This window comes from Heloderma suspectum, chromosome 4 (assembly GCF_057233095.1).
Source record: "Heloderma suspectum isolate Gila_16-S chromosome 4, 16-S_ref, whole genome shotgun sequence".
Classification (NCBI taxonomy): Eukaryota; Metazoa; Chordata; class Lepidosauria; order Squamata; family Helodermatidae; genus Heloderma; species Heloderma suspectum.
In genome coordinates this window covers 276,877,002-277,021,180 of record NC_139461.1, presented here as the reverse complement: position 1 = coordinate 277,021,180, position 144,179 = coordinate 276,877,002, and the positions used below count along the sequence as shown (strand labels likewise).

Sequence of the window (144,179 nt, the reverse complement as noted above, 5' to 3'; positions counted from 1 at the left end):
ATGGTTTAGGTTTTATGGTTTTACTTCAGTTTTAGTTTTATAAAACTTCAAGATTTATGGGCTCTAGATGGAATTCTAGTTTTCTCTAGATGAGCTTCTAGTTTTTCTAGATGGGCTTCTAGTTTTTCTCTAGGTGGGCTTCTCAGTCCATCTAGGGAGGGCACACTTGCAGGGATGGGACTGGGGTGGAGAGGCCATAGGATTCATCGTAATTTGGTTTCTCCCCTCCCCCCAGGATGACCCCTTACAGACCCCCCTGGGGTCCTCCGAGATCACATTTGCAATCTCAGAAAGCAGCCGGAGTGGTTCTCTCCATGGCAGCTGCAAAGGGGAAGGGGTGGGTGGAGGGATCAGATTCCGGAGTCCCCCTTCCAAGTTCGTAGCAGTGTCTTCGGCCTCAGAGGAGGGACTCTGAAGAGTCCTATGGTCCCTGGGACCCTCTCCTGGGACCATAGGACTGCTCTCTGGAACAATCATAAAAAGAAATAAACACACAATTAGAAACAACAAAATGAACAAAGAGCACCCAGCCAAGTTAAAAAAAAAAAAACCCTTCAGCAACAGGTCAGCTTACATGCCAAAGGCTTGCCTGAATAAAAATATTCAGAAGGACCACAGAGGGGGAGCCAACCTCCTTGGCAGCGAGTTCCAGAGCCTGGGAGCAGACATGTGCAGTCCTTTAGTCCAGTCCTGAGATCTTAACCTTGGTTCCGGCTTCATCTCTTAACTAGATTATAGTCATGCTCGGTTCACATAGAATATCATTTTTTCTACACTCGACGACTAGCAGGTGAGTGAAGTAAACTGACACCAATGAAAAGCATTCTATTTAAGGCGATGTGAAAGGAGATGGGATTGATTTCCCTGCAGCGCTATACTTGAGATGGTCCATTCACACGCAGAAGTCATCACATGATTTTGCATTTATTTGTTTATTTAGGCACAATCCTGTGCATGTTTAGACAGAAAAAAAGTCCTGGCTGGGGAATTCTGGGAGTTGTAGGACTTCTTTCTGTCTAAACATGCACAGGATTGCACCCTTAAAACATTTCTGAACCACCCTTCATCAAATCAGATTTCAGGGTGATGTTCATATGTGAACGTACAATTATCTTGTGACACACAACTGTATATTACATCTCCCAGCCTTGGCTTATGCCCTGGATGCTCCTATGGGCAGACGAAGGGGGCCGAGGAAGGGAGAAACTGTGCCTGAAGATCCAACACTTCTTAAGCCCTGCTAGGCTTATTCCAGCCAGGGCTGAAGGCGGCTGGGGCTTTTAACAATTTTTTTTCCTTGTAACTTTTTCTCCCAGTTTTTTTTTATTCCTTTCTGTTGATACCAATTAGAAAGAAATTTACTATTATTATTATTACTGCTACTACTACCACTACTACTTTTATCTCTCTCCTTCTTTCCTCTTGCAAACAGCCGAAGATGGCTTATATAGTCCTCCTCCTCTCCATTTTATTCTCACAACAACCCTGTTAGGTAGGCTAGGCTGAGAGTCCATGAATGCCCCAAAGTCACCCAGTGAGCTTCATGGCCGAGCAGGGACTAGAACTGAGGTCTCCCAGATCCCAATCCAACACTTTAACCACTACACCATACTGGCTATGTCAACTATAATTCACTTCCCATTCTCGGAATGTGTTTGAGGAATGGGCGGGGCGGGGCGGATCCAGAAGATATAAAGCTTCTCTCAATCTGCCCCAACATGCCCTGGAATTGACTGTTTTGCTCTTCCCACTGACAGAGGAGTGACAGAGGTGCGATCCATTCTGGTGCCAGTCAAGGCAGTACCTCCACAGTGGACTTCCCTCTCCACAGACTTCTCTTTCTGCCTGTGGGGTGGGGGGTCAACAGTATCCCAGGGACCATACGACTGCATCTTAATCCGTTACTTGCAGCACAGTTTCTTACACTGATATTTGCCAAATATGTAGCCTTTTGAGTCATGGTTATGTAAGGTCATAGACAAGAAGAAGAACTCCCCAAGTACAGAAAATCCTGGCATACACCCAAGAGATGCTGTACAGGCTGATGCTCAAAGTGTTCTTTTTTTCAATAGAAACAGAAAATGATAGGGAAATAACAACATCTTAAAACACTTTAACTGTTCAGCTTTACTACCAAAATCTACAGAAAATATGCATTGTCAGAAAGTCATTTTAGAAAAGACAGCTGTCCTATTTTGTATACAAACAGACATAATTGTCAGACTAAATATTAACAAGGTATTACATTAACAAGAAATTATGTTAACTCCAGTAGTAGCAGGTCTTAGGAAGGAAGAAATAAGCGAGGGAGACTGGGGCAGGTTTTAAAAGATCTTGAAAGGGGGGGTATGTGTGAGAGGAAGAGAAAGGGAGAGACAGTAACCTGAAATTTTAAAAGTTGCTGTAAACACTCAAAAGGATACCAGGAAAATTCAAGAATGGGAGCAGCAGCAATTCACTCCCTCAAGAACCAAGTTCAGCCATTATATTTATGAGCAAGAGAATTTTTCCGCTAGTCTATTTTCTTGGTGCTGGGGCTATTACCTTCTACAGTCCCACCATAATACTGTCTGACAATTTTGCTCAGCAGGAAATAAGGATTGTTATGGCTAAGAAAGCATGGAGAAGCTTGTGTGTTCCTTTCTCCTAACTCCTTTAGTGCTTCTGCTAAACAAAAATCCATTTTTATTCTTAAGGGAGCTGAGCAGAGCGATGTTGTTTTATGTCCCAGTTTTTGCCACCAGTGATGTATGTCCCTTTTACAAACTTATCTCTGGGTTTTTGCTCAGTTTATAAGCTAGGGGCAATCTTTCTTTCTTAAAGCTTCCTTCCCTCACAGTCTGGAGGAACCTTGAGATTTCCTGCTGGTGATTTAAAGGGCTATAACACTTGCAGGCTAGATTTGTTTTAGTGTCCATAAAACTCAAAAATTTCATAAAACAATTGGCGAAAATAAAATTACCAAAAAATGATGTACTGCCAGCAGACTGTATAATAGTTACGGGGGAAATGGAGAATATGATTCAGTGGGGTATAAAAATGACAATGTATTTATTGCAGTGCAGTGACAAGAAACTAATTTGTCCCTTTTACTTTTCAGGCAGGGATAGAATTCCGATTTTTTCCCCTCTCTTTGCCTCAGCTGAGGCATAGCGCTACTTGAGAAGTTGCAGGTGTTCTATTTTGAGGGCTTGTTCTCTGGTTGCCTTCAAAAACAAGAGAACTACACAAGGATCATCCTGTTCCAAAGTGTGGTACAACTGGCAAGGGTTTCCTCCTGTCTTATATTAAAGCAGCACTTTTCAAACTATGATCCTAGGGGTGCCTTGGTTGCTTATCAGAAGTTCTTTGATCAGTAACGGTGGCTCAGGTCTTCTGAAAAACACATTGCCCACAACACTACTGATCTTCCTCTGCAGTATGCAACTGTTGGGAAATGTTGGGTATGTTTTAGGGCAGGGGTGGATAGAAGGTAGATTGAGATCTACTGACAGATTGCTGCATGATTTGTAGTAGAGTGGCAAGAGTTTCTGTCTCCCAATTCCTTAAGAATACCAGTAAGGAAAGGTGATTCTTCCTACACCCCTACACCCGCCATCAAAATTAGAAACCCTCATCTGTAATAATTCAAATGTAGATTTGTACATGTATATGTAAGTCACTCCAGTGTACAACTCATGGCGGTGCAGTAGTAGGTTCTACCCCCCCCCCCGAAGCCACCATTTTGTTTTTGGCTCTCATTGGTAGACATCAGGGTTCTAGTAAAAACAGTGTCAATCCCACAAGCCTAAACTCTGCCGACAACTGTTTTATGATATACACTCAATTTACATAGAGTAATAACAACCGGGGGAGGCTCGGAGGGCTACAACCAGGGAGAGGGCCTTCTTGGTGGTAGCCCCCCATTTATGGAATAATCTTCCCGATGAGGCCCACCTGGCGCCAACTTCGTCATCTTTTCAGCACCAGGTTAAAACGGCCCTCCTCTCTCAGGCATTTGGCAGCATATAAGGAGTCTCTTTGATTGTCTCTTTCTGATTGTTTTAAATTGTTTTAGATATATCTCGTGTGTGTGCTATTTGTTCTATGTCATTGTGTGAATGGTTTTCTACTTTATATAATGTATTTTAATTTTTTTAAAAAAAAAGATTGCGAACTGCCCAGAGAGCTTCCTATATAGCAGTATAGAAATATAATAAATGAAAATGAAACAAGCCTGTGCAAACTGTCTCCATCAGATTTGCAGTTTGGAAATAGAGTGGAATGGAGTAAATGGTGATGACCCAGGACAGGGGCAGTGAAGAGGCATGGCCTGGGAAGAGTTTGGAAGTCTGAAGTCAGAGGCCTGGGCAGCCACATGTGGCCTGCAAACCAGAGGTCCCCCACCCCTGCTACAGGAACATATTAACACTTAATTCCTTGTCTACGTAACCTCATAGTCCTGGTACCCTCTTTCTGGGTCCTACCTACTTATCTGCTGCCAGGTTGCTATCTGGCACTAGAAGATCCGATATAACTGCTATCTCATTCCATCCACATTGGTTACCCATCCTTCTGGACTTGATTGAGTGCTGGGGTTGACCTTGAAAACCTTGAAATGGCTGAGGAATAGATTACCACTGAAACTGCCTGGGCCGATATCAACTTGCCCATTGATATCAAGTGGGTGGATATGAGAGACAGGGCCTTTTCAGTGGTGGTGGTGAGACTCTGTTCATAGACAGTTTAAAGGCTCTCTTATTCCAGTCAGCTTTTAATGTGTCCAGGTTCATTTTTTTTTAATTTGTTACATTTATATCCCACTTTTCCTTCAAGGAGCCTAAGACTGTATAAATGACCATCCTTATCTCTATTTTATCCTCACAACAGCCCTGTAAGGTAGATTAGGCTAAGAGTGACTGGCCCAAAGTCACCCAGTAAGCTTCATGGCCAAGTGGGGACTTGAAGGCAATGCTGTACCAGAGAGTAAACCCTCAAAATAGAACACCTGCAACTTCTCAAACAGCACTAGACCTCAACTGAGGCAAAGGGGGGGGGAATGTCCCAGTCCAAGACTTTAATCACTACACTGTGATATCTGTAGTATCTACTGGAGGTATCCCTTCTGTATTGCTGGCTCTTAAATTGTTTTAACTGCTGCTTTTGATATTCAAATAGTGGATATCAAATACTCAGCCGGTATTCACATAGTTGCTTTTAATATAAGTTCAATATGAACTGTCAATATAAATCAACTTTCTAAGTGAATATATATTCATAGCTTTATCTTTCTTTACTTCTTTTCTGATAAAAGTAATTTTTGGTTCAGGAGTTTTGTGAAATGAGATATTTATTGATTGATTTGATTTATTTTGTACCCCACCTTTCTACTAAGAATGTGGCACTCAAGGCGGCTTACAATCATAGGAGCTAAAAGAATAAATAAATAAAAACGTGATTAAAACAATAAAACAAATCCATTAAAAACACAATAATAACAGAATTAAAACATCGCCCAACCCAACAGACCAATTTAAATGCTTTCTTCACTTCACAATGTGTAGCTTTTAGTTATTAAATTGTAAATTACCTCATACTTCTTTCAATGGATCCTAATTAACTCTCCATCAGTGGAAGCAACCCCTCAGCAGAACTGCACTCAAGGGGTTCTTGCAGTCCTGCTGGTGGAAGATGGGAGGGGGACATTTTTTGCCACTTCCTCTTTCCCCCTGCAGTCCTTTGCACCCCAAAAGTGCTGCAGAAAGAGGGGGAAATCAGTAAAAATAGCCTCCCCCTTCTCTTCTCCCAGAAGTCTCCTCGGCATCAGAATCCCTTCTGTGGATAAGAGAAGCTCTTCAACTACAGAAGAGAGGGTACAATCCACTATCATTAAAAAGGGATCTATAAAGAGGCAATATACATTTATGCAATCAAATAGTTGATTGGTTAAAGGGGGAATTATTAATCATCTCAAGTTACATTTATTTAACTTTAGATGATTAAAGAATGCAGTCCATACAACCTTTGGCCTCGACCCATTGAAACCAATGACAGAAGTTAGTTATGGTTACCTTCTGTCCCATTGCTTTCAATGGAGCAGTCATGCTCCACCCATTAGCCTTGGTGGGGGCCATCACAAACATCTTTAAATGGTTTTTAAAACGTAACAGAGTGAAATTTGTAGGATGATTTATGGCGGCAAACTCATAGCAGCTTTAAATAAGTTTCCAAATTCCAATTTAATTCACCTATCATAAAGTTTATAATTCCTTCTCTCCTTCTCATCTCCCTACACTCATATTCTGGGGCTCAGAAGACTACTCATCATGGTAGTGTTGAGCACTAGCGATGATAAGGAGAGTGTGTTTATTATTACCACATAAGGTTTAACTTCCTATTGCTAATTAAAACCTGTCTTGAAATCTTGTGAGGAAAGCCCTTGATTTTATCAGTTCATCAACTCCTATTGCCCATAAGGAGTCAGGAAACTGCATATTACCATCAGGAAATGTAGCCAAGTGGAGCTAATGGCCTTTCAGCTGCTGTGCAAACAGCAAGCAAGATATTAGAAAATAGCCATTCCCTTCCGTTCCAAAATTAACACAGCACCTTCCCAGATTACCTAAAACTTTGAAATTTCAGCATTGCAGGGAGGCCTCTGTGCTATATTGATAATGGTATCCTCCTCATTGCTGTGATAGTGCTGCCCCCAGGGAACCATTCCACTGCTAATAAACAATTGCAAGGGGAAGGAGAAAGAAGCCGCCATTTTCTCCTATCCCCGTCTCTCCCAACAGATTAGTACTGTAGCAATGCTTCTCTCTGCAGCAGCTCGAATGATCCATTTGAGAAAAGGAGGTATGCTGAGATTCCATCCAGGTGCCACATCTCACCCCCATAAAAAGAAAAAAAAAACAAAATCAGCAGTGTAACTAACAGCTGCTATGCCTGCTAAGACTGATCCATTAGGTAGGATGGGAGGAGTTGAAGTGACTATTTACAGCATTTTCCTTGCCCGCATTAGCTGTCAACATTGGTGTTGAAAAGCTGGACAGGCCAGTAAAATACAGGACAGGTGACAGCTCTGTATGGTATTCCTGTGTTGGCCAAAAGACGATTCCCCTCTCACGTGTAACGTAGGACAACTTGCCTAGAAAAAGAATGCAGTAAATGAATATTGCCAAGACTTAAAAGGATTTCCATGTGAGAACCACAAATTCATCACCGTCTGCTGGAAAATATTGTGATATAAATGAATCCCCTTTGCATTTACTATAGTAGTAACTAAAGAAGCAAATATCACACTTATGAGTTAATTTTAGTTAATCTGGACTGAAACAACCTGGTTCCATACAGTACCTATGATCATCAATGCAAATCATTTAAACATGCACTAAAAGGAGGGATCCCCCCTCCCTTTTAGTAATCTGAATCCAAGTATACTGCAGCAATTACAAATCCTAAATCCACAGTTGGGCAATGTTTTTATTAGGTCCAAGAAAAATTCCACAGAAATGTGCAGGCTTTTGAGTTCTCCAGAACTCTTCATCAGGCTATGGTACAAAAAGCAGGGGGTGGGAGAAGAAAAAGAGAAGATTAAGGGAAAGTAAAGTGGTGTCCGTGCAAGGCTGTTCTATGTATTGTAATCGCTGGCAATATTTAGGAATCTGTGTTTCACATATTTTGGTAAGGTTCTCTAGCATACAGTTAAAACAAAGAAAACAATTCTGCACAAACATGTTACTATTGTACTTATATAATGTATATCCTTTCTTTCAGACTGGCACTCAAGGTAGATTACAGAAGACTCAAAACATTACAATCAACATTAAAATAGCATAAATTATTTTTAAAAGTTTAAAAGACCAGTATAAAAATCAACCTCAAACCACTAGATTCTTCATCTGACTAATTACACAACCCATCATTGATCAAATGAAAGAAGTCTTAGGCACAGTTTTCTGGGATTAAGCCCCACTGAACTCAGTGGGACTTACTTATGAATAGACATGCATAGGATTGCACTTGTATTTGCTTTAAGTTATCCCTAATAATATGAAGTATGTTTCGAACAGAATCTTACATTGTTATCTCATTCCTTAATATAACTAGCCCATATGCATTATAATTTGGTAAGTATTTTTTCCTTTCTTCTTCCCTCTTCTACAAGATGCCCTGTTTGTAGGGTGGTCACAAGCCGTCTTTTACCAGTCCTCTATTTGTAGGGTTGTACAGTCCCAGTTTGGCATAGAAGTTAAAGAATCATAAGAAAGGAGAGCAGTGGCTTTAAAGTTGCTCATTATCAACAGATAGCACCTGGACAGCAGCCTGAGCAGACACACAGGTCAGCTGGTCACAGTCTTTAATCCCCATGATGGTGTGATGTATTGCATTTCTATTTAAACTGTATTGATTATTTCTAAAAGTGCATCTATAGATATGCAAATATATCAAAATATGGCTATGCAAATGCAGAGTTTATATGAATCTATTACCTCTTTTTTGGTGATGCTTTCCCCCTTTTTTGGCAATGCAAAAGTGGCCACCCTATTTGTGGGGCAGGAGTGGGAGAGAAGAGAGTCTTGGAGTAATGCAACAATGCTTGTGATAAGTCATCTGAACCAGTGGGGAGCGATACACAAAAGGAAACTTGTTTTTTTTTCCTCCACTAGCTTTTTCTTGTAACTACACTTTGATGTACATTGCAACTCTTGGGGTTTTCTTACTTACTGACTTCTTCTTCATTGGTAATAAGCGTTCTTTTTTCTATACAGTGTAACCATAATGGCTGCACTCAAACTTTACTTTAGAAACCATTTGTCTTCCCAGGAGCTATGAAGTCCCAGTACAATTTATTTGTAATTTATTTATTTATTTATCACATTTCTAATCCACCCAATAACTAATGTTCTCTGGGCAGATTACAACTAGTTAAAAAAAAAACTAAAATGCCATAGAAGACTGAAAAATATAAAATACACTACAAATGTTTAAAAGAATGAAATACAATATAATGCAAAACAACAGCACAGGAAATAATAAAATGTCCATGATAACCTAGAACTAGGTCTCTAAAATGTCTGGGAGAAAAGAAAGGTTTTTGCCCAGAGCCAAAAACATAACAGCCTAGGTGCCGGACAACACGGAGTTTGTTTCTGAAGTAGCAGCGTGTGTTTCTTTCTATAGCAGTTGCCTTGCACCAGTTACATGCTGAAACTATGCAACTACTACTAGGGATATTGGAGAAATCTGCAACAGAATCAAATGAGTTTGGATTTCTATGAATCTGACCCATAGATTCCACAGCGGACCAGCTTTTCCTAAGTCACAGGAATTCCATGGATTTGAGGGCAGCTTCCCACACCCACCCCGAAATTTAGTCACAGAAAAACAGGTAAAATAAAATAAACCATTGGCCAAAAATGCCATTTCCTCATAGGCTAAAGCATGAAAATGTGCATTTGGGGGGAATGTGTGCATTTTGGAGGTGATTTGCACATTGGAAATGCAAATTTTCACAAATACGAATTTGTGCAAATTTGGGGAAAATCCAGTTCCATCAAGGAGCAGACATCAGAGCAAAAGGCACCTCACGATCCACAAAATGCAGACAAAACAGATTTTACAAGATCCGTACATCCCTAGCTATAACTTGCTAAACAAATTTAACTCTAATAGGGAGAACCTGCCAGCTAAGTCACTCTGCAGTCTTGGCAGGATAGTCTTAATCCCCTGACCCAGGCAGTATATGAAATACTGCTCTGTGTGAGCCTTGTACTGGCAAGGAAGAAGTGACATGCTCTGCTAGTTTGCTGCACAGCCTAGCCAAGAATGGCCTTTCCTCTGCAGCCATATTCAGCAATGCTCCAGTTGGAAGGGAAGCAGGCTTTCAAGGTCACTGCACACCATCAGGCAGGTCACAGCCTTTCTATTCCTGGCCAAGCGCAGACAGGACTGCTGCTCCCATGTATACCCATGAGACTTAATCCTGGTACCAGAATGAGGCAGCAGATTACAAAAGCAATAGAATGGACTACATCACTTCTGCGGGCTGAATCTGTAAATGACTTCCTGTGTTTTAAAAAAATCCCTGCAACTAGAAAACTAGCATGGCAATAAGTAAATAGAACCTTGATATGCTGTTGCTTATTTGCTTGTTTGCTAGCAGGGACGGGGGGTTTCCCCTTTTTTAACATGGGAGAACATTAAAAATGAAATTTCTCATCTGGGGAGTGTAAGAACAGTGCTATAGAAGTATGTGCTGGTAGAATTGACCCACCGTGCAGAAGACAATCCCCATGAAGGCTCCTCCTCCCACAACTGTTACCACCAGCAGCTATTGCAGGAGGCTATCCTGAGGGAGATGCAGAGCCATTTGACCAGCCCTGCTGAAAGACTTAATTATTGTTTCCTCTTCCATCTCTATTCCCTTTTCCTTGTGTGTTGTGTGCTCTTTAGATTGTAAGCCTGCAGGCAGGGACTGTCTTGTTTGCCTGACTGTTTGTAAGCCACTCTCGGTGTCTTTTTGGCTGAGGAGTGGGATTAAAAAAAACAAACACTATTGACTTTAACCTGCAAGTTGCGAATGCTATTACTGAATGATCCCCATGTGGTTTAAAACAGTAACAACTACTACTACAAGAACTCCTTGCAAGCAGCAAACTAGACAAGGACATTTATCCTTGTAGTGTTACTTTTCAACTAGTTAGGAGTGTTTTACATGGGGGAGCATTCAAAAATGTCACTCCCCCACATGCAGACGCCACTCTACAACCTCAGGATTCTACTATCTCAGTTCTGCTGCACGTATAAACCAAGCCACATGTGCTGTCTCCATGCCTACGTGCGCTGCGTATAGACACTTTTCAGCCAGTTTAATTCAAGCTTCTCTTTAAATCCAATAAACAGTTCTTTACTGAGCAGTCTCTTTCAAAGGAACAACAAAGAAACAATAATGCACAGTCCATGAGAAATAAGGTGGTTGTCACAAATAAGGGTTAGGTCCAGTGAGAAATTATTGGTGGATCCTGGATAAAAAGGGGTGAGGACTGGTAAAAACAGAGTATTCTGTACCAGGTCTTCTGAGCCTCATGCTTCTTTGCTGGCTAGGCCAAAAGTAAAGAAAGACTCCTGCCCAAAGGAAAGTCTCTACTACTTCATCTTAGACTGCTAGAATCCAGCTACAGCAGGGCTGGGTTGCAGATCCTTGATCTCTCCACCCACAGTATAACATTTCTTATACTTTAATACAATACAGAGCTGCCGCACACCACATAAGGGTTAAAGCCTGGCTGCCTACTTCACACACCGTTGAGTTCTAAGTAGCAGAGAGTAGATGTTTGCTCACCATCTTTCCAGAAGAGCTCAATATAATTAATTTTAAGTTACTTTGCTCTTGCAGATGGCTGTGCTTTTGTCTGTGAAAAATGCTTTTCTTCCCCAAGTTTGTTGCATTTGCATCATTAGTGCTTTCCCTTGAAATCTTAAACTTGATGACAAGGTCCTTAAGATCATGGATTTATTATCCAAATGCCACAAGTCTTATTATCAAACTTGAACTTTGCCAAACCAATGACAGATGCATATGGTTCTCTGGCATTTTTTAAAATTCCTCTCTTGTAGTCTTTGAGTAGAGTCTAATATCTGCTCACCATTGGAGCTCATAATTAAGGGGGGGGGTGGAGGGGAAGGAGGTGTGGGGCAAGTAATAAGAAGGAAAGTTGTGTGACTGAAGATAGTGATACAATTGGATCATAGATACTCAATAAAATTATGATTGCACAGAGAAAGGAGCTTGAGGCCAAATAGAAGACGGGATTAGCCAAAAGATAGGAAAAACATAACCCCAAAAGAGGACACCCATTGACATATAATGTGCATATGCTACTTTATATGTATAGATACAATTTTAGAAATAATTGTTACAATTTAAATAAAAATACACTACATCTCACCATACTATGGAAGACTGTGACCAACTGACCTGTGGGCCTTCCAGTCCAATCTGCTGCCAGGTGCTAACTGTTAATGGGCAACATTCTTATGGTTCTTTATCTTTAAACTGGAATTTAAAAGGACAGCTTTTCAAACAGATGATGCTTTCAAACAAAGGATGGTCCTTTGGAAGCCCTTCAGATAGAGGTCTCTCCTCTGTATGGACCAGTGGAGGCTGATGGCTCCAATTTTGGTGGGGCCATGATTCCATTCTAGGTTTTACTCAGAACTAGCCAGAACTCAAAAGGAACTACCCAAGGTGCTGAACCTATTTTGGGCTGAGGTTTAGCACCTTGGATATCTCCTTTAGAGTTCTGGCTGGTTCTGACTAAAACCCCAGAATGGATTCACAGCTCCACCAAAATTGGAGCCACCAGCCTCCACTGGTGAGGACACATGGCCACTCTATGCTGAAGTCCTCTTCAGAGTGTATCTCAAGGCTCTTTATGCCTTGTTTACCATTTTTCTTGGTAGAAAGGTGGGGTACAGATCAAATCAAACCAATAAATATTTACTGTGGGAAACACCAACATTAACAGCATAGCTGTAGCAAAAGTCATGCAGTAGATGTTCATCCCTAAACATTCAGGAACACATGCTGAGCAGCCCCAATTGGCCACAGCTCATCAGCACATTGACTGTATGTAGAGAAAAATACATATGTGCCTTCTCACTTGGTATGATTGCAGAAAAACACTGGTGCAACACCGACGTAGCTACAGCAAACATGATTGCCCATGAAGTGGCCATCAAAACCTGAATTATGTGACTCCTTCTTTGCCCTTCGGTAAAGAGATGCATTTGGTGATCACGTGTTCCCTCAAGTGAGACACAGAGGAGCTATAGACCAGCGATATTGCAAGAGCCTCCCTCATCATGATTCTCCGTCCTTCCCGTTCTGATCATCTCTCCCACCTGATCCAAGAGTTCATCCTTAGACTTTGAGCCATCAGATTTTAAGCTATAGCCTCATACATTCTTTCCCAACCTGATCCCCTCCGGGTGTGTTGGACTACAAATGCCATTATCGACATGCAGTCTTGGGATACAACAGGCTATATACCTAAATGCATGCAGAAAATATATGAGAAAGAGTCCATCTGTGCATATCCCAGTGATTGTTGGTTTTGAGATTGTTGATCCCAAATAAACTACACTTGTTTGCATCCATGAGCAAAGAGTCTTGGGATGTTTTAAACCACAACCACAAGATTTTATCACAACATTGGCTTGATACCTCAGGCAACTCCTATCACTGCATAGCTGAAATTTATTCTTACCTACACCCACATATTCATTCCTGAGCTAAAGGCAACATTATCGTTTACATGGTCATTTATTCTGAGATTAAATAGAAGTAAATTAAGGGTGAAATCCTATTGACATAGACGGTCGCCTCCGACTTCCTCTGAAGTTGGCGGCGACCGCAACCGCCTATCCAATGCAAGGCAGCTGAAGCATGCAGGAAAGGATTCCTTCTGTGCTGTGGCTGCCTTGCAGTTTACCAAGTATCTAAGCATGACTTTGGGGAGAAGGTGGGAACAGCGCTGGAGACTGCATAGGAAGCTGTCCTCCCCTCCCCACCCCCAGGAATGCCCCCATTTCACTCTGTCTATGCTCCGTGTTATGGGCATGGAGGGGCAGCTGCCTTGGTTCTCTCTGCCCCAGCTATGAGGGGGAGGGGAGCACAGTTTCCCGGCTACAGGCTCATAGCACTGGCTATGAGCTTGGAGCTGGAGAACCAAAAAATTCTATCTCCCCCAGATGCTGTCTAGGAACCATAGGATTGCTCTCTAAGAGGCTCAAATTATTTAGGGTTCCTTTCCTTGCTTTCATTGGTCCAAAACCAGATTAGCCCCTTAACTGTGTTAGCCGCATTTCTATCTCACCTTTATTCCATTGTGAAATGTTTCTCTGTCCTTTCCCACAATGGCCCTGTTCACATGTAATGACAACCCATCAGTTTATTTATTTATTTTATTTTATTATTAAATGTATTAATCGCCCATCTGGCTGGTCACCCAGCCACTCTGGGCGATGTACAGCGTACAATAAAACAGTTTAAAACAATAAAATTCTACAATAAAAACATTTCCTAAAATACCCTAACCCACCCCAAATGCCTGCCTGAACAACCACGTTTTTAATGCACGACGGAAGCTCATTAAAGAGGGGGCATGGCGGAGTTCCCTAGGGAGGGAGTTCCACAGAGTGGGGGCCACCACAGAAAAGGCCATCTCCCTCGTTCCCACCAGTCTAGCTGTCCTGGCTGATGGGACAGAGAGAAGGCCATCTGAGGCTGATCTTGTTAAGCGGCCTGTCTGGTGCTGCTGGAGGCGCTCCTTAAGATAGGCTGGGCCAGAACCATATAGGGTTTTAAAGGTCAAAACCAACACCTTAAATTTGGCCCAGAAAACAACTGGTAACCAGTGCAACTCCTTCAGCACTGGAGTGATGTTCAGCTTCAGCTTATTCCTCCCCATCCAGCCACTCACCGTCTCCAGACATTTGGACAGGGATTCTATGGCCAACCTTGGTGAAGATTTGAATGAGAGGTAGAGCTGCGTGTCATCCCCATATTGATGACACCACACCCCAAACCTCCTGATGATAGCCCCCAGCGGCTTCACATAGATATTAAATAGCATCGGGGAGAGGATGGAACCCTGTGGCACCCCACAAGTGAGTGGCCACGGGTCCGAAACCTCCTCTCCCAGTGCTACCCTCTGGTACCTGCCAGAGAGGAAGGACCGGAACCACCGCAATACGGTGTCTCCAATGCCCAACCCCTCCAGGCGGTCCAGGAGGATACAGTGGTCAACGGTATCAAAAGCCGCTGAGAGGTCGAGGAGAACAAGGAAGGAGCATTCACCCCTATCCAGTTTAAAAACCAATGGGCTGTCATGCACAAGTGGGGCTAAACAACCCAGCGGTTAACCCAGCAACAAGCCATAGGTTAACTAAGTCCCTAAACAACCGAGTGGTCTGGGTTCGCACGTCACACTCCACAACCTACAAAGGAGCAGATCGTGAGTTGTGCAGTAAAGTAAAAGAGGCAGACGTGCTGCAAGAAGCATGCCTACTTGTGCATGGAAACTCATCAGTTTTTAAACCAATGGGTTGTTGCTACGTGCAAACCACATCAGTTTGACTAGGTGGATATATAGCGTGGCCAGCAGACTGGGGTGTGTGGGGACAGAGACAGAGAAACAGAGCCTGGCGTGCTCCAGTGTTTTTAACAGCAAGCTTAGTCAGCAGAAATCAGAATTTAACATAGAAATAAACTTTATCACCTGCTAATGCCCACATGACTAATGTCAAGCTGCTGATGTGGGAATGGGAGCAGGGGTGGGCAGTAAAAGAAAAAGTCTGCATATAGTAGGGCGGTAATGTGTCCTATCTGTAGAGGACTGTCCTTTATTTGAAGGCACCCTCTCCTTGAAGGAGTGTCTAGTCCAAATCTGGTTTAAAGAGAAATAACCATAAGAAGGGAGAAGTTGCCCATCAACAATTAGGATCTGGACAGCAGAATGAGCAGGCACACAGGTCACCTGGTCACAAACCTCCCCACTATGGTGAGATGAACTGTATTCCTATTTAATCACAGTAATTATATTTATATTTGCATAAATTAGCATATGTATTTTTATGCAAGTCTTATCCTCTTTTGCCCTCTTTTGGGGGGTTGATCCATTTCCTCTTCTCTGGCGATGCCAAAAAAGTGGCCACCCTAGGTTGTATCATGTAGCCACATTAGTACATGACATGGATGAGAATGAGCTAACCCTGTCATAGCTTGCTGTCTGTATGGGTTCCATGTCTACATAAGAACTTGCTTCCCTCTAGAAAGCACAGTTGAGGAGAATTCCAGGATAGTCACATATAGGGGATGTCCAGATATTGTGAAATCTGTCCCATGTGTATTCCAGCATCTGTTCAAAGACAGATTCAATTTTTTCCCATTATGCAGAAAAATACATAAATAATTCCATAACAGGATTCGCAACAATTTACATAATTTATATTAGTATGTAACATTTACCGTATTGTCCCCCATTCCATTCAACTTTTCCCAACGTATATTTTTCAGGATGGCATATGTCTCAGCAGAAATCTGTTAAGTTTCCTGCGAATAAATTTGCAGTTTCAGGAAAGTTTTTTTAAAAAAAGATCCAAAAGTCAACAGACTTCGCACAGCCAGAGGAGGCTGGTCCGCAGCAGATTTTGCAGGTCGGATTCTTAGAAATCTGAATTCATTTTAGTCCATCTCAAATTTCTACAGCATCCCTAGTCAGACACCATCTTACTGAACACAATCCTTTTTATGGGAGTAGGAGAGTAAGAAATGTACGTCTTGATTAATGTGCATGCATGTAATGTATTTAAGGGAATTATACTCCACTCTTCAACCTCTCCTAGGTAATTTTAATCAAAAAAAGTTAAAAATACAATAAAAGAAATACATTAAATATACCAATATATAAAAGATCAGTATAAAAATAGCCTGCTTTGTGTATGCCGAAAGCAAGGTAAACCCTTGTTAATATCTTCCGCAGGAAGGAGTGTTTACCTTATAAACTCTGCTTGGATACATTTCCAGGGGAGGAGCATACAGAGAAGAAGTGGGGGAACCTTCTATTGATGGCCCTTTATTCAGTATTGGGGCTATTTATTAACCAGAAGCCAAGATCAAGACAGCAGCCTCGTGACACTAATGCTGTGTAGATTTTAATGGCAACTGGAGCAGAGTTGGATGTCTTGTCTTCAGCAGCCAAATCACATCTGATGTTTTAGCTCTGAGGTAGGCAACCGCTCCAGATGTTTTGGACTACAACTCTCATATTCCCTGATCATCCACCATGCTGGCTCAGGCTAATGGGAGCTGTAGCCCAACACATCTGGAGGACACTGGTTGCCATCCCCTGTTTTGGCTAGTATTTGTGTCTTGACAACTACAGCTAGACCCTCTAACAGTCTAACTGAAGGGCTGCCAATCTCCTTTAAAGGAGGAGGATGTGGCTATCCGGAACCAGGGTTTAAAAGCTCTGATTAAATAGAGGGAAAGTCCTTTGGGCTCAGATGCTACCGTCAATTTTATATTGACATAAAATTTTACAGCCACGGATGACCCTGTACACTTCTGCGAGCCTCACTGCTGCTCATGCAGCAGGAGTGTTCGCACTGACCTACCAGCTGCTCTGGTTCTCCTCGCTCCTTCTCTCCATATCTGATTATTTATCTAGAGCAAGGCTGAAATTAAATCTTCATGTTAGATTACTGCAAAAAAGGGGGGGAGGGAGGGGAGGGGTGGATAGGGCTGAAACTCATCTAATAAGGTATGGATTTCCTGAGCCACTGTACAGCTTTATAGACCTAATCTCTGAGCCCTGAAATGATAGCTAACTGTTCCTGCTACACTTCTTATCAATTTCAACAAATAAAGCCGATCTGCTGCAGCTAGGCATTAGACCAGTTTGAGTGGCCAACTCAAAAGGACCAGCAATACTATTATACCCTTTTCAGAAAGTAGTACTGGCTGGCCTTCCTTTGCATCAAGTCCTACCAAGGACCCCAGGCTACAGGAAGAAAATTCTGCACACAACAGGAATCAAATACCAGCTCTGCACTTTGTGGTGTCTGACTGCCATTCACTGGAGACTCCTGCTACTTGAGAGCAAGATGGTATCAGTAAAGGCAAATATTCTACCCCCCACCCCGCCGCCGACACCCTTCCTGCCACACACAACTCACAATAAAATTGATATGAAAGCTGTTTTAATAGTCTCCATCTACCCGTCTTGCAACTTCCTGTGACAATCACAGGCTAGTCATTCCATTATACTGATTACATTTTGCTATTCATCATACATCAAGCATGTTACAAGAAAAGATTCTCCACGCACATTTGTAAATTAATTGTTCTCTGTAAATTAGGAAAAGCAATTGTGGCATCTCAGTCCTATGGATCAGCGTTAGCTTCACTGTGTTTTCTGAGTACTCAGAAATAGGAGTGTGGATATCCAAAATTAATAAATGCATTGACTGAACAGTATAATTCCTTCCAAGTATTGAGAGTACTGGCTAGAAAAATTAGAGAGGATTTTGTAAAGTGGGATGCTGTTTGTTGTCACAGGGATCCTTGATCTAAAATGCTATATTGTGTGACAACCCTACCAGTAATTGGCTGCACAATTTTGCATTTAAACCTGTGTTGTTGACCTGTGTTTAGTAGCCCAAAAGTTTATACATGGATGAACTGTACCACAGACAATCACACATTCACTGGAAACAATTTTACTCACTGGATGGGGAGTTCAGAATAGGATACACAGGAATTCTTAGTCCAAATATTTCTGCTGAGATGTCATATATATTTATTTTGTTATCTCTGCACACTCTCTCAAGGGCTCAAAGTGAGTAGCATGTTCACACCACCTTTCCTCCCCCTCCTGGGTATATTTTGGGAATAGCTGGTACAGTTTACATCAAATCCCATTCAGAGACTGCACTTCTAAACTGGTGCTGCACCTCTAAACTGGATTATGGGAAAGCTTGTTCCTCATTGAGGCCGCAATCCTAAATATATTTGCTCTGATATAATCTCACAGCAACCATGCTTAGAACCACACCACACAGACATCACTAACATTTCTAATGCCCATTTGTAAGCACTCTGTGGAGGCTGGTGACTCCGATGTCGGGGGGGTGAATCTGCTCTGGGTTTCAGCCAGAACCAGTCAGAACTCTAAAGGAACTATCCAAGCACCTTGGATAGCTCCTTTAGAGTTCCGACTGGTTCTGAACCCGGAGCGGATTCATCACCCCACTGATATCAGAGACACCAGCTTCCACTGTAAGCAATGTTCATTTGTAAGTGCTGAAACCTATTATGTAAAGAAGCAGCCCAGAATGATCACAGAGGAACAGATCTACTGACAGAAATTGAGATGGGTGAATCTGTCAATTTCAGTTTTACTCAATTTCTCATTTTCCCAACCAAATGTTCATTTCAGCCCATTCCGAATTCAGCAAAAAAAATGTATTTTTATGTGCAATTTTCCTAATATATGGATTTACTTTTCTTAATGTGCACACTTTTTTGAAAATGATTTCCCCCCAATATAATGTCTTCTTAAGATTATTTCACCCGAACATCCCCCCTTTTTAAGCACTTTTCCTTTCTACACGCATTTTCCTTGCATTTTTGAGCTGCGAACTGAATCACAAAATTCTGAAAAGTGCTGATTTCTATCACTGTGCTGAATTTTTTGACCTATTTATTTTTGACCATTCGTTGTGGGGAGGGGCGAAAATAAACTGCACCCAAAAATTCTGGGAAGGGGTGAGAATTTCAGATACATTTCTCAGGGTGCAGGACTTCAGTGCTTACCTTACTGTAAGGAGGTGGCAGAGTGGTGTGTGTACTCTTTCTTTTATTATTTACCCCCATTCTGTCCTTTCAGCCTCTCCAGCTCCTTGAGTTTCTCAGAAAGCCAGTATATTGGCCCCAGGAATGTAGCCAAGTCATTTGTAGTATTAGAGGGGCCTAGAGATCCATAATGCTTGCTTAAGTTTATTATTGGTGCAATTTCCATGCTAGTAAGCCTCTGAGCACGTGCAGATGAGTCAAGGGCTGATAATAGCCTTCTCAGCGCATTCCTAACTAATGAGGAGAATGTCTTATCTCTGATGTGCCTGGGAAGCAAAGTCCATTTACAGGTGGCTGTGCCTGAGAACCAAATACTGCTAGCCTATGCTGAGAATGAACGCTAGGGTACGTGCTGCTGAAACGCTGCTCATTGCTAACCTGTAGAGTATAAGACCCATTGTACCCAATGGCTCGGGGTTCAGAGAAGCTGTCTGATCCAACCATTGGGTACGCCTGTGTGCTGTAAGTTACTCAATAAAGTCTCCTTGTAAGCAAACCTTTGAGTCTGATTTATCACTATCTTGGCACTTCTAACCTAAGAGTTCAACACCCACAGCCAGGGTGACACAGCCTGCTGGAAGACTTAGCCAGGACTCCCTCCTTGGGGCTTTCCAATGCTGCTGCCTGTTGAGTGCCTGAAAGCTGAGAGAGGATTTGTTGTTATTCTTCTTATTCTTCTTCTTCTTCTTCTTGATAAATGGACTTTAAATAACAATAAAGCAAAAATTTTAAAATGCCCATCTTGGCTTTCAGGCATTCAGTAGGCAGCAACACTGGAAAGCCCCGTAGGAGAAAGTCCTGGCTAAGTCCTCCAGGGGACTTTCCAAGACGCTCAAGCAACCGGAGAAGCTGCAAGACAGAAAGGGGGAAATAGTCAAAGAAAGAGTACACAGCCCATCTGCCGCCTCTTTCCAATAAGATAAGCACTCGAGCCCTGCACCCTGCGAAATTTCAGAGAAATTCTCAACATCCCAATGAAGGAGGCAGAAAAAGGACTGCCTCTTTCACAGGGAAACAAAGAGCTTGCAAAAGGCAGGTGCGATTTTGGCACAGCACTACTGATTTTGGTGTGCAAGAGCATTCCAGCTTATGTATAGGTTCAGGAGGTGTGAATTGGATAAGCATGTATAAAATGTGGACCAAACTAATTTATCCTCCCATCCCTAGACAGAAAGAACTTCTGACTGCCAAGTGAAAGAGGCCTTCTTAGCTAGCAGATTTGCTGGCAAGAAAGGGCTCGGATTCAAGCAGTGAGGACCTTTCCGCTAACAAATCTGCTCATGGGTAAGCACCCCAGTCTGCGGCAACATTCCCCGCAAAAAAAAATCATGTTGTTCTTTGTGGATGTGAACTGCACACCCAGAAGGAGCAGCACCAGAACAGTAAACACACCTATACTCACACACCACCACCACCCTGGTTAGATCCTTATCTCACTATATCCAGACAACAAAACTGCAAACAGTGTTTTGCCCAAGCCTGACACTGCTACTCGCTGTCTAACTGGGATCCAACCAGGCGGGCATATGAATCTGAGATTCCCACATCCAAGGACTATTCTCTTTCTCCCACACCACATTGGCTCAGGGATCCTTTAGCTCTTTCTGCATATAGTGTAAAAAAAGAGAATTTCTAAAGCCTGGCAAAGAGTGTGAGAATGTGGAGCAAAACACTTCTTTCTTGGGCACCCTTCTGTATACATTTCAGCTTTCCAAAAATAAATCTGAAGGCTAAATGCTCTTGCCCACACACACCAAAACACTGCGGGCATCAAATTGCATTAGAATGTTTATATTGAGGAAAATTGCATCCTGCAAATCTAAATTATCTCTCTCCTCCCCCTCCCCTCCCACCTGCCATGGCCCATTTCCTATTATACTCCCCCCCCCCCACAACAAACCAATAGATGCTTGAGATCATGGAAAGCCATAAAGAATTGGAATCAAATTAAGTCTACATTCTAACTGCATTAGGTGCTGTCAAGCATAGTTTACTCACTTTTCACAGTTCTATCTAGAAGCTAAACAATTTTGTACCCTTTTCTCTACTAATCAAAACTGATTACTCTGATAATGGACCCCTGACACTGAACACTTTATGAAGGTAAATTATGCCATATTGAACAGGAAGGGGGAATGGAAAAATCACCCAGCAATAAATAGGTCTAAAGATGCATATATTGATCTCGCCCTCATTCTTTATCTCTTCCAATGCTTCACCATAGCCACGGGTCCAAATCAATATTCTCAGTGCTGTAATGCCATCTTTCATAATAACATCATAATTGGCTGTTAGCACACTTTGCCCTACAATGAGCTTATACGGAGGCCTTTTTGTCTGAGGTCTTTTGTCCTCATCATCACCCATCCCACCCTGCCTAATACTATTTCGAAGTTGGGGTTGGCGAGGGGCGGTGGGGTGGGAAGAAGGCAGGCAAAATTAAATACAGCCTATGATATTCTAAACACACCACCCTCTCTATCACCAGGTCCGTGAATTGTAATTGCGGGCTAATTCAGCCAATAAGCACACTCTGATTCATTTACCAAGCAACATCTAAGCATATATAATGATCCAGTGCATTGATTTTCTTTATTGCAAAAGGCAGTATAAATTTACTGTACAGAAACCTCAGTATTCCCCCTGACCCTGCAAAAACAAGAGGTTTCTTTGCACCAGAATTGGGTGTTGTTTAACAGGCTTCGTAATAAGGAAAGAAGAATTCTAGTTGTCAAAGCAGATTGTGACAGAAGATTAAAAACTCGGAAGCAGCTTGAAAGTCTTTTAGTCCAACTCTCTCTGGCCTAGTTCCCATTGTGAGGGGTCTGAATCTAGACTGTACCATGTCAGACTGCATGTAGAGGCTCACATGACTGAAAACTCCTCCTTTTATAAAACGCACCCTCCACATAGAAAATTAGCATGTCAAGGCGATGGTCAAAACTGGTTAAAAAAAAAAAAAGTCAAAACTGGTCTCCTTAACAGCTAATTTTCTACGTGCAGATTTTTTTTAAAAAAAAATTTGCATGGAGGAAGACTGAATAATTTGATCACCCACCTGAAGTCAGAAGTGATACAGTCCAGAGATAGGTTTACTGCTTCGTAGTCACGTATCCTTGCTGTTTAGATTCCCCAAATGTTATATCTATCTATACCCTATCTATCTATGCTTCATCTACAACTACAATGCAGGTTTGCTAGTTCTGAATGGGAAACACCTGGATTTAAGGCTGATCTCCTAACTCCGACTTCTGAAATTCTGTGTCTTGACCCTTTTATCTTCAATGACATTTCCTTCTAAATAAGATCATTGTCAATATAAGCTTTGAAAGATGTGAGCTTGCTCTTTGAATTGCACTTCTCTGTGGGGCTAATTAGCACACACCCTGCAAAACTGGAGCTGCTAGATTAAAACTAAACTCTATAGTAATTATCCATACATAGCTGGGATCAGGGGCGTTGCTTGGCCTGGCCCATGGGGCCCTAGGTCTGAATCTATTTTCCAGGACCCTAGATCTATTTCCAAAAGCACTGAGTGTCCCTTAGTGCCAATGGAAGGTTTTTTTCTAATCTTAATTGCCAGGAAGAGGGGATTTCAGGAGGGAAGGGTAAATCCTCCCCCCCATATGTTGCAAAACCCTCCAGATCAGCCCCCCCCCCATGGCACAGACATTTAGGAAAAACACTTATGTTGGTGCAATTGGAAGGTTTGTTCTAAGCTTAATTGCCATGTGCGGGGGGATTTCCAGGGGGGTTGCAATTTGGGAGGAAAGGTCCTTGTGCACTGTGACTCCCCAAAATTCTGCCCCACAATTAAATGTTGGGGGCCAAAATAAGCTTTTATTTGGGGTGTTTTGGATGGGAAATTATTGGCTGGCTGTCCCATCTGTGCAATTTAAATAAATCCTAGTAATTATTTCTTAATTTTCTAAATTAGCATATGCACATTGTATGCAGATTTGTGTCCTATGGGCCTGGGGCCAAAAACTTTTGAGCGCTGAGCAATGTCCCTGGCTGAGATTCAAGTACTGGCAAGCAGGCCTTGCACATTCTTACCAGAGCAGAATAAGGAAGACTTCGAATCTACACCACCAATTATTAATGCTTTGCATTTGGAATACAGACAAAATTTCAAATATTCCATAATGCTGAAACATCTACACTTGTTTGATCAGGTTTACTTTCATCAGGGGTTGACTAGTAGAGACATCAATATAAGGGAAGCTGCCTAGGTTGCTTCCAGATGATGCTTTTATCATGTAATCTCCCTGCCTCATTCATGGAATTTTATGGGAATCCAGACATTGTCTTCCATGTTTAAACCTCATATTGGAAACTGCCAAACACTACATGGTTGGGGGGAATCAGGAACCACCTGGTGATATGGGGAAGAGGGTGTCACCATCTGGGGAACCCTGGAGGGCCAGACTGGGACTCCAGGTGGGTCAAATTTGACCCCAGGGGCTGAGATTCAACACCCCCCATGCTAAACCGTGGTTTCTCATGACAAGGATGAGCCCGTGGAAATCATGGGTTTGTATCCCCCCCCCCAGCCTCTGGTGTGGCTATGAGGATACCATAAGCTTTCATGTCCATTTTAAATTAACTACGTTTACATCCGAATGTAAACTGCAGTAAATCTTAACTATAGCTTACTAAAACAAGCCAGCTTCATAAACCGTAGTTGGCTTGCTTGAGCAAAACATAGTTAAGACTCACCTCAGTTTGTCTGTGTTTAGACATCATGGCAAGCTGTGATTAATCTAATACAGTCTGTGCAGGCTCTTCCTTGTAATGGTAAACCATTATTTCATTATGTACAAATTCAGCCATTATCTTGTTGTGTGATCCCTGCCAGGGAACTCAGTCTTATCATGCCAATATTATTGATGTGTGTGAGTCCAGCTTGCCTAATGCTAATTCCGATCCAAACCAGGGAGGTCCTGGTTCATACCTCAATCTCTTCAGCACTATGCTCCATCAGCTTATATATAAACACGTGAGTCCTGTATAATGTGTGAACTGGCTCTGGGATTCTGTGGCCAACAGCAATGTCTGATATTTGGCAGGCACTGATTTCTCTGTCTGCTTGGTGCAACTGTGGTATGGCAGAATGCACCTGCATTAGTGGTAACTTTCATTCTTCTGCACATCCAGCTCTCTCTCATTCAATAATTGCCACGTTTATATAACAGGAAATAGATGGCCCTGCAGAATCAATAAGATGCAAAACATGCGGCCATCTGTTTTTCCAGGCACATAAAAGCAGGCTAAGAGGCAAGTCTCCGTCCTCATCCATCATTTCATTTGTACAGAAAGAAATACGTGGTCCAGCACAAACCCTCCTCTGCGTTCTGAACTTAAAAGCTTGACTAAAGCCAACACTCAACAGCACAAACAAACCATCCCCACTTCCTTGGCAAGTGGGAATGGTCTGGGCCAAAACATGCAGCCTACAGAATTTCTTTACCTGAAAGGCTACTCCATGTAGGCCACTCATCTGTAATTCCAAATATATTTACTGGAACTGCATTTTTCACATGCACACACGCACACACACAATAGTACAGCCTTCCCCAAGCTAGTGCCCTCCAGCTGGGTTGGACTATAACTCCCATAATCTCCTCTCCAGATGTGCATAGCTGCCTGGGGGATTATGGGAGTTGTACTCCAATCAAGTTGGTGGGCACCAGGTTGGGGAAAGTTGTATTATAGTAGATGGGACACTTAGCTGTAAGGAACTGGAAATGGCTGTGGTGGTTCAGGAAAGTTATCCCCCAAAGAAGCCGCTTCCTGGCAGTCATTTTAAAATGTGTCCCTCTCTCTCTCCATGGCGGCCACTTCCACAGGACGAGTCATTCCTCTGAAGCAACATACCAGGCAGGGACACCTCCTGTCACCATAACATCATTAAAATGTGAGCTTGTAAGAGTGTGGTTTAGTTCATTCTTTATTTTAAAGAATGTTCATCCTCTTTTCTATTGGCAATCATCAAAGCAGTTTATAGGTTGAATAAAACGGTATAAAGCCACATACTCGGAAAGCACGTACAAAACTAAAAAGAAAAGCACACACACAGAGAGCATCAAACAAATCATGATCTACTCAAGAGGAATATGTTTGTTGGGATAAGTGAGTCTTTTAAATGCCCTGAACAAAGCAGCCAACAATGGAAACAGGTACATCTTCGGTGCGGGAGGAAGAGCATTCCATAGCCCTGGTCACCTCTGGCATCACCGGTCAAACTAATGGCTTACTGGATGGATGGAGACCATCACTACAAAGAGAAAGTTAAAGCCGAGTGTGACGTTTCTGCTCCAGAGTTATACCTTTTCCAGCTTCCCCCTGTTGAAACTGAAAAAGAAATGCCCTTGGGGTGTCTGCCTCCACTTTGGTCAATTGTCTTCAATGACACACTAAGGTTCAGCCACTTTTACTACTTTTACCACCCAATATGCCTAATTGGTTCCCTCCACCCAAGACAGGAGAAGTAACAAGGAAATATGTCTTTCTAATGGCAGCACAATAAAACAATACATGGGATTTTGTAGTTATAATGAAACAAATACAAATGTATTAAACACAAAACGATAGAATGAACTCAATTCGAATTCAGGGTAAGCCATTTAACATCACAGTGATCCAAATATATGCCCCAACCACAGATGCTGAAGAAGCAGAAGCAGATCAGTTCTATGAGGATCTGCAGCACCTACTAGATAATACACCAAAAAGAGATGTTATTTTTATCACAGGAGGCTGGAATGCTAAGGTGGGTAGTCAAACGACACCTGGAATTACAGGCAAGCATGGTCTGGGAGAACAAAATGAAGCAGGACATAGGCTGGTAGAATTTTGTCAAGACAACTCACTGTGCATAACAAATACCCTCTTCCAACAACCTAAAAGACGACTTTATACATGGACTTCACCAGATGGTTGACACCGAAATCAGATTGACTACATCCTTTGTAGCCAAAGGTGGCGGACATCTATGCAGTCAGTAAAAACAAGACCTGGAGCTGACTGTAGTTCAGATCATGAACTTCTTCTTGCACAATTTAGAATCAGACTAAAGAGAATAGGGAAGACCCACAGAGCAGTTAGATATGAGCTCAGTAATATTCCTAATGAATATGCAGAGGAGGTGAAGAATAGATTTAAGGGACTAGATTTAGTAGATAGGGTCCTGGAAGAACTATAGACAGAAGTTTGCAACATTGTTCAGGAGGCGGCAACAAAAAACATCCCAAAGATAAAGAAAACCAAGAAGGCAAGATGGTTGTCTGCTGAGACACTGGAAGTAGCCCAAGAAAGAAGGAAAGCAAAAGGCAACAGTGAAAGGGGGAGATATGCCCAATTAAATGCAAAATTCCAGAGGTTAGGCAGAAGAGATAAGGAATTATTTTTAAACAAGCAATGCGCGGAAGAGGAAGAAGATAATAGAATAGGAAGGACAAGAGATCTCTTCCAGAAAATTAGAAACATCGGAGGTAAATTCCAGGCAAAAATGGGTATGATCAAAAACAAAGATGGCAAGGACCTAACAGAAGCAGAAGAGAGCAAGAAAAGGTGGCAAGAATATACGGAAGATCTGTATAGGAAGGATAATAATATCGGGGATAGATTTGACGGTGTGGTCAGTGAGTTAGAGCCAGACATCCTGAAAAGTGAGGTTGAATGGGCCTTAAGAAGCATTGCTAATAACAAGGCAGCAGGAGATGACAGTATCCCAGCTGAGCTGTTTAAAATCTTGCAAGATGATGCTGTCAAGGTGATGCATGCCATATGCCAGCAAATTTGGAGAACACAAGAATGGCCATCAGATTGGAAAAAATCAACTTATATCCCCATACCAAAAAAGGGAAGCACCAAAGAATGTTCAAACTATCGAACGGTGGCACTTCTTTCACATGCCAGTAAGGTAATGCTCAAGATCTTGCAAGGTAGGCTCCAGCAATTCATGGAACAAGAATTGCCAGATGTACAAACTGGATTTAGAAAAGGCAGAGGAACTAGAGACCAAATAGCCAATATCTGCTGGATAATGGAGAAAGCCAGGGAGATTCAGAAAAACATCTATTTCTGTTTTAGTGACTATTCTAAAGCCTTTGACTGTGTGTATCATAACAAATTGTGGCAAGTTCTTGGTGGTATGGGGATACCAAGTCATCTTGTCTGCCTCCTGAGGAATCTGTATAACGACCAAGTAGCAACGGTAAGAACAGACCACAGAACAATGGACTGGTTTAAGATTGGGAAAGGAGTACGGCAGGGTTGTATACTCTCACCCTACCTATTCAACCTGTACGCAGAACACATCATGCGACATGCTGGGCTTGATGAAGCCAAGGCTGGAGTTAAAATTGCTGGAAGAAACATTAACCATCTCAGATATGCAGATGATATCTATTTGATGGCTGAAAGCGAGGAGGAGCTGAGGAACCTTATGACGAAGGTGAAAGAAGAAAGTGCAAAAGCTGGGTTGCAGTTAAACCTCAAAAAACCCAAGATTATGGCAACCAGCTTGATTGTTAACTGGCAAATAGAGAAAGAAAAAGTGGAGGCAGTGACAGACTTTGTCTTTCTAGGCGCAAAGATTACTGCAGACGCTGACTGCAGCCAGGAAATCAGAAGATTTTTACTTCTTGGGAGGACAGCAATGACAAATCTTGATAAAATAGTTAAGAGCAGAGACATCATACTGACAACAAAGGTCCACATAGTTAAAGCAATGGTATTCCCCGTAGTAACCTATGGTTGCGAGAGCTGGACCATAAGGAAGGCTGAGCGAAGGAAGATGGATGCTTTTGAACTGTGGTGCTGGAGGAAAATTGTGAGAGTGCCTTGGACTGCAAGAAGATCAAACCAGTCCATCCTCCAGGAAATAAAGCCAGACTGCTCACTTGAGGGAATGATATTAAAGGCAAAACTGAAGACTTTTGGCCACATCATGAGAAGACAGGATACCCTGGAGAAGATGCTGATGCTCGGGAAAGTGGAAGGCAAAAGGAAGAGGGGCCGACCAAGGGCAAGATGGATGGATGATATTCTGGAGGTGACGGACTCGACCTTGGGGGAGCTGAGGGTGGCGACGGCTGATAGGAAGCTCTGGCGTGGGCTGGTCCATGAAGTCACAAAGAGGTGAAAGCGACTGAACGAATAAACAACACTACCTACCTACTCTACCCCTTCTAAGTCCTGGTTCCCAAACCCCACTAACTAGATGTAGCTTCCTCAATTCCTAAGGCCCTATCTGACTAACACTCACTGCCAAATGTCTGTTAACCCTAACTCACCTGGGTTACACTTAACAATGCAAGCATATACATTAATATAACAAGCATATGTTATGCTGAGATTGTACTTGTACAGCTGACTATTCAGACCCATGCGCCAGGGTGATGTGCAAGCTAGTTTTAGGAATCACCCATATGATGCTACGCATACACTGGGGATGTTGAACCTCTTTCAGCCTCAGGGCCAAAGGTAAAATAGGATGGGAACAAAACAAAAAAAAAAGAACTGCACAAAACACAGGCAACCACCAAACAATCAGTGGTCAGGGGAAAGGGGGTGAGACCATCTAGAGAACCCCAGAGGACTGCACTGGGAACCCAGGGGGGCTGGATTGGGACCCCAGGGCTGATGCTCTGCACCTGTTATATACTAAGGTCTGCTTTGGGGGTCCTTCATGTGTTCCCAATGGTAAAATGGGTTACATTGGAAAGCATGAGAGACAGGGCCCTCTCAGTGATGGCCCCACAATTCTGGACACTTGGATTACACTTGGCCCCTACAGAACAGACTTTGAAGAGGGCCTTGAAAACTTCTTTCTTCAAGTCTGCCTTTTCCTAAGAGTATAAGGATGCAATCCTATGGATGTTTAGACAGAAAAAGTCCTACAATACTCAACATGCCCCAGCCAGCATAGGATTGAGCTTTAAATGGCTTATGTGATTCAGAAGGGCAGCTTTCTCACAGGAATTGTACACCTTTCTGATGTTCCTAATATATCTTTATAGCCTTCCTTTTGTGCATGTTGGTTTGTGAAGGCACAGCCCTAAAAAGCTACATATAAATACTTTGAACAACAACAACAACAGCCATAGGAAGCCCAGTTTCAAGTCCCTGTTCTGGTGTGAAGATCACTGGGCAGCTTTAGGTAAGTTCCTATCTCTCAGCCTAACTACTTCACAAAGCTCTTCCAATCTGGAACACTAATTATCCAGTTTTCCGGATCCCATGGAGAGCCCCTACGGATAGAGGAAGCTCTCCACTTCAGACTGTCGCCCTCCATGAGTATAGGGCAACAAAATATGACAGGGGAGAGGGGTGGGCCCGAGAGCTCCCTCCCTTTGCAGTTTAGCCAATTCAGTTTTAGCATGCCTGAATAGGGCTTGAATATTACAAAAATGTGGGCACAATCCACTGGAATGTTCTTTCAAGCAAGACCCACTGGAATGAATGGGAAATGCAGAGAGCATGGAATGTGTCTAAGGATGGGTAAGAATTTTGTTTCAGTTCAGTTCTGATAAGAATTTCTCCAAATTCACAAAGTTCTCCATATTTGGGACAAAAAGAACTTGAGATTTTTTAAAAAAATGAATGTGGGAGAACGTGAAGCAGCCAGATTTGCCCAGTCCAAATTGTGCCCGACAAAAAAACTTGTTCCCTTCATCCCAAAAGAGTGTCAGTCACAGAGTTGCAACGTGCATGTATGCAAGTACACCCACACAGCTCATACGTATGTGTATATACATCAGATTCCCTCTCCGCAGCTTTCTGTTTGGAGCTGAGACTCAACAAGATAAATGTTCCCCTCTCAGAGACGAGATACCTATTCCACAAATCACTGCTCTCTTCCCCCTGCACCTTCCCTTCCCTCTAACCCTCCTCCATTACTCATCCACTGGAAGAAAATGCAAAGAGTAATAATAATTAGACAAGTACAAATAGCCAGACAGTGATATGGATGGCGTGTCCCACTAAATAAAGGGCCGTTACCATACCAACAGGCGGGCAGAGTGCTGATCTAACAGTGCTTGGAGGCGAAGAGGCAGTGGCACATCATCCGTTATCCGACAAGTTGGGTCTGGCCTCTCAAAGACACAAAACGTTGCCCAGATCCAAGTGCCCCCTCACTGTAAGTCAAGGGAAACTATTGCTTTGCATTAGCTGGCTTGCAGGGGCCTGGGGTGGGGGGCAGCTGCAAGATAAATATCCTTGATGGCAGCAATAGAACATAGAGGAACATCAGAACTGCTTTCCTGGATCAAAGACTAGGTGCAACTAGTCCACTCAGGTCCCTAACCAGAAATGTAACAGGGATGGGTTGGTTGTGTATGCCTTCCTGATATCAACACAAAACAACAACAAAACTAAATGTCCAATAAAAATTTATTTGATTAAATAAAATGTATTTATTGAGGGGTTGTTTGTCGGTCACCTAATAACAAAGATTTTATAGGCAGATTACACTGAAGAGCCAAACATTACAATGAAAATATAATCTGACCAAGTCAACAAATAAAATACAACAAGAAATCAAAATGCCTCACAGAAAGAACAGATTGTCTAGTGTCAAGTGTCAACTTTAATCGCTGATTTTCTCTCATTTTTATCTTTTTAATAAGCAAAAGTAGCACTATAGATAGGAAGCAATTCAATAAATGAAAAACCTTTCAGTTTGACCTGTTGAGTTAAGGGCTTTCCATATTGACTCCAGATCAAAATGCCAGAAACGGCCATGCTCTTAATAGACACGTTATTTACGCAATATGCATATGGTGTGATATCCTATGCTATAGTTAATTCCAGTTTCACCACTACTTTGCAGCTGGATGGCTGTCAGTGGCTGAGTGATGGGCCTAAGTCCCAGCTTTGCATGTTTGCTGGAAAAGACACATGCAACTGAAGCTATCATGAAACTGAACCTACCATTCCCCGTTACAAGTATCCAACTGGAAACCCATACCATCTACACAGAATGATAGAGTTGGAAGAGACCTTGGTTTGTGTCAGCTGCTGGTTTATTCTGAGTTTATTTATTTCATTTGTATCTCACCTTTCTTCCAAAGATGTCAGAGCAGTGGATGTGTGGTGTCTCTGTCCCAGCCATGTCCTGAACCACTCACTCGGATAGCATTTTCCCAGGCTCCTGGCTGGGTAAAACTGAATGTGGTAGAACAGGATGGGTGGACTGGGTAGAAACCTGGACTGAATTAGTTCAGACTCCAGGTGAAGAGGTCAGATTTTTAATGCTCTCCCACATAAATAAAACATAACAACAGCTCCCTGGGTATGGTAAACTAACACAACAGAGAAACACATGTAGCAAGGTCCTTTCCCATATGTGCTAATTCACTACATGCAGCCTGGTTGGTTTGTTTTTTAATTTAGGGAAGCACTCAAAATTACCCACTCATTCTGTATGTATATGTCAGTAATGAATCTGAGCGTGTGAAGATGTCTGGTAGTTCAGATTTGAAATCAGAATGGGAACAGCAAGAACAGAGGGAGGCACTCTCCCTAGTGAACCCAAATATGGTGAGATTTTCTTCTAAGACTTTGACACACAGATGGACCAGCTTGAATGGCTCCCTCATTCTTCTACTATGAGAACTCAAGTTTCAGAGGGAGAGGAGGAGGAGGGCGAGGGGCTTGACTTGAGGGATGCTAGGGTCTGTCACAGAGTGAAGTGGGAAAAGTTAGGGGCAGGGCTCAGATGCTCTGCCAGGTTGGCCATTTGTGGAAGTCAAAGTAGGAAGGAGCCACCCTAAGGGAGGGGCAGGCCAAATTCGGCCCTCTAGGGTTCCCTAAATACATCCTCTTCCATTGGCCCCACTTCCTTTCTCCCGACTGCTGACTGTTTGGTGGTTTCCTGGCTTTTACACTGGTTATTTCACCCCATTTTAAAAGGCTGAAATGCCTCTCTTAACGCTTAGTGACTGGAAGTAACAGCTGTAAGGTAAAAGATGGCCCCATTTTGGCCCCATCCGTTTTGCCTTCAGACTGGCCCAGCACTGGAATGTGACCCCCAAGAGCTTCTCTGAAGTTGAATTTGGCCATTGAACTGAAAGAGATTCAATACCCCTGCTCTACAGGGTCTCCTTCCATGTCTACCCTGTCCAATCAGGGGCTCTATGTTAGGGATGAATGGGCACCCAATTCCATCCAGGAATCTGGGTGAACCCCCCCTGCCCACACCCCCAAGACCCTGCCCCCACTCGTCCCCTGCCCGCTCTTGCCAGGTAGCCCACAGTCACCCCAGTGGCCTTGTCGAACTCTGTGGCTGCCATTTTTTGAAAAATAAAATGATGATCACAAAAATGTGCATATTTGCATATGTGAAAATGCATATTTTGCAAATGCGCATATTTGCATATGCAGAAAAATGTGCATTTTGTGAAAATGCGCATTTTCACACATTTGCAAAAATGCGCATTTTCACACATATTGCAACCAATCAACATCACAGTAATTCAACATGCGCTTTTTTGCGATCATCATATTATTTTTCAAAAAATGGCAGCTGCAGAGCTCGACAAGGCTGCTGGGAGGAGTGCGGGCTGCTTGCCGAGCACGGGAGGGGCTTGAGTATGGCCCGGGGACTGGCGAACGGGGACAGGGGCTGGGCAGGTGCCTGGAGAACCCAGATGGAGGTGGGTTCGCACATCCCTACTCTATGTCTATGGCCATTTTTTCCAGGTCAGAGTGGGTACCCCCCCAAGCAAGCTCAAGCCCACTGGAGTCACCCTCCTTTTACATGTTCCTTGTAATCTACCAAAAAAATCCTGAACACAGCTTTCGCCAGGTCTCTTCCCCTTAATTTTCCCACTTAACGTAAGGATCACTATGCAAAGCACCAAAAGTATTAAGGGTGCCTCCTAGAATATACAGATGGTGCCGTCGTCACCAGATATTAACAGAACCCCAACCCATGTACACATGTGGGATAAAAGAAGATAGTTTTAGATCAGAGAGGGCATAAGGAGCTATATACATACATACATACGTATTTATTTATTTCAAAACATTTATATCCTGCCTATATCATTAAGATCTCAGGGCGCCGTACAAATAAAATCAATTTAAACAGTATAAAAAAATAAATAATTTGAACAGCTAAAAACATATTAAACCATGCAACAAGCTAATACCAATTACAATCAAAAACAGTTAAAACGGTGTGCTACTTTAGGGAATACATTTAGCCCTCAATGGCTTTGGTAAAAAGCCATGTTTTTACCACAATGTCTGTGCCAATTCCCCTTCATGGATCACTGTCTTGTTGTGGCAAAGGGGCTTGCGTAACTCAGAGAAGCCATAAGCTATGCCGTGCAGGGCCACCCAAGACGGACAGGTCGTGGCGGAGAGTTCTGACAAAATGTGGTCCACTGGAGAAGGAAATGGCAACCCACTCCAGTATTCTTGCCAAGAAAACCCCATGGAACGTATCACAAGACTAAAAGAGATGACGCCGGAAGATGAGCCCATCAGGTCGGAAGGTGTCCAATATACTACTGGGGAAGAGCAGAGGGTATTTCCAAGTAGCACCAGAAAGAGTGAAGCAGCTGGGCCAAAGCCAAAAGGACACTCAGCTGTGGATGTGTCTGGTGGTGAAAAGAAAGTCCGATGCTGTAAAGAACCATATTGTTTAGGAACCTGGAATGTCAGATCAATGAATCAAGGTAAGCTGGAGGTGGTCAGACATGAGATGGCAAGATTGAACATCGACATCTTGGGAATCAGCGAACTAAAATGGACAAGCATGGGCGAATTTAATTCAGGTGACCATTATATCTACTACTGTGGGCAAGAATCCCTTAGAAGAAATGGAGTAGCACTCATAGTCAATAAAAGGGTGGGAAAAGCAGTACTGGGGTACAATCTCAAAAATGATAGAATGATCTCAGGATGAATCCAAGGCAAACCATTCAACATCACAGTAATTCAAGTCTATGCCCCAACCACTGAGGCCGAAGAAGCTGAGGTTGATCGGTTCTATGAAGACCTACAACACCTACTAGGACTAACACCCAAAAAAGTTGTCCTTTTCATCATAGGGGATTGGAATGCCAAAGTAGGAAGTCAAGAAATAACCGGGATGACAGTCAAGCAGGCCTTGGTGTACAAAATGAAGCAGGACAAAGGCTAATGGAGTTTTGTCAAGACAACACGCTGATCATAGCAAACACTCCTTTCCAACAGCACAAGAGGCAACTCTACAGATGGACATCACCAGATGGTCAATATCGAAATCAGATTGATTATGTCCTTTGCAGCCAAAGATGGAGAAGCTCTATACAGTCAGTCAAAACAAGACCTGGAGCTGACTGTGGCTCAGATCATGAGCTGCTTCTTGCAAAATTTCGGCTTAAATTGAAGAACATAGGGAAAACCACTAAAACATTCAGGTATGACCTAAATCATATCCCTTATGAAAATACAGTGGAGGTGAGGAATAGATTTCAGGGATTAGACCTGATAGACAAAGTGCCTGAGGAAATATGGACAGAGGTCCATAACATTGTTCAGGAGCAGCAACTCAATCCATCCCAAAGAAAAAGAAATGCAAGAAAGCAAAGTGGCTGTCTGATAAGGCTTTACAAGTAGCTGAGGAAAGAAAGGAAACGAAAAGCAAGGGAGAAAGGGGAAGATATATCCAACTGAGTGCAGATATCCAGGGAATAGCAAGGAGAGACAAGAAGGCCTTCTTAAATGAACAGTGCAAAGAAATCGAGGAAAACAATAGAACGGGAAAGATTAGAGATCTCTTCAAGAAAATCGGAGATCTCAAGGGAACGTTTTGTGCAAAGATGGGCATGATAAAGGACAAAGAAGGCAGGGACCTAACAGAAGCAGATGAGATTAAGAAGAGGTGGAAAGAATACACAGAAGAACTATACAGGAAAGATCTTAATGTCCCTGATAGCCATGATAGTGCCATCACTGAACTTGAGCCGGACATCCTAGAGAGTGAAGTCAAGTGGGCCTTAGGAAGAATTACTAGCAACAAAACTAGCGGAGATGGCAGTATTCCAGCTGAGCTATTTAAAATCCTAAAAGATGATGCTGTTAAAGTTCTGCACTCAATATGCCAACACATTTGGAACACTCAACAGTGGCCACAAGACTGGAAAAGGTCAGTTTACATTCTAATTCCAAAGAAGGGCAATGCCAATGAGTGTTCAAACTACCGTACAATTGCGCTCATTTCACATGCCAGCAAGGTTATGCTCAAAATGCTACAAGCTTGGCTTCAGCAGTATGTGAACTGAGAACTACCGGAAGTACAAGCTGCGTTCCGAAGAGGCAGAGGAACTAGAGATCAAATCGCCAACATTCGCTGGATCATGGAGAAAGTAAGAGAATTCCAGAAAAATGTCTATTTCTGCTTCATTGACTATGCTAAAGCCTTTGATTGTGTGGATCACAACAAACTGTGGCAAATTCTTAAAGAGATGGGAGTACCAGGCCACCTTACCTGTCTCCTGAGAAACCTGTACGAGGGTCAAGAAGCAACAGTAAGAACCAGACATGGAACAACTGAGTGGTTCAAAATTGGGAAAGGAGTACTACAAGGCTGCATATTGTCGCCCTGCTTATTTAACTTATATGCAGAGTACATCTTGAGAAACGCCAGGTTGGATGAATCACAGGTTGGAATTAAGATTGCTGGGAGAATTATCAACAACCTCAGATATGCAGACGATACCACCCTCATGGCAGAAAGCGAAGAGGATCTAAAGAGCCTCTTGTTGAGGGTGAAAGAGGAGAGTGCAAAAGCTGGTTTGAAACTCAACATTAAAAAAACAAAGATCATGGCATCTGGCCCCAGCACTTCCTGGCATATTGAAGGGGAGGAAATGGAAGCAGTGACAGATTTTATTTTCTTGGGCTCCAAGATCACCGCAGACGGTGACTGTAGCCATGAAATTAAAAGACGCTTGCTTTTGGGAGGAAAGCTATGGCAAACCTAGACAGCATAGTAAGAAGCAGAGACATCACCTTGCCAACAAAGGTCCGTCTAATCAAAGTTATGGTTTTCCCAGTAGCAATGTATGGCTGTGGGAGCTGGACTATAAGGAAGGCTGAGTGCCGAAGAATCGATGCTTTCGAACTGTGGTGCTGGAGAAGACTCTTATGAGTCCCCTGGACAGCAAGGAGGTCAAATCAGTCCATCCTAAAGGAAATCAACCCTGAGTGCTCATTGGAAGGATAGATACTGAAGCTCAAATATTTTGGCCACCTAATGTGAAGAGAAAAGTCACTGGAAAAGACCCTGATGCTGGGAAAGATTGAAAGCAAAAGGAGAAGAGGACGGCAGAGGATGAGATGGCTAGATAGCATCACGGATGCAATGAATATGAACTTGAGCACGCTCTGGGAGAGAGCAGAGGACAGAGAGGCCTGGCGTGCTATGGTCCATGGGGTCACGAAGAGTCGGACATGACTTAATGACTGAACAACAACAACTGTGCCAATTGGGCCTCCAAAGAGAGGGCATTCCACAACCGGGGTGCCACAGCAGAGAAGGCCCTCTCCCACGTCCCACCATAGTGTATGTCTCACACTGGTGGGACACAGAGGACAGCCCCTCCAACTGACCTCAGTCCTCAGGCAGGCATATATAGGCAGAGGCGCTATATACACACACAAGAAATTAGAGGGAAAGACATTCAGGCCATAAGAGTTGCAAGACAGAACACGCCAATGGCACATGACAACTTCTTTGAAGCGCACACTAAACATGCAGGCAGACAGCTCCCCTTGCTAAGTACCTCTCTGCACAATCTGTTTAAAGGGAAACATTAACTGCATGAGATCCAGCAGCCACTCCAGGAAAACCCTACAGGCTGGAAATCGTGCTGTGATGGAAGTTGGGCAGACTCTGTGCAGTTGCCAAGTAACACTGCACCCCACTCCCTGTCCTCTCTTAATATCAGCGGGCATGCTCAAGGCAGCAGCACTTCTCTACATTTTCTAATGCAGTGGCCAGAGGAAGTCCAATGCATGCGCAGAAATCTGGGTTATTCTAAGCTTGTGTAAAAGGGGATCAATTTGGTTGCATCTTTTCTTTTTCTTTTGGTGCTTGCGCTGTATTGGTGCAATGATACGTTGATGCAAGGCTAGTGCTGTGCTGAAAAATTCTTCCACATCATTTTCGACCATTCTCATTCAATTTGATAGAAAAGAAATTCCTTTCGAATAGAAATTCGAATGAGAAGAAATTCCGGAGAATTTCTCATGGGTTGCATTCAGGGTTCTTGTGCTTACCATACCTATCAGGTGGCTGAGGAGTGTGTACAAGTTTCCTGTCTTTCATTGTACGATCATCTCTCTGCACCTGCATCACAGGCAAAATGCGTGCACAATCACCCCTCAGAATTTTTATTCATTTGGAAGATCCTGGGGAAGGTGCTGAAACCTAAAGTATGGCAACTAGAGCCAAGCCAAAATTTCACAGAATACATTTTTCTCAGAAATAACTTGAGATTTTTCTTTTCTTACCCCACTCAAAATAAAAGACCACTTTGCAGAATCTCTCCACGATTTTTTCCTCATTTTTATGGTGGATTTCGCCTTCCCTGTCCGTGCCCTCCTGCCTCCACAATGCCCCAGAACAATGCTAGGTATGGGTTAGTGCGGAGAATACAAAATGGGGGCCAGGCTGCCGACACGGTTGGTGCTATTGCCACTTGTACCGGTAATGCAAAAAATCCCAAACATCCTTAGGAAAAAATACACACACACACAAAAAAAGGAAGCTGTGCCACAAACCTTGCTAATGGTGAGCCCTTCTTGCGAGAAATTCTTGGAGAATTTCTTCTGCCACTGGAGAAATTGGGTGAAATTGGCCTCCCCCTGCCCCAATTTCTCTGTCCACAAATAGGGTGGAGAATTTCAAGAGGTCATTTGTGCTCAGTTTTATATGAGAAATCCATGCCCCAAAGACAGACAAAACAGGCAGATGGTACCAGTCATGGGTAGGAGGCCAGCTATCTGCCCTACTTCTATTTCCATCTCTCCCCAAATATACCCTGTGTCTGGTGCAGCATAGCAACAGCTACGTAGCTATTGCTGTGCAGCATAAATGCCTTGTGCTGACAGAATGCAGCAGGGTCTAGTGAAGTTGTGTGAGTGCAAAACGGTGCATAGGCACTTCTGTGCAATGCAAGCCTACCCTACTCACTCAAACATTGAGAGAGGATAGGGTTGCACTAATAATAGAAGATTAAGTCTGAGCTTGTGGATTGTATTTCCACTTTTCCTGTCTGTTGAGTCAGGGAATCTTAACTGTGATAAAGGGAGAGAGAAAAAACAGCTCCCGCACAAATTGTTGCCTTAATAAATAATGACTATGTAAAAGGCCAATTGCTAGGGAGCCCAGCAAAGTGAGAGCGATAAGACCGAGGTGCTTTCAGTTAATGTGTCTGAAAACGACATCAGGCTCATCGGGAGAAAATACAGCCTGCCAAGAGAGCTGTTCTGATCACTGCTTGGCTTTCCATTCGGATCTCCTCGTAGTTATAACAAATGCTTCCCAAGACAAATTGTCTGTTTTTGGAGATTCACAAAGTTCATAAGCTCATCCCTGTTTAAATGGGCACACCGCTAAAATTTCTCTTTCCGCCCCCTTCCAACTAACATTCCATGCTTGAAAACTGCTTCTACGTTCATTATATGTTAGAACAACATATAATGTTGTTCAAAAAAACAACAAACCCTCAGCATGTGCAGTTTTACATTTTCAACTCACTTAAATCAGGGATCCCCAACTTTTTTGGACCCATGGACATATTTGGGAATTTGAGATACTGATGTGGACACCACCACAAAATGCCTTATGAGCGGATCACCACTTTGGCGCCTGCCTTTCCCATCTTTGGATCTTAGGCTGCGTCTTATTCAGCAAAAAAAATTGCTTTATGTCTATTGGACACTGGGCCCAGGACTGAGCCCTGTGGTACCCCACTCATTACCTCTCCCTAGTCTGAGAAGATCCCATTGATAAGCACTTTTTGAGTCCGATCCTGTAGCCAACTGTGGATCCACCTGATCGTTGTTTCATCTAGCCCACTTTGAGCTAGTTAGCTTTGCTGAAGTCAAAGTATATTATGACCACAGCATTTCCACAGTCCACAAGGGAGGTGACCTGATCAAAAAATGAGATCAAATTTGTCTGGCAGGATTTGTTCTCGACAAATCCATGTTCGCCTCGAGTAATCACTGCATTGTTTTCAAGGGGCTTACAGATGGATTGCTTTATAATCTGCTCCAGAATTTCCCCAGGGATTGATGTCAGACTGACTGGTCAGTTCCCAGGTTCCTCCTTTTTGCCCTTTTTTAAGATAGGGACATCATTAGCCCTCCTCCAGTCATCTGGCACTTCAGCCGTCCTCCATGATTTCTCAAAGATATTAGACAGTGGTTCTTAGAGTTCTTCTGCCAATTCCATTATTACTCTAGGATGCAGTTCATCTGGGCCTGGAGATCTGAAAGTAAATAGGTGTTCCTTGACCATATGCCTATCAATCTCAAGCTGCAATCCTGCCCCTTCAACCTGTACTTTGCTTTTGCCGGGGGGGGGGGGTCATAGACCCTCTTTTGGGAGAAGACTGAGCCAAAGTAGGAATTGAGCACTTCTGCCTTTTGGGAGGGTGTCTTCACATGGAGCTTTTATCCTGCTATTGAGATGGCTCTGTCATGGAAGTTTCCAGGCTCTTTAGATGACATCGTTACCCTCCCCGGTGTCTTCCGCCATTTCCCCCAGCCTATCCTGTGTTTTCTCCAAACACAAAAAATGTGGTATTTTTTCCAGCCCACGGAACAGGAGCACCATGAAATTCTCCAATAGCAGAAGAAACTGGCTGTGGGCATTTGTTTTCAGTTGGCGGAGGCGCAGTCAGGATGACAAAGGCATTGAGAATGGGCTGTGGGGCTGCAGGCAGCTTTGACAGGCACGAGGACTTGTGCTCTCTCCCTTTCTTGAAGGAGGGGAGGGTGCATGGTTTGAGGGCAACTCCTGCCTCCACTCAAGTCTTGCTGAGGAAGGAAAGATCTGCACCCAACCCGCCCCCCACCAGCGATTTCCCCCTTTGCTTCAAGGTGACCCCCCGCCAAACTGCCCAAATCCTGGCTCTAGCGCAGCGTGCCACCCACTTGGCAACAGCAGCACCAGACGGTGCCAAAAAAGTGCATTGCTCTCAAACCACGTGTCTACCATGTAAATGCTTCAGCACAATTCTTGATTGGAGGGAGAAGAGGGTAAAATGCCTCCCTGCAATGAAGGGAGACACATCTGATCCCCCACCCCACCAAGCTCAGAATCAACGTCCTCTGTTGATTCAGAGCCCCCCATTAAGTTCAGTGGGGCTTACTCCCAAGTAAATGTGCTGAGGGATGCAGACTTACAGTGTGTCAGTCCCCATCTACCGGTAACATGCAAGTGGAGGGAAAGGGGCAGAAACCAGGGAGGGATTATCACTACACCCCAAGCGGCATCACCACCCCCATGAGAAGGAAAGAAATGGAAAATAACGTGACAGGGGACACCCATCTAAAGAGAGCGGCCTAGTCCTGCAATGGTATCGGATGGGGAAAGAACCGGCTTTGATGTGGAACTCTCTGCCCATGTGATGGAGCCCTTTGTCATCTGTTAGCATTTTGCCATCCTTATTTAATAGTTGAACCACCATTTCTTTCCTCTGTCTTTTACTATGCGTGTAGCTGAAGAAAGCCTTTTTGTTGCTCTTGGCATCCCTCGCTAACTTCAGCTCGTTCTCAGCTTTAGCCTTCCTGACGCCATCCCTGCAATTCTGTGCTGCCTGCGTCTACTCTTGCTTTGTTGCTTGGCCTCCTTTCCACTTCCTATATGTGTGCTTTTTTCATTTTCAGGTCATCTGTAAGCTTTTTGTGAAGCCACATTGGCTTCTTCTGTTGTCTTCCGCCTTTTTTTTCTTGTTGGAATTGTTTGTAATTGTGCCTTGAGAATTTCCTTTTTTAAAAACTCCCACCCATCTTGGACCCTTTTCTCGTTAGAGTTGCTTGCCATGGGACCTTACTGATCATTGTTCTGAGTTTATTAAAATCAGCTTTCCTAAAATCCAGGGTACGGGTTTGACTACACTCAGCTTTTGCTTCCTTTAGAACCAAGAACTCAAGTATAACATGGTTGCTTTCCCCCAGAGTTCCTGTAACTGCTACTTTATCCACTAAGTCATCTCTTTTGGTTAGGATCAAGTCAAGGATAGCCGATCCTCTAGTTCCTTCCTCCATTTTCTGTAGGAGGAAGTTATCAGCAACACAAGTCAGGAATTTCTTAGAGAATTTTTTGCAGAATTTGCATAATTTTTGCAGAATTTATATCCCAACAAATATCAGGAAAATTGAAGTCCCCCATTGGTACTACATCTTGCTTCCTTGAAACACTGGCAATTTGCTTTTCAAAAGTTGTATCCTTGTCTTCTCCTTGATTGGATGGTCAGTAGTTGACTCCGACTACCATGTTCCTTTTATTCTTTGCTTCATTTATTTTAACTCAGATGCTCTTGATGGGACTGCCAAGCTCCTCCTCCTGTATTTCTGTGCAGAGATACGTATTTTAACATATAGTACAACTCTACTTCCCTTTCTCTTCCTTCTGTTCTTTTTGAACAAGTTATATCCATCAATTGCTGTATTCCAGTCATGGGAGTCATCCCACCAAGTTTCAGGTACACCTAAAAAGTCATAATTTCCCTTCTGTATTAAGAGTTCAAGTTCGTTCTGTTTGTTTCCCATACTCTGGGCATTAGTACACTGACATCAAAGACAATGTGCTTTATAGTCTGGCTTTCTTCCTACATGTTTTTGAGGCCTATTATTGGGTGCTATTAGAGCTATTCTCTTGATTGTGGTGCATGAGACTTCATCCATTTTTACCCTCAACTTTACATCTCCCTCCCCTGTAGGATTCAGTTTAAAGCCCTCCTGATTAAGTTCTTCATGCCGTGGCCAAACACATTCTTCCCAGCCCTTGTGAGGTGCAACCCATCCCTCACCAACAGTCCATCTTCCAGAAAGTATAGCTCGTGGTCCCAGAATCCAAATCTCTCACGTCAGCACCACCTTCATAGTCAGTCATTCAACCAGAGTATTTTTCTTTCCCTTTCTATCCCTCTTCTAACGAATGGAAGGATGGATGAGAAAACTATCTGGGCCCCAAGTTCTTGAGTTTCCTTCCCAAAGCTTCAAAGTCTGATGCGATTTCTTTGTAGCTCTGCTTCGTGTCATTTGTTCCCACATGGATGAGAAGAAAGGGATGCCTGTCAGCAGGCTTTATAAGTGTAGGCAACCCTTCAGTCACATCTCTAATCCATCCTCCTGGGAGACAGCATACCCAGCGAGTCCATGGGTCTTCACAACATACTTGGGTTTCAATCCCACGCAGGAAGGAGTCTCCCACTACTACTACTCTTCTCTTCTTCTTGTTGTAGGCCTGGGTTTCATTGCCTCTGCTTGACTGACCTTCAGCCTCTTGCTCGCTCTCATGCGGGGTCCCCTGTAATTCTTCCTCTGCAGGCTATGTTTCATCCTCAAGTACCTGAAAACAGTTCCATAGTTCCACTGCTTCCACTGGTGAGGAGTTGCTTCTAGTTCTGTTCCTAACTGTCACCCTTTTCCAAGGAGTATCCTCTACTTCATTTTTCCTCACCTCAGCTTTTCCTTTTCTGCCTCAGCTTGCTGTTGCTCTTCTAGCTTCTGTACTTTGCTTTGCTGCTATAGATCCACTGTTCTGTCTAAGAACTCTTCGTCTTCTCTTATTCCCTGGAGGGTCGACACTCACCGCTTCAGTCCTCTTACTTTTTCTTCCAACAGTGTAATCAACTTGCACTTGTTGCACATGTAGGCCATGTTGATCTCAGGCAAGAAAACAAACATGGCACACACCTTGCAGGTCACCACCACTGGAGAGTCTTTTCCTTCCATAGTCTATTTGCTTTTTGTTTCTAGCTTTCTGACTGTACTGGTATAGCCTGTGCTTTGTCCTCTGTTCACTGGACCTTAACAACAGTTAACTGGTATGGAAGTGTGTGTTACAAGAAAAAGAAATTTTAAAAAATGTTAGGGGCCTTCCCCTTGACCTCCCCTGCCAAACTTCTGTTTGCTCTCCCTGTTCGCTCGCTCTGATCTCTCACTCTCTGGGAGCTTGCTTGCTTGTCTAGCCCCTAGACCAGCTGGAGCAGCTTCTTCTGCTCTGCTCTGCTCAGCTAGGAGACAGGAAGCAGACTGAAACTCCCTGCCCACCCCTGCCGAAAGTACTCAAGCCACGCCCCTTCAATTCAATGGAAGCTTTCAGGAGCACATGGTGAACACACGGCGACTCAGAATGGAAAGTACCTGACTTACTCCAGCCCACTCACCACTTTGCCTTTGTATCCTCTTCCACTACAACTCCCCCAGCCAACTCCTGTTTGCCCTCCCTGTTCGCTCGCTCTGATCACTTGCTCTCTGGGAGCTTGCTTGCTTCTATAGTCCCTAGACCAGCTGGAGCAGCTTCCTCTGCTCTGCACAGCTAGGAGAATGGAAACAGACGAATACTTATTTGGATATTTGGTCCACTTTTGTTGAAGTCCATGTACAATTGCTAGAAAGTTGTAAGCATTTCATGCAAATCCATGTATGTATATTTTTAAAAAGTGGGAAAATAAAAATTAAAAATAAAAGTTGACTGCCGATGAGCACTACGTTGAGGCCTCATTCGCAGGCGCCATTGGAGGTGCCTCTGGGCACCATGACCCTTGTGGGCACCATGTTGGGGACCCCTGACTTAAATCATAGCACTGCCAGGCCTACAGGAATAAAATGGAGTTTGCGCCTGCACCTGCTGCTCTCTGGGTGGCCATTTAGGAGCCCTGGGCCTTGGCCCCGAATTCCAGTCCTAGCAGCACCACGGCTTATGGGATCACTCCCCAGCCTTCTGACCCGGTTTCCACTTTCCATCTTAGATGCATTCTTACACCAGCAGTAGCACTCCTTCCTGCACTTCCAGCATAATACAAGAAACCCCAGGGAAACATAAAGGAGCCTATATGGGGCAGATCCTGCCCATACCAACAACACAGGGACGTGGAGGAGCTGTAACACGGCAGGCTACTGTTGGGTGCTCCAGGCCTTTTCACTTTATGTCAGGGGTGGGGAACTCTTTCAGCCCGAGGGCCAAATTCCATTTCTTAGAAGCCCTGGGGTGGGGGCAGCATTCTAGTGGTGGGCAAGTTGAAGGCAAGAGGGGCAGGACCAAAACATAAAAAATACCAGCATATTTTAGCTTAAAGACACTACCTGAGCCTTAGGCATTTCAACCTTTTAAATTGGGCAGGAGGCAGGGAAAATTACCAAATGATCAGTGGTTAGGGGAAAGAGCCTGGGAAAAGGCATGTGGCTTTCTAGGGACCCCCAGAAGGGCATATGTCAGCCGCACACCTGAGATTCTTCACCCCTGCTTTATGTCAGTTTTGCATCAGGACAGTTCCCATTCTGCCAGTGTAACAACAGAAGAGAGCCTTAGATTTTGGGGGACACTAGTAGAAGTTGCTCAGTGGAGAAGGAAAGACTTTATGCTCATGCTTGGCGACATGTTACTTTACACTCCATCTGCCGGCATGGGGCGGGGGGGGGGATGCCCCAACTATTTATTTATTTATTTATTATTATTAAATTTATTAATCGCCCATCTGGCTGGTCACCCAGTCATTCTGGGCGATGTACAACATACAATAAAACAGTTTAAAACAATAAAATTCTACAATAAAAACATTTCCTAAAATACCCTAACCCACCCCAAATGCCTGCCTGAACAACCACATTTTTAATGCACGACGGAAGCTCATTAAAGAGGGGGCATGACGGAGTTCCCTAGGGAGGGAGTTCCACAGAGTGGGGGCCACCACAGAAAAGGCCCTCTCCCTCGTCCCCACCAGTCTAGCTGTCCTGGCTGATGGGACAGAGAGAAGGCCATCCGAGGCTGATCTTGTTAAGCGGCCTGTCTGGTGCTGCTGGAGGCGCTCCTTAAGATAGGCTGGGCCGGAACCATATAGGGTTTTAAAGGTCAAAACCAACACCTTGAATTTGGCCCGGAAAACAACTGGTAACCAGTGCAACTCCTTCAGCACTGGAGTGACGTGATCTCGCCGGCGGCTGCCTTTAATCAGGCGAGCCGCCGCGTTCTGTACCAGCTGCAGTTTCCAAACCATCTTCAAGGGTAACCCCACGTAGAGCGCATTACAGTAGTCTAAACGAGAGGAGACCAGGGCATGTACTACTGATGGGAGCAGATGGTCGGGAAGGAAGGGGCACAGCCTCCATATCAGATGGAGTTGATACAGCGCTGTCCGGCTCACAGCTGACACCTGAGCCTCCATGGACAGCTGGGAGTCCAAAATGACCCCCAGGCTGCGGACCTGGTCTTTCAAGGGCAGCTGTACCCCATTCAACACCAGGTCAACATCCCCTAGCCTCCTCTTGTCTCCCACCAAAAGTACCTCGGTCTTGTCAGGGTTCAGCTTCAGCTTATTCCTCCCCATCCAGCCACTCACCGTCTCCAGACATTTGGACAGGGATTCTACAGCCAACCTTGGTGAAGATTTGAACGAGAGGTAGAGCTGCGTGTCATCCACATATTGATGACACTGCACCCCAAACCTCCTGATGATAGCCCCCAGCGGCTTCACATAGATGTTAAATAGCATCGGGGAGAGGATGAAACCCTGTGGCACCCCACAAGTAAGTGGCCACGGGTCCGAAACCTCCTCTCCCAGTGCTACCCTCTGGTACCTGCCAGAGAGGAAGGACTGGAACCACCGCAATACGGTGTCCCCAATGCCCAACCCGTCCAGGCGGTCCAGGAGGATACCGTGGTCAATGGTATCAAAAGCCGCTGAGAGGTCGAGGAGAACAAGGAAGGAGCATTCACCCCTATCCAGAGCCCTCCTCATATCATCTACCAAGGCAACCAAGGCCGTTTCTGTCCCATGCCCAGGCTTGAAGCCCGACTGAAATGGGTCTAGATAATCAGTTTCTTCCAAGTGTGCCTTCAACTGCACCGCCACCACCCGCTCAATCACCTTGCCCAAAAATGGCAGATTTGAGACTGGGCGAAAGTTGTTCAGAACTTGAGGATCCAAGGAGGGCTTCTTTAAGAGCGGTCTTATCACTGCCTCCTTGAGGGCTGATGGCATCACTCCCTCCTCAAGGGAGGTGTTCACCACCACCCTGATCCCCTCACCCAGTCTCTCTCTGCAGCCCATAATGAGCCAAGATGGGCAAGGATCAAGTAAGCAGGTGGTCGGCCTTACAGATGAAAGCACCTTGTCCACTTCATCAGAAGGAAGAAGCTGGAACCGATCCCACAAAACCGGTTTGCCACAGGCCACCTCTTGCTCACTAACTGTATCCACAGCGTGCAGAGTAACACACCTAATCTGATCAATTTTATCTGCAAAGTGCCTTGCCAAGGCCTCACAGGAGGCCTTAGAATGCTCCAGTGGTTCCGGAGACACAGGACCGACCAGGCTCCGGACCACTTGGAACAGCCTCATGGGACAGCACTCTGCAGACGCGATGGAGGCAGCATAATATTCCTTTTTTGCTGCCTTCACCGCCACGTGATAGGCTGAAGATACAGCTCTAGCCCGTGTCTGATCGTCTTTGGAGCGAGACTTCCGCCACCGGCGCTCTAGCCGTCTCACCTCCTGTTTCAGAGCTCGTAACCATGGATTGAACCATGGTGCAGTCCGAGCCCTGTTCAGGGGGAGAGGGCGATTCGCAGCCACCTGATCTAATGCCCCAGTGATTGCGGCATTCCAGCCACCCACCAGGGTCTCGACCGAGTGGCCGTTGGCATGCCCCAGAGAATCCCCAAGCGCATTCAGGAATCCATTTGGATCCATAAGACGCCTGGGGCGGACCATTTTAATGGGTCCTCCACCCCTGAGGAGGGGTTGTGGAACCAAGAAGTCCAACATCACCAGATAGTGATCTGACCATGACAAGGGGGTGGTGGATATACCCCCGACTTCCAGATCACTCCCCACTTCTCCAGAAACAAACACAAGGTCTAGTGCATGACCGGCTACATGGGTGGGCCCAGTTAGAATATGGTGCAGCTCCCAGGAGGCCATCGTCTCCATGAAGTCCCAAGGTGCTCCTGTGAGGATGGCCTCCGAATGTACGTTGAAGTCCCCCAACACCAATAAGTTAGGGGACTGTACACGCACATCAGAGACCACCTCAAGCACCTCGGCCAGGGAGTCAGTCGTGCAGCGGGGTGGACGGTACACAAGCAGAATCCCCAGACTGCCCTTCGGGCCCAAACTCCAGTACATGCACTCAGCAACCTTGGTCTCCCGGAGAGGGGGTCTGGTGAAGACCAAGGACTCTCAGTAGATAACAGCCACTCCCCCTCCCTGATCCCCAGCCCTCGGCTGCTGTGCACACGAAAATCCGGCTGGACACATGGCTGCAAGGGTTGGAGCAGCAGCCTCGGCCAGCCAGGTCTCCGTAATACATGCCAGGTCTGCACCCTCATCCAGGATCATGTCATGGATGAGGGAGGTTTTCTGGGTAACAGACCTGGCATTGCAGAGCAGCAAACGAAGGCCAGAAGATGGGGTCATGCCTCCCCCAGCCATCCTTTGGCTCTGGACAGGCCCGGAGCAGGGGACAGATACTACACATCTCTCCCTCGTTCCCCTTACCTGGCATGGCCTGCCCCTAGCGCTCCGCCAGCACCTGCCGCCCAGCCTCGGTATCTTCTGGCCCCCAACACTCCCCCCACTGCCTCCATCAGGTGGACACATGCCCCCTCACTCCCGCCTATCAGGCAGGCTACCCACCCCTAAAAACACAACAAAATCCCCCAGAAAAAAAAAACTAACGCACAATAACTGAGATTAGGGTAGACGTTAATTTGTATGCTGCTTTTCCACGAGGGCAATTGTGCTCCACGCGGCTCACAATATTCAAAATCCACACAACAACAGTAATACATAAAGCATAGGATGATTGATGAGCCCTTCAATGATATACAAACAACAATTCAGTTAAAGACATAGGTATGGATCCTAAGAAAAGTTAACTTACAAGAAGTTCGCGGAAAGGAATCTACCCATCCTCTTCTCCTCCCGCCTGACAACTCTCAAGAAGGAGAAGTGGGTGGGGCTGGGGGCTCCTGAACAATGTGGGATTGGGCAGGAAATTTCCTTCTGCGAATTTCCTTATTAACTTAGGGCGCAGGGAGTTGTAGGACTTTTTTCTGTTTAAACACACATAGGATTGCATCCCTAGTGTTAACTTATCCAATTCTAGTTTTACAGCCTAAAAGGCAGCCTAAAAATTACACATAAATAGATTGGGGTGATTTCTGCCCTCCCACAGCAGCCCCCTGCACCCATCCCAACATGGTCAATGCCACAGAGGGGCTTTTGTGTATGTGGCTGCAGGGGGAGGAGGAGATGAGAAACTTTCCTCTGGTGAATGTCCTTAGTATGAGTCTTATCTTAACAGCCAAGCCATAATCTTAGCATTTCAGTATTTGAATAAATATGTATAGAAAGCCATGATACAACACCAAACAAAACAAAAAACATCAAGCCGAAAACTTAGCATCAGTTCCTGGCACTGTTTCTTGATTTTGAATTTCAGCTATTATCTCTGAATAGAACTTCAAGGTGAAGAGGCCATCCTGAGGGGTTCATCACACGGAGCTTTTATCCTGCTATTGAGATGGCTCTGTCACGGAAGTTTGCAGGCTCTTTAGATGATGCCATTACCCTCCAGGGTGTCTCCCGCCATTTCCCCCAGCCTATCCCATGTTTTTCCCAAACACAAAAAATGCTGTATTTTTCTCAGCCCACAGAACAGGAGTGCCATGACCTCCAAGTGAAATTCTCCCATAGCGGAAGAAACCGCTTGTCAGGGTGGAAACTGAGCCGATAGAACCCCAGAGCAGTTCTGATTCTGAGGAGGATCAGCAATCCGTGGGAGAGGAGCCAGCTCAACCCTCACAGGCACAGCAGCTGGCAAAGATTCCTCCTGCCGGCATTCCTGAGATAGATAGTGATCCTAGCAGTGAGAAAGTGCAGGAGGGGGGCTTGCTAGACGCTCGACGCAGGGAGCGACCAGTGATGGAGGGCGCGGAAAGGAGGCGTAGCGCCCGTTTGGCGCGCAAGCAATGGCTGCCTCCTGTGGACCCAAGGGAAAGAGGGAGGATCTCTCCCTAGCCCATAAGTTCAGGGTCTTCAAGTGATTCTCCTTCAAGTCTTCAAGTGATTCTCCTTCAAACGGGGACCAACTGCCTACCCAGAGCATAGGCTACTCTGCTGTTCATTGCTTAGTCGCTGGTGATTAGCCTCTGAAAGAGTCATTAAGTTATAAAAGGATTAAAGCCTGGAAAAGAATCCTTTCATCTGTGTCTTGACTTGGCTACTAGAGTGTACTGAAAGAGGCTGCTAGGGCGCACCTGACACCACTCTGTCTGCCTACTGTGGACATTTGTTTTCAGTTGCTGGGGGCACAGTCAAGATGATGAAGGCATTGAGGAAGGGAGCAGGGTTGCAGGGAAGGAGACCCAAGCAGATTTGACAGGTGTGAGGGCAAGAATTGCCTGCCAATTGTGTCTCCTTCCTCTGCATTTCTCAGTCGGAGGGAGAAGAGGGTAAAATGCCTTCCTGCAATGAAAGGAGACACATCTGATCCCCCACCCCACCAAGCTCCGAAGCAACATCCTCTGTTGTTTCAGAGCACCCTATTAAGTTCAATGGGGCTTACTCCCAAGTTATTGTGCCAAGGGTTGCAGACTTACAGGGTGATCTTATGTCTACTCAGAAGGAAGTCCCACTGAGTTCACTGCAGCTTACTCCCAAGTAAGTGTGCCCAGGATTGCAGACTTATACCGTTGTGTAATCTCTATTCAGAAGTAAGCTAGAGGTTTCTTGGGGGCTGCGAGAAACCAGTACAGCAGAAGTTAAGCTAGGAAAACAAGACTCCCCCGCTCTCCTTTCCACACATGCCAGGGAGGGAGGGAGGCACTCCCTCAGTTCAAACCACATAGCTGCCGTGTAAAGGAGCCCTTCCTAATCCTGCAAAGAAACCAAAAGCAGGAAGCTCTGGAAAGGACATGGGTTTTTGCGGGGGTTTTGCTTTATGTAGAAACACCCTGAGTTTCCCAGCATGGAACTGCCATGTTGTAATGTGGAACCAAACAAAAATGTATTGTTGTCACATGAATGGTTATTAGTGTCAGTGGCACCATTCGGGCAGGACTTTGGGGCAGAGGTCCAGGACCCCACTCAGCAGAATCAGCAGGAGGGCTCTGAAATGCAGCAGGGCTGGCTTACCACATTTTGAAGCAAGTGAAGGGATACACATTGCCATCTAAAGAGCCCCCACCCCATGCCCTGAATAAGACCATTAATTCCAGATTCTAAAATTATCTAATTGTACCATCAATTTGTGTAAGAAAAACCATTGACAAATCCATTACCTTACTTTGGGCACAACCCTATGCATGTTTAGATGGAAAAAAGCATGGGGAATGCTGGGAACTGTAGGACCTTTTTCCATCTAAACATGCATGGGATTGCGCCCTTATTGAAACTGCCTAGGCCAGAGTTCCCCTACCTGGTGCCCTCCAGCTGTGTTGGACTACAACTTCCATTATCCCCGGCCAGCATGGCCAATGATGGGAGATGGAGCCCATCTTGGGCTCCATCAGGATCCTTGGAGCACACTAGGATGGCCAAGGATGGAATGTTGAGAGTTGCCATCAAACACATCTGGAGGGCACCAGGTTGGAGAAGCCTGATCTAGTCTCTTCTAAGCAACAGGAAGCCAGCTCAGAGACCTAGGGGGGAAAACACCCAAGCTGAACCAACCTGCATGTGATAGTTATGGGTCAGGTCCTCCTCTTTGCTCAAGAGTGGCGGGTCCAGTCAGGACTGGTGTCCTCCTTGTAGAGGTAGGTACCTGCTTGTTTCCCGTTTTGATGTGCAAGGAGTTTTTGGGCTTCATCACATGGAGCTTTTATCCTGCGATTGAGATTGCTCCTTCATGGAAGTTTGCAGGCTCTTTACATGATGCTGTGACCCTGCTGTGACCCTCCTGCCCTTTGTTCCGTTTTTAAATAGATCACAGGTAATGAGCGTTCAAATTACCCCATTGTGTTCCGCTTCAGTTTCCTCCATGAAAAGAGTTAAAGTGGCAAGAAGAGGTGTGAGATCAACGAAAGATAATGGAAGACTCAGATACGGGGAGAAGGGGGGGGGAAGCGCATGTAAAGGGAGTCAGTGGTGATCCTGCATTTAAAACGGAAGCAGAAAGCCCTGCTTTAAATGCAGGATTTTAGGCTGGTGTAGAGATGCCCTTTAAGTCTCCACAGGGCCGCCTCTCACAGCTTTGCCCTTAACAAGACAAAGGAGACGGTTAACAAGAACTCTCATAGCTAAGCTTTTTCCACCCCTACTCCCCTCCCAATCCTCCTTACTTTTTAAGACCTTCGCAAACCAGCTCAATCTGCTCTCGTAGGCTTCTTGCTGATATGTCTCACTTTATTGGTGAGTTTGGCCTTGGGTGTCTCAGCTGTTTGATCAATATTGCAAGGGGTCAGTGATATTTTCTTCCTTTTAGTGTCTTGCTGCCTTTAACTTTGTCACCTGATGAACAGCACTACCCCTGGAACGCTTATCTTGTATCGATTTTCTCGGCTCTCCTTCTGCATTTCTAGCTGTCCCACCATTTCCTTTCCTGTCACCAGATGCCCATTTAATGTTAACTTATCCCCTTCTACACAAACTCCTTGTTCTTACAGCAGTTTTTTTTTTTTACCCATCACAACAGCAGATTGTCAAAAAAAAACCCACAATTTCCTCCTTTTTTGGTGGTGCTGATGGGGGACTGACTCATTGATATCCTGCAGCCATTTATTGTCTGTCACAAGGACTCGCACTTTTCTTCTTACCCCTATCATGATCACTGCAATTTCAAAAGGGAAAGAACACTGTAAATTGAGCTTTCTCTTCCTTATTTTCGTTAATCCATCTCGGGTAAACCACTCGATTGAAGGATACAGGGGCCCTTTGCAGATTCAAGAGATGATGTGGTAGAGGAGGTAAAAGGTTCGTGCTCAGTTATTTATTTATTTAAAATATCTATAGCCTGCTTTACCAGTTGTTCAAGGCAACTTACAACAGCGGGGGGCGGGGTTACAATTAGAGGTCAAAGATGTAAAGGCTTGGGAAAAAAACTGGGCAAGGGGGGGAGAAAATTTTTTGAGGAACATAGTTTTCCCCCAAATTTTCAAAAGATTCCTGGGGGGAAAATGGACTAAAAGTGTGGGGGGGTGTCTAATTTTTTCTGGTCTCCTCACTCCTGTATTTTTCTGTTTTTTGTACTTAGAGATGTGCCTTCACATCTCTAAGTCCATTCACATAAAATTATTTTAAAAAAATGAGAATAAAACTAGCCATCCTACTGTTGGGACAGGGTGGGGTGGGGGGTGGAAGAACCAAAGGCAGAGGATCTGATCAGCTTATACTGGAAGAGAGGGAGAAGCAGCATTTCACTGGGGGGTTTGCTTGTTCCCCTGCACATACATATACACACACACACACACACACTTACTTTCCAGGCTGTTTTTCTCTTCTCCCCCAACTTCCCTCCCGTTGAGTACAATGGGCTATGGCAGCTCTAGGATTGGTGTAGATTTGCTGCCAGTTTGGGGGCAGGCTGGGGGAATGGAAAGGCTTAGGAGCCTGTGGATCCAAGCCTGCCCCTGATCCTCCCCCAGACACACCCAGGAAATGTCCCCTTTTGTCTGAGCCATCATCAGAGTTCCAACAGGCAGCAGAAGTTTTTATGGCAGCTGGAAGGGAGGTGCCGAGGATGGATCTGCCCCTCCAAGGGTGGACCTCACGCTCCGCCCTCAGAGAGGAAGTTCCAAAACATCCTATGGCCCTTGGGACACCCTCTCAGGGACCATAGGACTGCAGCCCGAAAGAACGTTAAAAAAATATCACCCAATCAGGAAGGTTGTTCTAGGGAGTAACCGAAATGGCTCGGCCTTTCTAGAAAGCAAAGAGGAGCCATACATCAGTTCTAGAGGGAGGTTGTTGCACAGCCTCAGGGCCGTGGCTGTAAAGGCCAGGTTGGATAAGTAAAAAATGTTGGGATGGTTAATCTTAGTGCTGTGCCAAATCCTGCCACCTACTTTCAACAAATCCTTCTTTTCCTGCAAAAGAGGCATTGTTTTTTCTGTCTCTTTTGCAGGGAGGGGGAGAATTTTGAAGAATTCTCTCACTGGGAAGGGGAGCAAGGGACTTCTTTCTGTTTTTTAATCTAAAAATGCCTCACACAATCACAGTATTGAGGGGCTCTTAGCACAGAGGCTTTCAGCAGGGCAACAGCTCCTGAATGCTCAGGAGACTGTGCAACATCAGGGGGTCAACTGAGTGTTCCAGGAAACACTGCCAGCTGTAAGCCTCTGTGCTAAGCATGCAGGGTGCTTTTGAGTTTTTAAAAAAACCACAGAAAGAAGACCCCCTCGTACATTTAAAGGGTAAATGGAAACCCTGCCCCACTCCCCAGTGAGAATATTCTTCAAAATTCTCCCCGTACCCCAGCTTCTTTTGCTGGAGCCTTCATTTTATCCCTACCACACACACACACACACACACACACCCCAGACACAAATTGCTGAAAAAGACAGGCTTGGAATTTTCGGTACAGCACTCATTAATATAAGAAAACACAGTCTTCCTGTGTGGTCTTGGGCAAGCCATAATTTTTCAGCCTGACCTACATCACAGGGCTGCTGTGAGGATAAAACATCATAACCCCACGTAAACAACTCTGAACTCCTTAAAGGAAGGAGGAGATTATTCAAAGAAATCTTCCACTGTAACTGGAATGAATGAGCACTTTTCGTAGAACACAGCAAAAAGGATAATGAGAAAATGTAACCATTTCTAAGAGGTAAATCAACTACTGCTTGTTTCACCTTTTCCTTAGATGTCTCACAACTTTGCACCACAGAATCATATCCCAGGATACAAATCTTTTGGAATTTCCCATAATGTGTTTAATAAATATATAAACACATTTATTTTTAAGCATTTCATTTCCTATCCTTTAGACTGTTGTTGTTCAGTCGTTAAGTTGTGTCCGACTCTTCGTGACCCCATGGACCATAGCACGCCAGGCCTTCCTGTCCTGCGCTCTCTCCCAGAGTGTGCTCAAGTCCATATTCATTGCATCGGTGATGCTATCTAGCCATCTCATCCTCTGCTGTCTCCTTCTCCTTTTGCCTTCAATCTTTCCCAGCATCAGGGTCTTTTCCAGTGACTTTTCTCTTCGCATTAGGTGGCCAAAATATTTGAGCTTCAGCTTCAGTATCTGTCCTTCCAATGAGCAGTCCGGGTTGATTTCCTTTAGGATGGACTGATTTGACCTCCTTGCAATCCAGGGGACTCGTAAGTCTTCTCCAGCACCACAGTTCGAAAGCATCAATTCTTCGGCGCTCAGCCTTCCTTGTGGTCCAGCTCTCACAGTCATACGTTGCTACGGGGAAAACCATAGCTTTGATTATACAAATCTTTGTCAGCAAGGTGATGTCTCTGCATCTTACTATGCTGTCTAGGTTTGCCATAGCTTTCCTCCCAAGGAGCAGGTGTCTTTTAATTTCATGGCTACAGCTGTCTGCGGTGATCTTGGAGCCCAAGAAAATAAAATCTGTCACTGCTTCCATTTCTTCCCCTTCTATATGCCAGGAAGTGATGGGGCCAGATGCCATAATCTTAGTTTTTTTAATGTTGAATTTCAAACCAGCTTTTGCACTCTCCACTTTCACCCTCAACAAGAGGCTCTTTAGATCCTCTTTGCTTTCTGCCATGAGGGTGGTATAGTCTGCGTATCTGAGGTTGTTGATAATTCGCCCGGCAATCTTAATTCTGACCTGTGATTCATCCAACCCGGCGTTTCTTATGATGTACTCTGCATATAAGTTAAATAAGCAGGGCGACAATATACAGCCTTGTCGTACTCCTTTCCCAATTTTGAACCAATCGGTTGTTCCATGTCTGGTTCTTACTGTTGCTTCTTGACCCTCGTACAGGTTTCTCAGGAGACAGGTAAGGTGGTCTGGTACTCCCATCTCTTTAAGAATTTGCCACAGTTTGTTGTGATCCACACAATCAAAGGCTTTAGCATAGTCAATGAAGCAGAAATAGACGTTTTTCTGGAATTCTCTTGCTTTCTCCATGATCCAGTGAATGTTGGTGATTTGATCTCTAGTTCCTCTGCCTCTTCAAAAACCAGCTTGTACTTCTGGTAGTTCTCGGTTCACATACTGCTGAAGCCTAGCTTGTAGGATTTTGAGGATAACCTTGCTGGCATGTGAAATGAGCACAATTGTACGTTAGTTTGAACACTCTTTAGCATTGCCCTTCTTTGGAATTGGAATGTAAACTGACCTTTTCCAGTCTTGTGGCCACTGTTGAGTGTTCCAAATGTGTTGGCATATTGAGTGCAGCACTTTAACAGCATCATCTTTTAGGATCTTAAATAGCTCAGCTGGAATACTATCATCACCGCTAGCTTTGTTGTTAGCAACGCTTCCTAAGGCCCACTTGACTTCATTCTCTAGGATGTCCGGCTCAAGTTCATTGACTGCACTATTATGGTTATCAGGGACATTAAGATCTTTCCTGTATAGTTCTTCTGTGTATTCTTTCCACCTCTTCTTAATCTCATCTGCTTCTGTTAGGTCCTTGCCTTCTTTGTCCTTTATCATGCCCGTCTTTGCACAAAACGTTCCCTTGATCTCCAATTTTCTTGAAGAGATCTCTAGTCTTTCTCATTTTATTGTTTTCCTCAATTTCTTTGCACTGTTCATTTAAGAAGGCCTTCTTGTCTCTCCTTACTATTCTCTGGAAATCTGCATTCAGTTGGGTATATCTTCCCCTTTCTCCCTTGCTTTTCACTTCCCTTCTTACCTCAGCTACTTGTAAAGCCTCATCAGACAGCCACTTTGCTTTCTTGCATTTCTTTTTCTTTGGGATGGAGTTAGTTGCTGCCTTCTGAACAATGTTACAGACCCCCGTCCATAGTTCCTCAGGCACTCTCTCTATCAGGTCTAATCCCTTAAATCTATTCCTCACCTCCACTGTATATTCATAAGGGATATGATTTAGGTCATACCTGAATGGTTTAGTGGTTTTCCCAACGTTCTTCAATTTAAGCCGAAATTTTGCAATAAGAAGCTCATGATCTGAACCACAGTCAGCTCCAGGTCTTGTTTTTACTGACTGTATAGAGCTTCTCCATCTTTGGCGGCAAAGGACATAATCAATCTGATTTCGATATTGACCATCTGGTGATGTCCATGTGTAGAGTCGCCTCTTGTGCTGTTGGAAAAGAATGTTTGCTATGATCAGTGTGTTCTCTTGGCAAAACTGTATTAGCCTTTGTCCTTCTTCATTTTGTACACCAAGGCCATGCTTGCCTGTTATCCCGGTGATTTCTTGACTTCCTAATTTAGCATTCCAATCCCCTATGATGAAGAGGACATCTTTTTTGGGTGTTAGTTCTAGATGGTGTTGTAGGTCTTCATAGAACCGATCAACCTCAGCTTCTTCGGCCTCAGTGGTTGGGGCATAGACTTGAATTACTGTGATGTTGAATGGTTTGCCTTGGATTCATCCTGAGATCATTCTATCGTTTTTGAGATTGTACCCCAGTACTGCTTTTCCCACCCTTTTGTTGACTATGAGTGCTACTCCATTTCTTTTAAGGGATTCTTGCCCACAGTAGTAGATATAATGGTCATCTGAATGAAATTTGCCCATGCTTGTCCATTTTAGTTCGCTGATTCCCAAGATGTTGATGTTCAATCTTGCCATCTCATGTTTGACCACCTCCAGCTTACCTTGATTCATTGATCTGACATTCCAGGTTCCTAAACAGTTTTGTTCTTTACAGCATCGGACTTTCTTTTCACCACCAGACACATCCACAGCTGTGTGTCCTTTCGGCTTTGGCCCAGCCGCTTCACTCTTTCTGGAGCTACTTGGAAATTCCCTCTGCTCTTCCCCAGTAGTATACTGGACACCTTCTGACCTGAGAGGCTCATCTTCCGGTGTCATATCTTTTAGTCTTGTGATACGTTCCATGGGGTTTTCTTGGCAAGAATACTGGAGTGGGTTGCCATTTCCTTCTCCAGTGGACCACATTTTGTCAGAACTCTCCACCATGACCTGTCCGTCTTGGGTGGCCCTGCACGGCATAGCTTATGGCTTCACTGAGTTACGCAAGCCCCTTCGCCACAACAAGGCAGTGATCCGTGAAGGGGATCTTTTAGACTGGAGACTAACAAAACACACAATAACACAGCAATTATTTTTTTTTAAGCAGTCAAACAACCAGAATATGCTAGTGACTGCTAGGTTAAAACACAAACCAGCACCAAAACATACAAGATCAGGGCAAGTAAGAAGATCTTCACTTGTCAACCAAAAAGGCATCAAACGGTGCTAGGCAAACCTTTCCCAGAGGGAGTGCTCTAAAGTTGGGAAGCCACCACTAAAAAGACTCTGTCTGAAGTCATCACCTATATAATCTCTAAGGATATGGAGGTTTAAAGGAGGGCCTCTGAGGATGATCCTATTGTCTGGGAAGCATGGTCCTTGAAGTACCATGGTCCCATACCACTTCAGACTTTAAACATTAAAACTAGAACTTTGAATTGTTTGAACTTTGTTTGAACTTTGTTTGAACTTTGAACTGCCAATGCAGTTGTTTTAAGACTGGTGAGATATCACAGGGTCAGCTCAGGATGTTTTGCAAAGCAGCAAATGGCATCCCACCCACACCCATACCCTGCAAAAGCCAAGATGCACGGTACCCAAGAGTATGCAGGTTATTTTTGCACCTGAGGCCGCCCCCTCCCAGGCAGTAAAAGCACAACAATAAACTAAATAACTACAATTTGCTGCCCTTTCATGACATACAAAACCAGTTGCCTGAGGAAGCCACCACACTCCACCTAATGGTAGGGCTGGGCCAAGCATTACACAACATGTAACAATCTAACTACTGTATCTGGCACCCGGTGAAGCTTCTGAGCAACCCCACGTACAACACCCTGCAGTAATGCAAATGAGATGTTATAAGAGCTTGTTATGAGTATGACCCCTGGCCAGGCCATCCCTATCCAGAAGAGACAACAGCTGGCTCATCAGCCTCAATGGTGGGAGGTGCCCCATGCCACAAAGGCCATTTGGGCTTCCAAAGATAAGGCCATATCCAAAAACACCTCTGAACTTCAAACCTGATCTGTTAGGCTCTAAAATTCAGAAGCAGTGGAATCCTGCCTGAAACAGGCTGAACACCCAGGTCAAAAAAACTACCCACCAACTGTACCTCTTGTCTAGATTAAGCATCCGTTTTGGTCTTTTTCCAGTGCAGTACTGACCTCACGCACTGGTTCAGCACTTCTACATTGGAATGTGATGGAAAGGGAAAAGAGAGTTTGATGTAATCATGAGGAAACCAAACTCCAAATCCCCTGCAGACCCCACTCACTAGACTCATGTAGACATTTTAACAACATGGCGGATAAAATGGAGCCCTGCAACACACCTTAGCAAAGCTGCTAAGGGGCAGAGCAATAGTTCCCCAACAGGGCCAGCTCTAGGTTTTAGGGGTTCCAGGGAAAGTGCCATCTCATGGCCCCCCTCCTCCATTTGTGGGCTTACCTGGTGGTGCCAGGAGCAGTGCCAGATGGCTGGGTCCAGCTGCCATTTTAATTTCTCATGATGTCTCCTATGTAGGATTGCTGGATCAGGCCCATAATCACCTATGTAGGAGCCAAGCAGATCTCCCAAGGCAAGGAGTTCCATAAGCAGGGTGTTATTACAGAGAAGGCCCTCTCATGCATCTCCACCAGCTAGGTCTCTGACGGTGGGTGGGTGGCATGTGTAGAAGGGCTCATGATCTCTCTAGATGGGCAAGTTCATATGGGCTATGCTAAACTTGCTGCCTTGTGCCTGGGGACTTTTGTCCCTGGAACTTCCCAGTTTGTCTATACGTTAGGTGCTGGTCTCTAGATAAGTTTCAAATATGAAGTGTTACCAATTTACCAGAGGCTTTATCCTAGTAACAGAGGCACTGTGCCTTTCAATAACAGTTTCTGGGAAGCATCAGCAGGAAGGTCCTAGTGTGCTTCTGTCTTGTCTGTGGGCTTCCCATAGGCACCTGGCTGTCCACTGTGGGAACAAAATGCTGGACGAGAGCCTTTAGTCTGATTCAGAATGGCTCTGCTAATGTTCTTATGATATGATTGTACACCACAATGCTAGTGAAATTGGGCCTACCATGTTTTTAAAAGCTAAAAATATAGATTTTGACCACTCTTCCCCCCATTCTTATACAATGATTTGGTTTATTTTCTTGTTTCTGATCAATGATGCATCCCACAGAAAATGTTTCTCAAGCCCAGGGTAAACAATGTGTGTGTGTGTGTGGGGGGGGGGGGTTGTGATGACATTTTATTCCCCCTACTATAATGGAAAAGGAGAATTAAAAAAAAAATCTTAAAGGTTGTAAGAGATAAATCTAACAAACTTATTGGGTTGGATCCAGATTTACTCTGGATCAGCTATGCTGATGGAAGAGGACTTCCCCGCTACCTCTTTCCAATGGCAGCCCCTCCAGCCCAATGAAAATACTACACAGAGTGTCAGTAAACCTTACTGAATGGGGTGAGATATCATATGTGGGCGGGAGAGGCAATCCCCAAGGCAGAGGGACCTTCCATGAGTGGAAGGCAGATACTAGATTCAATTCATTATGGTATTCTTCAAAGCAGATGAAAATGCTGGAACTATACTCAGTGCTGAGGACTCTTTGGTGACTATGCAGCAATAGTACAGTGTTACTATGCAGTAATAGATAATAATTCTGAAGGGAGAGAGAGGGGTTCTAACTCCCAGAAGCATAGACGGGGACAAGGTTTGCTTGGGCTGAACAACAACCCAGCAAAGTAGGCTGCCACCACCCCTTACGTCCAACTCAGCCTAAGCCAAGGGACTTGCAGACCTTACAGGACACCCTTAGGACTTAAGAAATAAGGGCCCTCTGCTTCAAAGTCCCAGATAAACAGAAGCAGTAATCATGCAGAAGCTCTGGACTTAGTACTAAGGCTCAACTGGAATAAAGCACACACTTTCAGTTATAATAGGTGGTAAGTTTATTTACAAGAGGGAAGGGGAAAAGGGATAACATACAACAAAACAGAGCAATGCTGGAAACAGTGCTTCAAGGCAAAAAAATAAAAAGTTACATGAACCTGTCTATATGCACCTAAGCACAAATCTTCAAATAGAACAGGGCCCAAAATATAACTTTCAGAGTCACAAGCCAAAAGCAAAACAGGGACGAAAACAAACAAAACCAAAGAAAGACTAAGAGAAAGGGCAACTGTACTCCCCTCCTTTTTATAGTCAAAAGCCTTTGACAAAAGTGAGGTGAGCCTCCTTAGCCAGTCACTAGCTGGCTGAATAGTTTCTCCAGGCTTTTATTTGTGGAGGGGGGGAGTGGAGGTGGAGTTCTCACATAAGCCCAGCTGAAATCATTCAGTCTAACTGGCAAGAATTCTCTTCTGGCCTTGAACAGCCTTAAAGCCGAGATAACACACGCAGGTAGTTTAATGAGTTATCAGTGCGAGATAACACACGCAAGTAGTTTAATGAGTTTGTGTAGGCCCATCTTCACAAAACGGAGTTTTTACATGCAACTAGAACACCAAAAGAAAAATGGATTTCTTGACAATATTAACAAGAGTATATGAACTTTTTTTATGCAAAGGTTTTGAAGCAAAGATCACATCATGTTGAGATGCATGGATCTCCCTCATCAGATCCCTTGTAGTGACTTTAATTACTAAACAATGTCATAGGCAGCTAAAGCACTTACCTATATTGATGCAGAGAGGTACATTCCAAGGGTGAGGAACTTAAGGCCCTCCAGATGTTGTTGGATTTCAACTCCCATCAGCCCCAGCCAGCATAGCAAATGATCAGGGGTGATGTGTGTTGTAGTTTAACAACATCTGAAGGGAAACAAGTTTCCCAATCCCTTCTGTCCCTAAGGGTAGAATTTTTAGGAGCTAGCACAATTGTACTTAACTGGATCAAAGAAAGGAGTGATGGGAGTCCAATTTAGGTTACAGGGCCCTTCCTCTTCAACCAGTCCTATCAAAAATGGTGTGTTTCAGCAGTGTCTCTTTTCCCACTTTGAGTAACAAGTGTGTGCTATCCCCACACCCCACCCCACCCTGAGAATAATGTACATTTTTGTACCTCCCATTTGAATTCTTTCTCCTTGCTTGCCATATATAATTATTACATCCAAGGCCTAGCTGTTTTCTTCCATACTGCACTAAGGAGAAGAACACTAAAAAAACGGCTTTGTAAACACTGTTGTCATTATTATTTTGGGGAACCAAAATACTTTGGGGAACCTCAGAAGGAGAGTCACTCCAAGGGTGAAACTACATGCGGGATTAAAAACTTGGTTTAACGACGCTTGTGTTGCCTCCTCTTCTTCTCCCTCCTCTTTTTACTGTAGAGATGCAGAGTGACTGAGACCCTGGGGACTTTGTTTAACCTTTAAGCTTTTTTTAACCTTTGGTGCACAGTCCCAACAAAAATCACTTCTCCCTGCCCCTGCCCCCAGACCAATCCCACACCCCAAGGCTGCTATTTGGCACAGGAGATTGCTAATAGTAGCCTGGAAGCCGTGTGTGTGTGTGTGTGTGTGTGTGTGCACGCGCACGCACGCGCATGCATGCATGCATGCTCATAGTAGCTTGGAGGAGGGTGTTGTTGTAGAAGTTGCAGTGCAGGAAGAAAGGGTTAATCCCCCTCCCTGCAGTCCCAATCCTGATTGGTGTCTCAGGAGCCAGATGCTGGGGGGGGGACGCGACTGTGGCAACATGTTAGAGGACGGAGCTGTGAGTACCACACAGCCTCCCCTGTGCTCACCTGCTGCACTCAGCTGTGGTGGAGAACACTACCCCATTGCCAATAATATTCAACTGCCAGGCCAGTTACATAGAAGGGGGGCCGGGTGTCTTGTCCTTCACCTCAGGCTGCAAAATGCCTTAGGCCAGCCCTGATACAAGTACAGAAGGCAAGTCTTCAAATAGGCACAAACTTAGGTAACTCAATTCCCTGCCAGAGAAGTACATAAGAGAACCAGTGTGGTATAGTGGATAATGGCACTGAATTGATAGTTGATTAAGACATTAATTAATTCAATTATTCGGCATCTTCTTGCACACAAGAAATTTTACTCTTTATTCAAGCTAAGCTATTTGGAAAAGTATTCTTTTTGGAAACATATTTATGACAAAATTCACAAATGCATTGACTGGAATTGGATTATTTATATATTTTGACTTATGTTTTGTATATACTTCTATATTTGATCTAATCTAAAAAAAAAAAAAATTGAAAATAGCATGACATTTCCAAACAGTGCCACATATTCGGAGTGAATATTTAGCACTTTACCCTACCCAGTTTTATTTGGTTTTCTCCTCTCCATCTAACCCCCCCCCCCCACCGCCAATGTAATGCAATTATCATGAGGACTCTGCTTTGGACCACATCTCTATAGCTGAACTGTGCTGTTAAAAGCTATGATTTAACATACATGGGCTCTTTTATTCATCTAACAAGTTTATTCCTTTGTCAGGTACTGCCTCGTATCAAAGGATTTTACCGAGGTGGGCGCACAGGGAATTTATTGCTGTAACAGGTTTATTCTCGCAACCTTTATTCATTTATGCAGAGTCCTTTCCAGTTGGCAACTCTGTGCATAAATGGGCAAAAGGAGGGAGAGCATGAGACCACAGTGCCCCCTTGCGGTCAAAAGCCGCACCTGACAGCCTGAACATTAATCATAGCAGCAGGAGTGTAAAATTCAATTTTACCTCTCCATTCATTCTGAGATGAGTTGAAGGCCGGCCTTGTACATATAAACCGCACTTTACTTCATCAGAGCCATGGTAACAAATGGTGTGTCTTCTTCAGGGAGTTTAACCATCAAAAAACAGCGCACCATTTAATTCCCCTCGTGCCTAGGGTCAGAGCAGGAGCTCTTGGCATCAGCAAATGCTTCAGCCCTCAGCTGCGCAGTAAACTATGTTTTAGAGATTGTTCCTCAATATGAAATGATCAGCCCATTTATCTGCTAAAGGAGCCCATCTCTTTGTTCAGCCTCCCAATATTTTTTTCCGCTGACCCAATCTGGACAATAAACCAGAGCCGTCTTCAGATATTCACCGTTCAATTTGTTACTTGAGTGCGTCCAAGCTCAGCTGTCTCTGTCAGCATCCCGACTTGCAATTTTCTCTTTCATCCAGCTTGCCTGAGTTCTCACTTGGCAAGACAGAGGACCGGTGCCAACCCACCTACCCACCCCTGAATGGTAAAATGTGAATACCAGAGATATTGTAAGAGCAATAGCCTAGTAGAGCTTTCTCCAACCTAGTACCCTCCAGAGCTGTTGGAGTGCAACTCCCATAATTCCCAGATGCTGGGAATTATGGGATTTGCAATCCAACACACCTAGTGTGTGCCAGGTTGGGGGAATGGCTAGTGCTTCAGCCCGATCAAGTCACACCAAATGAGCGGAGAACAAGACAGCGCTTAACGCTAGTGCTGAAGCAACACTTACTTTCAGAAAAAGAATCAGTTCTGAAATAGAGGGTGGGAGGAAAGGGAGGAAAGGAAATGGGGGATTTCCCAGACCCCTCCTTTACCTAACTGCTGGCCAACAGCAGTTTCTTTTTGAAAACTTACTGTTACGACCTCTGGCAGCACTGGAGCTCTTCTGAGTGGCCAGAGGTCTACAGCTGCTATTTATTCCCCCAGAGTGTCATAGAATGACACCACATAGTGTCAGTCTGAAGGGGCTTCTGAGGAAAAACAGTCAGTCCCCTCCTAGATTCCCTTTACTGACACCATTTTTAATATGCACCATGAGGTGTGTGTTTTTTATTAAAGTGGCTCCAATTGCCATCCATAACAATGGAAGGATTGTATTCTCATGGTCTGGTCAAGCTTTGAAGCCTCCAAAGTATGCATGTCTGTGTGGGGTGGAGGAGGCAGGTTCTACTACACTTTAAGAGGCAAGTAATGTCTTTGGGTCACATAGAACAGCTAATGGCCCGGTTCGCATAATCACCACAGCTTAAACAAGCTACGGTAGCTTTTTAAAGCTGTGGCACATTCTGGGCACCATTTGCCTAATTACTCTCCTGGGTGCAGCTTGTCGTGTTGTCTGAACCTGGCCAGCATGGCTTGCTGGAGAGGGAAACAACCCACAAAATAACACACGGGCTGTTGTTAGTGATTGTGCGAATTAGGTCAACGTAGGAGAAAGGTTAGAAACTGGAGTTCCCAGCCAAATACTAGCATGCTGACAGCTGCTAGGAGGCAAGAGCAGTTGATAGCAGGACATTTTGGCTTTGTGCTGAGGTGCCTGGTCTGCAACAGAACTTGACCACCTGTTGCTTTAGGATCGGATGGGAAACTTCTCCAGGCCAGAGGGTTGAAGACTGAAGCACTAACCCACCAGCCTTCTTCTCAAAGTTGACCTCCAGGAAAACTATCTGCTGATGAAGGATGTAGGATGAGACTCAAAGTTTGTCTGAGGACTAGGTTATATTATATGTTATGTTACATTATATTATATTATATTATATTAAACACACCCATCTGGTAATTTGTGCAGATACAAGAATGCCAAAGGTCACGCAAACTACATCTGTGAATCTGCATTCACAGTAACAAATGAAGAAGGAACAATTAACTTGAACCTACTTGGACGTCACTGCTAGTGCTTCCAGACTTCAGAAAAAGTAAGCTTCTACCTATGTTCATACTTCTCTGCTAAAAGCATCACTATGCAGAACTGAAGGTTTTTATTTCCCTCCTAATTTCTCCATTCTGATTAGCTGGTTGGTCAGGGGGTACATGCATGAACTCTCTATCTCACTCACTCACAGACCAACACATCTCTAATTTTCTCACCATGACTTCCCCACACGAAAACATTATTTCTGCCAAACAGCAAAACAAAAGCAGTAAAAATGGAGTTTTTAAAACAAAAGAAATGGTGGAAGACAAAATAGTTGTGCTCAAAAATCCTACTTTTGGAGGTGTGGATATCAAATCTTCATGTCATGGTCATGCATCTGATATCAAGTAATGAGTGAAATGTAACTCAAAAAAGGACCAAAATAGTGCTGGAGAGGACTCTTACGAGTCTCCTGGACTGCAAGGAGGTCAAATCAGTCCATCCTAAAGGAAATCAACCCTGATTGCTCATTGGAAGGACAGATACGGAAGCTGAAGCTCAAATATTTTGGCCACCTAATGAGAAAAGTCACTGGAAAAGACCCTGATGCTGGGAAAGATTGAAGGCAAAAGGAGAAGGGGACGGCAGAGGATGAGATGGCTAGATAGCATCACTGATGCAATGAATATGGACATGAGCACACTCCGGGAGAGAGCACAAGACAGGAAGGCCTGGCGTGCTGTGGTCCATGGGGTCACGAAGAGTCGGACATGACTGAACGGCTGAACAACAATATATCTTGGCTTCCCCATCCTCCTGACCTACCCAACCAATTTTTCCTTAGGCCACTCTCACCTTTGAGAAGTGGAAAAGCTATGGACAAATGGCAACACAAGAACGGTAGATATAAAAAGGGTTTCATACATGTCAGGCCTAAAGAGCAGTGGCACAACTGCCCAAGTTATTGATAGACGGCATCCTAATGTTACACAGGCCAGCATCTATGAGAACTGCATTAAAATGTGAGCAGGCATGCATGGAACATGTACATGGGTAAATTAAGTGGAGTCTGGTAAGTTATGTGGAGTCAGTATGACATGAAGATTTGCTATCCACACCTTCAAACACAGGATTTGTAAGCACAACTATTTTGTCTTCCATCTTTTCTTTTTAAAAGCTCTTTAACCAGCGGCCTGCCTTGTTTATAAATCAGGGGAGAATTCTCTTGGATGAGTAACTTTGAACCAGACTCTTAACTTTTTACCTTAATAGGTATGGCATAGGTGGCTCATAGCTCGATCAATAAGTGAGGCAAGCAGGGGGGTGGTGGTGTTACAATTACAGGCCACTTTTCACATGACCAAATTCCTACTATCACACACTGTACAAGAGTTGCATGGTAACCCATATGTAGATCACCATAGTTGATGACTGAACCCATGTATTGGTCTATATGTACATCTGATGTAACTCAGTCTTGGCTTTAGAACAGAAGAGCCACGCTGGATCAGACCAAGGGTCCATCTAATCCAGCATTCTGTTCACACAGTGGCCAACCAGCTACCTGTGGGAAACCCACAAGTAGGACAAGGAGCACAATGGACAGGAAATGGAATGGCATGGCAACATTAGATGACAGTCTACATGTGGTTCACCCAGTATTAGAATTATTACAAGTGGGACCTGCAACAAAATGTTACAGTGTCGAGTTCTCTTTCAGGGTGCCAGCCAGCCATACCCTCCTACAGGATTTTCCATTCCATTCCCCCTGCTCCCACCCTGGTCTTCCAGTCTCCCCCTCCCCACAGCAGACACCCAGCTTTCTAAGGCCACTAAGCAGCTTAACTGGCAATATCCAAGAGTTAAAAGCTGGGGTTTCCAGTCATTCTAAATCACAATGTTACTAGAACCACACACTTAAACATGAAGGAAATCCCTTTCTAGGACAGCACATTACAGACAGCTCTTTTCCAATCAGCAATTATTATTTTTCAATTTCTTTTCCTATACCCCACAACGGGTTAAATGATCAATAGGTGCAATTTCCAAGAAATGGGCAACAGTCATAGTTATATATGTATGTATGTATGTATAAAAAGCTCCTCCCCCTGTTCCCATATCTCCAGCTCTTGCCTTGTGCTACTTAACACTGAAATACATCTCCCCCTTTTTCCAACCCCCCCCCCCTTCCCCTGGGAGCAGTGAAGAGCTCCTCCAGCTATTCAGACTAAATGGATGGTTAACAGTACCTGTCAGCTCCACTGTTTTACACAGCTCCAGCTCCTGTATTAGCATGTCAGACCTGCTGCAGCCCTCCGTACTCTGCACGTAACACTGGCCTCAATCTACGGTCAGTTCATGGTACCAGGAGAGGAGCGCCCACCTCCCACCTCAGGTCTCACTGCCTAGCCAAGAGCCCTCCTATAAAATCAGCAGTGCTTTCTAGGTTTCATGCCATGAAGGTGCTGACATCACATTTCTAATTAATATTTTTAAAGTTGGAGCTCCTTTTGGCATAACTCGCAATCCATTTCTTTTACGACCTGTAAGACAGCCTTCTCGAGCTGTTATGAAATCTCTGGCTTCCTTTAACATATATCAGGGGTTCAGAACCTCTTTCAGCCCAAGGGCTGTATTCCATTTTAGAGCAGCTCTTGGGGGCTGCTTTCCAGTGGTGGGTGGGGCCAAGGCAAAAAGGGGCAAGACACCCATATCAGCATATTTCAGCTTACAGCTCTTACTGCCAGTAAGGCTTAGGAGAAGCTAGAGATGTCGAAGACATCCTCATGGAACCAAATGAATTTTATTATTTTATTTTATTATTAATTAATCGCCCATCTGGCTGGTCACCCAGCCACTCTGGGCGATGTACAACATACAATAAAACAGTTTAAAACAATAAAATTCTACAATAAAAACATTTCCTAAAATACCCTAACCCACCCCAAATGCCTGCCTGAACAACCATGTTTTTAATGCACGACGGAAGCTCATTAAAGAGGGGGCATGACGGAGTTCCCTAGCGAGGGAGTTCCACAGAGTGGGGGCCACCACAGAAAAGGCCCTCTCCCTCGTCCCCACCAGTCTAGCTGTCCTGGCTGATGGGACAGAGAGAAGGCCATCCGAGGCTGATCTTGTTAAGCAGCCTGTCTGGTGCTGCTGGAGGCGCTCCTTAAGATAGGCTGGGCCGGAACCATATAGGGTTTTAAAGGTCAAAACCAACACCTTGAATTTGGCCCGGAAAACAACTGGTAACCAGTGCAACTCCTTCAGCACTGGAGTGATGTGATCTCACCGGCGGCTGCCTTTAATCAGGCGAGCCGCCGCGTTCTGTACCAGCTGCAGTTTCCGAACCATCTTCAAGGGTACCCCACGTAGAGCGCATTACAGTAGTCTAAACGAGAGGAGACCAGGGCATGTACTACCGATGGGAGCAGATGGTCGGGAAGGAATTGAGATTTGCATTAACCGAACCCGCGGATTCCGCCGTGGACTGACTCTCCCCTTTGGGGAGAAAAATGCGAAACATTTTTCTAACTTTCCCAAATTTTGCACAAATTTCTTCATATAAAAATACGCAGAATTTAAAAAGTCCAAAAATGCACATTTCCCCCATATTTGCACAAATGCACATCTGTGCAAAAAAATTGCACAAATTTGGGGAAAATCCAATTCTTTCAGTGCACAGACAGCAGAAAAGGCACCTGACAATCCGCGAAACACAGAGGGAACTGATTTCTACACAACCTATACATCCCTAGAAGCATTTTGATCTTTCTGGGGAACCCCAGAGGCCCTGATTAGGACTCCTAGGCCTGAAATTCTGCACCCCAGTCTAAATTCTAGTAACCAGAACCAGACAGATTTGGAGTCAACAAAACTAATTCCCCTCATAATGCCTTATGTGGATGGCCACTGGGGGTTGCTGAATCAGCCCCAACCTAACTGACCCAGAGGCTGCAGGCTGGCTCCGAGTGTAACAGGAGCTATAGCAGGCACTGCATGTTTGTTGGCTTGCCCAGTGTTGGACTACAGCCAGTTGTGGCTGGTTGGGGTTAGGTTTGGTTGAAGTGGGAGGAAGCCACAGGGGATTTAAAGGGCTCAGAGAGAGCCTGGAGGAGGCAGGAAGCAAGAGAGGAGACAACATGAAGTGAGAGGAGAGAAGACACTAGAGAAAGAAAGGACAGCAGAAGGGAAAGGAGAGCTGTCCTGAAGAGCCATGTGGAACAGTACGAAGGGAGGAGAGGGACGTCGAGGGGGAACCCAGCCAGGCTGATATGGGGAGAAGCCTTACCTGAGTGGTCAACTGGCCAATCCAGGACAGAGAGACAAGCTAACCTGACACTGTGGAATGGGGTGGAGCCTGGTAGGTGCACCTCTCAGCCAATGGAGTATGACAGTTGATTCCAACTGACCCATGAAGTCAATTGTGGCGCATCCGAGGTTTCACTCCTGCAGACTATGGTCCATGACAGGGGTGGGCAACCTATGGCCTGGGGGCCAAATCCGGCCCTCTGGGGTTCTCCATCTGGTCACACCTCTTTCCCCTGGCCCCATCCTGACACCAGTCATTTGGTGACTTCCCAGGTTTTCTGCAGTTTTCCCCCATTCTAGAAGGGTGAAATGCCTCTCCTTAAGCTTAGTTATCCGCAGTAAGAGCTTTAAACTACAACATGCTGATATTTTTGTATTTCGCCCCACCCTTTTTGCCTTTGAACTTGCCCGCTTTGCCTTCAGCCCCACCCACCACTGGAACATAGCCATCAAGAGTTTCTCCAAAAATGAATTTGGCCGTTAGGCTGAGCTTCCCTATCCCTGGTCTATGGCCATATAGGAGGGCACTGGCAACCCATAGGATGAGTACGAGACCTGAAAGTAAGTTGATGGTGGCTGCAAGGCCCTCAGTCTCTCTCCACTGCTGGGACCATGCCTATCCTCCTCTGAGCTCTAGTTGTACTTACCTGATGTTGTCTACAGAACCCAGTGAAGAAACATGAGTTCTATTAAACCATTTCATGAAGCAATCCTATGTGTCCCTGATCTTTTGTGTGGGTGGAAGAAGGGGGCTTCTATGTGCCCCTCCCCATGGACGTGGTCATTCGTACCACAAAACTTGGGAAATCTCCGATTATGCATTCATCTACAAGCACAGGACAAGACAACAACCTGGAATCATGTATCCACACTTCAGGATGGGTCCCAATTTCTAGGTTCCTGTCCCATGCCTGTTACCCTTTGGCTTTTTATATTTTTTTTAAAAAAATTCTGCTTAACAACCTGGATCACTTTCAAAAGTTCAAAATATTCAGGACCAGTGTGTATTAACTGCAATTCCATTTTAAGGGGTGGGGAGCACAGAATGAGGTCACCACACACAACCGGGTATCTTTAAAAAGAGGGGGGGGGGAATTCTCCTTTTGAAAAGAGAATTTCCAGCCCTGATGGCCACCCTGAATATTGCTATTAGAACAGAAATGCGGGTGTATAAATTATCTTAATAAAATAAAGATATGCTTATCAGTGTCTGGGCAATGAATAGCTAGCTCTTTTCCCCTTTGTGTTACTAGAATTAGGCAAATTAAGCAAAAATTTGCAAATCTTGATGTGCATAACTTGGAATGGCCTCTTTTGAGAGTCATGTTTAACACCTTCACTCTTCATTTTCTAGTGAGCAAGACTCTGCTTTACACACAATCTAGTCTCTAAACAAAATATTTGCTCCCTAACCAGCAATAAAATATAGTCTTGATAAGCGATGCTAATTATTAACTTCCATTAATAGGCACACATTTCCAAGATTACTTCATTCCACAACTTTATTTCCCCCCCTTAAGTGAGTTACCAGAGGACAAAACATGGAATTGTACACACTTTGTATTCAGGACTTTGTAAGCTCCTTTAAAGGGACAACACAGCTTTAGAAGTCAGATACCCATTATGAAGCATCACCAATATTCTGGACACCACATAGTACACAAGAATAAAAGACAACCCCAGCTCTACAGAGGCACATACTGAGAGACAGAAAGAGAGAGAGGGAACCAGCTGCATCAGAAATCCAGAGGTGGGAATGAAATTTTGTTAAGCTGCTGCTATTATACAGCACAAAGACATTGTGTGGACCACACGTTGAGAGAACAAGCTTCTCTGCAGATTTGTGGAAAGCAAAATGGGAAGGAAGATCTGAAAAAGTGACTCATGATGCATATCCAGGGCAAGGAAGACACTTATTCTGTGTAAAAAAAATCCTCATTTACATACATTTAAAAACAGGGAAAGAGAACAAGGCATTCGGCAAAATTAATGTTCTAAAAACAAAAACAAACCCACACACTCAAAGGACATCAACATAAAGTAAATGTTATTTGAAAATAAAGATATATTTATCCATAACTATACCACTGGTACAAGGAAGGGAGTTTCTGTGAAAAGGCAGCCAATGTACAATTTAACCTGTGCAGACCATCCATCACCTTTAGAAAGGCAGTCCCAGCACAGCTGCAAAGATCACGTTTTAGTAAAAATGGACAGGGCAAGCTATACATGTATTTTCTCAGGTTCATGGACGCACACTCTGGTATTTGTTAAGCTTGGCCATGAGTGTCATGACCCCCAGCCCTCTTCTCTTCCAGTGTGCATTAGAGGATTCTGAGGTGGCACAGGCTACTTCCTCAGGAATAGGACAGTCAGTGCCTTAGTCAAGGTCCTCTCAGCCAGAGAATACAGCCCTCCCATCATCCTCTGGCTCAGGGGATAAGTTACCAGCAGAACCTCCATCTCTCCAGCCTTGTCTCAGGGTACAGAATCAGGAGAAGGCCCTTTAACAATCCAGTCTGCTCTTCCAGGAGGGGTAGAGCTGACCACACTGCAGGTCTTGTCAGCTTGCATAAAGCTTCACTTGTCCTTAGCTCCCTGCTGAGCCAACACCCTGAGCCATTGTCTTAGTAGGAGAGAGTTCCAGGCAGCAGCACTCACCTGGAGCTATCCAGGGTCCGGCTTTCCTGCCTTCCGCTTACTACAAGCTTCCCCTGCGAGCCTCAAGGGATCCCAGAATGGGATAAAGAGCAGCACCGATAGCTTAAATGTCATGGGAACTTTTTAAAAGTGAGCCATTTGTACCTTACATGGAGGGAAATGCACCCCCTTGAACTCATTCTCATTCGCTGTCCTCACAGAGCATGAGCAAGGAATGCTCTGTTGTCTGGTGTAACAGGAAAGGTTTTTAAGACCATCTAGAGGAGGCCAAAATGGCTGAATGCCAGGAGCTCTGCCACCACCCTGCTTCCCAGTCTAGGAAACCCCTTCAACTTCTTCACCCTCAGCCTGGACAAAAGAGAACTCCCTCTGAAGATGGTCATCCTGCCCCCTGGCCCCCTTTCTCCTCCCTGGTATGTAGTCGCCCTGTAGCTGATTGAAAACTGACTGACTGGTGGTGATCATAAATCTCAGGCCAAAGGAACACTTTGCAAGGTGATAGACCCAGCACAAAGGATTTTCAGGATTCACAATAACAAAAAGCTAAAACCAAATAGGTATAACTATTTATGTATGAGACTGGCCCTAAGTTCCTCATTTGTTATTCTGAGGCAAAACCCAAGAAATTAACAACTGTTTGTGAACAGAATGCACATCCTGCCCTATTAACTCCTTCCTAAAAGGGCTTGACCTTAGTGAAAATCTTGGGATGGGACAACACATTTTGTATTCATGGAAACAGGTTCATTGAAAACCAGAGCTATTACAAGAAAAAAAGCAAGGCAGATGAAAATCAAGGTAACGTTGGTAAAAGGTTAGAAATCTATTGCTTCATAGCAAGAAAGGAGAAGAAAAGCATCACAGCAGTGAGGCACAATCACAGTTTCAAGGTTTTCGTTACAACCCATTAAGGTATTTCAAGGCTTTGCTTGTGGTCTGGAATCTGCCTACAATTTGCAGGTAGGTCCAGGATGGCCAACAGCTTTCACAGTGGTCTAAAGGATCCTGAGCTCGACTTCATCACTCTGAGGGCACTGTATTTTCCCCCTCCCCCTCTCTACCCCAAGGGTACAGTGTAGCTATGACACACTGCAAATTTTCCTAGAATTGTGTATGTTTCCTTTTGTATTGTTAATTTTTCTACTTAGTTTAAAAGGAGCAAATGCCCTGGTGAACTGGAGAGGTCATCACAATTAGACTGCTGGATAAAATGTCCACAATGCAAACTATACTTAAGTGTTACAATGTATTGGTCATGCATAAATCCCTACAGGATCCTGGCAGGCAGGCATTTCAACATTTATCGTTGATGTGGGGTCAGGTTGCTAATCAACTAATTGTTAGATGGACGGTAGCACAGTTTCAAATCGGCGGCAAGTTCAGCATCACACACTGCGAAGTTCAACAGCCATGGCGAATCAGTGGTCATCTACTTTGGCTCTTTTGGCTTTCAGAGAAAGATGCTGCAATGAAACAGAAGTACCATTTTTGATTTTACAATTTCATAAATGTTTCCCATGAATCAACTCTTCAGTTCCCAACCAAACCAGTCTCCACGTTAGCAACTGATTCAGTTCTTCTTTTAAAACTCTATCGTCTAAGAATTCATTTTGCAATATTCCAGAAAGCACAATGAGCCCACAAACATTTGCCAGTACAGGAATTGGTGCCATTTACAAAGCCATAAGCAACTTTGTTGCCTGGTACTTAAAAGAAAACCCCCAAACCCTGCAATGTTGCAAGAGTTTTGTAAGTTTCTTTCTTTCCAAGAAAGGCCAGCTAGCTCCTACTGCTTGATGTGTTTTGTCAGAGAGGGAACACTTATTTTTAAGATCACTTCCAGGAGATGTGACTGTTATTTTCGATTTGTGTTGGCTTTTAGTAATTGATTACCATCTGCTGCTGCTTTGGGTTTTAAAAACTCATCTCTTCTCCCTGGCTTTTAATTGAACGTTTTGATGGGTATTCACTGCTAATGGGTATTTTGACATTCTATTTTATTGAAATGGGTTTTATTTTAAATTGTTTTATATTTAGTATGATTTTATCAATATGCTTGTTGTATTGTTCTTATGCTGTAAGCCACCTTGGGAAGGCTATGGTCTTGAAAAGCAGCTAAGAAACAGACTGAAAATAAACATAAGAAGAGCTATGCTAGATCAGACCAATCTAGCCAAGCATTCTGTTCACACAGCGGCCAACCAGCTGCCCCCGGGAAACCCACAAGCAGGACCCGAGTGCAACAGCACCCTCCTGCCCATGTTCCCCAGCAACTGGTGTACACAGACATACTGCCTCTGATACTGGAAGTAGCATATAGCCATCAGGACTAGTAGCCATTGATAGCCTTCTCCTCCAGGTATTTGTCCAATCCCCTTTTAAAGCCATTCGAATTAGTGGCCATCACTACATCTTGTAGTGAATTCCATAGTTTAACTATGCACTGTATGAAGGAGTATGTTGTGTTTTGTGAAGAAGTGCTTCCTTTTCTCTGTACTGAATCCTACTGTTCTGTTTCACAGAATGACCCCCAGGTTCTAGCATTATGAGAGAGCTACCGCAACATGCAGTGGTGGCCACCAGTTTGGATGGCTTTAAAAGGGGATTAGACACGTTCATGGAGGATAAAGCTATGAATAGCTACTAGTCCTGATGGATACATGCTACCTCCAGTATCAGAGGCAGTATCCCTATGTACACTAGTTGCTAGGGAACACAAGTGGGAGGGTGCCATTGTACTCATATCCTACTTGTAGGTTTCCCAGAGGCAGTGGTTTGACCACTGTGTAACCAGAATGCTAGACTAGACAGACCTGTGGTCTGGTCCAGCATGGTCTGTCTTATATTCTTATGATTAAATAACATAAAATAGATACTGTTACTCTTGTTTTTAATATAATTCAGCTTTATTTTCATGTTATTTAAATTGCTGGATTTATATATCACAGGTTCTAATGTCATGGGAAGGCAACAGAAAAATACAGAAAATAAAATAATAATCAAAACTGGAAGTTATACTATTTAGATAATAAGCCAATAAGGGAAAAAACCTATGGCCACTAGACACTGTCTAAAGCGCCATAGGATTTTTTGGTTTCTGGGAACCGAGGTTGGAGCTAGGGCTCCAAAGCGGTTCCCAGAAACCGCACTTCCCACCCGCTCATAGCCAGCATGGTCCTCTCCATGCCAGCTACGTCTCCGTACTCAGAAACGTAGCATGGAGACAGTGAAAAGAGAGCAGTCCCAGGGGTGGGGAGAAGAACACATAAGCCACTTTATGCAGCTTCCTATGCGACGCGTGGCCTTCCCCCCCCCCCCCGAAGTTGCAGCTAGACAGCTGAAATTGGCCATCTAGCCACAAGTGCAGGGCAGCTGGAGCACAGAGGTGAGGATCGTCTCCATTCTATGGCTGCCCTGCATTAGATACTTGGCAGCCTCCAACTTCAGAGGCTGCCAACTATCTCAAAAGGATTGTGCCCTAAACTTACTTAAGGTAATGGACAAAACCAACCAAAAACCATCTCCATCTCCCCAAAAACATTATCTGATAAACAAAAAACCCCTTTTGTTTAATTTTAACCAATGTGAATAAGTCACTCACATTTTTTTTTTTTTTGTTAGACTACTCACTGAGAAGACTCTGCCAGAATTTCTGGTCATACACAGAGGGAAGTTCCTCAGGAGAACAAGCTATGGTGTCATATAATATGAAGTATGGTAATCATAAGAAATTACTTCAGAAACTGCCAATTACTTTTGACAATTAATGGAATCATCATTTGTATAACCGTTGTGCAGTTAAAGCCACTTCTTACATGACCAATATAGCTCATAGGCACACAGGGAGATACAAATGTCAGCATGTTTTAGAACTATCCACTCACTTAGTCATTAAGATACTGGATTCCTAGAAGATTTAGTATAATTGATAGGTTGGCTCATTTCCTTATCATACCATACCTGAAACGTCTGTGATAAGTAGCGAAGAATACTCTCCAAAAACTTTTTATATCCTGCAGCACAATCAATGTGAATGCACTACAGGATAGAAAGCACAGAATATTCAATAATATGAGGGCAGATTCATACATAGCCCAGGCATATGAATTATATGCATAGCAGTATTGGGTTTTCATGTTCTCCCCTACTGCATGTATAATGTTTAAAATGTAAACAATGGTCCTGCATGGTCCTGAATGTGAAACAATCAATGAATCAACTAGGTTTTAGGCCAAGTTACAGGACAGAAACTGCACAGGTAGTTCTTGTGGATGATCTGTATCTAGAACTCACCAGGAGGACTGTGATCTTTTTTGGTGTTGCTGGATCTTTCAAAGACTATGAAAAACAGTTGAACTTCAAATCCTTCTAGATCAGCTGGAGGCACTGAATTGCAGTGGTTCTACGCCTGATTGGTTGTCACCATAAGGAGGCTCTGATCAACAGCTACTCTACCATCTGGAATGTATTCATTTGATGGCAGAACCTAGCAGTACCCCTTGTGCCCTTTGCTTTTTAGTATCTATGTGCAACCATTAGGCCTCATTATTTGGAGTGGAATGTCATACGCTGATGACACTAACTCTACTCATTTAGTAATCGTTCATTTAGCTGCTATAATGCATTCTGTGTTGGGCTACCTTTCAAACTGGCTTGAAATTAAGAAATGCATAAATAAAATGCGTCCAAGAGCAGGCCCTACTTATAAATCCATAACCCCCTTTTCCACAGTGAATGGAAGGGGGCCTACTTGCGTAAGAGATGCTGGCTACATGCTTAGTAGAGGACTGTGCAAGCCTGAGACTTGCTCTCATGCTCTGTTATGTGTACAGCTTATATGTCTGTGCAAGTGAACTAGCCCTAAGAAGCTTGTTTATCCATACATTAGACATTTTCTCAAAAAAAAAACCAAACATGAAAGATGTCTGCTCATATGTACAATGAAGGATACAGAGTTCCCTCTGTTTGCTTCACAGAGCTTTCTGAAAGTAGTTATTCACAGAGCCCATGGTTAAAATATGGAATTCACTTCCAGAAGATGAGGTGATGGCCTCTAGCTTAGATGGTTTTAAAAGGGGATTAGACAAGTTCATGGAGGATGTCTATCCATGGCTACGAAGTCATGATGGTTATATACTACCTGCAGGTTCAGAGGCATCATGCCTCTGAATTACCAGCTGCTGGAAAGAACAGTGGTAGAGAGCTATTGCCCTCTTGTGAGCTGCCCAACTTGTGAGCTTCCCAGAGATATGTGATTATCCACTGTGTGAAACAGGACGCTGGATAGACCTTTGGTCTGATCCAACAGGGCTCTTTTTATGTTTAAGGAAAGTGGTATTATGCCACTTTCTATTTGAATACGTATGTGCTTAGATGTAAATGACAGAAGGAGAGAGGCAGGCGAAGAAGACCTCTGAGCCAGCTCTAGTTGGATGTTCCTGGCCCTCACAAGGCCATCTGCCATCAAGTGGGAAGGATTCCAAAACAGTGGAAGGTAGATGAAGATGGCACCTGATCCTGTTCCAGCTGGCCTTTCCCCACCTCCACCGCTGAGCCATTTAACACCAACTGCCCAGAGGGAAGGATCCTGATGAGTTTTCCAAAACAAATTGTTAATATTGTTTATTGCAGTTGTATTATTTTACATTACTTGTAAGCCACCTTGGTAGGATTTGTATCCTGAAAGGCAGCATATTCATGACTGAAATAAATAAATGGCTCATCAATAAGTCTTGTTTCTGATTGCTAGTGAACAAGGCAGCAATATGCTTGGGCTTCTTGTGGTAATTAACTACTCATTAGTTTTCAGTGTGGAACAAACAAGAGTGCCAGATAATTTATGACATATATCCAAGTCTTCATACAATCAAAAATTAAGTGGTTCACTAGTTCCTTTTTTCATCACAGGGGTATACGAACCTTAATTATATAATGTGAGCAAGCCAATAGCCATAGATGTGTCATTTCAGTTCATGATATAAATATTACTACCAAGATAACGACTAGCTATTTCTGGGCTTAGACCCAGAAATGTGGCGCATTCACATTTTTTAACTTAACGTTGCATTCTTCTAAAATTGCTGATATGTCCATTTAGCACCTGGCTTTCCTCAAAAAGTGTAGCAACGATATTCTGAGCCATGCAGTTACCAGAATATGTCTATACATTTACTGTAAGGCCTGAGCAACCTCAGGGATGCCAAAATGGGCACAGAGCCAATGCCATTTTACCCAATTTCCCAAAACATTTCATTGTTTTGCTGGAATCTTGCCAATTATGACAAGTTTATCAAGCTCATGCAGGATGTGATGATAGGCAGGGCACATATATTATACGCTGTTTCCAATCTCAAATTCCATAAAGCTTATAATCAGTTAATAGCACTTCCTCTTCACGGGACGTTGCACCTGATATGTCACCACGGGCCTCTAACCACTCTCTGGTTCAGTATTTACGTGCATTCTAGAAGTTAGCCGCTCTCATATGCAGTAGCACTGATATGCGGACATTATCCCAACCTAGGCTTTGGAACCCATAAATCCATTACTTCAGACAGTTCTCCTTGGCTACTCTGCAACGCTTGGAAGATTTCATCACAGCAAAATGCTGCAGCCCCCCTCCTCCCCTAGCTACTATAGACACACAGTCATGCCGGTTCTGCTGCATGATGACAATATTTTATAGTGCACTTCAAACTTCCAAAGTACTTCACATAAATTAACTCCATAATCCTGATAGCAACCCTCCTGAGGTTGGTCAGCATTATCTCTTTCTTGCAAATTGGGGTGGGGGTTAGCTGATGAGTTGGTGTAAACACAATAAGCTCAAACTCTTAGCCAAGAGCCTGGAAACGGAACATGGAATCGTGGACTTTATCCTTGTCATACTTTCCTTACACAGAGTGAATCTTTCCCATCTTAACTATGGTTAAGCCCATCTAGATTCCTGGTTAAGAGAATAACCTTTCCAGCTTTAAACAGCTGTGTCAAGAGCCAGTGCGGTGCAGTGGTTAAGGTGATGAACTAAGAGTGGGTAGACCACACTCAGCCATGAAGTGCACTGGGTGAACATGGGCCAGTCACTATCTCTGAGCCTGCTGTAAGGATAAAATGGCAAGGGAGACAACCATATACACCACCCTGAGATCCATGGAGGAAAGGCAGGATCTAAATGCAAAACCACAAATCAACCATGGTTGAGGTGGGAGAAGGACATTCATCCCAGGGAGGAGAAGCACAATCCCACAGCTGCTCTAGATCTCTAAAAAGTTGTTATTATGTGTGCACCAGTCTCACTGAAAAGACTCAATGATGCCAGTTATTCTGTAAATACTACCTTGTATTAACATTATCCCAGAAAGGTTCTAACTATTAAATGGATTGAAATAATGTCATCCAGAACTTTCACAAAGGATTTATTCCATTGTAAACATGCATAGACTGCCTTAAACATGGCTTCTCTGTGACAACTCCTGGACTGAAAGCCAACGTAACTGTATTTTTCACACCAATCTACATCAGATAAGAGTTCTGTAAGCCCAACGTTAATGCAATAGATAACCACATAATGGGGAAAAACTAACCAACCCCAACCTTTAAATTATGTTAAGGTTGCCATAAACTACATTGAAGTCCACACACCAACTTAATACAGTTCATTCAAATTATCTTAATGCAAAGCACGTGGAGCAAGCACATGAAAGCACAGAACAAGAGCTGCCAATACGGCAATGGTACCATTTGGAGTCTATGCTGCGCCCGTACCGTTCCTTGCTGGTAAAAGTGAGGGGCCAATTCCAGTAGCCAAGCAGATTCAATAGCTGTTACATCTCGCATGTAATACTTTGAGGTCTGTATGACTTCATTGTAGACTACCCTAAAAATATAGCAAGTAAAAGGCAGAAGGTGCATTATAAAGGGCATCTGCTAAGATAGCATTTGAATACTTTCCCACTTGTTATTTAAGAAGAAAGGTCTTATGATATAGACACTAAGCCTTAATGACAGAGTCACTGGGCTGATTCGCATGACACGGGAGCTTACCATGGGTCAAATAACCCAGGATTAGCCCCAGCACATGTGGCTGCCATTTTGAAAATGCGACCTCTGATCAGGGGGTTGTGGTGTGTTGTGCGCACCTGCCCATCGTGGGTTAATCAAGGGTTAAACAACCTACACTTAACCCAACTACTAATTGAGAATTAAGTGTGGGTTGTTTAACCCCTGATTAACCCCTGATGGCTGGGTTCACACGACACACCACAACCCCCGAATGCCCCAATCAGATGTTGAATATTTAAAACGGTGGCTACATGTGCCCTGCACACACTGCAGCTAAACGTGCATTATCCCACTATGTTGTGTGAACCAGGTCACTGTCTACATGGCTAGAGGGGACAAATACAAGTTCCGACCTGGTGGGAAGAGGATTGGAGTATTCCAAGTGTCATACATGGTACCTTCTCATGTCTACACAGAAGAAAGTGGTCAAGAAGAGTGAAGACTTGAAGAAAATCCAACATGCCTCATGCAGAAGATTATCTCCTTATAACACAACTTATGAGTTGGGCTGCTAACACTTACTTGCAGGTTTGGAGTTTTAAGTCCCAACGGGTGGTAGACAGTCTGGGATAAATATGTAGCATTTACATGTGTCTACTACAAAGACACTTCTCTGACCATCCACCAGAAATACAAAGACTTTCAAAATTTGAAAAGCAACTATCAAAGGACAGCAATCAAAATGCAAATGCAGTACTACTAGTTAGTCCTCATTGGATCTTTCAGCAATGGACAGTATGGATGGACAGTTCTGAATTTCACATGCATGCCTCCACAGAAACATTCCAGAAGCATACCCATTGGGACAAAAGTCACATCAAAGAGACCCTTAGATCTCAAGCTTCTGGATTCCAGTGTTTAGGGCAGAAAAACGCTACCTACGTTTCCTGTCATACAACAACTTCCACAACTCCTGGTTCTTGCTGGTAGTATTCCATCTACCTTTATGCCTTTTTTGACCTAGGTACGATGTGGAATGGAACACAGTGCACAGTCTGAAGCCACGTTCTTCCAGGTGCGCTGTGAAAGATATGGCTGTAGACAATATAGTGTTAAAACACAAGTAGCACACTTATGAAAACTCTTTCAACATACCAACGAGGAGGTTTCTCTGCATACAGCACTGAGGTGGGGTGGATATGAAGTTCGTGGTCATCGCGAATAGTCCTTGAAAGAACAGCATTATTTCAGATGTACAATATTTATTTATAACTGCTACATGTGCCAAGCCAAGGCAGCATGGGGCTGATATATGTCTGTGCCTAAAATGACACATGTTCCTCGATGCGTAGCCTGATCAGGATGGCATAGATAAGAACATTTTTCAAAGGCATTAGCAGCTACTGAAACGTGAATTGGAAGCTTTCCCAGCTTTCATGTCTATCTTGGAATACCCTCCTTTCCCGTTTATTCACCTTGACAGCTCTTCAAATGGAAGAAGGGGGCTCCCCTAAGAAGTTGGTGAACTGCAGCCAGTTCTTTCCTGTCTCTTCTCAGTCTAGCTGGTGTGGCTTGATTGAACAAGGAGGCAGAATGCCTATTTGCCTCAACTAAACATAGACACCCTGTGGGCATATACTTCCAGCTGATTAATGGTACTGACAAGGAAGGGCCTAGAGTCAAAGTGCTATTCTTACGGCTATTGTCTTTTCTATGAACCCTTCATCAAGGACAACTTTGATCCATATTGTCCTATTCTGTTGCCTTTCCATTCTGCCTTTGCCTGACGCATGATCATAACTATCTCCTCTACCATCACTCTTGGGCCTGGGCTATAGTGATCATCACTAGGCTGAGCCAAGATAGTGGTGCTTTCGTTGATTTGGGGGGATTTATTATGATGAACATTTTGTTTACCTGTAGGCTCCAGTAGAGTGAAATCTGGCTGCATTAGCAAAGAATCCAGAAACTATACACCTTAGAACAGGATCTGGATCACCTAAAATGAAGAAACGGACCAGTCATTTCACAAAGCTCTTTGTTAGTCAACAAAGGCAAATTATCAGGGGGAGAAGAGGAATGTTAAATCGCACATTATTCCACACACAAACAATCCATGAAGAGAACCCATAGTTTGATGTTGGGTTGTGAATTGTGGGTTGTCCATGGTTAACAAACCATGGTTTGTTAGTGTGGCTGGGTTCAGACACACAACAACCCATGTTGTGTGTCTGAACCTTGAGTGTAGGTGATCGTCTTGTGTGAATCCAGTCAATAAGTTGCATCCATCAGTTGGCTACTCAATATGGGCCTGCTTCACATGTAATGCTAACCCATGGTTTATTTAAATCATAGTTTGTTGCCTTACCCAGAGTTTGTCTGGCAGACGATCAAACAAACCACGGTTTGCTTTCCCAGTCCCTGGATTGTTTGTTTCCTTCCTCCTTTGCCCACTCCCTCCCTGTATCCCAAATGTCTTTGTGTCACTGCAGTACAGGCATGTAAAGAGGCTGGGCTTTTTGAATGCTCTTGCCTGCTATCTCTGTAGCTTGGTGAAACCACTCATTATTCTGGGTTTGCATGTAACACCAATTTATGATTTAAACAACCCACAGTTCTCTTGGAGAACTATGGGTTCTCTTCATGGGTTGTTTGTGGTTAACAACCCATAGTTAATCCATAGTTCCAGGTTCACACATGACAACGCACACTTCAACGAACGTTACATGTGAACCTTGTTGTTATGTGTGAACCAGGTCTATAAATGTATTTTGAGAATGCTCTTCAATTGGGCTGCTAAGCATTGCATAGCTGTTTTATCATCTTTCAAGCCTTATAAATGATTGAGAAACATTATGTACAGGTAAAATAGGTGGAACTGATCAGTTGTCCCCTCATCTTGCTACTTTTAGTCTGTTTATAGGTTGTTATTGTATTATATTTACAACATTTATATGCTATTCCATATCTAAAAAAGATTCCGGAGTGGTGAACAATAAAAGATAGAAGGAATAAAACACCATGTTACAAGTTTTTTAAAACGGAATACCAGTAAAAACCATGGCTGGTCAATTGAGGAAGGCTTGTTGAAATAAAGATGTCTTCAGCAGGCACCAAAAACAACACAATATTGGTGTCAGCCCGACCTCCAGAGGCAGGGAGTTCCAGAGAAAAGGAGCCACCACACTGAAGGCTCTACACTCTGGGTGGACTCCAATCAGGCCATAGGTCCACGCAGAACCACCAGGAGCATCCCATCTGATGATCTCACTAACCAGGCAGCTTGATAAGGAAGAATGCCCTTGCATTGTATTTGGACTATTTATATTGTAAGCCACCCTGATAACTCAACTGAAGGGCAGGGTATAAGTCTTAATAATGAATGAATGAATGAATGAATGAATGAATGAATGAATGAATCCAAATGGAAATGTTCAGCCATGCTCTATGGCACCTGGAATCAAGGTATGTACAAATTTAATTCCTGCTAGGGATGCTTCTTATTGTTGCCTTTAATAAGCACCTACTTGCTTAAGAAAAACAAGTGGTTGACAGATTGGGTCTGTTCATTTCTGTTTTCAGGACATACCACACTGTCATTTGGATTTTCTACATGCAACATGTAAACTAGTCAAACATGAAGATACTTTACAGGTAAGAGGGAAGCCACAGACACCAAATGAGTGTGTATGAAGCTAATAAAGTATATTCCGGACTTCCAGAACCCCCAGGTGTAAATAAATTATTACCAGCTTGTGTCAGTAAGACTGAGAGTACTGCTGTAAAAAAGCTAAAACATTTTGGAAACAAATACAGTCTTTAGCTCAAAGAATATTAAAGACTACTATAGAACTAAAGCCAGAAACTTTTTTATTGGGGCTAACAGATAAACATGTAAAAGAGAAGGGGGGAACTCTCCTTCTCTACATGACAACGGCTGCAAGGTTATTGTAGGCACAAAAGTGGAAGAATGAAACAATACCAACTGTGAGCGAGTGGATCATTAAAATGATGGAGCTGGCAGAGATGGCAAAACTTACTATTATAATTAAAGAAGGGTCAACAACTAAATTTATGTTAGATTGGAAACCTTTTATAGAATTTGTACAAGAAATAGAGAAAAATGATATCTATATATGTGGATTTTGAACTTTGAGATGGTTGATTCTCTTTTTTCTGTTGTTGTTAAAATTAGGAGAAAGGAGATAATGTCTGTGAACTCAATGTATGATATAAAACTAAGACAAGAACTAGAGAAAGAGAATAATAATAACAACAACAACAACAATAATAATAAGCATTTGTTGTATAAGGGGAGCCAAAGGTAGATATCTTAGAATCTTAAGAGATATTTTAGTGTATATGTACTGTTGTTGTGTTTCTGTTTCTGTTGTTGTTGTGTTTTGTTTTTCTTTTAAAAATAAAATAAAAAAGGCATAAAAAAAGACTGAGAAACCTGCAATATGAAATAAGAGCTATAAGTATACTTGGTACTGTAGAAAACCTCCATTAAATTTTGAAAAAAATATACACTGAAACATCACTGAAACAATTTAAAATGAATAGATGTTAAGAGTCATGCTTAAGAGTTACCAAACTCTTCTTGACACACATAGATCTGTGTTTTTATCTGTGTACTGTTGTGAACTGCCCAGAGAGCTTCGGCTATTGAGTGGTATAGAAATTAAATAAGTAGATAAAAATTTACAGTAAGTAAAAAAAACAGTTCTACAAATGTTCTGAAGAGGACATGATGACTGAAGCTGGGAGTTCTGTTCTCTATATTAAACAGGTAGTAATCATAGAATAATAGAATAGTAGGGTTGGAAGGCGCCTACAAGGCCATCGAATCCAACCCCTAATAGAAAAGATATTACCAAGTATTCTTCTCTTGCTCATACCTTCACTAGACTTTTTTGGTACTTTGAACTTTACAAGAAGTTTTTTCAGCTGCTCTCTCACAGTTGTGGCTCTGACGAGGCCTTTGTAATTCAGAAAGTGGTCCTGACACCACTGAGAACTCTTGTTGTGCTGCACAGAAAAGGGTAAGATAAAATACACTGAAAAGTTTGTTTTGAAAAAGTGTTAGTTCTCGCTCCATTTCCAGGTTTTTCTTTCCCTAATATGGGAGTCGTGGACACACATGCCAAAAATCTGTCTACAGCCTAAAACCCTATAACCGTACTGGCAAGAAAAGTAATTATTAAGGCTGGAATTTGCATAGGAGACTCTGGTACCCAACTGCCTCCGTCATTCAAACCCGTAAGTTGGCCCTTTGGAAAATCTCATGATATGTGAAGATGTTTGTTGCTGTTGAATTTCTCCGCACTCTGAATCTACTTTTCAATTGACAAAGCCATTATAGATGAGACAATTCTGTAATCAAGGTATTATGTTAATAAAATGGTTACACTCCAAATCTAAGCAAGCATGCCTACAAATCCATGGGACTGCTGAGGACATGAGCAGAATATCAAGCCTGAGAATCTCAGCATTTAAATATTATAACACACATACAAGTTCCTAGCCCTTATTGCAAAGGAGATAAGCTTCAAACTGTATTGCTACAAAATACATGGCATGTTGTTAAATCTTTCACATCTCAGAAGGGCTGAGTAGGGCTTTCAGTGATCTGGGTAGAGTTTATTGTTCTTCACAACTTCTTGACACCATCAAAAACAGATTTGGCTTTGTTTAGCTTTCAGCACACATCCACTCCTGTTAATTACTATGTTGGATGTTTCCAATCTTCTAAAAATAGACATCAACCAGATTCAAGACTAGTAACATCCACACTTCTCATGCCTCCTTTTGTGTTTTAACTTGCTGCTTACTTTTATAAAAGCTTCATAGACATTAAGCATTGTGAGATGGTCACCCTCTTCAACAGCAAATTTTCTGTGTTCTCTGATCTGAAAAGGAGAAATGTTTTCAAAAAATAATAATACAGAGGCCTTAGACAGGGACCACAGATATTTATTTTTGGACAAAGTACAACCAAAACACGCTCAACACCTGTCACTGGATCACCAGTCCAACTTACCAAGAACACTTCAATCTTGTCAGGATGAAGATTCAAATTGTACTTCAATATGTGCGTCTCATTCTCAGAAGCTAACATATATTATTTTACCTTCTGTCATAGACTGCATTACTATTTAAATATTTTTACCAAGCCTCTCAACCGTGGTTACCGAGGTGGCTCACAACTTGAATTAAGATAGAATATCCAACACTATACGTCCAACATAAAAGAGTTGGAAAGGAACATCTGTGAGTATAGAAATGGCACTTACAGCTTGTGACTTTTGGTTTGGAGGAATTGTAAAAATGTTCTGGATCTGCATCATGGCTGCAATGCTCAGAATCTCCTGGGAGCAACCAAAATTCCCTGCGAAGTAATTAAAGAAAAAGAGGGGGGAAAGTAACTTCACTTTCATACTACCATAAAAAGAAAATAGTTTGGTCCTCATCCTTGCCTGATTAAAACAGCAGATGACGTTGTAATGCCAAACAACGCTAAATATAAAATGCACAAATATGCAACTTATTGAAGCAGAAAACAGGATGTTTATAACTCTGCTGTAAAAGATTTATGAAGATTTGCTTCATGAATGTGTGCTCATTCATTGCTGCCATCAGACCACCATGCTATGTCCTATAGAACTTCATCACAGAAAACAATGATATTTTGCTTCTGCTTTGTATCAGATAATAGAAATGCTAAGTGTTCTAATCTAGCTGTGTTACAGATTACATGCAAGCTAAATTACAGCAGTGTGACTCTGACATTACCTGATTCTAGGAGCATCTTTGCAAACATGGGATTTAAAGGGAACTCTGCTATCCTAATTCCAAGGGGTTCAGTGAGACGACAATATTTATCAAGTCCTGCAGGAAAATAAGCAGCAATATAGAATACAACTTCAGATGACTCAACACTAGGTTATAAAATATGTTGAAACGAATTAATTATGCTGGTGTTAGAAACATGACACTCTCCACAGAAACAGACTTATGATGCTGCAAGTACTATTCTACAAAACAAAAATTCTAACGAAAATGTCTCACTGGGATCTGTTTATTGCATGGGTCACTTACACCCTGATCCTAAAACCACAAAAGAAACAGAAACTGCAAGCTTCCCAGAGTAATTAGAACAAGCCATTTTGCAACACACAAGACAGGTTTCTTGGGCATTCCAAGGTCTTATGTTGAGGTTTATTGTGAAATAGAGAACTGAAATTCTGGCTCTAACAATAATCCAGCCATGATTTCATCCTGAAACCAGAAAGTAGCATCCTGTACAGCACTACCACAGGTCATGTATACATCCATGAATAAATGCAGATGCACTTTTGTGTTGTGGACACTTCAAACAGAACACATATATAACACACGTGCTTCTTTTATTGCAGGATTTAACAATGTGCACTTTGCAAATAGAATTGATAGAAGCCTCAGATTATATCTGGCCACATAAGGTATTACCACAGAGGCAGAACAGATCTTCTGAAGCATGTCAAAGCTGCTGTTACCACACCGTAACACATGAGAGTCTATCACTCTGAAACTTTGTGTTTTTTTAAATACAAATCAAGGTAGTTTCTTTTTTTATAGAGTGAAAATATAGACAACATACACACAACCAAGATGATTTTAAGATTATGAGAATGGAAAAGGGAAAGGATCCTGGTGAATACCTGACACCTTTTAACAACTGCTTTACTTGCTATCATTCTTGGTTACTCCAATAAAGTGTACTGTGAGAAAGGTTTATTCACATGTCTACGCTAGAGAAGAACACATGAAAATCTATCAGTGGCTTGCGTTGCACATGCCTCTCTGTCTAAACCAGTTAGAATTGTCATCGCAGGAGCAGTAAGTGAAAGCAATGACTGAAAATCCAAATACCCGACTCAGTTATCTTTAGAATCAGTGTTGATCTTGAAATCACAGTACCTTTGTTTATAGAAAATGCAACTTCTCCCAACATCTCAAGGGCCGACTATCTTAAAACAATTAGAGGTACTATTAGCGAGCAATCCTATGGCCCTTAGACAGTGTCTGAGGGGCCATTTCAGATTCCCAGATCAGTGCTCCGACCTCGGAGCTGGGAACTGGAGCTCCGACACCTCTACCCCACCCCCTCACAGCTGGTGTGGAAAGAACTACATCGGCTGCTCTCCAAGGTCAGGAACTTGCTCTCAGAGTATGGGGAAAGGAGGCATTTCGCTGGGCAGGGAGGGGACTGGAGAGGCTGGGATATGAGTGCCCGAGCTAGATGGGCAAAAAAGCCCATCTAGCGAAAATGCAGAGCGGGAGGAGAGGGGAAGCAAAGATCACCTCTGCAACTCCTCCTGCTCTGCACTGGAGTTTGGAGGCTTACAATCATTGTGACAGGATTCTGCTCTTAATGCTCTAATTAACTATAACTATAAAAAACTAACTGCAAAAAATCTACTATTACATTTTAGTTTTGCTTTTGCCTTTGACATTTGGAGTTAAATTTAAAGGTGCAGAGCATTTGCAGAACTTAACAGCATTGCTGGCAACAGTCCATCATTCAACTGGAAAATGTGATAGCGATGTGAGAGCTTCGGCTTTTGGGTGGTACAGAAATGAAATAAATAAAATGGCAATAAGCAGAGAGGATCCTTCTTCCTCTCCTTAGTTCTGTTCAAGAATGCAAGATGTTTTGGGGCAAAAAAAGCCCCCAAAAGCTCACTGAGGATTTTATCAGCCTTTCTAAGTGCTCTAAGGTATTTCTGAGCATCTTTGCAGTACATTTAGCCCTCATAAATACAACCGTTCCCATCTCAAACAAGCTGCAATAAATAAGCATCTGCAAGGATTCTTCTCTTACTATATCTCACAGCACAATACCCACACCCTGTGACAAAAACATAAAGCACAGAAGGCACAAGGATCAACGACTCATCCACATTAGAATCCCAAAATAAAAAAGCAGCAATGCTTAACAAGCAGACAGCACCTCTTAAAGTAGAAAGAGCTCCAGTGACTGGGCATGACTGCCATTATGACAGACTATACCAGAGAGTTAGGCTACTGTCAAAGAAGAGAAGTGCTATTTCTTTTTAAAATCGTTGTTATATTAGTGAAATAATCACTGAAAGCATTTCCAACACTGAAAATGCGCTACCTAGGTATAATTATTTGGATCCTGGTCTAGATTTATATTTTTAGGCAGAGAGCCAGTGTGGTGTAGTGGCTAGAGTGCTGGACTGGGAGTCGGGAGATCCGGGTTCTAGTCCCCACTCGGCCATGGAAGCTCACTGGGTGACTTTGGGCCAGTCACAGACTCTTAGCCCAACCCACCTCACAGGGTTGTTGTTGTGAAGATAAAATGGAGGAAGGAGGAGGATCATGTACGCTGCCTTGAGTTCCTTGGAGGAAAAAAGGCAGGATATAAATGCAATAAATAAATAAATAAATTTTAGTGTAGGGTCCTCAACCTATTCCTTAATCATCACTGCAGAAACATCTAAGAATCATATAAATGGATCAGAGCACTAGTTTATTTCTTTTGGAAGTGATGAGTAGCAGAGGTCTCCAAGAATGCACATGAAACACATAGGTTGTACACTATGCAGCAGCTATAGGTGTTTCTTCCTGACCACAAGCACATTTGTGTTGGCTTGGCCTTTAAATCTGTCAAGAGAAATGTTTATAGCTCTGCCAGAGATTATGTATCTGGTGCACACCCAGCACAGGAAGCAATGGTAATACTCTGTACCAAAGATAAAAGTGTGTTTATTCATATAATGTTGGGACTTTTAAGAAACAGGATATTCCCACTTCAGTTAATGATTTCATAGAATCATTGAACAGTAGGGTTGGAGGGGGCCTATAAGACCAGCAAGTCCAACCCACCACTCAATGCAGGAATCCAAGTCAAAGAATCCCTGACAAGTGGCTGCCCAGCCTCGTCTGGAATGCCTCCAGTGTGGGAGAGCCCACCACCTCCCTAGGTAGTTGGCTCCATTGTCGTATTGCTCTAACAGTCAGGAAGTTTTTCCGATGTTCAGCCGGAATCTGGCATCCTGTAACTTGAGCCCATTATTCTGTATCCTGCACTCTGGGATGTCCAAGAAGAGATCCTGGCCTTCCTCTCTGTGACAACCTTGCAAGTACTTGAAGAGCGCTATCATATCTCCTCAGTCTTCTCTTCTCAAGGCTGATGATCTGCTCCTCAAATTATGTGTAGCAATGCAAACAATTAGACTTCACCTACACGACCATTTAGGAAAATGTGCTTTGTAAAGGTGACAATTGAACGTTACCTTGCATCTTTACTATAGTTACAAAAACAAAAAGTCTTACCTCCTAATGCATAGAGTAGCTCCAAAGCTTGCACCATTGACTGAGCAGGTGGAGGCTGGAGAAAGGAAACATCGACACCATTTACTCTGCCTACTGTAGAGATATTTATTCCATTTATGCTCTTGCTTTTATTGAACTCACGGGGGTATAAATAAAAGAGTTCCCAGGCAATTTCCCATCCAGGCACTGACCAGACCCAGACCTACTTAGCCTCAGCAAGACCACTGCATCATGTGCCTTTAGCATTCCATGGTCAAAATATTTTTTAGTTTCTATGGCTGTTAACACACTACAGCATCTGTAGACCAAATAGATTCTAAGCAGTCCAAACACTTGTCAGAGACCACATGCTCAGAGCTCTCTGTCTTGTTCTGGGCTTGATCTGATCAGGAGCTACTGAAACTGCACTGAACAGATCAAAACATTCCCAAGTGAGTTTGTGGAAACCCCGACAGCACTACCCAGCTAATAATGTTCAGCTGCTAGCTAAAACCTACTTGACAGATCCATATAGTTATCTTGAGATATACTACTTTTCAGGTATACAACCTCCCAAAACACTTTACAATTAAAACAAAGAAACAGTATAGTATCAATAAAAATCAGTAAGACAAAGGCAACAAATGGGCTTTTTAAAATCCAGATATATTGATTTATCTTTTCCTGAAACTTGAATGCAAGAGACAGAATGTCATCAAAATGGATTCTTTATTTTCTTCTGGAGATGTTAGGGCTGCCAGAATCTGTTAGGCTGACACTAGACTTTTGTGTTAGGTCCATCCTATCCAACTTCATTAGTGGCAGTGCAGTAGTTAGTAGTTACTAGGTTATGAACCATTGACCTCTGATGGTCTGTTGAGACCTCCTAGTAATCATCAGAGAAGTGTCACAAGCACTTGACCTCTTTTGACCTCTCTCCTTTCAGCCTACAGGCATTTAGCATCTTTATTGCAAAGGGGAGTATAAGGCAGGCAAAAACTAAAAGGAACATTCAAGCTATATTTATTCCGCCTTGTGAATTAGCCCCCAAGTGTTACTAGACTGCAAAATGTTTTACCTGCCTGATTTCTTTACTCATAAGAGGGGATGGTACAGAACGGATAGAGCACACCTTACCTCCTTTGTCAGCCCTTCTTATGAATCAAAAGCAGGCAAGTTTTTAAAAAATGCAGGTTAGAAACTGAGCAGGCTGGCAGAAGGGGTGTGGAGTGTTCCTTGCCTATGCCACCACCATACTTTGTTTCTATGCTGAATGAACAGGAAAAGGCTTCACCTCCTGCATGTCCAGCATGGAAGCACAGCAGACTGGTAGCAAAGGAATAAAGTTACCCATGACTCCACTGCCAGCCTGCTTGATTGCTATACCAGAGTGCAGGAAGAGGCTTTGCCTCCGAGCCTCTAGCACAGAAGTACAGTGGGTTTGGTGGTGAAGGGATGGATCTCTCTGTCCCTTTGCCATCGGCTTGGTTGGTTTCAGTACTTCACTTCCTCCACAGCCAGCATGGAAACTGAGCAAGCTGGTGGAGGAGGGATAGAATGATCCATGCCTCCTCTGGCAGCCCACTCAATCAGCTCGATGGAATTCCATGCATTCGCCTGCATGGAATTCCTGGTCACCTATGACAAGCAGTTAAATACACAGCTCTATTAATTGTTCTATCTAGCACACAACAGAATGGTATGGAAATGTAAACACAGTAAGAAGAGAACAGCCCTTGAGGTCCTTTGTTATAACATTGGCCAAACTGTAGAAGAACTTGACAAACCATTCAACACAAAAGGTTAAACAAGAATCTCTTACTTACTGAGAGGAAGGGAAACCTAAGCACATTGTCAATTCCCAAAGCCTTAAGCTGCAAGATGACTGGTGCCAGGTTACTGCGCTGCATCTCAGGAATGGTGGACTGTGGCAACTTCTCAAAGTCTTCCTCTGTGGGGAGAGCAAAGCTCTTCTAGATCAGGTTTTTAAACACAAATCCATTCAGCCAACTCTACTATAAGATTTCAGAACGCAAGAGTAAAACAGCTCACACACAAACCCAAGGCATTCCAACTGATAGCAAATAAGCTTAGTATGGAATCAGGTTATACAGGACAACTGATCTCCCATAGATTGCAGTAGCAAAGAGTGTGCCTGCAAGACAATTTTGCAGAATTTGAAGCATGTAGTAGAAAGCTTCTCTGATCTGACTGCAAAGGCGAGTTGTGACTCATTGAACATTCCAGAGAAAGGGCATGTAAAATCAGGGGGAAAATCTGCACTGAATTAAACAGACCCACTAACTGAATATGCTTTAGATCAAGAAAAGTGCAAACAGAAGGAAGGTCACAGAAGGGGACTTTCCCATCCCTGATGCCCCTCCCCCAAGCTTCTCTGGAAGATCAGGGGACCGTCCTGAACAGCATAGCATAGGTAGGAAGGGATAAGAAAGTCCCCTTCCACAACCTTTTGGAGGGCAAGATGGGCTGCAGGAAGAGGGATAGGAAAGACCCATTGTGCTAATGGAATTCATCTGATTATAAGCAGCAAAACTGCCCTATGTTCTATCCTGTTACAAAAGCAAAGGTGTTTGGACAGCATGGGTGCAGCCCAGTCAAACAATGAACAGCTATTCAAGTTTATTTAACTCTATTATAAACATCTTATTATAGATTTTAAATCTTAATTATATCCAAGATGCTGACAAGACTTGTAAGCATAACAGTACCAACAAAAGAGCAAAGATTACACTGTTAAGCACACTCCACCTGTGTAAAGTCTGTAGCATTTCCCAGAGCGGTTCCGACCTGCACGGCCTGCTCTCTGATTAGCTGAGGCCTTCGATACTGGGACAACCACAAGGCATTCAATGGCTGTTTTTGGATTATAGGCACGGAGCTTCACAAAGCCACAGTCAATCACAAATGAAATGCCATTGATTGTAATAGATGTTTCTGCAATGTTAGTGGCCACTATGACCTGAAAGACCAAAGAAAACCAGTTTGCTTAGAGTTTATTGTGATCATTGATTACTGACTACATAAACTTGAGAAAACATCATAATGCTTGCCTGTAGAGCTGCATTAAAGAAAAGAACTACCCCCCTAAAGCTGGAGTGGCTACAACAAACAGTTGTTGAAAATACCCAGGCAGAATTAGGAAAATGAAGCATGCAAATGAATATCTGCTGAAGGTAAACAGGAACTAGCCAATACAAAACAACATTAAAATCCTTTCACTGAGGCAGCCTTCTCCAAGCAGGTGCCCTTCAGGGGTTTTGGACTATAACTCCCAGCATGCTCGACCACTAGCAATGTTGTCTTGGGCTGATGGAAGTCGAAGTCCAACACATCTGGAGGGCACCAGGTTGGGAAGGCTGCTCTACAGTATACGCCACCAAATGAAATGTGGAAAGATGGTTGCTAGGCTGTATTAACATGAATGTATAGTGGCAGCTATCACCATGTCAAAAGCACAGTGCCCTATTAAGCTACACTTATAACAATAAATAAAGCGTCTCACCTTTCTTACATTGTGAGATACCCTCTCAAACACTTTCATCTGCTCAGAAGCAGGCAGCCCAGCATACATAGGAAGAACACGGAGGTGTTTTTTCATCCCTGTGCGAGCAAGGATCCGAGCCTGTTCTATCAACATAGAAACAACTGTTTCCACTTCCTCCTAGAAAAAGATCAAGAAAAGTGACAGATAAAAATGCATTTAGCTTCCAGATCATACCACGGGCATTAAAACATGCTTACAGACAACATTTAATAGCATCTTGCTGGATTTCCTTCCTCCTTTTTATCTTAAAAATGCCAGCATATAGTGTAAAAGATATGGTTTCGAGACAGTAGTGATCCTTTTCCAATACTCTGTGTTATGTTTCCATTCCACTACCGACTATGAGAATGAGATGGCTACGTAACAACTAGGATTTGAATCCCGAGTTATCAGAGGTCTGCTTCATTTATAACAAATTGATGGCAAAAGAGGAACCACAAGTGATTTGTGTTTTTCTTTTTCTTGGCTGGACTAAAACTTCCTTGCAGGTTTCACAACCCACATGGAACTCATGGCTCTCGTGGGGTCGTTCCAGGAAACCACCTTCCGATACTACAGTAAAAGCAGGGGGAAAGGATGTGTGAATTGCAAAGATTTCCTTTTCATTGCTTCTTTACACTGTATGAAGCAGCTCACAGTCTTCCACCTAACAAAAATAACTGTTTTCCCTATGGGCTATATCCAATATAGTTCTACTTAGAGTAGACCTATTGAAATGAATGGGACTTAAGTTAGACTAACATTGGATAGAACCCCATGTTTGTAACGCCAGAAGGGGCATCACATCTATAATTTTTCAGACTGTTATTCCAAACATTATGGGAGGTCACACAAGCTGTTTCAGGTAATTATTAGGTACTATAATCTCTTCTCTTTCTCTCCAATTGTGCCATGAAGTAGTTCATAGAGGTGGCACAAGTGTTAGACTTCAGAATCAACGTGTTTTAATAGTATCTTCCCATGCCATTCCACATTATGGATTCTGAGCATCTGGAAAACACAGGTTGAATTGCCCATTCAATTTATATTGTCCTATGTATTTCAAAAACCTTTAACACTTATGACTTGCCCCTCGGCAACAGGACTGAAGCAGGAGAACAGTTCTTGTGCCCTCAACTAAGGCATAATCTTCAGATATTTATCTGAAGATAAGCTTGCTGAAGGGGTGGGCAATTTCAGAAACATCACAGACCATGTTTTCTGCTCAAAGACAAGCCCAACGTGAACAAGGCCCTTAGGAAAAGGCCTGGAATATTCCCCACTTCTATGAAAGGAACCTCCAGCTATTCTGCAGCATGACAGGAGACAGTACTTTTCCACACTATTACCTGGTTTGCATGTAACGACAACCCATTGGTTTAAAAACTGATGGGTTGTTATGCATGAGCAGGAGAGAGCCGGGAGCACTGCCTGCAGTGTGCCTGCCTCTTCCACTTTTCCTTAGCAACCCACAATCAGCTCGGCAACTAATGACTGGCTCCTGCTGAGCATGACATCTGAAGCCAGACCACTAGGTTGTTTTATGGGCTAAATAACCCAGTGGTTAACCTGTGGTTTGTTGAATTAACCACTACGTTGTTTAGCCCTTAAACAACCCAGTGGTCTGGGTTCGGACATCACGCTCAGTAGGAGCCGATTGTGGGTTGCTGAGTAAAAGAGGAAGAGGCAGACATGCTGCAGGCAGTGCACTGGCTCTCTCCCGCTCATCCCTGACAACTCCTCAGTTTTTAACTGGTGGGTCATCTTTATTTGCAAACCACCCCAATAGTTCAGGAAAGAGTGATCCAGTGAACTTCATTAAAAAAAAAACAAACTAAGAAGGTTATAAAATGCACTATGCCAACAGTGTGTCCTGTGAGGCTCAGAGCTCATTTATAAAGCAACCACATCAGAGCTCCACAAGTCAAATCATTTACTGCAAAGGAGCTCTAATTTTCAACATCCAACACCAGCAATAAAGTTTGTTTTGACACTGTGGAAAGTGCTGGAACTGCACAGCAAACTGCTTGCTACTACATGAAGCAGCGTGGCTGCATCACCGGCTGTCTGCACATTTGTTTGTATGTGTGAATTGGGCTTACAATATTAATGATTATATCTGCGCTCTTTTTGATTCCTAAGGCTGTTTCTGCACTGGTGTTAATCTGACGGTCAAGTCCACTCCAATTCATCTCCAACCACCACAACCTACACTGTACTCTGTGCTACAATTTTGTCATTCTATACTGCAGACAGAGAAACACATGGTAGCAAACAGTGGCTGTATTTGCAGAATAGCAGGCATAATGCTACTGCAGGCATCAGCTGTGCCTCATCACCCCTACTTTCTCATGTTGCTGTTCTGATCATTTGAAGCTGAAGTGCAGAAGCACCAGTTCAGACCTGCCAACATCTGGAAACATCAGTAAGCACTGAGTGGAAAGGAATACATCTGAAGGTATTAACATAAAGGAACACTGAATGTGCATGTTATGACTGTTCATCCTGTACAATAGGAGTAGCTTGTGTAGCAAGTGGGAAACTCCAGCTGAACTGAAAGTCAACTGATCAAGCTGGCAGTTGCAACAAAAACATACTGGCTGGTGGAAAATGTTCATGGATAACCCACTGGTAACTACCCAAATCAGATTAAAACTAGAGGTGGATGCATTACCCGTAAAATAATATACCTAAATACTAGCATTTGGTGTTCTCTCATTCACACACAAACACACACAAAAAAACACATACATACACTGTATGTAAGCAATGCTTTTAAGTTAGACCCAATCAGAATTCTTGCATTGAATCAAGTGAACATAATATCTTACATCAAAGTAACAATTTGAACAGGACAAACGTTTCTTTTGTGTCTACCTGGCCTGTTAAAAATGCCAGTATATCCCCATCACCTTCTGTCTGATGAATTTTCATGACAGTTTCTGCAGTTGATTTCACATAATCTGGAACAGGACTGTTGGAAAAAACATATACATAAGTACTAGAAAGCATTAGTTCCTCTTATTACCAAGAGAAAAAAAAGAAAATATATAATTAGCTTTTCGTAGATAATACTAATAGATCACATCTTTATAATGTGCCTGATACATGACCCTGTTACTAACTGGTTCTTCCTGTATTCATCACACGTCATTTACAGTTATCTCATTTGTTTCTTTGATATCACCACAAATTCTAAATATATTTGCATACACACACACACACACAGAAGAGTTTATTTAACATTAACGGTACGAAAGTCAATAAATTGATTTCTTCAGCACATACTGAAACTCAGATTTTTCAACAATTCAAGGCACAATCTTATGTTCCCCAGACTGTGTCTGGGGGACATAGGATATTTTGTTTCTGGGATCTGAGGTCAGATCCCAGAAACCACCCTCCTTGCCCCTCACAGCCAGCATAGTTTTCTCTGCACTGGCTATGTCTCCACACTTGGAAATGGAGCATGGAGATGGCGAAAAGGGGTAGTCCCAGGGGCGGGGAAGGGAGGAGACTTCAGAAGCTGCTTTACACAGCCTCCTATGGACATCCCGGCCTCCTTCCCTCTCCCTCCACGAAGCTGCGCCTAGATGGCCGATATCACCCATCTAGGGAAAATGCAGGGTAGCTGGAGCACAGAGGTGAGGATCGCCTCTGTGATCCAGCTACCCTGCATTGGATACTTGGCAGCCTCCAACATCAGAAGCTACCAACTATCAAGACAGGATTGTGCCCTCAGTTTATTTTATTTTATTTATTGCATTTATATCCCGCCTTTTTTCCTCCAAGGAACTCAAGGCAGCGTACATGATCCTCCTCCTTCCTCCATTTTATCCTCACAACAACAACCCTGTGAGGTGGGCTGGGCTGAGAGTCTGTGACTGGCCCAAAGTCACCCAGTGAGCTTCCATGGCCGAGTGGGGACTAGAACCCGGATCTCCCGATTCCCAGTCCAGCACTCTAGCCACTACACCACACTGGCTCTCATTAGTTGCACTAATGTTTGCCTATAAAGGATTAAGCACTATACAAATACAAACTTAAGTGCTTCTTATTACCAGAATATCCTATGTGAGAATTATGGAAATCTGATTCTAAAGGCCTGCAATACCTAATTAGTCTGAGCAAATTTTGTAAGAGTTATCTAACATGCACATAGGCATTAAACTGGGCATTGCCTATATAGGGCATATTAATGTAAACAACTCCTTGTCTTTAGAAATTGAAATCAAACTATGGCTGGATCATACATGGAAGTTTAGCACCTAGTCACTGCATAATCAAGTGATCTAGCAAATGTGTACAGATACAATGGCACAGACAGAACTTTCATACCACCTCAAACAAAATGTTTCCCAGTTCAATCAGTTCACATGGTCAGCTGCCAAACAGCAAGCATACAGGAACCAGGTGATGTACACACATGAACGAACCAGCCCTACATGCACTAGTTAGAAGCCTATTTTTAAAATGCAACTCTGTTAGCAACAACCAGCTGCCTTAGCTTTTCTATCAAAGGTTTCCTCAGGAGTAAAGAGTTATTAAGGAAATACTGTAGAAGTATTAATTTAAAATAAAAACAGAGGAGGTGGAAAACCAATTCCTCTAATGAAACCAAATATTTAGTCATCCCAAATGGCATTTAAGGTATGAAAAACAAACACCGCATCATGCAGCAAATGAAATAAGCACTAGTCTACAAAAGCTCATACCATAATAAAATGTCAGCTGCGAAGAGGCCACAGGACTATTTACTATAGTTCAGTTACTATAGACTAATGTGGCTACTCTTCCAGAATATTTTAATTGCAGTTATTTGAGCATTCCTCAATTATGTCTGATGCAAAAGTAGTGAGGCCACAAGAACATAAAGGGACATGATTTACAAGCATACGATTATCCACCTATGACACCCACATTTCCTTGCTCAGCACAAGTGCAAAAGCAAGCACTGTGTGTGCCGGGGTAAAAAAACGAGCCCACTTCCGCCATCGGACCTGTCCATCTCCTTCTGTGGAGGAGGAGAGAGGGCATGAAGGTGCTGCCAGGTTTGCCCATATCCCTTCTGTGGAGGGGGAAGGGAAGGACTAAGATTCCAGGGGAGGAAAAGCATGAAGATTCCACCGAGTCCCCGTAGCACTCGTCTGAAGTCTGCTCCAGCTGGCCGGTGCAGAAGGGGACGGGGGAAGGTTCCCGAAGCCCTCCTCCACTGAAGTCTGCGCCTGTTGCTCACAAAATAGGAGAAAGACACATTCAATTGGAAAACAGATTTCAGGTTTACATCCTTAACGTGTTGGTACCGAAGCCCATGTAAGACAATTCTTTAAAAGAATACCTAAAGGCTGTTTAAAGTTCCCTTCCCACCCAGACTTTTGTTCGACAACCAGGTATCAAAGATGCATGCTCCTCTAGCCACCACTTACGAGTATTAAACAGGAACAGACCTCTGAATATAGAAGACATCCACTGGAAATGTTCGCCCTTCCACAGTAAGGATCATGCTGGTATCTTTGCTTGGGTCACTAGTCTCATTTTGGTTAAAGAAATCCCTAAATTTCTAGAGTAAAGATAGCAAGCTGTTATTATCATCATTATCATCATTAAAATGCAGCAAAGACCTACAGAACGTTGGGAGTCCAGGCAGGGCATTGCTACTTATAGCTTAATGTTAGGAGGACATTTTCAAAGTGACATCATACACTTAGTATGTATACGTATGGAAATTACTATATTCAACTCTTAGGATCATAATAATAATTTCTGATAATTTGATTTTGATTTAAGAAGATATGCCCATTATTAAACCAAGCAGGACATCTGTCTAACATTTTTGGTGAACCTAAGGAAATGACTTGCTCATAACAGATTACATTACATGTAATGAATACAGTCAGCAATATTTTCACAGTTAGAAGGAAATACTTAACTTGGATATCAATACAGTGATTTAATCTGAACACATATTAGCCATATATTAAATATGCTGCCAAGCTAGTATCTAGAATATACGATGATGCAGCAATAATTTAACCCCTATTTTGGCAAACATAGCAGTTTTATACTATTGCAAAATACACTTCAGCATATAAGCCAATAACAAAAACAAATGCAAAGTTTTCCCCATACTTAATGATGAAATACTTTTCAAATTAGCAACTAGTCTAGATATTCTTTGTTTTCTATTTCCTTCCTCATATACTCAGTCTAGTAATTACTAGTCATTTTGGAGACATTTAATATGTTTAATAGCAGATGATTATTTAATAGTTATATAGCTAATGAGCAATTATTTTCCATAAGTTATAGTTGCCAATATAGAGCGGTGACTTTTTAATTTTTAATGACCAGGAAAATTAGATTGAACTGAATGAACATAAAAACTGCCATTCAACTCACAAATAAAAAAAAAATAGTTCCTATTAAAATAAACTGGCAAGCAATTTCACAGGTTCACCTGAATTACTTAACAGAGTTCTGGCAAGTGGTAAGTACCATCACCTTAAGCTTATAGAAATTAAGCTTATCTTTACTTATGTTGAGCATCATCAAATTAAATGTATTTGATGTTAACCACAACATACACCATCAGTAGTGATGCCATCCAAACTTTCATTTATTGCTTTAGAAATACAAATCCCAGTGGGCTTATAATGTTCACCTCAATATGAAGTAAGCATTTCAGTGGTGGAAGTTCTTCACTGGATCAGGTTAAAATATGAGCCAGAGAGGAATATCAGCCCTTCCTTCCTCGCCCCCCATCTACCACCTCTAGACCCCCTCCCTCACACCCCATTTACTTTCAATATCTAATCTAGCACCCCTTCCTTCTGGGTTCGGATGCCATGCCTTGTGGGTTATTTAACCCATGATGAGCTGTGGCACCTGTGGGCACCAGATTGCATTTCTAAACCCTGCTCGGAGTTGTCATGTCATGCAAACACAGCAAGCGGGGCTTAAACAACCCTCATATAACTCTAAAACAGATCATGGGTTATTAGAGAGTTGTTTAAACCTCATATAACACATGGTCACTTGATTCACATGACAGGACAACCCCCGAGTGGGGGTTGCATATTCAGAATGGCAGCCACATATGCCCCGCAGATGCCACAGCCTCACCATGCGTTAAATAACAGCCCCAATGCCTAGTATGCTGCTATGGCTGCACACCAATCACAAGCTGCACTGGGAAATGTAGTTTTCCCAGTGCTGATCTTCCAAAAGCATTGGCAACACTGCATTTCCCAGTGTGCAAGGTGTCAAAATAGGGGAGGGAGCAGAGGGAGGTGATCGCGTCCTGTTACTGTCCTAGTGACATCACGGAGGCAACAGGGTCCAATTTAGCCTTGAAAAGTTCAGATACATTTTCCAAGAGTAGAAAGCCTGAAGACAGGAGTTCTCTGTGTCAATAAATCAGAAGACCAATGGAAGAACTGAGCACTGAACAAGTGGTTTTAAGTAACTGCTATTCATTCTGGTGGGTCTTGGTCTTGCCAATGTACGTTCCAAGCAGATTGTGCCTCTGTGCCTGACTGTGTTGATTAAGCTACTGTGCTTCATATTCTACAGCCCTGATTACAAGTCAAGAATAGTAATTGTTTATTTTTTCTATCAGAAATGAACCACTCCAGGAACATTAGTTAAACCAAAACTATCAGCTCTACCTCTGCATCTAGCGTTGCTGATGCTACAATCAGACGAAGATCTCCTCGCTTCTTTTGAACCTGTGAGACACAGTAGGGGCAAATATAAACGTTGCTTAATAATGGTCAAATGTCATGAAATCCCAGAACGGATTTGTGAAAAATGCTGGCCTAGTATGCATACAAGGCAAAATCAGGTATTGTTCTCAATTTCTCAGAGAATGATCCAATCATCCACACCAAACTGAGAAGAAAGTGGTTTCATGCATTATAAACCAGCCCAGTTTCCCCTATGTTGGACAGTCATGTAGGTATGTGAACTTACCCATATAAGAAGTGTGCTATTCCTAAAATAACCCTCACCATTGATGTATCTTGCCTAGAAGTACTAAGCAAACATTAGGATAACCCAAAAAATGCTTTATGAAACAATACCAGGATTGTTGTCTTGAAGCCTTGTGAACTATCAACCAGTGTAACAGGATACACTTTGCTATTTCCATCAAAGACCACTCATTCTAGAATAGTGTCCATTCTGAAAATTAATTCAAAATTAGTGCCATCTGCCATCTCTTAGAGAAGCAAACGCTCAGCATTGGGCTGTCTCAGCCACTGGGGGAAGAACCTTTGTTTGAAAATGGCACGTTGTAGGGCCAGGGTAGTGGGTTCACAACTGCTGAATAGAGGCTCTGAAAAGAATTTCCGGATGATAGCTACCAGAGCATTACAAGGCTTTTCCCTTTTCCCAATGCAACAATTCAAAGACTAGAGGGAGGACAACCTAGTACAAAGTATAGTTAGAGAGTTCTAACCTTTTTTAACAAGCCAATGGCAATGTCTGTATACAAGGTCCTTTCATGGGCTTCATCCAACATGATGACACTGAATCAAAGCAAAAAGAACAAGGTTCCAATCATGAGGTGTTAATTAATGCTAGAATTAAGACCACCTGAAAACATCCAGTTAGCAAGTGTAACCCATGATATGATAGCCACAGTTCAGATAATCACTGAAGTGGCATGCAAACCAATCTTGGCAGCCATACATTTGTAATTGACAGAATTTAAAACCCCAGAGTTGCAGCAGCCATCAACAAAGCACCACTGTGAAAAAATAACACCTCACACAGTTACTACTCAGGAAAGACAAGTAATGGAAGGGCAGGAATAGCTTCACTTAAGTCAGTGCCCTATACAGTAATACATCGACCATGGTATTCCTCCAAACCAGGAGCCTGCCTGGAATCAGGGGCAATGTGGTTCAGTCATTCTGTTTTTACTTTCATGGTCAATTCTAGACAGGGTGTGTGTGTGTGTGTGTGTGGCCAGGGGGGCTATTGCCTTCCCCAACCTCCAAATGTTTTGCGCTACAATGCCCAGCATTCCTGACAATACACCATGCTGGTTGGGGCTCATGGGAACTGAAGTCAAAAACATCCAGAGGGAACCAGGTTAGGGAAGGTTGCTCTGCTCCATGGAAGTTATGCTATGGTATTCAGCAGGGTTCCATTTTGTCCCACATGGAACTGCTGAAGTCATCTAGGGATTTGGAACACTGACACCAAACTCTATTTCTCCTTTTCATCAAATTTAGATGATGCTGTGGAGCTGCTGATCTGGTGCTTAAGCTCTGTGATGAAACTGGTTAGGGCCAATAAATTGAACGTCAATCCTCACAGAACAGAGGTGCTGTTTGTAGGTGGTATGTCTGTCTTAGGAGATGGTATATGGCCTGTCCTGGATAGGGTGGCACTCCTTGGAAAGATCAGGTTGTAATCTGGAGGTACTATTAGATTCAGTCCTATCTCTGAAAAGCCAAGTTGCCTTGATGGTACAAAGCACCAGAGGCTGATGTGTTAGCTGCAGCATCTTAAAGACAGAGAGAGCCTGGGCATAGTTATTTATACTCTGGCAACATCCCATCTAGATTACAGCAATCCATTATTCATGGGACTCCCCTTGAAGGTAGTTCAGAAACGACTGTTAGTAAAGAAAACAAAAACAGGGCAGTTAGGCTACTAACTGGGACCAAAAGTATAAAACATATCTTGCCACTTAAAACAACTGCACTACCTTCTGGTTTCTTCCCAGGCACAATTAAAAATGGTGGTTTTAACCTTCAAAGCCATAAATGGCTTGGACCCAGGATACTTGAAGGATTACACCACCTTGTACGAGCCTGCGTGGTTATTGAGATCTTAAATCAGAGGCCCTTCTGTTATCTAAGTTGCAGCAGATAGTGGCCTGTGAAAGAGCCCTCTTCAGTTGTGGCACCCCAACTCTGGAATGCCCTCCCCATGGAGGCATGTCTGGCACCAAGTCTGTTACTCCTTTAGCACCAAGTGAAGGTCTTTTTATTTCCCCAGGTCTTTCTGTTCCACTGTGTGTTTTATGTGGCTTTTCATTTTCTCTGCGGCTCTGGCTTTGTTGCTTTAATTGCATTTTATAGTTTTATGTAAATTTCTCTGGGAGGCCGTTGGCCTGAAAAGTGATCTAGAAATAAATATGTGTGGTACGGACTACACAACAAAACCCTGAGACGGACTATTGAGGTGAAGTGTGGGAAAGGGGGGAAATAATCTGGCTGTAAAATTTCATGTGTTGCATTCCAATAATCTCTCACATTAGTTATGTAGTACCATAACTGTACGTGGCCTATTACAGACTAATAAGGAAGAGACAGACAGTATCTGCCCCCAAAAGCTTACAGTCTAAAATCCAATGAAGGGAAGAAAGTAACTAAGGATGAATGTCAGCAAAATAGGGTCATATCATTATATACAGCATTAAAATAATCAGCCAATTTACCTGTATCTTGTTAACAGTGGATCAGCCATCATTTCCCGCACTAGCATTCCATCAGTTAGGAACTAAAACACAGAAACAATAACAATCTATGACTTGTTCTGAAACAATCCCAGTAACAGAAAACTCCAGAAGTCATAAATAATTCCCTGTTTCCAAAGTTCAGAGGTCAGCGTTAATTGTTATATATATGACACTAGTGACACACAAGAGGAAGCACGCTTGGGGAACCTGCATGATTTGCAGAAGCACAAAAAAAGGTTAGAAATAAACCTATGATGGGGAGAACATTGAGCTGTTCTTCCCAAGAACAGCCCAATGAGGGATGAGCTTGCTCGGTATCCAAAAAATGTTGATAACCAGTTTGTTCACACAAGTAGGGTTGTAAAAAGGTACTCTTTTCATAGTCGCTGACTGGGTTTGGACAACATACGCTTGTTGGTGTGTTGTCCTGCATATCCATGATGAGCTGTGGTGCCCATGGGTGCCAGGTTGCATATCCAAACCCCACTGGGGGTTGTCGTGTTGTGCGAACCCGGCGAGTGTGAGTTATGTGAGGGTTAAAGAACCCTCACAGAACCCTAAAACAGACCATGGGTTATGCAAAGATTGTTTAACCCTCACATAACCCATGCTCGCCGGGTTGGCATATGACAACCCCCAAGCCGGAGTTGCATATTCAAAATGGTGGACACACACGCCCCGCAGCCTCACCATGGATTAAATAACCCACGGTGGGCTGTTGGGTCATGCGAACAGCCCCACTGAATCAGATTTGAGGCTTCCTTCCACCATTTTCAACATGATCTTTGGAAACACAGAACAAGACCATTCTTGCACCACTTCAATTATAAATATTTAATATGTGTAGCACCTATTAGTCCCAACATGTATTTGGGAGTGGAGGAACACTTGTGGTCAGGATTCTGTTGGGCCCACATCCTACTCCTGGTGTCTACTAGGCCATACCCTCTGGGCTGCCAAATTCCATTCCTGGGCCACCTAGGTGCACAGGAATGGTCCTATTTTTATCCGCAAAATGAGTGCGATGCCAGTCCAAATAGGTCTACACAACCACCAGATCAGGATGGATCTCAAGTGTTTGGGAAGCGTTCCCCGCCCATTTCTATGAAAAATGTGGGTCTCTATTTGCACTACAATATTCTCTTCATCGTGAAAAAACTGACTGAAAACATTAGTACACTAAGGCCTGGCGTGCTATGGTCCATGGGGTCACGAAGAGTCGGACACGACTGAACGACTGAACAACAACAACAATGTATACAGGCACTTTATTCATATATATTACCTTAATCCTTGTAGCCTGTGCGTCAGTGCAATCATCAAATCGTATGCAGTATCCAACTTCATGACCCAGCAAGGCACCCCTCTCCTCAGCTACCCGGCCGGCAATCTAGGAAAAAAGATAATGTTAGATACAGTAGAGATCAAACAAGTTTTGATTCTGTTTGACTATTTTGTATTATTAGACGAAACCTAACTGACTTTACAACTTGAAGTTGAGTTAAGCTAATTTGGCTGAACTGAGCTAATCTTGTTGGACTTATATAGTTTCTACAGAAGCATAACCATCCCACATACGGTAGGGGCCAATTTCTTTTAGGTTCACTGGAGTTGCATTTACTCTGCTTGTACATGGACCATGAAGAACCAAATTAGCACAACCTCTACATTTGAAGATTTTACTAGCATAAGGAACTCAACAGCAAAAAGCTGAGATTGCCCAAATTGCTTTTCATGAAACTCAGAAGGCTGAGTGTGAGATACTTTGTCAGTAACAACAAAGGGGAGGGCTTTTTTGGTAGTGGGACCACAGTTATGGGATGCACTCCTTAAAGAGGTACACCCTGATGCTTACATTACAATCTCTTCAGTGCTAGATTAAGACAGTTATTTTCCCAGACATTTTAACTCGAGAAATACCTTCGCCTGGCACATTTCGTTGCTAATGTTATTGTTTTATTGTATATTTTAATATTTTATAATATAATAAATAATATAATTATATTTGACGTTCACCACATGGGATATATTGGATGAAGATCTGTATACAAATGCTTTAAATGAAATTAAATAAATACTTTGACACTTCACTTTTAAGGAATCCCCCCACCCTTTGAAAGCAATCCTGGGGGAAGGGGAGGGATAATTAGCTACGCTAATTCAAACCCTTCTCGGAGTAACAGAGGGGCTTTGTATCCCAAGGATCCCAAACCAGCTCTGCCCCTGTAACACCTTGTTTTGGGTCCTACTCCTGATGGGAACAGCACCAGTAGTACAATTACACCTGTGAAGCTTTCTGCAAGTATAACTGGGGCTGCTGGAATGGACATGGCCCCTGCCAGCGGAGCTCCTCTTCGCCAGAAGAGGGGTGCCTCTGCCCCATTCTAACTCCCACCAGCCAGCAGATCTGGGTGTTAGGATTGCTCTGCCAGCTGCTAGCTGTGCTACCCATTGAAATTCCATACTCTCCTAGTGACAGAGCTGTTAACAAATTCAGAATACAAAATTTAAAAGGATACGGCAGTATCCAACCATGTCATTCCACTTACACAAATTACGTTGCACTAACGTAAGAGAACTCTAGTTCAACACCAATATTGTTAGCTTGCATGATGGGTTTTCTGGGGAATCCTGTTGTGCAAGGTAACACTACTGGTGATGTGCTAGAAGTCCCTCATACTAGCACAATGTAATTTGCATTAGCAGAATGACATTGTTGGATACTGCCCTTAGAGGTCACCTCTACACTAAAATAGGGGTACATATAAAAGCATATCTCTGAAGATATTTAATACCATGTCAGCTACCTATTATAAATTAACTCCGGAAGTAATATCTCAACAGTTACTGATCCTGTAAGGATCAAGGTTTTAGGATACCAAAGCGTTGCACTGGTTTAGAGCAGCCTTGTTTTTCATATGCCTCAAATCTTTATTGCTTCAGTTAGATTTCTAACAGAGCCATTTCTGCAATTTACTCTATGATGCAATACCTATTCAAGCGTTCTCTCCAAAGGCAGACCCAAACAATCAGTAAACACATATTCCAACCACATTCTAACCTTTCCATCATCATACTGCAAAGCCACATTCTAAAACTAGCAATCCAATGGCCAGTACAAATAAAGGAAGGGGTTGAAGAATAATTTTGCAGGGGAGCCATATTAACATCCACTGGAGAAAGGAAATACACAATGTTCAAAGAAGTAAAATTGAAATAAAAAAGCAAAAGGTTTAATTATGGTTGTGCATTGTTCCAAGGGAAACAAATGGTCTTGTTGGTATCCACCACTCTTTTCTTCCCCCAAGAGTTAGATGAGTGCCTCCACACTGAGATGGTATTTGAGGAGAGCAATCAGCATTTACCGTGGTCTAAGATTGGATGAGTTTAAAAATCTTTTGCATGCACTCTAAAACTGAACTATGGACCCTTCCCATTCATGCTTGTGTGTCTTCAAGGCTGTTCTCTCTAACACTGCTCTGTCAGCAATAACATATAAACAGCTCACTCTAAAAATCAATTTCAATTAAACTAAAGTATAAACCACATCCACCAAAGCCTGCTGCACCGAAGGCCGAAATGCCCAGGCATGTTTCACGTTTATCAAAATGAACCATATGGTAAACCTCAAAAATCTTGAAACAGTGACCACACACAGTCAAATTATGGACAGCTCTGTACCTGCAGCACCACTTTTTAAGAGATGTAGAAGTCACTGTTTGAACTCAGTGCCTGTAATCAAACAGGTTTGTTTTAAAACCAGTGTATTTCAACACCAATAAACAGTAACAACAAACCGTAGTTCTTCCAAAGGAAAACTATGTAAGAAATGAGTAAGACCTGCAAAACTGTGAAGCATTTTCTGTACCCTATTTCAAACCCTCGTTATAAAAGGCACTCTGATTCCAAAGCAATGATTAATTGGTTGCACAGTTCTTTGGATCCCGGCCAAGGTTGCTGCCCTTTTCCTAACTTCTTAATTTTAAACGGATAGATTTAAACTGCTGCATACTGTACAGCTCTCAAAGCAAACTCATTTGCTTGATCAGAATATTTTATAAGCAAAAGATTTTTCTCAAGAGATCCATGGTGTGCCGAAGTTTAAACCAACCAGCTCAGAATTTGGAAGTGGCAAAGCAAATTTCTAGAAAGAAACTTTTACTACAATTCAAAGAACTGGAGTCCCTAGTTCTGCATGTCAGCCTGAGGGGGGTTCGATTTGCCTTGCAAGCCTCATCACGCCACATGACAATCCACTTTTGAAACTGAGGAGACTTTCCAAATCTGTTTGTGATATGGCTTGTGGTTCTGCTTGTGTGATATGGCATAGAATCACTATTCTATGATTCTATGATATGGCTTGTGGGTCAAATACTATCAAAATTCCCACCAGGTATGCGCAATTCCATGTTTTTTGGATCTCAATCTTAGTAAGCACAGTCTATAGTATATGGAGAGGGGCCTCTGCAGGTGCCAGGAGAGGTGTCCGAGGTCACTGTGGGTCCAGGTTGGGGACCCCACATTTACGGAGACCGGGTTAAAAAAGTAGCTCCATTTCATTGTGTTTTTCAGCCCCACAATTTCTTAACTCACATCCCAAGATTTTTTGCATATCTGCAAACAAGAATCTTTGAACTGAAGTGCAACATGTCTAGGACCTATACTCTGGAATCTATCATAATACGCTAGTTGCATTATAGCATGCAATGAAAATCTACTACTTAACTGCAGTCCACTCCTAGCAGGTTTTATCTTTTCATTGTATTAATACAGATGTCCAAAACCAATTATGTTTTCACTGGGTTGGAATGCATGATTAAGGACTAGCTTGTGCACAAATTAGGCTACCAAAACAACTGCACCTTAACACCATAATTTTATCTTCCTCCATAGTAGCTCTACCAAAACCTTTGTTCAGTTGTGATGGGCAGAGATCTTCACAACAAGTTACTTCACCTAGACATGTGAAGGTTTGGGGGAAACAACAGAAACACGGGGGGGGGGGGGCATTCCCCCCCCCAAAAATTGGACAGTTTTGGATTATTTTAAATAGTTAAACATTTCTTTTAGAATTAAGACAAGGTGTTATATATTGTTACCCAGCCTTTACTCCCCCCAAATGATTTCTAAAAACTATTCAGTAGGAAGACTTTTATAGACAGACTAGAGATGTAAAATGTCTGCAAATACCATGGGGGAAAATGTCTTTTTAATCCTCTCTGCAAGATTCCCATTGTAGTTTCCAGTGTAGAGCCAGTGTGGTGTAGTGGCTAGAGTGTTGGACTGGGAGTTGGGAGATCCGGGTTCTAGTCCCCACTTGGCCATGGAAGCTCACTGGGTGACTTTGGGCCAGTCACAGACTCTCAGCCCAGCCCACCTCACAGGGTTGCTGTTGTGAGGATAAAATGGAGGAGAAGGAGGACTATGTATGCTGCCTTGGGTTCCTTAATGTGGAAAAAAAGGCAGGATATAAATGCAATAAATAAATAAAATAATAGTTATTTCTCCCGTTTCCTATGAAAATTATTTTTCTAATGTAACTTTTACTAATAGACATTTAGCAATACTCCAAGACATGCTCAGTTTCCAAACATGAATAGAGTCACCATATCATAATATGGAAGATGTGCATTCTTGACAAGTTGTGTTTTGTTCTACAGAGTGCTGCGTTTCTGGGCTTGTTCTGGTTAAATGCTGTAGCAGTCAATTAATGTAGTTCTAATCTAAAACCCACATGTGAAAAAAATGCTTCAGGTTATCCTGCCACTATCACCAGATGTGACAGAACAGAGTGCTGGTTATTCCACCTATGTTTATTTTTTATTTTATCTTGAAGCTTGAGCCTATATAACTCAGTGCCACAATTTTTAATAAAGTTCTCAATTAGACCTCACCATTAGGAAATGCTCCCTCAGCTATAAAACCTTTAACTTATGTCACTAGAATAAACCCTCTCTACCTAAAATAAATTCAGTAGCCTGGTTCCTATGGTGTAGGTACTACCACTAAAAACAACCTTTCAAACAACCAAAAAATAAGTTTATTAACAAAAATTTAAAAAGAGAATAAAATGTCACTCTTCTCATAACAGTTAGAGATTGCTTATAGGTTCTTAAAATAAATATGGTTGCCTCCTATTCCTAAGCCAAGTCTTTTCCAACTAAGTAAGATCTCAGTAGCTTTTCCTTCAGATCAGATTTCCTTAAACTGCACCCCACAAATAGGAACAGGTTTAGGAGTTTCTGTTAACTCCTTTACAAACAGGAACAAGTGGTGTACACCAGTCTTCCTCTGCCTCCACTTCTTCCTGTTTCTAGGATGATTTGCAGGATGTTGCAGGGACTACTTGATCTGGTCAAACATAAAATAGGAACCTAAAATATGTGAGGTATAACTTGGTTTGCTCGTAAATTTATCATGTTTTGTGTATTAAATTTAAGAGTATAGTGTATTCAGGCAAAAATTACAAATGTACTAACTCAGTATACTTTTAAAAGGTTCTAAATATAATTATAAGTGTATGAGCAAACCAAATTATACATAATATAACTTTAAGACTACAAAGGCGTCACATTTGGGTTTATGTTCCATCCTGGTGCCCTCCAGATGTTTTGGACTACAGTGCCCAGAATTCCTGACCACTGGCCATGCTGCCTGAGGCTGAAGGGAGCTGAAGTTCAAAGTATCTGGAAAGTACCAGGTTGGTGGAAGGCTGTCCTAATGCAACAAAGTGACTGAAGATCTGTAAAGAGTGCTACAAAAAATGCTTGTTTTCCCATTTTTTCCAAAAAATTCCAGGATTTTTCAGAAAAAAACCAGGGGGAAACCTTGTTTTTCCTATGGCTTCAACGTTTCCAGACATTTTACATCTCTACTCATACCAAGGAAAAAATTAACAAGCAGGAAAAACAGATCTAAGATCCTATTCCATAAATTTCCATTGCAAACATGTGGAGTTGAGCAAGTCTTCATCTATCAGACTCCATCCCAGAAGCCAATCAGTTCCATAACCCAGTTCCAGTTCTATCATCACACATATTTTAATGAGATTCAAGAATGCTTAACTGTGCTCTGAATTATGCCCAAAATTGATAAAATTTGTTGCAAATATCAGGTCTTATTCAAATGCTCAAAACATTTCTCATATACTCCATATATATATATATATATATATATATACACACACACACACACACACAAACACGCGCACGTAAATAAATTTCATTAAGTATGAACTGGAGGCACTTACTGAAACACAAGCAACTCTGCGAGGCTGTGTTACTCCCACTACTCGTCCTTCGGCAGTCCAGCCAGCTTCTGTTAGATACTAAAGGGGAGGGGGTGGAATGTATCGTGAGTGAGGGTATAAAAATACCCTTTTTAGCTACTTTCATTCTTCCTTTTCTCTTCCACTTCTATTTACCTACTTTGGGAAACTTTTAATAAAGAAGCAAAATTAAGACAATAAACTTTGCTTATTTATTTCTACCGCCAAATGAAATAGTGTTAATAATGTCAAGTGTATGTTGACATAACATGGCTTTAAAACACTCACATGAAAAGAAAAGAACACTGAATTTAAGGGGGGGGGGGAAGAATAATACATTTTTTCCCATTACCTTACATTTATCTTGTCACTGGGGCAGTTTCCATCCTCAGTCCAACCTATCTCACAGGGGCTTGGATAAAACTTTGCCTTCCACAAATGAAAGGCCCCCTTCCATCATGAAAAACTTTTGATCTAGAGGAAGATTTCTGCTAGCAAAATGGGAGGAGACCATTTTTGCCAATTTCCCTCTCCCCCTGCAGTCCCCTGAAAATCTGCTCTAGAGAGTCTTCCAGAACAAGGAGGGTATAGGATCACCTCCCCTGTCTCCTACTGCCCAATGCTTCCTGAGCGGAATTCCACTCAGGGAGTGCTAAAACTCTGGATTCAGCCTAAACTTTTTGTGAGGATGACCCGGAAGGGGGGGGGGGATCTACACAGCCAAATGTGAAAAAATAAAGTAACTGAGGTAAATAAAAGAAAACATTTCCACTGAAACAAAATGTTACTGGTGGCTAATTCTCAGTATTCTATTCCCTGGAAGAGGACAAACTTAATTAACTCAATGGGCCAGTTTGCACGATCACCACAGTCCACTGTGGCTTATTTAAGCCACAGTGGGTTACAGAGCATGCAGGCAGCCATTTTGAATATTCAACCCTGTAGGGTTGTTTGGGGTTGTTTAACCTTCAAACAGCCCCTGCCACCCAGGTTCAGATGACACGACAAACCATGGCAACCCTACCACTGGGGGTTGAATATTCAAAATGGCCGCCGGCATGCACACAACCCATGGTGGTTTAAATAAGCCACAGTGGGCTGTGGTAATTGTGCAAACCCTGTCAGGTAACTATTTGCAAACATTATTAATTAAAATTTTAATGAGAAGTAGAGGAAAAAAAACACATGGTTGAGTATACAGCTCTGCCACAGGTATCTCCAATACAATGGATTGGATCCAGACTTGGTTTGGCTTAGACTCATTGAAATCAATGGGACAAATTAGTAATGACTAAATTAAGCCTCACTGATTTCAAATAAAAAGTATAACTCTAAACATAACTAAGTCTGGATCCAGCAAAATGAATGCTGTCCCACATTCATGGCATAAAATCTAGCCTAAGTTACAAGCATTAAGGCCTACTGATTACAATGGAAGAGAGCCAAGCACATGCCTAACTCAATTGAAATCAAGGAGACTTAATTAACTTCAGCTGAATCATGCTCATATTATCTATGGACATATTTTATTAAGTTTGCAGCTTGGCACCAGGGTACCCAAAGGATTGCCTCCCTTCACACGTTACTGTCTGTACACTAAGATTTTCATCAGAGGTCCTTCTCCGGGTTCCCCTGCCACCTGAGTTGTAGCGAGAGATCACAAGGGTTAGGGGCTTCTCACGGGTGACACCCCGACTGTGGAATGCTTTCACCAGGGAAACTCCCCTGTCACCTAGTGAAGCCCTTTTTATTTTCTCAGGCCTTTTAATTTAGTTATATTTGCTTTATGTTCACTGGTGGGTTTGTATTTATGCTGCTCTTATAGATTCTGCTGTTTTTACTGTATTTTTGCTTGATTTAGCTCAATTTATTTTGTAAGCCATCTTGGTAATTTGATTGAAGGGCAGGAAATAAATCCCTATAATAGATAATAACTAAATAAAAACACATTATTTCATACTCACTTGAGGAATTTGAGTGCTTTTCCCACATCCTGTTTCTCCAACAATCACCAGTGTCTGATAATTCTCTACCAGATAAAGGATGTGATTTCTAAGCTAAAAGAAAAATGCTTATTCAAATGTGATGTACAGCAGTATTCAAAGGGAGTTTTAATACAGAAATTAGGGAAGCTAATAGTCAGTGCAAACAATATAGGAATATTATTTACTTGAGCTAATTTATTTGTTTGTATATTGTATTTCTTAAAACACCTGATAAAAAGATTTCCAGTTTAAAACATAATGCTAATAGCACAATAAAAATGCAACATCATCATAACAAAACAATAAAATGTAACAGAACATAAAATGAAATAAACATACAATCTACACCAAATAGGCTACAATCTAGCACAGAGATCTTATAACCCACTGAATTCAACATATGTCTAAATCCATGGTAGATTGTGGCATACATGGTTTCACTCAAAACTAAATTGTCTCAAAATTAATAAGGTCGCAATCCTATGCATGTTTAGACAGAAAAAAAGTCCTACAACTCCCAGCATTCCCCAGCCAGCCACGACTTTTTTCTGCCTAAACATACATAGGATTGCACCCTAAGTCACCATAAATGGAATGCCCTGAAATTATTTTATCAGAGGCTAATAAAAAATGTACAATCTCTCTTCTTTTCTACCTATTATCATTTTCCATGTTGCAAAGCAAATTTAAAAGATAAGGTGGTAAAATATGCAGAAGACAGATTATATTCACAATAATTAAATCTGATGTATCAAAAGAAAATGTATACCTTGAAAACTGGTAGCTTTTGCCTCTGTTGTTCAATAGAAAGGGAAACATAGGGGTTATAGATGACTGAAACACTAGCGCTTTCAGCGGCACTCTGTCTCTCCTCTGAGAGGCTGACACCAGGCCCTTCTGTGCCTACGTGACCAAATAAATAAATCACTATTAATAGGATGATGACTTTTAAACAAACACAAAGAAGGTAGGGAAATAATATTATCTGAACAAACCTCTTTATGTAATAGTACTTTTATAACTTGGAAGGGTATCTTTGAGGCAGAATTAGACACCATAACAAATTTGTAAAAAGATGGTTTGCCTTTTCAAAAGCTCACTTGCAACTGAAAATAAGCTATACATCAGAATTTAGTCCAAATTCATTTAAAAACAATATATATAATTAAACTATTGTGGACTGCTGCAGGTTACTAGCGCTACTGACAGCTGTAAGTGCTGAATCATACAACTGAAGTTACAAGGAGAAAAAAACGAAACCTCGTTATGGATATGCATAATTTGCAGTTTCCCGCAAGCAAGTTCATTGGGATGCCCTTCAGTTGTAGGAGGCATGCCATCAGCTGCTGGCAACAAGAAAACTAGAGACCTCTACTCATTCCAGGTTGACCTAGGCTTGGTATTCATGATACATTTTTTAAACAGCATGAGCAGTACTCAAGTGGCACATATACTTGTCTGCCTGTATTTATTTATGTATTTATTTAAAAATATTTCTATACTGCCAGTCATATAAAACATATCCAGGTGGGGTACAAGATTAAAACCATCACACACTTGTGTATACACACACACACACACACAGCTGTTTCACAGCTTAGGGGCATTGCTGCTGAATTCCCGGGTCCCATGGTGAAGTCATGACACAGAATGTTGTTCCAGCTGAAGTGCCAGCTCCATCCACTGTTGGAAGATGGAGACCTGGTCACTATCATCCTTGCCTTGCTGATATCTAGACTACATGCTACATGGGACTGCCCTAGAAAATTATTTGAAAACTTCAGCTGGCACAACATGTTGTCACCTGGCTGCTGGCAGATACAGGTTGGTGAGGAAACATTAGTACAGGGGTCAGGGGCAGGGGACATGTAGTCCTGCAGTAGTTGCTGAATTCCAACTCCAGCCTCGGCCAGTATGGCTAATGGTCAGGGATGATGGAAGTTGCAGTCCAACATCATCTGGGGGACCAAAGTTTCCCAACCCGTGTTAGTAGTTCAAAAACAGAAACAATACTTTGCCCTATCTAAGTAGCAATAAATAGTCCCAAAGATAAGAGCACTCCTCACACCAAGCAGATCTTGGTTGGGGGAAGAGCAGGCATAATTGGCAGCTCTGCTTCCTTTGGGACAATGCACAGATAATTTACAGCTGACATTCCTCATCAGCTGTACACATCTGCCACCATATTCGACAGGGCAAAGATGATTTTAGGCATTCATGAGGTAATTGGTCATCTCCAAAATTACTCCTGCAGAGCCAGTAACAGCCTATTATTTCATTGCATGTTTCTTGGCAGTTGTACTCATTATGAATATCTAAGAGCTACTCAAGCACAATAATCAAGATAGCTTGACTCATGCTGACCATCAATGGGACCAAGCCAAAACCCAAAGATGCTGAGGTTGTTAAATCCAAGTAAAAGTACCTGTGGTTATGCTCTCCTGACATAAATCATATACATCACTTCTGCAATGCAATGTTCCTGTCAGGAGTTAACAGAGCACTGGTGGAAGTTAAAATCCAATCAAATTATGATTTTTATAGTAGTCAATGTCTATAGTAGTCAACGTGCATGGCAAGATTTCATTCATAAAACTGCCTCTGGTAAATAAAAGAGATTGCGGTGCAATACTGTGAAAAAACGATTTCAGATGACATTTTCCACCCATACAGTGTGCCAAAAGAAATCCTGTTTGAAAAGTCAATAATAATTTTCCCAACAGCAGTCAACAGGAGAAGACTGTGCAAATATTGTGTAGTTGACAAAAATATTAAAATATTGGTAATGAAACATGTACTGCACACCACTACTAGACCAGGGGTACAATCCTATGCATGTTTAGACAGAAAAAAGTCATACAGTTCCCAGCCATGCTGGGAATTGTAGGACTTTTTTCTGTCTAAACATGCATAGTATGCTGGGAATCGTACGACTTTTCTGTCTAAACAGGCATAGGAATGCACCCTGGCTGCAATATAATAAACTATATTTCCATACATATAAACGATATTTCCATTTCTTTCTGTATCAGCATATGCAGAAACAAGGCCATGGTGGCTGCACAACAGTGTGGAGCTAATTCTTCCAATATTAAACATTGTTAAGCATTGCTAATATTTAGCACTACATTTACCCATTAGTATATACTACTCTATACTATACATATGCAGTGTCCAACCTTATGTATGTTTACTCAGACCTGAACTAAATCAGCTGTGTTCAAGGAAACCTACTCCCAAGTAAGTGTGCTGCATTGCTCTATAATACGTCTTTAGCTTGAAACACCACATTACAGGTTGGTGGCCATCTACAGGGGGCAATCATTTTTTAACTCCTCCATCATCTACCAATTTGATAGTTCAAAAGCCATGCCCCCTGCCCCACTCCAGCCACCCTTCAAACATTTTTCACACTTCAATATTAGCAAAAAGAGCTGGTGAAGGCAAATGGTCTGTGGTGACAGCTAAAATTGTCCAGTTAACAGTCTTTTTCCTTGAGAAAAAAAATGGATTTTACTACTGGTAAAAAAAACACAAACACAAACAGAAAGTAGCAAGTAACAGCATTTATCACAACAAAGTTTTACTGATGAAATCAAATGCTACTTCACAATTTACAGGATGGGATGTTCCCCATTCACCACTCCAAACCACTCCCAGATTCCATAGATGAAGGGTACTAAAATCTATGGCCTGATCAGATTTCACAGCCTGGCTTACAGTTTAATCCTATGCATGTCTACTCAGAAGTAAATTCCATTGAGTTCAGTGAGGCTTACTCTTAGGTAAGTGTAATTAGGATTGCTGTGAGCTGATTCCAATAACAATTTAAGTAACATAGTGGACTGGTTCACATGATCACCGCAGCCTACAGTGGCTTATTTATTTAAGCCATGGTGGGTTGTTGCACACGCTAATGGCCATTTTGAATATTATTCCCAAGCAGGGGGTTGCCATGGTTTGCAGTGTCATCTGAACCTGGGCAGCAGGGATTGTTGGAGGGGGAAACCACAGTGAACCGTGTCGATTGTGCAAACCTGGTCAGTGACACCAGACAAACATTTACACAATACTAAAGGCTATTTTTTTTTAAGTTTGTTGCATCAGTGAAAGCATCTCAAAGACTTATACCCTTTTGCAACCTGCAAACAAGTGCCAGCAACAGCTTGTAACTATGCACAAATAAATATACAATGAGGGCAACAACTGCTGCAAACACTGTTCTTGAACTGTTAGGGAGATTAGTTCTAGACCTAGAAATGAGCAATGATTTAATTTAAATAAACATTAATAGGCCTATAAAATTTCATTCCCACAGAGAAAAATTGTACTAATTGTCCTTCAGACCAGGACAATCACCTCAAAAGCACCATGCAAATATCAAAGAGGTAGTATGCGAATGGCTTAGCACTGCAGAAATACTGCTACCTCAACATTAAATATGTTTCACAAGCAGTAAGCTAAAAGAGAACAGGATCTAATTTCACTGCAGATTTTTTTGACCTTGTTGCTTTTTTGCTCATATGCAAGCTTGCCTTTATAGTTTCCAGATGATTCTAGTTTTAAAATCTTCTCCTTTTAATTTAGAATCTAAATTCTAGATCAGCCTTGCCCAACCTGGTGCCCTCCAGATGTTTTGGACTACAAGTCCCAGCATTCCTGAGCACTAGCCATGCTGGCTGGGGGGTTGAAGTCCAAACATCTGGAGGGCACCAGATTGGGGAAAACTTGTCTAGATTATGATGAAAATATTCCATGTTATTACAGCTCTGCACACACAAAATGCAGTATACTGTATAGCCTTCTCCAATTTGTGCAGGCCATTTGGCTGGTATTACAAGTAAATCAAAATAAGCAATATAATTATTTTTCAACTGATGAACTGCTGATGGAAAAGATGTGAGTGCAATCCTCATTATATTTAAACAGAAATAAGTTCAACTGATTTCAATAAAACCTGCTTCCAAGAGGGTAGTGTGAGAATTAAACGTAAGCATACTTAGAACTGCTACCCAACAATATATACATGCACGCAGAATCCCACTACGCTAAACAGACTCCCTACTCAGTGTGAAATCTTAGGACTGAACTCTTAAGAGAGTCTCTAGGACTACCAAGCAGCTAAGCTAAATACGCTGTGTTAAAGTGTCTTTCTCCCCTTCATGGATCACTGCCTTGTTGTGGCGAAGGGGCTTGCATAACTCAGTGAAGCCATAAGCTATGAAAATAAGATCATGGCATCTGGCCCCATCGCTTCCTGGCATATAGAAGGGGAAGAATGGAAGCAGTGACAGATTTTACTTTTTTGGGCTCCAAGATCACCGCAGACGGTGACTGTAGCCATGAAATTAAAAGACGCTTGCTCCTTGGAGGAAAGCTATGGCCAACCTAGACAGCATAGTAAGAAGCAGAGACATCACCTTGCCGACAAAGGTCCGTCTAATCAAAGCTATGGTTTTCCCAGTAGTAATGTATGGCTGTGAGGGCTGGACTATAAGGAAGGCTGAGCGCAGAAGAATCGATGCTTTCGAACTGTGGTGCTGGAGAAGACTCTTACAAGTCCCCTGGACTGCAAGGAGGTCAAATCAGTCAATCCTAAAGGAAATCAACCCTGAGTGCTCATTGGAAGGACAGATACTGAAGCTGAAGCTCCAATATTTTGGCCACCTAATGCGAAGAGAAAACTCTCTGGAAAAGCCCCTGATGCTGGGAAAGACTGAAGGCAAAAGGAGAAGGGGACGGCAGAGGATGAGATGGCTAGATAGCATCACCGATGCAATGAATATGGACTTGAGCACGCTCCGGGAGAGAGCGGAGGACAGGAAGGCCTGGCGTGCTATGGTCCATGGGGTCACGAAGAGTCGGACACGACTGAACGACTGAACAACAACAACAACAAAAGTGTCTTTCTACAGTTCCTCAACCGGAAAGCAGCTCCAGCGCAGAATCCCTCAGGACGGCAAAAAACGAGACGCACTAATCGTCATTTGCACCAGAGGTCACAGGTATTTCTTTCCAAACTAGTGGCATGCACAAGGATAATAAAGATGAAGGCGCTCTGAAGCATGTGCCTTTTCCTCCCCAACGTCATTACGATGGACGGCTGTCAACTTGTGTCCAGGCCACCCGGAACCCCAACACCCTTTGTTAATTGTTTAATGCATTCCGGGGAAGGGACTAGCTTTCCGTTGTGGTAACAAAGGAGAGACGCGGCTCCGCTCTCCTTCCCGTCCTCCGCGAGGAAGCACCGCCGGGCAGAGCCTCTTCATCTCCCGGACCCCGCCCCCCAGTCCTTCGGAAGCATGAAAAAGCGCTTCCGCCCGGTGAAAGAACGAACAGCAAAACCTCCGGCCGCAGCCTTTTACTCCCGCCTGTTTAGCTCGCCCAGGTCCTTTTCTTCCCGCCCGTCCCGAAAGGTTCAGTCCCTACCTGGTTTCCAAAACTTCAACGGACCGACGGGCGCCGCCATCTTGGGGTGAAAGGTCAAAAGGAAGGGAAGGAGCCCCCTCCGCGGCGCAGCCTGAGAGAACCACGTGTTGGAGAGGGGGTTCGTGGTTGGCCAGCGGCTGCCGTGGCTGCTTCCCCCCCTTTCCTCAGGCTTGCGTTGCAGCTGCCCGCTTGGCGCCAAAGGTGGAGCTGAGCCGAGGCGCAAAGCTCTTCTTTCGCGAGTGCAGCGCGCTCCTGATAATGTAGTGTATATGCAAAACACAAAGCAGACGCCATATTTTGTGAGATTTTTTTAGCTGGTCCTAATAAAGATACTTTATTGTGGTTTTTGATTCCCCCCCCAATGGCTACCTACAATCTGTGTGCAAAAGAGTCCCGTCACAGTTTAAAGACCTACAGATAACAGCGCAATCCTAAGCGTATTTACTCAGAAGTAAGCCGCACGGCGTTCAATGGGGGTTACTGCCAGGAAAGCGTGCACAGGGTTCCTTAGGCTGCAGTACTCTCTCTCTACATTAACTTGGGAATAGGCCCCATTAAACACAAAGGGATTTCTCAATAAACACGCATAAAATTATGCTGGAATTAAGGCATCCGTTTTCCTGGATTTCAAGGGGTGGGGGGAGAAATCGTAAAGACTGGTTAGAAGACCGTGGGGTGTGTGAGAGAGATCTGCCCACTGAACTTTTCATGCATTTGATGGGATGGGCTGTGATCCATGAATGCTTATGTCACACAGTCATCCTTTTATCTGGCATGAACTTCTTTTTGGTGTTTGTTGTAACACTACCACAATTACCGTTCTGGAATTTATACATTGAAAGTATCAGGAAAAAGGAAATGAGCCACCCCAAAAGAAAAAAAAAAACTAGAGCAAAGCCCGCTGCAGCGCATGGAGTGCTTGCCGAATCACAGCCTAACAATTTGTACCTTAGAGATAAGCAGGCTTCAATCCTGCACAGGAAAGCGCCTTAAAATCCACTGAAGTCAACAAGATTGTACGCAGGCTTCAATCCTGCGTACACACACCAGAGAATGTGGTGTAAATAAACATAAGAGTATGTTTATTTGTTGGTGTTTGAAATCATTTTTGTTGTTGTCAACTACCTTCAATTCGAATTCAGGGTAAGCCATTTAACATCACAGTGATGCAAATATATGCCCCAACCACAGATGCTGAAGAAGCAGAAGTAGATGAGTTCTATGAGGATCTGCAGCACCTACTGGATAGTACGCCAAAAAAAGTTGTTATTTTCATTACAGGAGACTGTAATGCTAAGGTGGGTAGTCAAATGACACCTGGAATTACAGGCAAGCATGGTCTGGGAGAACAAAATGAAGCAGGGCATAGGCTGGTAGAATTTTGCAAAGACAACTCACTGTGCATAACAAACACTCTCTTCCAACAACCTAAGAGACAACTTTATTCATGGACTTCACCAGACCGTCGACACCGAAATCAGATTGACTACATCCTTTGTAGCCAAAGGTGGCGGACATCTATGCAGTTGGTAAAAACAAGACCTGGAGCTGATTGTAGTTCAGATCACGAACTTCTTCTTGCACAATTTAGAATCAGACTAAAGAGAATAGGGAAGACCCACAGATCAATTAGATATGAGCTCACGAATATTCCTAATGAATATGCAGTGGAGGTGAATAATAGATTTAAGGGACTAGATTTAGTAGATAGGGTCCCGGAAGAACTATGGACAGAAGTTCGCAATATTGTTCAGGAGGCGGCAACAAAAAACGTCCCAAAGAAAAAGAAAACCAAGAAGGCAAGATGGCTGTCTGCTGAGACACTGGAAGCAGCCCAAGAAAGAAGGAAAGCAAAAGGCAACAGTGATAGGGGGAGATATGCCCAATTAAATGCAAAATTCCAGAGGTTAGCCAGAAGAGATAAGGAATTATTTTTAAACAAGCAATGCATAGAAGCGGAAGAAGATAATAGAATAGGAAGGACAAGAGATCTCTTCCAGAAAATTAGAAACATCGGAGGTAAATTCCAGGCAAAAATGGGTATGATCAAAAACAAAGATGGCAAGGACCTAACAGAAGCAGAAGAGAGCAAGAAAAGGTGGCAAGAATATACGGAAGATCTGTATAGGAGGGATAATAATATCGGGGATAGATTTGACGGTGTGGTCAGCGAGCTAGAGCCAGACATCCTGAAGAGTGAGGTTGAATGGGCCTTAAGAAGCATTGCTAATAACAAGGCAGCAGGAGATGACGGTATCCCAGCTGAACTGTCTAAAATCTTGCAAGATGATGCTGTCAAGGTAATGCATGCCATATGCCAGCAAATTTGGAAAACACAAGAATGGCCAACAGATTGGAAAAAATCAACCTATATCCCCATACCAAAAAAGGGAAGCACCAAAGAATGTTCAAACTATTGAACAGTGGCACTTATTTCACATGCCAGTAAGGTAATGCTGAAGATCTTGCAAGGTAGACTCCAGCAATTCATGGAACGAGAATTGCCAGATGTACAAGCTGGGTTTAGAAAAGGCAGAGGAACTAGAGACCCAATATCCGCTGGATAATGGAGAAAGCCAGGGAGTTTCAGAAAAACATTTATTTCTGTTTTAGTGACTATTCTAAAGCCTTTGACTGTGTGGATCATCACAAATTGTGGCAAGTTCTTGGTGGTATGGGGATACCAAGTCATCTTGTCTGCCTCCTCTGTATAACAACCAAGTAGCAATGGTAAGAACAGACCACGGAACAGCGGACTGGTTTAAGATTGGGAAAGGAGTACGGCAGGGTTGTATACTCTCACCCTACCTATTCAACCTGTACGCAGAACACATCATGCGACATGCTGGGCTTGATGAAGCCAAGGCTGGAGTTAAAATTGCTGGAAGAAACATTAACCATCTCAGATATGCAGATGATACCACTTTGATGGCTGAAAGTGAGGAGGAGCTGAGGAACCTCATGACGAAGGTGAAAGAAGAAAGTGCAAAAGCTGGGTTGCAGTTAAACCTCAAAAAACCCAAGATTATGGCTACCAGCTTGATTGATAACTGGCAAATAGAGGGAGAAAACATGTAGGCAGTGACAGACTTTGTCTTTCTAGGCGCAAAGATTACTGCAGACGCTGACTGCAGCCAGGAAATCAGAAGACGTTTACTTCTTGGGAGGAGAGCAATGACAAGTCTTGATAAAATAGTGAAGAGCAGAGACATCACACTGACAACAAAGGTCCGCATAGTTCAAGCAATGGTATTCCCCGTAGTAACCTATGGGTGCGAGAGCTGGAGCATAAGGAAGGCTGAGCGAAGGAAGATAGATGCTTTTGAACTGTGGTGCTGGAGGAAAATTGTGAGAGTGCCTTGGACTGCAAGAAGATCAAACCAGTCCATACTCCAGGAAATAAAGCCAGACTGCTCACTTGAGGGAATGATATTAAAGGCAAAACTGAAGTACTTTGGCCACATCATGAGAAGACAGGACATCCTGGAGAAGATGCTGATGCTAGGGAAAGTGGAAGGCAAAAGGTAGAGGAGCCGACCAAGGGCAAGTGGATGGATGATATTCTGGAGGTGACGGACTCGACATTGGGGGAGCTGGGGGTGGCGACAGCCGACAGGAAGCTCTGGCGTGGGCTGGTCCATGAAGTCACAAAGAGTCGGAAGCGACTGACTGAATAAACAACAACAAAAACTACCCTACAAAGATGGAGTGTGTGTGTGTGTGTGTGTGTGTATTTAAATGCATGTTTATTTCACTCCCACAGAGGAAAAGTAAATGAATATGCTATCAAAAAATGACATACAAAGACTTGGCTAACCTGAGGCACAAGTGGTACGGGCCTGAGGATATAAATGTAACAAATAAATAGCAGAGGTTTGTGGCACTTCTGGATTGGGGTAGGAAGACTAACAGGCCTGCCTATGGTATAGTTAGGCTTGCATTTCTGCTGGCCTATCCTGTGCTAAACTGTTGCTACCTTCTGTCTCACCCAGTAGGTTAGAGCACTGGTCTCCCAGGGGGTGCACAAGACGATCCATTGGGGTGCACGAGCCCCTGATAACTGAGCAGCCTCCTGCTACCCCGATGAGCTGCCATTGTGTGCCATGATGGCAGTGGCAGAGGCAGCAGGATGGGACAGGAGCCAAGAGGGAAGCTCCACGGCATTTCTCACTCAGCTCCAGTCCTATCCTGCCTCTGCTGCGGCCACCAAGAGCAACTGTGCCAGTCTCTGCCAGGCACGACAGAGGAAGGCGCAGTTGCTTGCTTAGCTGTGACACTGGAGCAGCTGCCATCCTGCCGAAGGAGAGCAAATTTGTTCCAAATTTGCTGACCTTTTCTGTGATGACAAGTGGCTGTCAGTAGTATGCTACCTAGCAAATATTTTTGAAAAAATAAACACACTTAGGGCGCAATCCTATGGCCACTAGTCAGCGGCTAGATGGCCATAGGATAAGTCAATTCCCGGAGAAGCGACCTCCACCCTCTCCGGAGCTGCCTCATAGGCAGTGTGGATTGGCCTCGCACTCCACGCTCGTAAGAGGAGTGTGGAGCAGCGAAAGCGGGGCGTTCCTGGGGGAGCGCCGGGGCAGGAAGGGTGGAAGTCCTGTTCTGACGCGTCTAGTGTTTCCACCCCCCACTCCAACTTCCTGCGGCTACACAGCCGAAGTTGTCTGTCTAGCCGCAAATGCCCTTCAGGCTGGAAGAGTTTCAACACTCCTATAACACTCCAGCCTTGAAACACTGAAGTATGTCCTCAGATTTCTCTTGTCCATCGATGACTGCTGTGTCCATGTAACAATATCAGATTCTCAAGTGAACCAAGCAGCATGTGTCGACATATACAAAGCTGCTCATGTCCCAAAGGTTGAGCTTTCTGAATTCTCATGCATGATCTCAGGCGGCCTGCTGTGGGCTGTAGATTAGTGGGAGAAGATACATGGAGCATCCTCATTCTTATTAAGGGCGGAGTTTGGGATTTGGTGACCTGGCCCCTTCCAGTTGTATGAGTCTATGAAGGTTTCTAAAGGTTAAGCAAAAGTCACTTTCAGGCACACCCAGTATGAAATGCATGTGTCAGTCAATCACTAGTCATTTTTTTCCTCTTGTCAGGGGCAAAGAAACCACTGCACTGTAAAAAAAAGAAATCAGGTGAGAAACAGCAGGACAGGCTCCAGAGCGCACCAAGGATCAGCACCCTAATACCTGCAAAAGGCCCATCATTCCACTTTACACGGAGCACCCAAGAGGACCCATTGAAAATGCCTTGCCCGATTCTAAAGCCAGCATTGTGAAAGATTTAGTTGCAGCATTTAAAGAGAGATGACACATACAAAGCAAAAGGTAGAAGCAGAAGAAGGCTATGCAAATAAGCAGTGGTTCCCATGCTTAAACTCAAATTCAGAATGCTGCACTACAATCCATGAGTGTTGTCACCTGTTCACATAATCATTCTGGAAAGCTCAAGAATTTCGTCCATAATAAAGCAGGAAATATGTTTAGGACGGGGAGGATGTCCATATTGTAGTGCATCCATCTCGCCCCAGATATTCTGAAATATAAATACCTTGAGAGTAAATATAAACACAGAATGAGACCCAGGCAAAGGCATTTAAGCACAATTGATTTGACTACAACATGCTGAAGTCTAAATAAAATCAGATTAGTTTGCTTCAGATATTTTATTAATAGTTATAAATGACAAAGCTTTATAGGCACAGGATAAAATAAATGCAAGATCTATACTTGCATTAAATGTTTACTTTTAATTTTCAAAGCAAACAATGGAGAGTCATGACCTTTAATGAGTCACTACTGAAATGCCTGTGGTGTCCACAAACAAAGTACTGTTTCCCCCACTCCCATACATACCATTCACTTATATGAGGAAAAGTAATTTTTATTTATTACTGTTGTTCTTTATTTATTTGTATCACACCTTTATGGACAAGTTGTCATATGATGACTTGTAGTAGGGTGTATTTGGGGACACATTTGGTCAAACTTGCTGTGACACTGAGCTGCGTGTCAGTATCTATTAATCTAAAGCTGGGGTGCACAACTTGCAGAACCTCCCAGGACCGTAACTGAAGCCTCCAAGAATGCCCTGACTGCTTCCCACAATTGCTGCCTCGAGATTCCCTCTTCCAGCAATCCTAATACAGATTGCATTTTCCTCACTGGTACTAGCAGTGAGGAAAGTGTTCTAAACCAGGATCATTGATGGAGGGGGCAGAGAGAAAGTTCTCTACTCCTCTCACCCTCCCAGCAATCCCCATCTGTGTGTGTGTGTGTGTGTGTGTGTGTGTGTGTCTGCATATGTTCTTATGTGCACGAGCCAGCATCACATGCTGAAAAAGTTATGCACCTCCAGTCTAACTTTACAAGCATCTTTAACCAAGATGCTGGCATCCATGGGCATCTTTACACCAGCCTAAAATCCTGCATTTAAAACAGGGCTTTCTGCTTCCGTTTTAAATTCAGGATCACAATGACTCCCTTTTTCACCTGCTTTCTTTTCTCCCTCCCCTTTCCCTCTCCTTCTCCAGGTATCTGAGTCTTCCATTATCTTTCATTGATCTCACTCCTCTTCTTGCCACTTTTTCTCTTTTCATTGAGTAATTTGATAGCTCGTTATCTGCGATCTATTTAAAAGTGGAACAAAGGGCATTTAGTGCAGGAGACGCCCTAGAGGGACACCGCATCATGTAAATAGCCTGCAAACCTCCGTGAAGGAGCAATCTCAGTCACAGGATAAATGCTCCTTGTAAAGGAAGTCTATAGCTCACTTGGAATAACACACATTTTCCTAGGGCTTCCAGATCCACAAAACAAAAAATGTTTTGATGTATTCAGTCTCCTAGAGATAAATAACACCATGTCCTTTTTAATTAACACTTTGATAGTCCATCTCCTAGATGAAGAGAGAAGGTGAGAAGGGGATCGTCCTGTTTATCTGACATTCATCTTACTGGTCAAAGATGAATCCAATCTCTACCATCGTATCCTCCTTTGCGTTTTTATGAATAGCGAATTATTCCTCTTTGTAACAGTTGAGGCACTTTTATTACAATGTTGGATTCACACCTTGTGTCCCTGGAAACCTGTAGAAATGTCTGCTTGTTCTTCACATTTCCAACATATGTTCTCAGGTAGAAAAAATCCATTTTCAAGACATTTCTCTTGGAGAATTCATTGGAAGGCATTACTTTCCCCCCAAATTGCTCCAACTTAGTATTTTTGCAAGCCATCAACATCTTTGTGTTGACAAGCTTCGACTGTGCATAGAGGGCCCGGAATCGTAGTTCAAAGTCTGCCACTGCTGAACCAGAAAGTATTAAAATGTTGCTGCTGTTTAGATTCCCATCAGTCCAAGTAAAACTATGAAAAAAAAGAAGAGAATTCAGTCAGCTGCTAAGCTGAACCCCATATCATTAGTACTGTAGTATTTCACTTATTTTTAAATCCTTCTCCACCCAATTCTAATGGCTCTGGAAGAGCTGAAATATATCTTTACTTAATTACATGTTCACGGAAACCCTGAATTTTAGATGATGCTAGCTAGGTTATGGATAGACTATGATACTCAGCTTTTTTCAAAAATAATGTTTAACTAGGTTCATAAACTTGTGGTTGCTAGGATATGCTAGAAAATGTGATGGCAAAACATGTTAGGGTGCAATCCTATGCATGTTTAGACAGGAAATATGTCCTACAACTCCCAGCATTCCCTAGCCAACCATGCTGGCTGGAGAATGCTGGGAGTTGTAGGACTTTTTTCTGTCTAAACATGCATAGGATTGCACCCTTAGATATTTAGGCTGCAATCCTATACATAATTACTTAGGAATAAGTCTCCCTGAGCCCAATAGGGCTTACTTCTGAATAGACATGTACAGGATTGTACTATACAACCAGGAAATGAATATCATAAAGACCCTTTCCCAACACCATGTCAGAATCTCATGGTTTCAAAATCTATTTCACAAGTCTTTGGGGACAGACAGTCCATAGAGTAGGAGTGCAGAACCTCAGGCCCAGCTGTGATCCCAATCCAGCCCTAGAGGGTTCCCCAGATGGCTCCTTTCCCTGACCCCACCCTCTTTCCCTTGATCACCAATAGTTTGGTGGCTTCCTGGCTTTTGTGCAGTTTTTCCCCATTCTAAAAGGTCGAAATGACTCTCCGAAGGCTCAGTTACTGGCAGTAGGAGCTTTCAGCTAAAATATGCAGGTAATTTTGGTATTTTGGCACCACCCCTTTTGCCTTCAGCACCACCCATCACTGAAACCCCAAGAGCTTCTCTGAAATCGAATTTGGTCAATGGGGCTGAAAGAGGTTCTACACACTTGCCATAGAAGCAACTATCAAACCAGAGAAGGAGAGGGAGTGGAATGGAATACCCTGAAAGAAAGCAACGTTGAGTGACTGGAACAGTGAACAGCAACACTCCATACTGCAACATTTTGTTATAGGTTCCACTTGTATGTATGTATGTATTTTATTTTATTTACAATATTTATATACCGCTCCATATCTAGAACAAATTTTGGAGTGGGGAACACAAAAAATAAAACAGTAAAAGAATAAAAAGATTAAAACGCCACAATAAATTTATATTTGTTTAAAAACACAATGCCAGTAAAAACCATGACTGGTCAATTAAGGAATGCCTCCTGGAGCAGTGCTGTTTTCAGGAGGTGCCGGAAACAACACAGTGTTGGTGCCTGCCTGACCCCCAGGGGCAGGGAATTCCAAAGACAAGGGGTCACCACACTGAAGGCTCTTCTCCTGGTGGATTCTAGTCGGGCCATAGGTCCATGTGGAACCACCACGAACATGCCCTCTGATGACCTCAATGGCTGGGCAGGTTGGTAAGGGAGAAGGCACTGTCGCAAGTATCCTGGTCCTAAGTTGTTTAGGGCAGGGGTCCCCAACCCCCGGGCCACAGACCAGTACCGGTCCATGGCCTGTTAGGAACCGGGCCATAGGGGTGTGCGAAACCCCCTTACCTTGGGTCCGCGGGGGTCCGCGAGGGGGGGAGGCGATCCATCCCTCCCCCCCAGAATTCTCGCCGGCTCCAGCCATTTGCGTCCCTGTTCTTCAAGTAATAGGCTACGTAAATTTTTACGTAGCCTACGTAAATCTTTACGTAGCCTATTACTGCAAAGAACAGGGACGCAAATGGCGTCCATGTAGCGGATGCCATTTGCGTCCCAGCGGCCAGAAGTCTGCCAGCAAAACCATCCCCCCCCCCCCCCCCAGTCCGTGGAAAAATTGTCTTCCACGAAACTGGTCCCTGGTGCCAAAAAGGTTAGGGACTGCTGGTTTAGGGCTTTGTACACTAGTACTGAAACCTTAAACCTGGCCCGGGAGCAAGAAGGCAGCCAGTGCAGTGTTGGTGCATTGTATGACAGAATACCATTCAGCCCTAATCCTGTGGCATGTGTGTGCTGATGTACACTGAGCTCTCGCATGAGCTCCTAACACATTCACTACATTGGTGGCCAGCACAATGGGTGCAAAGCAAATCACCCACATTGACACCTGTGTTCACACAAATGCTCCTCACATTATCTTAGTAATGAGCAAATAGATTAGAGGTATTGACTGATGTTGTGTGTCTCATGGTTTCTTCCAATGTGACTCTGGATGCTGGAGACATTTTAGGGGAAGACATTCTACCCTTATCTCTGAAACCACAACAGGTGACATGCCCTTGAAAACATACAAATACTTGCCTGTAAGAACCTGTTGTCACTCTTATACCATCAACTAACATGAACTTTTCATGGGCCTTCCCAAATAATTTGGTTCCTGATCTTGTGCAGAAAGTTTTACCAGTAATACTCCGGACACTGAGGAGCTGTTCCAAAATAAAAAGGTGAGAGGGAGGGGGAATACAATGGTTACAAAATGCATTTCATCATGTTTACTAGAACTAGCATTACTGAACTCAAGGCACAATCCTATGGGGACAGTCGGCTGCCTCCGAACTTGAAGGTGACCGACTATCCACTGCAGGGCGGGCAGAGCATGGAGGGGATCTTCTTCTCTGCACTCTGGCCTCCCTGCATTTGTGGCTAGATGGCCGATTTTGCCGCCCCCTTCCCTCCCTGCCCCGCCCCCAGGAACATCCCCTTTTTGGCCACTCTGCACTGCTCTTATGAGCACAGAGCTGGGGGCAAACCAAGCTGTTTACAAGGCACTGGGGCGGGGGCAAGGAGCTGGTTTTCTGGGAACCGACCACAGAGCACTGTCTAGAAGCTGTTGGATTATTAAAAGTCTTTTTAATATTTAATCACTTGCATGATGACATATACAGCAGATCCAATTAAAAAAAGGGACTCCAGTGGCACATAAAGGAGGCAGACTCCCCTCTCCCTGTCCCTGTCCAGAAGCAACAACAGAGACTCCATCACTCTTCATTTTGTAGAAATACTGCTGGAATTGGGGAGGTGAAAAGGCAGCAGACTTTGGCCTAATTTTTATATGCATATACCCCAGGGGTGCAGAACGTCTGGGGAGTATGGGGGCCAAATCTGGCCCTCTGGGGGTCCCCAGAATGCCACCCCCTTTCCCCTGTCCCCACCCCTTTCCCTTGACTACTGACCATTTGGTGGTTTCCAGGCTTTTATGCAGTCCCCCCCCCCATGCTAAAGTAAGAGCTTTAAACTAAAATATGCTGGTAGCTTTAGTACTTTTTGCCTTGTCCCTTTTGTGTTTGGCCCTGCGCCCCACTGTAATGCAGCCTGCAGGAGCTTCTCCAAAATGGGCTAAAAGATGTTCAACACCCCTGATATGCACCATCAGATATTTAAGGCACAATCCTATGCACGTTTAGACAGAATGTTGTTGTTGTTCAGTCGTTCAGTCGTGTCCGACTCTTCGTGACCCCATGGACCATAGCACGCCAGGCCTTCCTGTCCTGCGCTCTCTCCCGGAGCGTGCTCAAGTTCATATTCATTGCATCCGTGATGCTATCTAGCCATCTCATCCTCTGCCGTCCCCTTCTCCTTTTGCCTTCAGTCTTTCCCAGCATCAGGGTCTTTTCCAGAGAGTTTTCTCTTTGCATTCGGTGGCCAAAATATTGGAGCTTCAGCTTCAGTATCTGTCCTTCCAATGAGCACTCAGGGTTGATTTCCTTTAGGATGGACTGATTTGACCTCCTTGCAGTCCAGGGCACTCGTAAGAGTCTTCTCCAGCACCACAGTTCGAAAGCATCGATTCTTCGGTGCTCAGCCTTCCTTATAGTCCAGCTCTCACAGCCATACATTACTACTGGGAAAACCATAGCTTTGATTAGACGGACCTTTGTCGGCAAGGTGATGTCTCTGCTTCTTACTATGCTGTCTAGGTTTGCCATAGCTTTCCTCCCAAGGAGCAAGCGTCTTTTAATTTCATGGCTACAGTCACCGTCTGCGGTGATCTTGGAGCCCAAGAAAGTAAAATCTGTCACTGCTTCCATTTCTTCCCCTTCTATATGCCAGGAAGTGATAGGGCCAGATGCCATGATCTTAGTTTTTTTAATGTTGAGTTTCAAACCAGCTTTTGCACTCTCCTCTTTCACCCTCAACAAGAGACTCTTTAGATCCTCTTCGCTTTCTGCCATTAGGGTGGTATCGTCTGCATATCGGAGGTTCTTGATAATTCTCCCAGCAATCTTAATTCCAACCTCTGATTCATCCAACCCGGCATTTCTCATGATGTACTCTGCATATAAGTTAAATAAGCAGGGTGACAATATGCAGCCTTGTCGTACTCCTTTCCCAATTTTGAACCACTCAGTTGTTCCATGTCTGGTTCTTACTGTTGATTCTTGACCCTCGTACAGGTTTCTCAGGAGACAGGTAAGGTGGTCTGGTACTCCCATCACTTTAAGAATTTGCCACAGTTTGTTGTGATCCACACAATCAAAGGCTTTAGCATATTCAATGAAGCAGAAATAGACGTTTTTCTGGAATTCTCTTGCTTTCTCCATTATGCAGCGAATGTTGGCGATTTGATCTCTAGTTCCTCTGCCTCTTCGAAACCCAGCTTGTACTTCTGGTAGTTCTCGGTTCGCATACTGCTGAAGCCTAGCTTGTAGGATTTTGAGCATCACCTTGCTGGCATGCAAAATGAGTGCAATTGTGCGGTAGTTTGAACACTCTTTGGCGTTGCCCTTCTTTGGAATTGGAATGTAAACTGACCTTTTCCAGTCTTGCGGCCATTGTTGAGTGTTCCAAATTTGTTGGCATATTGAATGCAGCACTTTAACAGCATCATCTTTTAGGATTTTAAATAGCTCAGCTGGAAGACTGTCATCTCCACTAGCTTTCTTGTTAGTAATGCTTCCTAAGGCCCACTTGACTTCACTCTCAAGGATGTCCGGCTCAAGTTCAGTGACCGCACTATCATGGCTATCAAGGACATTAAGATCTTTCCTGTGTAGTTCTTCTGTGTATTCTTTCCACCTCTTCTTAATCTCATCTGCTTCTGTTAGGTCCCTGCCTTCTTTGTCCTTGATCATGCCCGTCTTTGCACAAAACGTTCCCTTGAGATCTCCGATTTTCTTGAAGAGATCTCTAGTCTTTCCCATTCTGTTGTTTTCCTCGATTTCTTTGCATTGTTCATTTAAGAAGGCCTTCTTGTCTCTCCTTGCTATTCTCTGGAACTCTGCATTCAGTTGGATATATCTTCCCCTTTCTCCCTTGCTTTTCGCTTCCCTTCTTTCCTCAGCTACTTGTAAAGCCTCATCAGACAGCCACCTGGCTTTCTTGCATTTCTTTTTCTTTGGGATGGATTTCGTTGCTGCCTCCTGAACAATGTTATGGACCTCCGTCCATAGTTCCTCAGGCACTCTCTCTATCAGGTCTAATCCCTGAAATCTATTCCTCACCTCCACTGTATATTCATAAGGATATGATTTAGGTCATACCTGAATGGTTTAGTGGTTTTCCCTACGTTCTTCAATTTAAGCCGAAATTTTGCAAGAAGCAGCTCATGATCTGAGCCACAGTCAGCTCCAGGTCTTGTTTTGACTGACTGTATAAAGCTTTTCCATCTTTGGCTGCAAAGGACATAATCAATCTGATTTCGATATTGCCCATCTGGTGATGTCCATGTGTAGAGTCGTCTCTTGTGCTGTTGGAAAAGAGTGTTTGCTATGATCAGCGTGTTCTCTTGGCAAAGCTCTATTAGCTTTTGTCCTGCTTCATTTTGTACACCAAGGCCATGCCTGCCTGTTATCCCAGTGATTTCTTGACTTCCTACTTTAGCATTCCAATCCCCTATGATGAAGAGGACATCTTTTTTTGATGTTAGTTCTAGAAGGTGTTGTAGGTCTTCATAGAACCGATCAACCTCAGCTTCTTCGGCCTCAGTGGTTGGGGCATAGACTTGAATTACTGTGATGTTGATCACAGTAATTCGTACTGGATTCGTACGAATTACCAATTCGCCTTGGATTCGTACTGAGATCATTCTATCATTTTTAAGATTGTACCCCAGTACTGCTTTTCCCACCCTTTTGTTGACTATGAGTGCTACTCCATTTCTTCTAAGGGATTCTTGCCCACAATAGTAGATATGATGGTCACCTGAATTAAATTCGCCCATGCCTGTCCATTTTGGTTCGCTGATTCCCAAGACGTCGATGTTCAATCTTGCCATCTCATGTTTGACCACCTCCAGCTTACCTTGATTCATTGATCTGACATTCCAGGTTCCTAAACAATATTGTTCTTTACAGCATCGGATTTTCTTTTCACCACCAGACACATCCACAGCTGAGTGTCCTTTTGGCTTTGGCCCAGCCGCTTCACTCTTTCTGGCGCTACTTCGAAATACCCTCTGCTCTTCCCCAGTAGTATATTGGACACCTTCCGACCTGAGGGGCTCATCTTCCGGCGTCATCTCTTTTAGCCTTGTGATACGTTCCATGGGGTTTTCTTGGCAAGAATACTGGAGTGGGTTGCCATTTCCTTCTCCAGTGGACCACATTTTGTCAGAACTCTGCCATGACCTGTCCATCTTGGGTGGCCCTGCACGGCATAGCTTATGGCTTCACTGAGTTACGCAAGCCCCTTCGCCACAACAAGGCAGTGATCCATGAAGGGGTTAGACAGAATAAAGTCCTACACATTGCAGCATCCCTCCAGGCAGTCTTGCTGACTGGGGTATGCTGGGAATTGTAGGACTTTTTTCTGTCTAAATGTGTGTAGGATTGTGCCCTTAATCAATCAAGGACCCTCAGCTGAATTGGTGAACTACCTCGGTTCAAATCATTATGTCAGAGCTGAGGCTACGTACAGTGCCTTGCATAAATATTCACACACACACACACACACTTTCACTTTTCCACATTATGTTGTCTTACAACCTGGAATTAAAATGGATTAAATTAGGATTTCTTGTCACTGATCTACACAAAATAGTCTATAATGTTGAAGTGGGGAAAAAATCAACCCATTTTATAAAATGATTTACAAAGAAAAAACTGAAGTCTGGATTGCATAAGTATTCACCCCCTTTGCTGTGATATCCCTAAATAAGCTCTGGTGCAACCAACTCTCTTCAGAGAGCTTCGGCTATTGGGCGGTATAGAAATGAAATAAATAAATAAATAAATAAATAAAAATAAATTCAGAAGTCACCTAATTAGTTGAATGGAGTCCATATGTGTGCAGTTCAAATGTCACATGATCTCAGATTAAATACACCTGTTTCTAGAAGGCCCAACATTAGAGAGCTTATCTAAACAAACAGCATCATGAAGACCAAGGAACTATCAAGACAAGTCCGGGATAAAGTTCTGGAGAAGCACCAAACAGGGTTGGGTTATAAAAAATAGCTGAAACTATGAACATCCCCCAGAGTACCGTTGTCCATGATTACAAAATGGAAAGAATATGGCACAACCAAGACTCTGCCTAGAGAAAGCTGTCCACGAAAACTCAGTGACCAGGTAAGGAGGGCGTTAGTCAGAGAAGCAACCAAGAGGCCAATGGTAACTCTGAAGGAGTTGGATTGATCCACAGCTGAGATAAGAGAAACCCTCATGGGACAACTATCACCTGGATACCCCACAAAGCTGGGCTCTATGGAAGAGCGGTGAGAAGAAAGCCATTGCTGAAAAAAACCTCCATATCAAATCCCGTTTGGATTTTGCCAAAAGGCATGCGGGAGATACAGCAAACATGTGAAAAAAGGTTCTCTGGCCTGATGAGACCAAAACTAGGGATGGGGGAGAATTTCTCCCCGAAACTTCAGGGGGCCAAGTGCCAACGCATTCGGTCCTCCGAAGGTTGTTCGGGGAGAACTTCTCCGCCCCCCGCCCCCCCCCCCGGGGTGGGACTTACCTTTCACGAATGTCCCTCCCGGTGACGGGTCCCGGCGGCGGTTCGGCAGGTCTTCGTCAGGGCCGGGGGCGGCAGCCGGTCTTTTGACCGGCTGCCGCCGCCGCCATTACAAGCAAAGTAAAAAAAAAAAAACGCCCCTGTGATAGGCTACGTGACGATTAACGTAGCCTATCACGGCTAGATTTGCAAAGTCAGCCGTGATAGGCTACGTTAATCATCACGTAGCCTATCACGGGTGACTTAAAAAAAAAAAAAGCACGTACGGCTAATGGCGGCCCCCATAGGGAGCCGCCATTCGCGTTCCTTATTTGGTCCCTGTAGTTTACGTAAAGATTTACGTAGACTACGGCGAAAATAAGGACAACGCAAATAGCGTTGCCCTTATTTTCGCCGTAGTCTACGTAAATCTTTACGTAGACTACAGCGACCAAATAAGGAACGCGAATGGCGGCTCCCTATGGGGGCCGCCATTTGCGTACGCGCTTTTTTTTTCCAAAGTCACCCGTGATAGGCTACGTGACGATTAATGTAGCCTATCACGGCTGACTTTGCAGATCTAGCCATGACAGGCTACGTTAATCGTCATGTAGCCTATCACGGGGCGTTTTTTTTTTTTTTACTTTTCTTTTGAAGTTCGCGGCCGGGGAGACGGGGCACTTCTCCCCGGCCTGAATTTCGGCCGGGCGAGGCGGGAAGCCTCCCCCCCAGCCTGAATTTCGGCCGGGCGAGGAGGGAAGCCTCCCCCCCCGGCCTGAACTTCGGGGGGAGCAGCGAAGCGCCTCCCCCCCACCGCGAAGCAAGCTGCGAGACCAGGTAAGTGACTTTCGTGCACCCCTAACCAAAGCTGAACTTTTTCAACATTACCCATTAGCCTACCCCAAGCTCCTTCATTATGTCTCTCCCATGCCGCAACAGAAACGTCCACACACCCAGCTGGATTGAACCACACACACACACCTACCTTCTTTCTCCTCTACCTCCCAACTGATTTTTTTCTGTTTCCTTTCCCTCCACCAGGGTTTGTTTGCCCAGATACCTGCCAACCTTGCACCAAAAAGTGTAGCTGACAGAGCAGGTTGCATTTCGCAATTCTGCATACTTTAGAAATTAATGTTCCAGAATTAACAGTATAATCCAATGGGTCTTTATTTCGAATTAAATTTACAGAGATCTTGGGAAGGCAGCTAAGGCTGCAGTCCTACACACACTTACCTGGGAGAAAGCCCAATTGGCAGTTGAACACAGCGGGACTGACTTCTGAGTAAATGCATAGGAGTATGTGATAAATCCTAAAAACTGGCACAAGCCAGCCACCTGCCCTGCCCCATAAGTACATAATGGTGGCCACCCCCTCCCCACTCTCCTGTTGCTGCTGTGGCCAGCAGCAGCCCTGAACGGGTGGCCATTGTTGCAGGCGACAAGGGCAGCTAGGGCAGCACCAGGTATGCAGGCATGGAGCAGGGACAGGTAGAGAAGCCAAGAGCTGAGGAGGAGAATGGGGGGGCGAGAGGAGGCTGCAGAGCTCCCCCAGGCTCCCTCTCTCGCTTGCTCGCTCCCTTTATCTGGCCAGCAGCCAAGAGGCAGCCGCCCACACTCCCTCTGCTCCCTCATCTTTCCCTAGCAGACCACGACCCGGCTGGGGGCTGGTTTCAAAAAAAGTGCCAGAGTGATGTCCCGGTGCGACCTGCCACCACTACACCACTGCTCACAGCTGTAATTGCTGCCAAAGGTGCTTCTGCCAAGTATTGACTGGGAGGTGGGGGGTGAATACTTATACAACCAACGAATACCAAAGCTTTTAATGAGCTTCCGCCGTGCATTAAAAACATGGTTGTTCAGGCAGGCATTTGGGGTGGGTTAGGGTATTTTAGAAAATGTTTTTATTGTAGAATTTTATTGTTTTAAACTGTTTTATTGTATGCTGTACATCGCCCAGAGTGGCTGGGTGACCAGCCAGATGGGCGATTAATAAATTTAATAATAAATAAATAAATAAAATACCAGTTTGTTTTTGTTTAATTAACTTTTGTGCCACAATAACAATATTTTGCACCTTCAAAGTGTTCAGTATGTTGTGTAAATCAAATGGTAAAAACGCCAATTAAATCTATTTTCATTCCAGGTTGTAACACAACAAAATGTGGAAAAGTCAAAGGGGTGTGTGTGAATACTTATGCAAGGTACCGTAATATGAAAGTTTATGGACAGTTCAAACATATGGCAACTACTGCACAGAGCAGGTGAGACCACTAACAGCTTTGCACTTGAGCTGGTCTTGTGGGAAGATGCCCTTTCAGGCTCCGTGTTGAACTACATATACACACACACATTTGGATTAAAATTTGTAGACACACCAGTATTTAATTTGAAGGGAGGGGGAGGAATTCCTGCCTCACAGACAGACCGTTGACAGGGGCCTTATCCTATATAATAGTGACCTCATTCTCTGGGTTTAGAGCTTATGTAACCAAAACAGTACCATCCACACACAAGAAGGAGTTATCAGCAGATGTGGGGGAACTCAAACATTTGCAGAAGTATGAATTATCTTCAGGGCAAGGAACCCAGGCAACACCCCTAATGAGGACTGCGCATGATCAAAGAACGCAGGAGGACTGGTGCTGGCGGTGGTGGTGGGGAAATGGATGGTAGGGGGAATGGAATATTCTGGTACAGGGTGTGGCTGCCTGGCTGGAACCCTAAACAGGAGCACTCCACCCTGCAACATTTTGTTGCAGTTCCTACTTGTAATCCAGATCGTCACATTTGTAGCACTGACCTTTTCCTGTTCTAGGTTGATTCCCAGATCTCTACACATTTTCAGAAAGTAGGGAAAGAGAGCTTGATCCAAGAGGATGTACACTCTGACGTCCCGCTTCTGACAGGCTTCCAGGAGATCACTAAAGATGTCAATATCTGTGAAGAAATCCATAACAAGAGCAATGACCTGAAACAAATGACAGGGGGAAGAGTTAATTTAGTTGTGCAGACAGACTATCAAAATGGAGGGAGACAATCTGAGCACTACCGGCACCAACTGTACTTGAGCCGCTGTTTATGTTGAATAGCAGCCAGAAGCCACGTAGACGCAAAATAAACTTGTCAGCTCTTCATTCATTCATTTCTATACTGCCCAATAGCCAAAGCTCTCCGGGCAGTTCACAAAAATTAAAACCAAAAAGCATACAGTAAAACAATATAAAATATAAAAACATTAAAACCACAATATAACAATACAACTAGAATAAAACAAGAATAAAACCTAGCAGCAATGCAGAGATTTAAAATATAGATTTAAAACAGCAAAGCTAAAAGCTAGATATCCATTTGTGAACCAATTTTGTGCATGTGCCAAAAGCAAAATTCTATGTGAAGTTTGGCGTTTCTCTTCGAATGAAACATGTGAGGAACTCTGGAGGAAGCCACTTTCTCAGTGGGATTCCTCGCATCCCTGGATTACTGCTGGATTTCACCTACAGTTTAATTTGCAACAAATGCTGAGGTCCGACCTCAGGTGAAACTTCTGAAGTATTCTGAGAGAAGCCACAAAAGTTATGGATAAACCAGCGGAGATGCCTATCACAGTCTCCAGACAGTTTCTGTCTTTTAAATAAAAAGCAGCTGCAGAAGGCTGAAATTGGAAGTGAAAGTTGCTGGGGAAGGTATACCCTTCACCCTTCACTACTCATCCAGTAACTTTTATGCTCAAAATAGTCCCATAGGGAATAGCTATGGCAGGGTTCCCCAACACAGTAGGCACCTCCAATGGCACCCACACAGCTCTTCACTCTTTGCCCTCTTCACACACACACAAAACTTTAATAAAAAATTGAAAAACATTGGGGTGCCAGGTTCTCCTTCTTCCTGAACCTGCCGCTGATCAGCTGTTCAGTGGGCATGAAGAGAGAGGAAGGCGAAGGGGGTAAAGGGGAGAGAAATAGTGAGGCTAGAGGCTGGAAGTGGAGAGAAACAGCAAGATAAAGGGGTGAGTGAAAGAGAAAGAGCAAGGCTAGGGGCTAGGAAGGGAGAGAAAGAAGGCTAGGGATGGAGAAAGGAGAGAAAGAGAGAGGAAAGTGGAGAAAGAGAGAACGCAAAGAGGAAAGGTCTGTGTGAATAGAAGACTGGGCAGGCCAATAAGCAACTCTTTCCATTTCCTCCTGCCTCCCAGCCACTAGCCTTGCTATTTTGCCCTCCCCACCCCCACCCCCCGCATACACCTCTTGACTAGCCAGGCCTCCACAACAGCTGTTATATGACTACCACATCCTCCATGGGAGCCATTTTTGGTGGTGCCCACAGCAGTTTCTTAAATTCCCAGATGTGCCCATATGGCCAAAAAGGTTGGGGACTCCCTGTATCCAGAGTACTTTTGGGCATCACATTTTAAGGAGCGCCTTGACAAAGTGGAGCGTGTCCAGAGGAGGGTGACCAGGATGGTGAGGGGGCTGGAAACCAAGTCCTATAAGAAATGGTTGAAAGAGCTGGGTATGTTTTGCCTGGAGAAGAGAAGATTAAGGGGAGACGTGATAGCAGTCTTCCAATATCTGAAGGGCTGAGACACAGAAGATGGAACATATTTGTCCTCTGTTGCTCAGAAGGGTAAGACAGTGGGTGGAACTGAAGAGAAGCAGATCTTGGATAAACATTATGAGAAACTTCCTAATGGTGCAAGCTGTTCGACAGTGGCACAGACTGAATTGGGAGGTGGTGGGCTCTCCTTCACTGGAGGTGTTTAGGCAGAGGCTGGATGGTCATCTCAGGGATGCTATAGCTGCAGCCTGCATTGTGCAGTGGGGTGGACTAGATGACCTCCAAACCCCCTTCCAACTCTGGGATTCTATATCTTCTCACCCCCAAGGGAGGAAGCAGCTCCCCTGGACCATGACCGTGAATTAAAAATGACTGGGGAGGGGAAAGGTTAAGCTGCCCTCACCCCCTGCTGTTCCTCCCTTAAAGTTAAAGGCTTTCGATTTAAAAAAATCTGCTTTTGATTTAAAAAAAATATAACAACAAAGAACCTCCACACATTTCTGAGGAAAGATATACACAGCTTTGTGTCGTGTCACTGTCTAGTTTGGGCCAAAAGACTAATTATTTCTCCAGGGGTGGGGTGGAGAGAGTGCTGCATTTCCCTGTGTATACTGCCAGTTGAATGCAGAGCTTACAATTCATGCATCAAAGCTGCTGAAGAGAAAGAACACAGGTGGAGGATGATATGTTTGAGTACTCACCCATATTAAAGATTCTCTGTATGCAGGGAGAAGCATTCAGTCCCTCCCTGACATGCTATTTTTCTATGTGTGGGGAGATTTTTTTCATATGGAAGCACTCAAACATGCAATTTCCCACCCCACTTGCAGCACTACAGCCCAGGAGCCACTTGATTCTACTGAATATATAGAGTAGCTCTAAACTAAGGGCAATTAATCATGCAGTTCTATAAATGTCTACTCAGAAGTACATCTCATCATTTTCAATGGAGCTTACTCTTAGGTAAGTGTACATTAAATTGCAACCTAATGGTCTGAGGGAGTGTCCACTAATCCCAGAATTGTGTCTGATAATTGTGGTTATTCAGTGGTAAGGGAGACAGCATCCTGCATGTGCTCAGAGGCACTCTTCTTCAAACATTCCAGGTTTGAGTAGAGGCCTGCTATCTTTTCTTTCAGTAAGAACACAGAAATTTTAACACCTAATCTAAGATTGCAAGACAGGCAAAAATCCAAACCAATGCATCTTTATGTAGCATGGAGGTGCAGTGTTAAAGAATGCTGCATTTGTTGAATTTCTACCAGAGTCATGCCACAGAGTCTGTTGGGGCCAGGGAGGTGCTAGACATGGCTAGACATGGAACCCAATCTTATGCATGTTTAGTCATACAATTAGAAGGGACCTCAAAGGTAATGTAGTCCAACCCTCACCAATGCAGGAAATCTGCTGCGCTCAGTGGAGCTGAACACCAAGTAAATATGCACAGGATTGCAGCCTAAAGTTTGGATCCAGATTTAGTCAGAACAGACCCATTGAAACCAATGGGACTTAAGTTTATCATGACTTACCTGCTCCATTGATTTCAAGAGGTCTTTTCTTTGTATGTCTAAATATGGATCCAACCCCAAGGCTCCAGTTCTGTGTAGGTTTATCTGGAAGCAAGTACCGTTGAGCAAAGTGGGGCTTATTTCCGAAAAACCGTGCGCAGGAATAGAAGGTCTGCAAAACGTGGAACTGAAAGCAAGTACTGGAGAGGGAGAGAATGGGCGCTCTTGAGCGCCTCGCTCACCTCCCTGGCCGACCGGATCTGCTTGCGCACCGCCTCCTTGCAGGGGTAGACGGTCTCGCCAAAGCTGGGCTGGAAGTGGGCCTCCACCCGGGTGAGCCCCCGAAAAGAGCCGCTGACGAAGGCCGGCCAGCCCAGCTCCAGCACCGGCGGCTCCGCGTCGGACTGCGCCGGGAAGTAAGTGAGCGACGAGCAATCCGGGGAGGCGTTCAGGGGCTGCTCGGCGGCGGCGCTGTCGTCCGCCCCGGGCGGCGGCACGGCGGCGCGCAGCACGGCGCGGATCTCGGGCTCGGAGAGGAAGGCGCGCATCTTCTCCCGGCGCAGGAAAGCGTGGAAAGCCGGCCGGCCGGCGGCCACGAGCTCCTCCAGCGCCAGGCGCTGCGCCTCGCTGTAGGCCTGGGGCGGGCTGCGCGGCTCCCGCCCGCGGAACCCCCTGAGGAGGAGCGCGTCGTCCAAGCACCGAGACTGATTCGCCATGGGGCGCATAAAGGAGCCCAATCCCTGGGAGGAAGAGGGGCGCATAAGAGTCATTCACGTCTTATATTTAGTTGGAACCCCGCCCCCTTCTCTTTTGTCCCGTCGCCCCCAAGGTTCCCACGCTGGCGCAGGCTGAATGAATGGCTATTGTGTTCGGGTTGTTTTACGTGTTCAGGACACTGAGTTCAAATAACTCATCCATCGCAGCAGCTCGCCACGCTCCTCTAACCCGGAGCGTCTGCATCGGGAAATGGGGCCGTGGAACGCGCTTGCGATGCGTAACTGGTTTTTGAGTCGCCGCCTCGGGCGCCTTCCCTGGGCACCCCACCCGAAGGCTGGGATGAACGGAGTCAGACTGGCTAGCGGCGAAACGGGATTGGGAGACGAGGGCGAGGGGGAAAGCGGCACAATAGATTCATAGAATCATAGAATAGTAGGGTTGGAAGGGGCCTACAAGGCCATCGAGTCCAACCCCCTGCTCAATGCAGGAATCCAAGTCAGAGCATCCCTGAGAGATGGCTGTCCAGCCTCGTCTTGAAGGCCTCCAGTGTGGGAGAGCCCACCACCTCCCCAGGTAATTGGTTCCATTGTCGTATTGCTCTTACAGTCAGGAAGTTTTTCCTGATGTTCAGCCGGAATCTGGCTTCCTGTAACTTGAGCCCATTATTCCGTGTCCTGCACTCTGGGATGATCAAGAAGAGATCCTGGCCTTCTTCTCTGTGACAACCTTTCAAGTACTTGAAGAGTGCTATCATATCTCCCCTCAGTCTTCTCTTCTCAAGGCTAAACATGCCCAGTTCTTTCAATCTCTCCTCATAGGACTTTGTTTCCAGTCCCCTGATCATCTTTGTTGCCCTCCTCTGAACCCTCTCCAGTTTGTCTGCATCCTTCTTAAAGTGTGGTGCCCAGAACTGGACACAGTACTCCAGATGAGGCCTAACCAGTGCTGAGTAGAGGGGAACTAGTACTTCCCGGGATTTGGAAGTGATGCTTCTATGAATGCAGCCCAAAATAGCATTTGCCTTTTTTGCAGCCACATCACATTGTTGGCTCATATTCAGCTTGTGATCAACAACAATTCCAAGATCCTTCTCGCTTGTAGTGTGGTTGAGCCACGTATCCCCCATCTTGTAACTGTGCATTTGGTTTCTTTTTCCTAGGTGCAGAACTTGGCATTTGTCCCTATTAAATGTCATCCTGTTGTTTTCTGCCCAGCGCTCCAGTCTATCCAGATCACTTTGAATTTTGTTTCTGTCTTCCAAAGTATTAGCTATCCCTCCCAATTTTGTGTCATCTGCAATTTTGATCAGCATTCCCTGCACCTCCTCCTCCCTTGACGACGCGCTTGCCTGACACACACACACACACACCCAGTTTGAGCAAGATCCCCGGGAGCGAAAAAGGGGTGGTTCTTCTCTTGGTGTAGCAATCGCACCGGACGACTCTGAGTCACAGTAGCCTCATTCACACAAAGGGAGCTGGTACCAGTGGAGATTGCGGAGGGCAGGAAGGCCTGGCGTGCTATGGTCCAGGGGGTCACGAAGAGTCGGACACGACTGAACAGCAACAACAACCAGTGGAGGCTGGGGGCTCCGATTTCTGTGGGGCTGTAAATCCATTGTGGGTTCCAGTCAGAGCCAGCCAGGCCTCTACGGCGCTTTTCAAGGTGCTGAACCTATTTTAGGGACAGGGTTCAGTACTTGGATAGCTCCTTTAGAGGTCTGGTTGGTTCTGACTGAAACCCAGAATGAAGTTACAGCCCCACCAAAATCGGAGCCACCACCCT

General features: G+C 43.6%; 2 protein-coding genes across 7 annotated transcripts; both read right to left on the bottom strand.

Annotated features, from left to right (window-relative positions):
- Nucleotides 1-71,108: 71,108 nt before the first annotated feature.
- On the bottom strand, nt 71,109-120,373 carry DHX35 (DEAH-box helicase 35). 6 transcript variants are annotated; one of them, XM_084853941.1, is made up of 23 exons: nt 120,304-120,373; nt 114,644-114,777; nt 113,854-113,946; nt 111,872-111,949; nt 105,908-106,012; nt 104,602-104,663; nt 102,607-102,676; nt 101,816-101,875; nt 99,596-99,708; nt 99,149-99,373; nt 97,026-97,122; nt 94,128-94,286; nt 93,374-93,584; nt 92,431-92,555; nt 90,626-90,680; nt 87,077-87,172; nt 86,578-86,672; nt 86,116-86,193; nt 85,183-85,312; nt 82,199-82,280; nt 81,437-81,508; nt 80,018-80,156; nt 71,109-73,743 (listed from the first exon to the last, which is right to left on the bottom strand). In XM_084853941.1, the coding sequence occupies exons 1-23, from the start codon at nt 120,341-120,343 to the stop codon at nt 73,699-73,701; spliced, it is 2,364 nt and encodes a 787-aa protein (XP_084710067.1). In that variant the 5' UTR covers nt 120,344-120,373; the 3' UTR covers nt 71,109-73,698. The 6 variants fall into 6 exon arrangements, with proteins under 6 accessions (XP_084710067.1, XP_084710068.1, XP_084710070.1 ...); XM_084853942.1 differs by having other exon boundaries at nt 80,045-80,156; XM_084853944.1 differs by lacking the exon at nt 99,149-99,373.
- A 5,602-nt stretch (nt 120,374-125,975) lies between these two features.
- LOC146348742 (protein FAM83D-B-like) lies at nt 125,976-142,393 on the bottom strand. Its single transcript, XM_084848379.1, has 4 exons — nt 141,920-142,393; nt 138,419-138,586; nt 130,039-130,163; nt 125,976-127,680 (listed from the first exon to the last, which is right to left on the bottom strand). The coding sequence occupies exons 1-4, from the start codon at nt 142,391-142,393 to the stop codon at nt 127,320-127,322; spliced, it is 1,128 nt and encodes a 375-aa protein (XP_084704505.1). The 3' UTR covers nt 125,976-127,319.
- Nucleotides 142,394-144,179: the final 1,786 nt, after the last annotated feature.

What these genes read in the sequence shown, in the direction of transcription:
- DHX35 (XM_084853940.1), bottom strand. Translation starts at nt 120,343, where the DNA reads ATGGCGGCGCCCGTCGGTCCGTTGAAGTTTTGGAAACCAG. An exon ending in TCTATGAAGCTTTTATAAAA is followed by an intron (nt 85,313 to 86,115) that starts GTAAGCAGCAAG and finishes TTTTCTGTGCAG; the next exon opens with CACAACAAGAGTTCTCAGTG. An exon ending in GCAGAGAAACCTCCTCGTTG is followed by an intron (nt 80,157 to 81,436) that starts GTATGTTGAAAG and finishes CTATATTTTTAG; the next exon opens with GGTAGTCTACAATGAAGTCA.
- LOC146348742 (XM_084848379.1), bottom strand. Translation starts at nt 142,393, where the DNA reads ATGGCGAATCAGTCTCGGTGCTTGGACGACGCGCTCCTCCTCAGGGGG. An exon ending in TCAACCTAGAACAGGAAAAG is followed by an intron (nt 130,164 to 138,418) that starts GTCAGTGCTACA and finishes ATTTTGGAACAG; the next exon opens with CTCCTCAGTGTCCGGAGTAT. An exon ending in GTGACAACAGGTTCTTACAG is followed by an intron (nt 127,681 to 130,038) that starts GCAAGTATTTGT and finishes TTTTTTTCATAG; the next exon opens with TTTTACTTGGACTGATGGGA.